This window comes from Podarcis tiliguerta, assembly GCF_965153285.1.
Source record: "Podarcis tiliguerta genome assembly, chromosome: 8".
Lineage (NCBI taxonomy): Eukaryota > Metazoa > Chordata > Lepidosauria > Squamata > Lacertidae > Podarcis > Podarcis tiliguerta.
In genome coordinates this window covers 64,286,019-64,427,770 of record NC_139541.1, presented here as the reverse complement: position 1 = coordinate 64,427,770, position 141,752 = coordinate 64,286,019, and the positions used below count along the sequence as shown (strand labels likewise).

At 44.8% G+C, this 141,752-nt stretch overlaps 5 protein-coding genes across 17 annotated transcripts; 3 read left to right on the top strand and 2 right to left on the bottom strand.

Moving 5' to 3' along the window:
- The first annotated feature begins 4,957 nt into the window (after nucleotides 1-4,957).
- Nucleotides 4,958-8,996, top strand: LOC310684691 (ras-related protein Rab-39B-like). Its single transcript, XM_083456166.1, has 2 exons — nucleotides 4,958-5,468; nucleotides 7,543-8,996. Exons 1-2 carry the CDS (start codon nucleotides 5,248-5,250, stop codon nucleotides 7,964-7,966), a joined length of 645 nt encoding a protein of 214 aa, XP_083312292.1. The 5' UTR covers nucleotides 4,958-5,247; the 3' UTR covers nucleotides 7,967-8,996.
- A 1,002-nt stretch (nucleotides 8,997-9,998) lies between these two features.
- Nucleotides 9,999-21,885, bottom strand: TAF12 (TATA-box binding protein associated factor 12). 3 transcript variants are annotated; one of them, XM_083456170.1, is made up of 7 exons: nucleotides 21,652-21,885; nucleotides 19,374-19,458; nucleotides 14,970-15,221; nucleotides 14,273-14,350; nucleotides 13,891-14,005; nucleotides 13,359-13,447; nucleotides 9,999-12,667 (listed from the first exon to the last, which is right to left on the bottom strand). In XM_083456170.1, exons 2-7 carry the CDS (start codon nucleotides 19,440-19,442, stop codon nucleotides 12,632-12,634), a joined length of 639 nt encoding a protein of 212 aa, XP_083312296.1. In that variant the 5' UTR covers nucleotides 19,443-19,458; nucleotides 21,652-21,885; the 3' UTR covers nucleotides 9,999-12,631. The 3 variants fall into 3 exon arrangements, with proteins under 3 accessions (XP_083312296.1, XP_083312297.1, XP_083312298.1); XM_083456171.1 differs by lacking the exon at nucleotides 19,374-19,458 and having other exon boundaries at nucleotides 21,652-21,875; XM_083456172.1 differs by lacking the exon at nucleotides 21,652-21,885 and having other exon boundaries at nucleotides 19,370-19,388.
- A 4,090-nt stretch (nucleotides 21,886-25,975) lies between these two features.
- On the bottom strand, nucleotides 25,976-66,369 carry LOC310684291 (discoidin, CUB and LCCL domain-containing protein 1-like). 2 transcript variants are annotated; one of them, XM_083455182.1, is made up of 15 exons: nucleotides 66,034-66,369; nucleotides 57,682-57,903; nucleotides 41,130-41,267; nucleotides 38,460-38,511; nucleotides 37,690-37,762; nucleotides 36,178-36,311; nucleotides 35,979-36,016; nucleotides 35,498-35,692; nucleotides 34,183-34,304; nucleotides 33,898-34,078; nucleotides 32,565-32,657; nucleotides 31,651-31,741; nucleotides 30,269-30,309; nucleotides 29,064-29,186; nucleotides 25,976-27,180 (listed from the first exon to the last, which is right to left on the bottom strand). In XM_083455182.1, the coding sequence occupies exons 1-15, from the start codon at nucleotides 66,104-66,106 to the stop codon at nucleotides 26,639-26,641; spliced, it is 2,118 nt and encodes a 705-aa protein (XP_083311308.1). In that variant the 5' UTR covers nucleotides 66,107-66,369; the 3' UTR covers nucleotides 25,976-26,638. The 2 variants fall into 2 exon arrangements, with proteins under 2 accessions (XP_083311308.1, XP_083311309.1); XM_083455183.1 differs by having other exon boundaries at nucleotides 30,269-30,306; nucleotides 66,034-66,219.
- A 5,924-nt stretch (nucleotides 66,370-72,293) lies between these two features.
- GMEB1 (glucocorticoid modulatory element binding protein 1) lies at nucleotides 72,294-98,850 on the top strand. 7 transcript variants are annotated; one of them, XM_083455376.1, is made up of 11 exons: nucleotides 72,359-72,400; nucleotides 73,104-73,177; nucleotides 77,116-77,282; nucleotides 77,783-77,868; nucleotides 78,545-78,669; nucleotides 81,097-81,200; nucleotides 82,629-82,783; nucleotides 85,469-85,597; nucleotides 87,454-87,591; nucleotides 89,947-90,105; nucleotides 96,790-98,850. In XM_083455376.1, exons 3-11 carry the CDS (start codon nucleotides 77,155-77,157, stop codon nucleotides 97,494-97,496), a joined length of 1,731 nt encoding a protein of 576 aa, XP_083311502.1. In that variant the 5' UTR covers nucleotides 72,359-72,400; nucleotides 73,104-73,177; nucleotides 77,116-77,154; the 3' UTR covers nucleotides 97,497-98,850. The 7 variants fall into 7 exon arrangements, with proteins under 7 accessions (XP_083311507.1, XP_083311504.1, XP_083311505.1 ...); XM_083455381.1 differs by lacking the exon at nucleotides 73,104-73,177 and having other exon boundaries at nucleotides 72,294-72,400; nucleotides 77,786-77,868; nucleotides 89,983-90,105; XM_083455378.1 differs by lacking the exon at nucleotides 73,104-73,177 and having other exon boundaries at nucleotides 72,294-72,400; nucleotides 77,786-77,868.
- A 4,608-nt stretch (nucleotides 98,851-103,458) lies between these two features.
- YTHDF2 (YTH N6-methyladenosine RNA binding protein F2) lies at nucleotides 103,459-125,087 on the top strand. 4 transcript variants are annotated; one of them, XM_083455327.1, is made up of 7 exons: nucleotides 103,664-103,925; nucleotides 104,308-104,332; nucleotides 105,914-105,993; nucleotides 107,273-107,401; nucleotides 112,362-113,948; nucleotides 121,336-121,368; nucleotides 124,204-125,087. In XM_083455327.1, the coding sequence occupies exons 1-7, from the start codon at nucleotides 103,899-103,901 to the stop codon at nucleotides 124,225-124,227; spliced, it is 1,905 nt and encodes a 634-aa protein (XP_083311453.1). In that variant the 5' UTR covers nucleotides 103,664-103,898; the 3' UTR covers nucleotides 124,228-125,087. The 4 variants fall into 4 exon arrangements, with proteins under 4 accessions (XP_083311451.1, XP_083311452.1, XP_083311450.1 ...); XM_083455325.1 differs by lacking the exon at nucleotides 107,273-107,401 and having other exon boundaries at nucleotides 103,459-103,925; XM_083455324.1 differs by lacking the exon at nucleotides 121,336-121,368 and having other exon boundaries at nucleotides 103,609-103,925.
- Nucleotides 125,088-141,752: the final 16,665 nt, after the last annotated feature.

Below are 141,752 nucleotides of genomic sequence, written 5' to 3'. Positions count from 1 at the left end.
CCTGTAGTCATTGTCACTTCTCCTGTCGGTTGAAAGGAAATCTGGGCTTGCAATTTTGATAGCAGGTCTCGGCCCAATAATGGGATGGGACACTCTGGTATATATAAAAACTTGTGTTGGACTACTTGGCCACCCAGGCGACAGACAACAGATTGCAGGAATGGGGCTCTTTGTGATTTGCCTGTAGCTCCTATTATGTTAATTGTTTGCTTGGTGGGCTTGGACACTGGTACTGGCAAAACAGAGTGGGCGGCTCCTGTGTCAACCATAAAGGGGATAGTTTGGTTCCCTGTTTGTATTTTGACCATGGGCTCACGGGAACCTAAAGCAGCTGGGCCCGGTCTGTCCTAGTATTCTTCCTCCTCTCTCAGGCTCATCATGCCGGGCTGCCTTTGGGCTGAGGGGTACCAGGGAGGTCCCTGTCCACGTCCTCTACCCCTGCTGGCATTTGTCGATGACCAAGGTCTCAGTTCCTGTCCAGGTCCCCTGGGGGTTGGGCCTGGGGCTCGTTCTCCTCGTCCTCTCCCTCCTAAGTGGGCCTGTGGGCATTCTCCTTTCCAGTGCCCTTCCTGCCGGCAGATGGCGCACTGATTCCTCCCCAGGCGGCCTTGCCCTCCTCCCCGGGCACTTCCTCTTTTCTGAGGGATGGGTGCGGTGGCCTGTAATGCCATCAACTTCTTTGCTTGATACTTCTCCTTTTTCTTTTGTTCCTCTTCTTCCCTCTGATTGTAAGTGGTTTGAGCCAGTTCTAACATCCACTCAAGGGTGTGGCCCATGAACCCCTCGTGTTTTTGAATTTTTCGGCGGACATCGGGCGCTGCCTGAGCTACAAAAGCAGCCTTTACAATAAGGGCGTTGGCAGCCTCATCTGGGTCTACAGGAGTATACTGACGGTAGGCTTCCTTCAGGCGTTCCAGGTAAGCCCCTGGGGCCTCTTCATTCCCCTGCACTACCTCTCTGACCTTCACAAAGTTGGTGGGTTTCCTGGCTGCCCTTCTCATACCATTTAATACGTTCTGGCGGTAGGTAGTGAGGGTTTTCTGGCCATCAGCAGTCTGATAATTCCAATTCGGGGTACTATCAGGGTATCCTGTTATAATGTCTGGATCCGGTGTTCCCTGTGCTCTCATGTGTACTCGAGCTTCAACATGGATTCGCCTAGTTTCTTCTGTGGTTAGCAGCGCATCCATCAAATACTGCACATCATCAAAAGTGGGATTATAGGTTTTAAAAATCCCTTCAAACAATTTTATAATTTTAGCTGGATTCTCCTCAAAGGAAGGATTTTGATTTCTCCAATTACAAACATCTGCACTTGAAAAGGGTATATGCTGGACCGTGTAGGTCCGTGGTGCCTCCGCCCCACCAGGCCCTGGAGGTCCCGGTGGGTCATAAACCCTTCGGAGGGGCATTACTCCGACCCCACCCTTTTTCTGTGCCTCATGGGACTTATGGAAGGCTGCCCTGGTTGCTGCTTCTATCCATTCCTTCTGCCATTTCTTCCCTTGTGTTGAGGAGCATCCTGCTGCAGCCAACACGTGGGGGCTAACATCCACTTTTTCCGCATAGGGTTGTACATACTGTTGCAATCTCAAAGACTGATACTGAGTCCACTCTCTTCCCTTCTTTGCTAACTCAACCAATCCCTTTACAAATTCCTCATCATCCTCTTCTTCCTCTTCTGATTCATCAGCCTTGGGGGGTTCAGGCTGGGGGCTAGCTCCTCCCGGTGCTTGGGGACCTGGGCCTGGGGGAATTGCTAGAGGGGCAGTTGGTGGAGCATAGGGTGGTGGCGGTTTGATGATTCCCCCCTCCTCATCTTCTGGGTCTGGTATCACCGGGGGCTTTTCTGCCTTCCCTGCCGGTCGAACTGTACAAATTGTATTTCGTGGGGCGTCGCCTTGGCAGGCTTTCAACCACGGTGGATTCTTTTCTACATTGGTTTTCCAAGTAGAAATGTAAGGGATTTGGTCGGGGTGGACATTCAATATGTTCTGGTATAATGGGCTGATTAGTTGCAAATCAAAGCTTCCTCCTGACGGCCAATTAGTTTGTGCGGGCCAGTCAACTTCACATAATGTCCTCATTCTCTGTTTTCGCAATCTGATTCCCCAATCATCATGCTTTGTGGCCGCTTTCCAGTTCTTTAAAAAACATTCCAGAGGACTACATTGGCTTGCCCCAGACCCCATTTTTATTTTTTTTTTTTTTTTTTTTTTTTTTTTTTCAGATACTCCGCACCTGACTGGGCTGTAAATTCTTTCACAGTTCACACGATACAGATTGTGGTCTGCACGAGGTCGCCCTGGCAGAAAACGCACAACCCTGCAATCGCTCGGCCAAGGGGAACGCTAGGCCCCGACCCACACTTGACAACAATTCAGTCACTGGAGTATCTGACATGCAACATATAACATACAAATCACACCATTATAATTTCAACATGCAACACACAAAACACACCAATACAACTTCCCCTCTGTTTCCCTTTTACCCAACCTTACTGGCGGCAAACTACTGCAATCGGCCAGTTCTCCCCTCTGTTTCCCTTGTACCCAACCTTACTGGCGGCCCTCTGCACAACCAGGTGAGGCTTGATCAGACCTCGCCCCCCTTTTCCTTGGGGCCCACGCCCTGTCCCTTGGGCTTACCGTTTTCCGCTGCGGATTCCCTCCTGGCCAGTCCTCTTTCCTCCCTCGACCGAGGTCCCTACTCAGGAGCGGTGTGGCCGGTTTCCCCCACGAATCAGTAGGGTGCGCGCTGAAGCCTGCAAACTCCGGTCCGAGCTGTTCACCTGGTCGAGCCTGGCTCTTCCCGGCCCCCTTGGGGTGGGGCAATTCCCGGCCAACGCACCAAGCTGTAGGCTTATGCCCTTTACTTTGCCAGAGAATTGCTTACCCGCGTCCCCAGGACCGAGAAGAGAATAAAAAAATTCCAGGAAAGTTTCTTCTTTGGAGAAAAGAGTTTTATTGCAAATCTGTGCACAGAGACAGTCAGCAGAATATAGTTTCTGAAATCTGACTGTCCCGCAATACGCATCTGCAAGCCTTCTTATACTTTAGAGTATTTACCCACCTCCCAGACCTCCCCCCAAAACTTCCCCAATCAGCTGGCAAGTTTCCAACTTATTCCTTATATGGCACATCTATATTTGCTGGCTAAGGTTGCTAGCTAAGCACTTCTTCTGCTGGTTAAGCATTTTCTCTGCTCAGTAAGCACCCCCTCCCACCTCCTTGTACACGTGTATTCTTTTGCTAGCTAAGCATTCCCTTCGTATCTCTTCTTATCTTGCATTACTTAAAGCAGAAGCAAAGCAGGAAACATCTTGCTAGTGGTTTTTAGTTGACAGCAGTTTTTGGCTAGGCAGGAAACGACCTTCTGACCTGTAACTAACATCAGCAGTTTCAGATAGCTGGTTAGACAGGAAACGGCCTCCTGACCTGTCTGATTTAGACTTTGCAAATAACTGCATTTTTGGGTTTGAGCTTGTGTAACCATCCTAGCAGAGTGCCGGAATTTACTATGTGTAGATAATATTAATGATTAACCGTTCCCCTCTCCCTTCAATACGTCTGCGGATTTGTGATTGAAGGCAGCTTTAAATATTCGTATTGATTTTTAGCTGCATCTTTACTGCTTCTATTTTTTTTTCTTATACAGTGGTACCTCAGGTTAAGTACTTAATTCGTTCCGGAGGTCTGTACTTAACCTGAAACTGTTCTTAACCTGAAGCACCACTTTAGCTAATGGGGCCTCCTGCTGCCGCCACACCGCCAGAGCCCAATTTCTGTTCTTATCCTGAAGCAAAGTTCTTAACCTGAAGCACTATTTCTGGGTTAGTGGAATGTGTAACCTGAAGCGTATGTAACCTGAAGCATATGTAACCCGAGATACCACTGTATTGCTTTTTTTTCCTGCACAGTAATACAATTTGAATTCTAGGGAAAGGAGCTGGAAACAAAGCTGCCAATGTCTTAACACCATTATACAGTGGCATAGCGTGGTGGGGAGGGGGCCCCAGGGGCGTAAAATGGTTAGGGGAGCAAAATTTCAACATCTGGTGCTGCCTCAGTACAGCTGCACTCTTCTGTCTCTGGGCTCTAATGAAAATGGCTTCCCCACGTGAACCAGGAAGTGACCTTTCCAGAAAATGGAACAGCTCATCTTTCCTTATGTGTACTCCATCCATTTCCCTCCCACCCACTCACCCTTCCATGTGGCCCCGGGCACTGGCAACCCACGCTACACCACTACCGTTATACAGATCTATGCCACAACTGCACTTTGGAGCACTGTGTATAGTTCTAGCTGCTTCTCCTCAAAAAGGATATTGTGGTTGGAAAAGGGTCAGAAAAGGGCAGCCAACATGATCCAGCGATCGTGTGAGGAAAGGTTGCAACATTTGGGGCTTTAAAAAAGTAGATAAAAGGTAGGTTGAGATAGGATAGAGGTGTATAAAATTACACATGGCATGGAGAAAGGGACTAGAGAAAAGTTTTTCTCCCTCTCTCTTAACACTTGTGGACAATCAATGAAACTGATTGTTGGAAGATTAAGCACAGACAAAAGAAAGCAATAGTGACTGAAGGGCAGTGAGGCTGCAATCCCATGCAAGGGTACTTACTTCCAAGTAAATATGCACCCATGTAGACTCCCATTTTGTTTTTGTTTTCTAAATTCTAAGGTTTGGCACTTTTCCTAGAGAAAGGGCGTGTACACTCACACTCACACATACATAGATAACATCTGATACGTTCTAATGAGAGTGATAAGTTTTCTCATTAGAGCTCTGAAAGGGTTTAATGTATTCTCCCGATGCTCTGACTGCTGGCCCAGGAATATTATCTTTTTGGTACCAGAAAGAAGAAAGGGTGCTGTTGCCCGTAGAATATATGTGAAATGTGCTTCCTCTCTGCCTGGCTTCCCCTCCCATAAACGTTGCACATTCTCAGGGTGGGGCAGAAAAAGGGCGAGTTATGAACATCCAGGCTGGCTTAGCAGCTGCCTGCCTGAACATGAAATGAAACAGCCGTCAGCCCCAGGCTGCAGATGCGACCAATCTGCTTTCACCTACAACAAGCCTCAACCAGTTTCCCACTTCTGTCGGAGCTCAAGAACAGCGTTTTCCACTTGGCCGTGTGGCTGGATAAATCTTGACACGGGGAGTGGAGTGCCTAGTTTGTGCCACTGTACGAGCGTTCCCACTTGCCGCTCCAGCTTCCTTCTCCCCTCACCCCCAGCCTCCGGATGGCAGTGGATTCGCTCTGGCACTACCAGTTCCGGATTATCATGTTGGGGGACTCCACTGTGGGAAAATCCTGTCTCCTGAAGCGCTACGCCGAAGGGGTCTTCCTTGAGTCCATGAATCAAACTGTGGGTGTGGATTTTTATGTTCACTTCCTGGAGATTGAGCCTGACCTGCGCATCAAACTACAGTTTTGGGATACAGCTGGGCAAGAGCGGTTCAGGTGAGTTTAGAATGGAAGTTTTATCTGTAGTAAGGAGAGAGAAATGAAGAGGTTGTTGAAGGGCTTTCACATGAGAGGATGGGGAACTTGTCCAGCAGTGGGGAAAAGAACTTGGTGGTAAGGAAAAGAATAGGTATATAAAAAAGAGAATCCCTGGATGCGAAGATCAAAGTTTGGGACAAGTCCTCTTTGGTGAGAGATACCAAATCACAAAATATGCAGCAAAGTAAAGTGTGGAAATACAGGCTTTTAAAATATGCCATTGCAAATTTATTCCAAAGTTCCCCTCTTCCCCAGCATAGAAAAATACCACTCATTTGGTGAATTAAAAATGGTTTACCTACAAACTCCAAAGGTCAGATTCTTGTGCTTTTCCATACAGCATTCAGAAAAGTTGCACAGGCAGTGGAACTTGGCTTAGTCACAGTGGTGAAAGTTCCTAGATTATTGGTCTATGAACTCAAGAAAGGCTTGTCAGAGCCATGGGCTCTGAGCAACCAGCTCAGACCTCTTTACATGCTGAGCTTCTCAGGTAGACTGTGGTACAACACTAGGCTTGACTACCTCCCAAGGTGAGGGGGAGTGACCCCAGCTAAGCCTGGCAGAACCCCTTCATGCATTAATTAAACTTAAGCATGTTGGTTATATGAGGCTGGTTTTCACACACTTGGGGTCCTCCACATGTTGCTGAACTACAATTCCCATCACTTGGAGTCCAATAACATCTGGTGGGTTACAGGTTCCCCATTATCTTGTTACTTTCCTTATGGCAAAAAGTCTGATTTGGGGGATTAAGCAGGTTTTGTTGTGCAATACCTCCCAACCAGCTATAATTGTGAGATCTGAATTTGTTTGTTTGCGACTGAATCACCTCCCCCCCCCAAAAAAAAAGTCTGGAAGCATCCAAGGTGTGCTGCAGACATACGCCAGCTGTTTATATGAGTAACTCCTCATTCTGTAGACTCAAAACTGATTAAATAGGAAGGGTTCCTCCCTTTCCTGAAAGGCGTCTCTATTTGTATTTCCTTCTTCTGTCTCATAAAACGGCTGTTTGTGAAAGATTTTGTTGGACTCATGAAGACTCATTTCCATCTGGCATATATTTTAATGCTGCTTTCAATAACGTTTTAATGCAATCTTGTTAACTAACTTTGTCACTAAGATAATAATTAACTAATGCTGCAATTGTTTACGTAATTTACACATCAGACATAAAATGACTCAGGATGGTATCCAATGCATTTATTCCATTAGCACAAGCCTAAATTGTTGTGCTATAGAATTGCAGAGTTGGTAGGGACCCTGAGGGAAATCTAGTCAAAGCCCATCAAATGCAGCAGCAAGTTGCTTCTGATTCAAGCCTTGGACATCAGTACCCAAACTATGTAGCTCCATCAATAACTTATGCGGTAATATTGTTTGCTATATATTTCAATATTCAGCAAATGAATTCCAACTTAATTTCTGGAATTGGCCAATCTGCCTTGCCCTTCTTAGGTGAGTTTAACAATACACAATGTGTTCCAAACCTTATTCAATCCATCATCTTGTGTTCTCTTCCATTCATAGCCCTCTTCTGTCCAAAGCAACATACTATGCCAATAAAGATTAAAAACACTAAGCCTGTATAAGGTAAAAAGGTAAAGGACCCCTGGACGGTTAGGTCCAGTCAAAGGCGACTATGGGGGTGCAGCACTCATCTCACTTTCAGGCCAAGAGAGCCAGCTTTTGTCCACAGACAGCTTTCCAGGTCATGTGGCCAGCATGACTAAACCACTTCTGGTGCAATGGGACACCGTGATAGAAACCAGAGCACACAGAAATGCCATTTACCTTCCTGCCACAGCAGTAGCTATTTATCTACTTGCACTGGCATGCTTTCAAACTGCTAGGTTGGCAGGAGCTGTGACAGAGCAACGGGAGCTCATCCCATCACAGGGATTCCAACCACCAACCTTCTGATCAGCAAGAGGCTCAGTGGTTTAGACCACAGCGCCACCCGCATCCCCAGTATATAATGCTCGAAGGTGACCCAAGTGAGAATGAGTTTCCTTCTTTGTGTTTCCTGACTTAGGTCCGTGACGCGTTCCTATTACCGCAACTCCGCTGGAGGTGTGCTGGTGTTTGACCTGGCCAACAGAGCATCCTTCGAAAGCATCCGGAAGTGGCACCAGGAAGTGATGGACACGGTGAAGCCTCACCACATTGTCTTTGTGCTGGTTGGGCACAAGAGCGATTTGGAAGCCGAGAGGAAGGTTGGACGAAAGGAGGCGGAGAAACTGGCCACTTTGCTGGAGGCCAAGTACATTGAGACGTCTGCGAAGAGCAACAGGAACGTGGGGGAGGCTTTCCAGATCTTGACGCTGGGAATATACGAGGCTCTGAAAAGCGGGAAAATGAGACCCAGTGAACAGTGGGACGGGGTGAAAAGCAAACTGCCACCCTTGGCACAGCCTGAGGCCCAGGCACAGGAAGGGGGCAAGAAATGTTCCTGCTAGCAAATGGCAACTGCCTCTGGGAAAGTGTATGAGCCCTTGTGTACAATAACCCCTGCATGATGCCCATGAGCCATTCATCTAGAAAGCAGTGAAGACTATAAAAAGCTTTTATAGGCTGGTGTATAAGCAAAGGTGTATTCCCTTTTGTTATTGCTAACCTAACATATGGGAAAGAAAAATCCTTGCAGAATGAAGGCAGAGAACATTGATCTGAGGCTCCCTTTGGCATACTAACAATTACTGCAACATATACCTTTCATTTCTGCACGTACCACACATCTCTGGAAACATTTTTTGCACCTGGTCTACCTGGTTTCAACCTTGCTCCACCCATCTATTGCTCCCCCCCCCCACATACCCCCAACTCTTGCCATCTCCTGTTTCTACCTCTGCTGCGGAAGAGGCTGGCTTGAAATGTGTGGAGGTATTATGGACCTGCTCTCCCTGAAAAGCTTGCCTAAACCGTAATCATCATGTAGGCTCACCACCTGATTTGTGAACACCTTCATTAACCTATCCTCTTTGGCTGATCAGTTTGAGAACTCTTGATACACTTTCATCTCCTGTTTTTAGGAGGAAATAACACTGGTGCCTAATATTCTACAGAAGACCTGTGGATACAAGTAAACACTATTTCAAATTCACTTTCTCTACTCCTGTTGTCTCAAGGAGATGCCTGAAGGGGAGAGGGAAAATGACGGGGCTTTTATAGTCACACAGACAATACGACTTGGGTAATGATCAAACTTCCAGATTAATCAGAACTCTTCTTTACAAAAAATGAAGATGGTACAACCTGCCACATACAAGAGTTTTGGATGGAATGGGAAGAGGTGCTTTGGCGAATTAGGTTCAATCATGCTTAGTGCAAAGAGACAGTTTGCAAGAAGGCATGTTGTGGAAGAGGCCAGTGAATGCTACCCCTTTGATAATACAAAAGCGACCAGTTATTCATATCTGTCCCAAGCACTAATTGAAACACATGGGTTCCTTGGAAGGTAGAGAACAGAAATAAAGGAAAATACAGCCATCTTTATACTTGCAGAACTAGATTATCAGTTTTAGGTGGCAGGGTGTGTAAAGTGTTGTTAGAAGTGAAGTTTGGAAGTGTTAGCAGGTTGTTGGAGGGTATTGTCTCCCATAGGTAAAATCCCACCCCTGTGGGTAAAAGGTAATCTCCTACAGATCCCCTGCTGCGCAGCAAAATTCAGTCATCCCTCCCAAGCAGACAATAATGGCAAGCAAGCATCTGAATAAAAGCCATTCCCAAACAGACTTTGTAATTCTTTGATAGCACCTGCCTTCTTGTCAGTGCAAATGTTCCCTTGCCTGTTTTGTGGATTTCCAGGCTCTAGGACATCTTCCATTATCAAGGAAAATATGTTGCATTTATAGATGACTTAACAGGGAGCAACAAAAAGCACCACTGAGGAACCATGGTAGCAATGTCAGATCAACAGTGCATAGAAAAGGTGGTGGTGGAGACAACATGTTGGAGAACACTCAGTGGTAAAGAGCCGATTGTTCCAAAACTAAGGTTGATGCACACTTGGGAGCAGGCAGCATTGGACCTACATCTGAGCAATTGTTTAGATTCAGTCTTTATTACATGTTTACAATGTTAAACTGCCAGGATACTAAATTCTGCACTTTATGTTGCCGCTATAGAATATGCAGAGGCCCTGCTAAGATGCCACCTCTTACGAAAACTGTACACTCAGTAATCCAATTTAACGGCTGGTGGTTCAAATTCTTAGGCTTTTATCCAATGTTAGTCTATAGCTAATGCAAGATGGAGCTAAAGGAATCTATTCTACACATGTGGCTACTCAAACGTAAACCCACTGAAATTAAAGGACAAGAGAAACTTAGGTCCATTACTTTCAGTGGGTCTACTCTGAATTGAACCTAGTTGTTTACAACCCCCCGATTCAAAGGTTTCCACTGTTTTCAATGGTTTTCCAAGAGATAAACCATATACTGTACATTTCAATTATAATAGCAAAGGTTAAGAATAGGCTCTGAAACATCATTTTCATTTTGCCAATGCCATTTATTGTATTCGGTACACACCATCTCATCCAGAGAGCTGCATTTATCATCCCACCATCTTTACTTGAAAGAGCACCAGCAGAAGCCACAGTGAGGACTTGAGTTGAGTTTGTAGGTGCATTTATTTCATGTGTGGGGGAGGGAGGGGAAATATGCCTTTCTGCATATCTGATGCTGGGAAACCCACCTATTCACTGATGGCATGTCCAAACTGCATTCTTCTGGGTGGTTTGCAGTAACACACTTGGCGGACATATGCTTGAAGCAGGAGGCCTCCTTTACTGTTGGGTTGTGAAAAAGCATGTTACAGGACCACACACTTGAATTTACATGTAGCCTACTACTGACATACTACCCAATTTAAGGTATTACGTGAAGCAGGGCCTCAAATTTATTTTTGGGGACAGGGTGATACAGTTGGCTTGATTTCTGTTGACCTTCTATAAGTGGATTTGGGCTAGTTCACAATACTTTGCCAATGCAAGCTTACAGCAACATGTTAATTTCTCTATACACCATTGCACATGGCAGTTATAAGGGGTTGCATTCAGTTAACTTCTACTTGAGTACACCCACTGAAATTAAAGGGCATGACGAGGTCCATTAATTTCAACTGGGCTACTTTGAAAACAACCCAATGTGTAATATCTATAGCACGCATATGCAATGGGAAAAAATGATTCTGCAGTTTATGGTGAAAAGCCCATGTATTAGCTTCATCAAAAACCATGCAGAAAAATAGCAGCATGTGAAGAACTTGGGATAAGAAAAACAGCAGCAGCTATGGGGCAAGTCCTTAGAAATTTGGGTGGCTAATGGGGAGGGGCGGGATGTATTGATTTCTTGAAGGGGAAAGGTTTACTGAGGTAATACAGCAATGTCTTTCGACTTCCAAGTCCCGTCATCCCTGATCATGGATGGGGATGACAATAAATAAACATGCCCTTGTCATTGGTTGTTTAATGGCGAAGATGCTTTCAAGTGATGCAATACATAAAATAACTGCAGCAAAGGTTCTTCCCCCTCCCCACCCCCCTCTGCCTCCATGGTGCAATTTCAGAATTCATTTTGGATTATTTAGATGTATGCCTCAGTTGGATTCCATTTGGCTGCTAATCCCATGGCGAAACAAAAGGATGGATTGTTTTCACAAATGGAGAATTACTCTTTTAGAACAAGAGTTTAAAAGAACAAATGACACGCTGGAATATTCCTAATGGCTCATGCTACAAAGGCAAGCATTGTGGTTTTATGAACTGGTGCCATTTTTTTCTTCTTTTAATGGAAAGCACTAAATTGTATGCTACCTGGGGCAAAGTGCATGAATTGTCTTGAAAAACAGGGAACATTAACGTACTTGTTTATTACCGTAGTCTAAGTGAGTGGAGAACTTGCATAAAAAGGATAAGCTTCTATAGCCACTGCTGGATGGCTTAATGAAAACCTGTTACGCACACAGAGAGAGAACACAAAAAGTGTAGATTGTGTGGTCAGTGGTGGCTTCTTCATTCAGAGCACACGCAGTGCAACACTTCTGTTGCTACAGCTCAACCTATCAAAGAGGAAGTGAGGGAGGAAGGCAGTCTTCCAGCAAGCGAGGAGCTTCAGAAGTAGCAAAAAAACCCACCATTCATAATCCATGAACGTCTGAGGCAACAGTTTTGTACCAATTTTGATTTTCAGCCTGAGTTGTGCTTTTGGTATTGGAACACTCACTGAAAGCAAAGTATTCTGGCAAGTATTCTCAATTATATTTTTCTCCCGGTAACAGAAGAGATAGGAGGCAAGCCAATTGTTGAATGAGCACAGACTGATATCTGGGCTGTGGATACTGAGGACTGTTCTCTTCACAAGACAGATGCTGCCAGTTTAAAAATAATAATAATAATAACAATAATAATAATCTCTCTGTGTTGGGAACTGCACCAACGCTTTCCAACAGAACCACCATCCGCACAGAACTTCACAGATATTTTGCTATGCAGTGGAAGTCCATTGCATCCTTAAGAGTTAAAGAGACTTGCAATATGGACCATATTGGAATTTAAAAGAGGAAAAAGAGATGTTTGCTTCGAACAACCTATAATGAACAGCCTTTTCTCTGGCTCTTGCCCTAATGCCCTTTGCTTTTTCGCAGCCCGTGCCAATACTGCGACCTAGTTTTAGAGTCATAATGTCTTTGCTCATAAAACAAATCCAAATATCTATAAACAGCAACATTACAAAGAGTAAGAGGGAAATGAAAAAACAAAAACAAAACATCTATAGCTGTTTCTAATACTGTTCCCAAAAATACCAAAATATTCTGTCCGTTGGACAACCACTTACACCATAAATCACTCTGAAGGCAGAAAATAAAGTCTGTGTGTTTCAAGATAAATTGTGTTCTCTTGGGGAAATATGTTGTAGAGTAGGGGTGGGGGGAAGAGGCAGGGCCTATTTACTTTTGGCAGGTGTCCCCTCAAAGTCAGATATTGCTGCACAGTTAAAAGGTACGCTTCTCTGCAAAGCCTTAAAAAAGAATCCCACGGATGACGTCATGGGTACTCCACAAGCTTGAGGCGGATTTCCCGCCCAGAAGAGCCATTTTAATCTCCCTGCCATTCCCAAGCATTATTTCTTTGTTGTTTTGCGGATCAACGCCATCCTCTGAAAAGAGAGAGGGAGAAAAAGAACAGTGAAAAATCAGGGAAATGGACCACCAGCAAGTTTCAGTGGAAGGTAGATTCTTTTGGGCCCAGAAAACTATTTCCACTCACCTGGCCACCATAGTATCCAAATACCTCAATCACATAACTAGTCCACTTAAGAGTCAAAATGAGGTATGGCTGCATTTCCGTATCAGTTTCTTTAGATTAAAAAAACAGCAGCTGTTGGAGGGTCATCAATCTGAATAGTGACCACAGTGCAGGGAGGTTTGATTCATCACCCCTTTTCCTAATAAACATTGCTCTGCATACTCTAGCTTTTATTACTCCTACAGGATGAAAAATATAGGGGTGCACGTATTTTGTTTCCTTTGAGGACAAACAGCAGCTTTAGTAGGGAGGGGATCCATCTCAGTCAGGAACTGTGCAGGGAAAAGGTGAACCTGTGCCTGACATGCTGCAGTCCTGACTCAGATCAGGCCCCCTGCTAGTTTGTGTGCTTTGTTTTTAAGTTAAGAGATGGAAATGCATTTGACCCAAAGGCATGGCACGGGAGTGATGTACTTAAGTATACTGCGCACTCTCTCTCTCTCTCATACACACACACACGTGCAGAAAGGGAATGTGGACATTAGAAAGTACAGTATAAACACCTGGTGTTTTCTCTCCCCTGGCTGCAACACCCTCCTTACCTGTTTGTGAGCTTCTGTAGTGCAGGCTTTTTTATATGGCCTGATTTCTTCAGAACCAAAACCTGGGATCCACATATTCCACTGCCGCTCTACATCAAAGAACAGGGCATGGGTGGAGGGGATGAGAAAAAGAGGTAGAGGAAACAAGAGTTAAGGAGAAATATTTATCAATTCAATCATGTACCGTAAGCAGAAATCATTGTCTGGTTTCTAAGAACTAGAACAAAGTGAGAAATGAAAAAATAATCCTGTTTTGGCAGGAGTTCTGTTTCTCTTTATTTTAGGGGTTTCTTTGCGTTAGGACAAATTTCAAGGGGACGCTTCTGAATTGCATGTGACAGCAATTCCCTTGTGTGCAGGGGTTCACTACAGGCTATTTTCTGCACACCCTAATACATGGAGGAAGACTGCAGTGGCCTGACTGGCCTGGTGAACTGTTATACATGAAAGGCTCACTACACGGGGAGAGTAGGCACATAGAGCCACCTATAGTAGCCTTCATGAAACAAACAACTCATGCACTGGCACTTACCAAGATGCAACTGGACATCTTTCACTTCCAAAGTGTTGGACTTGCGATGTCGTGCAAGCTGGCAGGCAGCTGTCACAACGCTTTCAATGAAGTCGTCCGCGATCTGCAGCAACATCTGTCAAAAACAGTGAAGCACCAAGCATGTTAGTGATGGGTTTCGGCATGAGATATAACAATGCGTGAAACGATATTTAATTTCAGAAGCTTCACATTCTTCCAACAAGTAATCACCACCCCCAGTAACTTTACATCAAGGAAAACCACTTTGTTTCCTAATTGTTCAGATTGAACCAGTGGCACTGTTCAACTAAAGCTGAGCTCAGGGGTCTGAAATTATTCAGGACTAGGGATTCATGCAGCTCATTTCCCCCCCAAAGCCTACCTCCTCCACATCTTCATCCAGTTGTTCATTTGGATCCACCTCTCTGACAAGATCCTGTAGTTTCTTCTTAGTTAAGATCTGGGGCAGGGGAAAGAGATCACCAGCATTAGTACAGTTCAACCAGGTCAATGGGCACCAAAAAGACAAAGGAGATGATGCCCATCTAATATCTAATATTCACGGGGAGGGAATTCCAAAAGGCAGGTGCTACAACACGTAAGGCCCAATTCCTACATTGTGTGCAATGGACCTTCTGGTAAGATGGTATCAGCAGGAGGGCCTCACCTGCAGAGCACAGACATGGACTGGGCATATAAGGTTATCTTCAGGTATCCTGGCCCCAAGCTGAATAGGCCTGTATACACCGGAACCAGCACCTTGAACCTAGCCTGGCAGCTAAGTGGCAGCCAGGGCAATTATTTCAACAGGAGGGTAACATATTGGCGATGTCCTGCTTTAGTGAGCAGTCGAGTTGCCACATTTTACACTAGCTGCAGCTTCTGGACCAACCTCAAGTTTAGCCCCACATAGAGCACATGGTTCTGAACCTAAGACTCAAGCTTTTATTCATTTCAAGTCGCAAGACGAAACAGGGAGATTCTGGCAACTCTTGGGCACGCTCAGAAGCAGACAACCAATGTTGTTTTTCAACCTCACCTTAGCCCACTCACTTTCCCAGTATCGCAAGTGCCATTACCTGGTTGCTTTCAGGACTGAGGCGCCCACCACTGCTAGGAGTCGCTGGCATCTTCACCACAGTGGTATTGTTTGCCATGGAGCTATGTGGAGGGGTGCTGGCTGGTTCTGGCTTGATTGAGGAGAAGTTGGACAAATTGATCAAGGTAGATGGGCCAAACTGGTTCATAATCTGCTGAGCTTTAGCCTTCAGATCATACAGCTTGTCCAGATCTTGCTTCTTCTTGGGATTGTGTGGGCCCAAACCAATCAGCTGAAGAAAACACAAATCCCAGAGTTAAAATGAGGAGGAAGAGAAGACGGAGGCGATTTAACAAATTACCTATTTTAGAACAATTCCCAGCAAATTGGATATCAGATATTCAAAGCCTTTGGAGGAACAGGTTTTCTGCAGCGGCTGGAAAAGCACCTTAACTATGTCACCATCGGTGCTTTTTTCTGGGAGTGCGCATACCCCTAAACTTTTTGTGAATCTAAGTTTGGCCTCATTGAGGGGAAATACCAGTATGAGTAGGAAAATGAGAGTTCGTTTTTTAAAGAAAGCACTGGTCACCATTATGCCACCTCATGGGAAGCTTTCAATGCCTGTGTTCTGTGAGAGCTTTAATGCAAACCACGTATCAGATCACAATGTGGAAATCTGAGCACAAACTGTGTTTGTGGGTGTCAGAAGCACACTTCCCCAGACACTTGGATCTGACAGCCATGGTAATAAGAACTTCCCTCCCTCCTCCTAGATTGCCCAGAAAGCAACTGTGAGGCACCTGCTGACCACTGGTGTCCGGAGATATACATCTGTAGCTCTTGGACAACTGATGATTATGCATAGGAATCTTCCACACCTGTCGTTTTGATAGTTCTAAGACAAAAGTGCTAAAGGGAAAATTGCTCCTCTTATAGCCAGCTATAGATGAAAGCCTGTAATCTAACTAAAGGATGCTTGTTTGGAGGTTGTAGCAGGGGAGCACAGCTATCGTACACTCTTGACTGAAGAACGGTACACTCCTTCTGTCTGGGATGGTCGTCCTCTTCCACCGAGCATGCAGCTTCGAGAGGGACGCACATGGAGCGGTGAGGGAGGAAGGGGACACCCACCTAGCCAGCCAAATCAACTCTGGCAATCAATGGGGTGACAGATGTCGCAGACAGATCGCCCTCACAAACCTGATCTTTAGCTTCCTAGAGCTTGACATTTCCCTCAAATAATACAGATTGGGATGTGTTAATGTGTTATGTTTATACTTCTGTTACGGACTACATTATGGAAATGGACCATGTTTATCAATCCACGGTTCCACCTATTAACCTCCAATATCCATTTTCTTAAACCCACCAGCGGCAAAGATACCTTAGGGCTACAGTTCAGTGGCAGCATTTCTCTGGGAATGTTTCTTCTCTTTGGTTCTCTCCAAAAAAAAAGACAAACGGCTTCGTCCAGGATAAGTTAGAAGTACTGTACTTCTTTAAGCCATGACTACTTTATCCCATTGATTCCACTTGGAACTAACTTTAGCTAACCTAGCCTGAATTCCAACCAAAATGTATTTTCTGATCGTTCCAAAACATTCAAGATGCAACATCGAATTTCAAGGAGTCTCTTTTCAGAATCTCTCAACATCCAGTCTATAATGCTATTGGCTTGTGTGTTCAGTTCAGACCACTCAGCAGCAGCTTGTTACCAATCAGCACAGCTGCAGAAAATATTTTAAAGAGGTAAACATTACCAACTTCTCAAGAATCAGAAATGGCATTTTCTTGAACCTTAATATACAGGTGATTAGCATGCAGTTTTACCACATGCACTTATTTTAATTCTTACGCATTTTGCTTAAAATTGTAATCCAACAATGACGCCAACGTCACATCAAAACACAAACCATGCTGAACACGGACTACCCAAGATGCAAGGAAGTCAATATGAAGGAAGCAGAAACCACACTTCATTATTATTTTAAAGAGCAAGTTCTCTGTTAGTATTAATCCACACAAGAATTATTAAGAAGGCTGCAATTGAAATGCTTCATTCTACCTTATAACCATGTATTCAAAACAATAAAGGTTGAAAGGCAATGTAAACATAAGTTGTTGGGGGTTTTTTTTTAGCTTTACCCAGAACAAATCCTTAACCTTGTGCTACAAATGGTTTGCCGATAAAAATAGCCTGCCCAGAGGGAGGAAAAGGATATATGCCTGGGAAAGGCAAGGCTCAGTGCCAGATGAACTTCAGGAGCTCATAGGCTGTAAAGTTAACCACTAGCAGATTCACACCTTTATAGATTAGTAACTGCAACAGCCAGGGCTTTGTTTGCATGTTGGCAGGCCCATGAAGCCATGACCGCTCATTCCACCTTTGTTTACGCTAGATATTGTTACTCTGTCATAGAAAATGGCACTGTTGTCGAAGTTCCTGAACTACAACACCCATCAGCCCCAGCAAGCACGACTCCACACATTTCTGCACACATGGTAGATATACTTAGCAGTTGTTTCCTCTTCAAGCAGCTGGCAGATGCATATAAAGGCCCTTCAAAGTATGGGAGAATTCAACTTTTAAACTGAAAGCAGTTCTCCTATCATCTAAGCAATGGATGCAACCTTTGCTTTCTATCCTTACTTTCAAGACTCCCAGCTCTTGCTCTCTCCCATTTTAGCCAGTCTTTCTACATTCCTTCCTGTTCTTTTCATTCTGCTGCCTCTTCTCGACAAATCCACTGTGCTCTTTTCTGATACCTGGCACTGCATTGCTTTACTTCTTGAATCTCCTTCTGCAGCGGTGGGGAACCTTTTTCAGCCCAAGATCCATTCCAGCCTGGTTTTGGCACTGAAATGGATTTGGTCGGACTGATTGATTACCTCTATCAGGAGAGAGACAGGGGAAACGTGACCCTGTTGGTTCTCCTTGACCTCTCAGCAGTTTCTGGCACTGATGAGAATGGTGTTCATTTGGAATGATTTGGGGCGGGGGGTAGGAGTTGGAGGTATTATGTCACACTAGTTTAGTTCCTACCTACAGGGGAGCTACCAAAAAAACAGTAGTAGGATATCGTTGTTTGGCACCTTTTGAACTATGGGGTCCCACAAGGGACTAGTCTATCTCCTATGCTCTTTAACATCTACAGTGGTGCCCCGCAAGACGAATGCCTTGCAAGACGGAAAACCCGCAAGACAAAAGGGTTTTCCGTTTTCAGAGGCGCTTCGCAAGACAAATTTCCCTATGGGCTTGCTTCGCAAGACGAAAATGACGAAAATTTTTGAGGGTTTTTTTCACTCCAAAACCCCTTTTTCTGAAGCGCTAAGCTGCTACAAGCCTTTTAGCAGCAAAACCGCTAATCCCTTAAGCCTTAAAAAGCCGTTTTTAGCCCTTAAACTGCCAATAGCGCTAATAGCGCTAATGGGCTTGCTTCGCAAGACGAAAAAACCGCAAGACGAAAAGACTCGCGGAACGGATTCTTTTCGTCTTGCGAGGCACCACTGTATTTGAAACCACTGGGAGCTGTCATCTAGGGATTTGGAGTATGGTGCCATCAGCTGATGGCATGCAGCTCTATCTCTGCACTCCATTGGAATCAGGATAGACTGTGAAGATGTTGGGCAGCTGTCTGGAAGTAGTGGTAGAATGGATTGAGGTCAATAAATATCAATGCTGAATCCTGGTAAGAAAGAAGGGCTGTGGTTGGGTGGTTCCTGTGTCTGGGAATTAGCTATCTAACCTGTTCTGGAAGAAGGTGCATTCCCATTGAAGGATCAGGTTTAGTAGTCTGGGAGTCCTCCTGGATTCCAACTTGTCATTGGACTCTTAAGTGGCTTTTGTGGCCAAGAGTGCTTACGCCCAGCTCAGGCTGATTTGCCAGCTGCAGCTATTCCTGGACCAGGATAGCCTGGCCTTTGTTGTCCAAGCTCTAGGGACCTCCTACTTGTATTGTAATGTGCTCTATGTGAGGCTTTTCTTGAAGACAGTCTGTAGGTTCCAACTAGTGATCATCACAAAACCAACTAAGAGATGCATAACATTCCTTTGGGAAGGGGCCTCCTGTAAAATGTTCCACATTCCTATGCATCTCTGTAGAGAGCAGTAACGCTGGCAGGAATAAAGTGCAAGTCAACAGGGAGATTGATTACTTCTTTATCAGGGAGTGATACAGCAGTGATGCTGGAGAGAGATTCCAGCACTCAGCAGTTCTACTAATTTTTGTCATCTTCTGGGAGACCATATTCACTAACCAAGCACACAAGACAGGATCATTTCCTACATAACATTTTCAAATCTTAATGGAAAAGGACAATACACTCTTGCACATTTCAGTTCTGGCACACAAGCAAAACTGAAAAGCCACAAGCCCACCTGCAGCTTCTCACCATGATGCCAGCATGCCATGTCCTGGTGAGTTCAAGCCAACTTACTTACAGCTATCTGAGTGTCTAGATCTTTAATTACATCAGAAACTGCTGTGGGACCATTGAATGGAGAGGCCATGTCCCCCAAAAAGCTCCTGCAAGTAAACAGTAAGGGTTAACCTATACAATCATTCTTCCCCTGTTGCAAATGCTTATACAATTCTCCCAGAGCATGTTACAAGCTATCACATCTCCCTCTCTCTCTGCTGGTTTAAATGGATATGTGTAGGCAATCCAACACATATATAAATAGGAGGTTGTCATTGCATAGACTTTCCTCAAGAGAACATCCTCTCCACCCAGGCCTTACATGGTACAGGTGCATTAATCTGTAATGGCTGGATGTATCACAGCACTGGTGCAAAAGCTCAGTGACCAATATACTTGTTTATAATTAAGCATAGTAGTTACGATTGTTGGCTATGAAATGGAAAAATCACATCAGTTACAGACTTTTTAGTGGTAATCCACTATTCTCTCAGCTTTACCTTCCCCAATTTCAAATCTGATATGCTGGCCTTCTTTACAAAACCTCAGAAAAAAATAGTGAAATCTTGTAGATGAAGTGCTTGGACGATGGCATTTGCTTTCTTTAAGTGATTACAAAATGTAAGGAAACACAGGCTTATAAGATGCTGGGGAAAGATTAACTTTATGTCCCAAAGTGAGGATTAGGATACTGAGAGAGGGAAAGCACGGATGCAGTGCTTAAGAAATTAAATTTGCATTGTAAAATGTTTGAGAACCTCATAGCAAAGAAAAAAAGGGGGGAGAGAAGAAAGTTATGCTGTTAAATGAAACAAACAAATGAAATTATTCAAAATGCTATAAGCATTATTACTGCTATTACAATACAGTAAAGGAAGAATAACGGAACAGAGCTGGGCAACCTGTGGCCATCTAGATGTTATTAGACTACCATCAGAAAGGCCAGCAGCATTTCAAGGGCAATAGGTTCCCCAGTCCTGATAAAGAATAAGAGCAGGCGTGTTCTCCAGAAAACTGCAAGACAAGAGCATAGCCATGGTAGGGGGGAGGAGGAAAAATAAAAAAATATGTTGCTTTTTTAAGGACACTGCAGATTCTATGGCAGTTGTGGGCAGAAAATACTGTAGATCACAATCTACTGGTACATCTCAAGAGTCATTTGAAGTAGATCAGCAAGGATTTCTCTGACACACAGTTGCTTAACAATGACAACAAAAACAATTCTTCCTGTAAATCATACTTCTGAAATGAATAATAGAGGGGGAGAGGATCCAGAGAAGATTTTTGTGTGGAGTGACCATGAACTCATGTCTGTTTTGGTACTAAAAAAAATTATAAGGCTATATCTTTTGCACTTTGCTCTGGTTGCTGGATCTTAGGATACGAGTGTAAAACAAATTAGATTCCACAAGCCTAAAGTCTGCCCACTCCTTTCTACAGTATTGTTTTCCAATCTTGTGTTTGTGCTTTAAAATTCAATTGTAATCAGCAACCTGGGAGCACACACTCCAACAGTCTCCATGTTGTGGAACTTGCATAATTTAAGCTTTTGGCAGAATAAATCCCTACTGATTTATTTTAGTCTATGTTGTTAGGAGTTTTCATTATTCATGGTTAAACCCTCTTACCCTGAAGCAGCATCTTGTTTCCAATGCTACATGAATGTATATAGGGACAGAAAGTAACTAGGCTGCACCACATTGACATCCCCAAAGCCTCTTCCCCGCCTCCAATCCATCGGTTTCCTAAACTGCAGCCCTGCCTCACTTTAAGCAGGGCTCCCGCCGCTGCCAATTGCCTGGCTCAACTTCACATCACTCGGGAAGACATTTCTGTTTCTCCGGAGGCTTATTAAAAAGAAAGAAATAAGCATGAAATCTGGTGCCACTTGTTCTTTCTCTTCTCGGCTAGAGTCATTTGGTACCAGCCACCATTGCTTTGAAGACATCGATTTGTTGCTGCATCTTATTATATTACCGTGTATAATTTCGCCCTCAGCGCATATATATATGAATGTGACGAGCGCTCACGTTTTGCCGGCCACCTTAAAATGTCCTGAGTGAAAACAGACGGACGAAATAAGCGCGTGTATATATATATACTGCACACATACACGACGAGGAAAGTGCTTTAAAACGCACGATGAATTAGAGTAGACCCTGTCAAGCGTCGGGAGGCCTGTCGTCAGGGGAAAGGGAAAGGGAGGAATCGGGACACGGGTAACGTATTTTGGCCGCTTCGCGCGCCCCGGAGGCAGCCCCTCCCCCGGAGGCCCCTCGGAGTCCAGAGCTCTGCCTTACTTTCAGCGGGGAGCCGCCGCGGCTCGAACCGGGGCTCCCGCTCCGCTCACCGGCGCCTCGGCCGCCTACCCGGCCATCTCCCCCCTGCGAGCCGCTCGACGCTTCCGACCGATTGCCGCCTTTCCTCCCTCACTGGGACGCCGCGACACAGCACTTCCGGGGTCACGACCCCACGAGCCGCTCCAGGAAAGACGCTTGGCCCGCACAGCGGCAGCCAATCGGCAAGCGCCTCCGTCGTCCCTTTTTAAGGTTGGGCCGCTTGGTCTCGTCTGCACATGCGCCGAAGCTCCTTAGACACTCTCGTCCCCGCTCTTTCTTGTTTGTGGTGAATTAAGGTTCTGTGCGCGCCCGCTGTCAAATCGTCTCTCTGGTTCAGCCCCGCAGTGCGCAGGCGTACTTCGGCTGGGACCTTATGTAGGGAAGGGAGGGAAAAAGAAACGCGTTTATATGTAGGCGTTTTAATAGGCGGCCGCGGCACCTTCTCGGTTCCCGATCCGAGAGCGCGTGGCGGTGCTGCGCTTTCTTTCTTGTGACTGGAAGGAAGCAGAAGCGCGCGGGCTTTTGCACCAGGGTCAGGTTGGCCGTGGGTAAGGTGAAGTGCGAGCGTCATCGTGCAAAAGGATCGTCTTCAGCAAGTGTGATGGGGAAACGCGAGTTCGAATCCCAATTCTGCCTAGCCTACTTCACAGGGTTGTAGTGGATTTTTTTTTTTTAAGCACAGAAGAAATAACTGTATAAGCAACCTTGAGTGCTTTGAAAAGAAGATGGTAAAGGTGTAATAATAATACTACTACTACTACTACTACTAATAATAATTTATTGTTTATACCCCGCCCATCTGGCTGGCCTTCCCCAAGCCACTCTGGGCAGCTTCCAACAAAATATTAAAATACAGTATTGCATCAAACATTAAAAGCTTCCCTAAGCAGGGCTGCCTTCAGGTGTCTTCTAAAAGTCTGGTAGTTGTTGTTCTCTTTGACATCTGGTGGGAGGGTGTTCCACAGGGCGGGTGCCACTACCAAGAAGGCCCTGTGCCTGGTTCCCTGTAACTTGGCTTCTTGCAGGGAGGGAACTGCCAGAAGGCCCTCGGTGCTGGACCTCAGTGTCCGGGCAGAACAATGGGGGTGCAGACGCTTCTTCAGATATACTGGACGGAGGCCGTTTAGGGCTTTAAAGGTCAGCACCAACACTTTGAATTGTGCTTGGAAACGTACTGGGAGCCAATGTAGGTAATAGAGTACAATGAGGCTGGAAAGTAATTGCAATGGAGCTCAGGGGTTTGCTATGGTTCTTGCGAGGGTCCGGATTTTAGCCTGCCTTAGCAGCGGCAACCATGGTAATAGCAGCCTCTCGCCCAGCCGACCGAGAACCGTCTGTGCACCCGTTGTATGCATCCCAGCTCAGGCAAACCTCGGCTGGGTTGTAGATCTCTCTCTTTGCAAGAATTAACGTCGCGATCCTAGCAGACGCACTTACGTACTTGGGAGTAAGCCCCATTGCCACATAGTTTGCAACTACTCCCCCGAGCAAACATGCGAGCACCCGCATTGCAAAAGTGCTGCGATTTCCCTTTGCACCGGTAGGGGTAAGATTTTTCCCTCCCTCTCAATGGCTCTTAAGGGTGAATCTTGTTTGCGGCCGCTGAAATGCAGGGTTCGTAAAGGTACCCAGAATGCACTGCCATTATTTGCATATGTGTAGAAAAGCGGGTATCGATTACTTTCTACAGAAATACCGCTGGATATCGAGCGGAAGAGGCGGGTGGGGATCAAAGCGAACCTGAAGCCGCTGTGGCATTATGCTCTCCCCAAACATTATTGCGGTGCAATTTTGCTCGCTGTTACTTATAGAGGCGTCTCTTACAGCTGGGCAAGGTGTGAGCCTAAACTCTTGTTAAAAAGGGCTTCTGCTGTGAGTGGCACATGGGGAGGGGCGGCTGTGGCTTTGCCTCTTTCTGTGCGGAATCGCTATCAAGAGATTTCGGAAGCATAATTTTTGTTCTCGGGGCAGCTGGTAATCGCTTGTTCTGGCTCCCCAAATTAACATGGTTAAAATGAGAGGAGTGAAAATGGAGGCTGAGGTGAGCCTTAGGTTCCTTAGAGAAGCAGAGCTTAAAAGTTTAGGGTTCATCCAACAGATATACAGTGTGCTGTTTGCTGATGTCTACTTGTTTTAGGCAGAGAAGCAGCCAGTAAATTTTGGCAGCTCTATTAAACACACAGGGGCCTGGTTAAGTGGAGCGAGGGTCCAGTTTCTAACAGTCCCCCCCCATAATAAATTATGTCACTTAATATGTCGCTTTCAGGCCAAGAGAGCTGGTGTTTGTCCGCAGGCAGCTTTCTGGGTCAGCTGGCCAGCATGACTAAACGGCTTCTGGCACAACGGAACACCATGACAGAAGCCAAAGCGCATGGAAATGCCATTTACCTTCCCACTGCAGCAGTACCTATTTATCTACTTGCACTGTTATGCTTTTGAACTGCTAGGTTGGCAGGAGCTGGGACAGAGCAACGGGAGATCACCCCATTGCAGGGATTCGAACCTCCAACCTTTCCATCAGCAAGCCCAAGAAGCTCAGTAGTTTAGACCACAGCGCCACCCGCGTCCTTTGTCAAACACTTGCTATTCCACCACACTGGCTCATGTCTTGGCCCTGGACCAACAGTGATAATGGAGGGCACAGCTTCCCAGTCCCTGAAAGGCATGCTCTCCAGCCTGCATCTCAAACTAAGCGGTTTGTCTGCTGTTGCCTTGTGTGGTGAGTCACGAGAGTTATAGGCCCAGTAGTGAGAGTATCTTTTTTGTGGCTGCTCTCTATACCGTGGACTTGTTTTGTGGCCCCCTTGCCAAAAGCCTAGGCCCTTTGGTTGTTAACAAAGAGAATCCTTGTTTTGTCATCGTTTTTTGTTGGCGTTATATGCCTGTTTTGGCCCATGGGTACCATGATATCGCAGCTCATGTCAATGAGTATTTTGATATATGAAATCAGAAGAGCTGGCTGGATCAGGCCAGTGGTCAAGTTTCCTGTGCTGACAGTGGCTGGCCAATTGCTTTTGGGAACTCTGGAAGCAGGACCCAAGCACAAGAACATTCTCCCCCACCAGAGTTTCCAGCAACTACTATCCTGAATGTCCTGCTGTCTTGAATCCTGGCATACCTGGATGTAAGTCTTGCTGGTGTACACAGTCACAAGGGCCATGTTAGTGAGTAAAGGTAAAGGGACCCCTGACCATTAGGTCCAGTCGTGACCAACTCTGGGGTTGCGGCGCTCATCTCGCTTTATTGGTACAGCTTCCGGGTCATGTGGCCAGCATGACTAAGCCGCTTCTGGCGAACCAGAGCAGCACACGGAAACGCCATTTACCTTCCCACCGGAGCAGTACCTATTTATCTACTTGCACTTTGATGTGCTTTCGAACTGCTAGGTTGGCAGGAGCAGGGACCAAGCAACAGGAGCTCACCCCGTCACGAGGATTCGAACCACCGATCTTCTGATCAGCAAGTCCTAGTCAGTCCTAAAGGTAAAAAAACCCAAACAGTCCAGTACCACAAGCAAACAGTAAAGCCAGGTGCTTCACCTCTGCAGCAGACCCAGGGTCAGAAAAAGTCCCTAAGTCACAGTCCAGTGGCATTTGTGAAGCAGCCATGCCGTGGTCCATCCACGTTGAAAGCTGAGCAGAGTCTCTGCCTTGCTTCCCTTTTCTCCTTACCATCTTGATGGACACATCTGGGTTTGCTCCACTTGATGAGGCAGGTGAGATCCTCACCTGCTCTGAGCCTAATCCAACCCAGTGACCACAAACCTCCCAGAACTAACAAATCCCGTGATCTTCACCTGGATCAACTAGTAAATTTGGCTTGTTCTGTTGCCTGTCTCAGTCTCCTGGAGTGCACCTCCCATTGTTCCCAAAGCCTCAGAGCCTGCTGTGTCTGTGGAGATGGGAGGGGACACCTCTGATTTCTGGCGACGTGTCCCCCTCCCCTGACTCCCGTGACCTGTCAGCTGCCCCCTCTGAAGTCCCGCGAGAACCTCCTAAGTCCCCAACCACCCCTTCAGCTTGCCCCGGGGTGTCCCAGTTGTGGCTACATCCGTTCGCCCAAATTCCCCTCCCCTTCCTCGCTGTCCTACGAGTTCATGACAACTGCCTCCCAGTTCATGGAATTAGTTGCCACTGATAGCCAGCAAACATTTTCTTGTTTTTGACCCTCCATGAAGTGGGGAAGGATATATCAATGAGCAGCAAATGAATAGTTAAAGCAAGTAAAACGAAACATCTGGCGGATTTGTGGTGACTGCTGTTGGGAAGAGGAAGAGAGCAAAGGATTTTGATTTGGTTTACGAAATGCCTTCAAGTTTTTAATAAGGGAATGTGATGGAGGATCAGGGAGCTACGGTGGCTCTGTTCTTCCTCCTAGGAACCTCATGTCACAACATGTATATATATTATATATCTGTTATTCACAAAAAGTAATTGCAACTGCAGAGCAGTGAGAATAAATGTTACCATATGAATGCAATTTTTCAACCCTCTGTCCAAATACATGACTGGTTCCTTCAAGTCCTAATGAAGATAAGCCAGAGGCATTTGCTAAAAGTAAGAGAGAACCCCAGTCAAGCCCCCTGGAACTGAAAGCTTGCCCAGGCTCCATAGGAGTTGAGCATGGAAAAAACGAATTAATTTTCCTTTGCTGGTGGGAGGAAGAGTGCTATGTTTTTCCTGCAAGAAGGACCACAGTTCAGGGGAGAAGCAAGCCCTTTGCACGTAGAAGATCCCAGAACGTCAGTCAATTTTTTAAAAAAGGATCAGGTGGCAAGCATTAGGAAAGATCTCTGCTTCAGAGCTGCTGCCCGTCAGTGTAGACCATATTGGGCTAGATGGACAGAGAGCCTGATTAAGGCTTTCCTACGCCCTTGACCTGAAGATGCTCTGCAAAAATCCACCTCTTTCCTAGCAGCCTGGGCACCAGAAGATCCTTTCTGCGCTGCTCACAAGGGCTCGTGATAGACATGTGTGAGCGGGGAGTCTGTGAGCTGGAAGCTCTGCGGAGAGGTAGCTGGCTGCGGTGGAAGGCGTTCGTCTCTCGGGCTCGGAGTCCGGTCGCCGTGAGGCTCCGTGTAGATGGTGCCGGTTTGGGCAGGTCCCTCCCGCAAGCCAGCCTCGCCCGCTTTGCCCTCTGGCTTCTCTGCCGGCCGTTGAGCAGGCGAGTCGTATTGCGCCAGGGCCTCTGGGCAGACTGGCGAGACCAGGGGTCCTGCCTGGCCTTGGGGAGAGGAGATGACTTTGATGACACAGACGTTCTTCCTGAATGCGCCTCCTTCCGGCTCCGCAGGAGGAGACTGATCTAAGAAGGGGGTGGCATACTCTGGCTCGGGAGGCAAGGGCTCTGCATACTCGTGGTGTTTTCCTGGCACATCGTAGTGATTCACCACCAGGGGGAGCGTGTAGCCTTCGTCCAGAGCCGGCTTGAATGTGGACGGGATGGACTGGGTACTGGGGCTGACTTGGACCACATCTGGCTCGGCGTATTCTGTAAAGGGGGAAAACAAAAATCCTGGTGAAACTATGGATTCAGCCCTCTGAGACACATCACCTAAAATCAGCCTATGTATGTACGTATGTACATACAACTGATAGCTTGGTTCTCAAACAGCTTGGCTCCCGAGCAAATCGGTTCCCAAACGACGCAAACCCAGAAGGAAGTGTTCCGGTTTGCGAATGTTTCTCGGAAGCCGAACGTCCGACGTGGCTTCCGCTTGAGTTCAGGAAGCTCCTGCAGCCAATCGGAAGCCACGCCTTGGTTTCTGAATGGTTTTGGGAGTTGAATGGACTCCCAGAACAGGTTAAGTTCAAGAACCAAGGTACCACTGTATTCATTCATTCATTTACAAATAATTGTATGCCACTAATTTATTTTACATATCAGAGTGGATCACCACAATTGCACATAAAAGCCATGCAATCAAAGCCATATTAAAGAAGTTGATTTTTTTATTTTAAAAAAATCATGTCACTGTTGTGGAAAGATGTATTATGAACTGCCTGTATCACCCTAATGCAATAAAAGAGTTTTTCAACAGGCATATTTAAAAGTTGAATCGGAAAATGCCTGCCGAACCTCCATTGGCAGAGTATTCCACAATACTTCCACATTGTTTGACGTAATACCATCTCAGGATGTCTCTTGTTTGCATTCTTGTATTGGTGAACAAAGCCCTATGCGGCTCGGAACCTAAAGGATTGTCTCACCCCTTATAGTCCCAGTCAATCACTGTGCTCTGCAGCTGAGGGCCTCGTGAAGCTACTTTCTTATCAGGATGTCCATTGCACCCAATGTAGGAATTGGGCCTTTAGTGTTGCGGCACCAGCCCATTGGAATGCTCTCCCCTCCCTTTGAATATTAGACAGGTCCCACCTCTGTTGTCTTTTCCCACCTGCTGAAGACCTTCCTGTGTCGACAAGCTGCCTAAATGGAGATCTTTACCCTAGTTTGCATCCGTATCATCCCCCCCACTCCCAAACATGGATTCTGCCAGGACATATTTCATTGGTCCTACTCCTACAAGCACTGCTGACATCCTGCACTCGCCCCTGAGAAATGTGCGGCAACAGGCCTTGTTCCAAGTGGCTTTGTATAGAAGGTACAAAGGGTTGGGCCATGGCAGGGCGCAAAGTGGAGATTCCCCCGAATTCCTCCCGCCTCCCTGCTTCCTTCCTTCCTGTGGGCCTGACCCCTTTGCACGAATGGCACTGCCACCAGCTGCTCCAGAATGCAGATGTTTGCTGATGGCCTCATGCCCAGTTCTCCCCCCCCCCCTTATGCGTGCTAAGCATCATGGATGGAAATCAGGAGTCAATGGGCTGAGTGTTTGGTCCCATCTGTGTGGGGTGAATGGAGCGAATATGCTGAGCACGAGCTGGTAATAAGAGCTGTCTAAATTTGCCGGAGTTGTTTCTGCACAATGAGCTGCATTGGCTCGAAACTAATTTATGGGCACCCGAACCCGGTTCCTTAGAATTAACCCTGTGTTTTCTCCACCACAAAAGAACAAGACGGCCATTCAGAAAAGGCATTCTTTCTCCTCCCCACATCCCCAGTGTTTTGGGGGGGAATGGAGGGCAGGGAAAGAAGAACAGGTGTCTGTAAGTTGTATTCGGGATGGTTTGCTCGTAAATATTGTTATGCTCTCCCTACTTCTCCTACCAGGAAGTGATTCCTGGGTACTTACCTGGGTCTGTGGAAGCTTACGGCATTTCATATGGATTTACAGATTTACAGGTTGAGTAGTGCTGGCACGTCGCCCCTGGAAGGCTATGCAGAAGGCAATGTGGCCCTTGGGCATAAAAAGGTTCCCCAGCCCTTGCTATGGGCAACAGTGGAGCTTTCTCAAACCCAGAACAGACGCCACCTACCTGGAGACTGAGCCCTGCTGAGATCTACTGGTGTTCCAGACCTAGGGAATGAGGCGATTTCCGAGGTGGACAACTGCAGGCTCCCTCTGGGACACACCTGGCTGGCTTCTGATGTTGGGAAACCTAAAAGGGAATCCTGAGGTCAGCAGCAGTAACAAACGAGCAGCTTGAAGCCACTTTGCATGCTGCAATCAAACAGTCCATTTTTCATTTTGGAGAAGGAACTAAATGGGCAGACAGCTCACCACCACCAGAAACACACAGATCCTGCATTGGGGCTTGGACTAGAGAAGGCATGGCCAAACTTGGCCCTCTAGCATTTTGGGACTACAACTCCCATCATCCCTAGCTAACAGGACCAGTGGTCAGGGGTGATGGGAATGGTAGTCTCCAAGCATCCATTCTGGACTAGAAGATCTCTAAGGTCCCTCCCAGCTCTGTGATAAGAAATAAAAGAACGTTCCTTTCCAGATACAATTGAAGCAATTTTTAATAATAATGAGCAGGCTGCAAAAGGAAATGACATTCAGTTTTGGAAGTTAGCGAACAGAAGCTGATGGGAGGCTGTTATTTGTCTGAATGGGGGTAGGCAACATGCATGCCCTGTAGATGTCGCTGGACTCCAACTCCCACTGGCGCCGACCCATATGTCCTATGGTCAGGGATGATGGGAGTTGTAGTCCAGCAACATCTGCAGGGCACCATTTCGGCTAACTCTGGTTGAGGAAATGCACGTGCAAGTCAGCCTTTAGCATTTCACTCCTTGAGTGAAAATACACAGTCAAAAAGTAAAACCTCTCATTCTCCCCCGAAACCCAACAACAGAACAATTTAAAAGATGGAAAACGTCCTCATCCACCCAGCAGACCAGGCGGGAGCATAATAGCTATGAAAACCAGCAATTCAAAGAGCTGGAATGCCTTGTATTCACCTGGAGCAAAAATACAAATTAGTGAGTGTTGGGCAGGTTTCTCTGGGGAGGGCATTCGAGACGCAAGGTGCCGTGACTAAGATATTAGAATGATTTGTGGGTCACCTCTAAAAAATGGGGGGGGGGAGAGCTATTTCAAAACAGGTGTGCAGAAACACACAATAATCTGTCTCCCTGCACCATACACACTTGCACTGGAAAAGCAGGGCGATCTGCTCACCAGTTCCCAAATGTGACTACTTGTGCTAGTTCTGTGTATTGTTAGGCGCTTTACCTTTTATGAGGTTGCAGTCCTGATCTGCTGGTGTCTTTCTGCTGGGTAGAGAGAGGGAGAAAACTTATCAAGCAGGTTCAGCCAGATTTTCCACCCCGACCCCAAGGTTCTGGATTTCTAGGAACACTCCCAGTTCATGTACCTGCTCCTTCGGAGGTAGTGCTACTACCCAATTCAGGGCAGGCAACTGGAGCCAAGAACCACACATTCACAAAGCCTCTGTCTTCTCAGGATTCAGACTGAGCCTAATGGCCCTCTCAAGGCTGCTACAGACCTCTCAAACCTAGAGATCTCTCCCGTCAGCATGGCCAGTGCTTAGGGATGATGGGAATTGTAGTGCAGCAGGAGGTTTCTGGAGGGAGTCAATTTGTGTGAAGTGAGAGGGAAACAGCCGCCTATCTCTACTGCAACATAATCTCAGAAGGCACAATCTATTTGCAGACTGGATGGGAAGACTTCTTGTACGCATGTGCTCAACTTGTGTTTGTGGCTGTATGCGTATCGTACCGTTGAAGCAAACAGCTTTTCCCCAAGGAATCCTGAGAACCGTAGTTTATCTCTCACAGAGCCACAATCCACAGCACCCTTAATTAACGATGATGTTGATGATAATAATAATAATAATATTAATATTGTTTTTATTTATACCCCAGCCACTCTGGGCGGCTTCCAAAAAAATATTAAAATACAGTGGTCTGTTAAACATTAAAAGCTTCCCTAAACAGGGTTGCCTTCAAATGTCTTCTAAAAGTCTGGTAGTTGTTTTTCTCTTTGACATCTGGTGGGAGGGTGTTCCACAGGGCCGGTGCCACTACTGAGAAGGCCCTCTGCCTGGTTCCCTGTAACTTGGCTTCTAGCAGTGAGGGAACCGCCAGAAGGCCCTTGGTGCTGGACCTCAGTTTCCGGGCAGAATGATGGGGGTGGAGATGCTCCTTCAGGTATACTGGACGGAGGCCATTTAGGGCTTTAAAGGTCAGCACCAACACTTTGAATTGTGCTCGGAAACGTACTGGAAGCCAATGTAGATCTTTCAAGTCCTGTGTTATGTGGTCTCGGCGGCCGCTCCCAGTCACCAGTCTAGCTGCCGCATTCTGGATTAGTTGTAGTTTCTGGGTCACCTTCAAAGGTAGCCCCACATAGAGTGCATTGCAGTAATCTAAGCAGTTACAGTTCCCAGGCTTCCTTGTGTATGTTTATTAAAGCCACGTGCCTTGAAAGTATGGTGTGTATGCAGCCCATTGTCAAGGGGAGATTGCAGGAAAGCTATAGCTCATGGACCTTGTGACTGTGACATCTCCTGCCCTTCCAGGATAGGATTGAAAGGAGTCCCCACAAATTACAGGGCTGATTGGTGAGAAGTGGGAGGGGAGGCCGCTACTCACCTCTTCTTACGACAGAGGAAAACCAGCAGCAAGAGGGCCGAGGAGATGAGCACAAAGCCTCCAATCAGCAGCATCACCAGCAATGGGGGCCCTGGAGAGAAAGGAAGAGAAATACAGTCATACTCAGGTTAAAGTTGCTTCAGGTTGAGCGTTTTCGGGTTGCACTCCGTGGCGACCCGGAAGTAACGGAACGCATTACTTCCGGGTTTCGCCGCTCATGCATGCGCAGATGCTCAAAATGACATCACGCGCATGGACAGAAGCGGCGAATCGCGACCCGCACAGATGTGCGTTGCATTCTCTTCAGGATGCGAACGGGGCTCTGGAATGGGTCCCGTTTGCATCCAGAGGTACCACTGTAGTTCAGTGCAGAAAAAAGGGGAGAAATTGGCAACGTGAAGGAAGTGTACAAAATCAGGCAAGGTGTGAAGAAAGTGGAGACACAGAGAAGGCTTTCTCCCTCTATCATAATACCAGAATGTGGGGTCACCCTAATATGCTGAACGTTGAGAGATTCAGCACAGGGGAAAAAAGCCCTTAGAAGCATGGAATCGGAAGGGACCCGAGGGTCATCTAGTCCAACCCCCTGCAGTGCAGGAATCTCAGCTAAAGCATCTCTGACAGATGGCCATCCAAATTCTGCTTTAAAATCTCAAATGAAAGCGTCCACCACCTTCTGAGGGAGACCGTTCCAGTGTTGAACAGCTCTTACCTTCAGAATAATTCTTTCGAATGTTTAGTCGGAATCTCCTTTCCTGCAATTTGAATTCACTGGTTTGGGTCCTAACCTCCGGAGCAGCAGAAAACAAGCTTGCTACACCATCCATGGAACAGCCCTTCAGCTATAACCCATCATTTCTGCCTCTGCGCCGACAGCTAGGCCAAGCCACTCCTTGCTGCCAGTGAGCACTTACCTGTTTTTTCCGAATTGATCACTATTCCTGGGATTCGGGTGAAAACGGCTGGGCTGCTGGTCAAGAGAGGGGACTCCTTGGGGCCACTGCGAACTGCAAAGGGGTAGAGCTTCAGGGGACGTACTTGACGCACCACACTTCAGGTGCTGTCTCCAAATTCTTACTCCAAAAGGGTCCAAACACAGCCCACTGTCAACCTCCGGCTGCAACATGGGTTATAGGGGGCAGGCTGCTTTTCTCACGTCAAGGCATTTCTCCATCTGGCCTAGTATTGTCAAGCTCTCCAAGGTCTTAGGCAGAGAAGAGTTTTCCCCAGCAGCTGCTCAATGGATGCTCGACAATATGGGCAAACCTCAGCCTGCCCCTGCTGTCTACCTTTTAGAATAGGGCTACCAGATGTCCCCGTTTCCCGGGGACAGCCCCCAGATTTGCAAATCTGTCCCTGGACAAATTCTGTCCCCAGATTTCCTAGGACCCTCATACCTACAGGACCGCCCCTCCCAGCAGGCCCACGGAGGACCTTAAGGTCCATAAATAGCAACACCCTAGTGGTCCCGGACCCTAAGGAAGTTAGATTAGCTTCAACCAGAGCCAGGGCCTTCTCAACACTGACTCCGTCCTGGTGGAACGCTCTGCCTCATGAGACCAGGGCCCTGCAGGATCTGATTTCTTTTCGCAGAGCCTGTAAGGCAGAGTTGTTTTGCTTGGCCTTTGGCTTGGAGCCAATTTGATTCCCTCCCCCTCTTTCTTTTTCCTTTCTCCTCCTGTGATGAGGCTGCATTTTAATGTTTCAATATTTTAATGTTGTATTTTAATCTTGTTTTTAAGTTGTATTCATTCAACTTGTTTTTATTATTGCTTGTTAGCCGCCCTGAGCCTGGCCTTGGCTGGGGAGGGCGGGGTATTAATAATAATAATAATAATAATAATAATAATAATAATAATATGTCCCCAGGAAACGTGGCAGTGGCAGTCTCAGCAGCCTGGAGCCAGGCTTCATTGAAATAAATCTGGTAACCAAACCCCGAACAAGTTCAGATGGTAGCACAGACTTGTCACATTCCACCTTCTTACTCTCTGCATTGCCTTTCTAGGGCCAAACCTTGAACTAGCAGGCTCTGGCTGTCATTGGCTCTGCCTCTTCTTGCCAGTAGCTCTGGCCTCACCTCCAGGCCTTGGTGGTGCCGCTGCCACCACCAGGGGCTGCCTGGTTGGCCTTGACTTGTGACGGCCTTATACAATGTATAAAATATTACAAACCCCATTAAAAGCCACAAATAAATAAATCGTCTTTCCAAGAACCAAACATACAGCCGGCCCCAGCCCTCCTTACTTCCGCCGTCGCTATAGGGGTGCTGGGACTTCAGGCGAGCCACTTGGCACCCCAGAAGCGCCACTTTCAGAGCCACCCTCTGGTTCCAGCTGTGGGGCACGATGCGCAGGTAGCGGGCCAGGATCGGGGGGATGAAGGCGTTGGAGACTTCTTCGTGGCTGTTTTTATTTCCTTCGAAGACCTGGGATGGGTTAGATGGGTTAGAAATGGAGGGTCAACTGTGACCTTTTGCTACCCGTTTTCCATCCTGGCCTAAACCATTCACCGATGCTAATCCCTCCGCACCTTCTCCTCATGACCACCATTGGATTTGTAGGCCTTCCAGTTCTTTCCATCCCTGCTGGAGAGGACTTGGTAGGATTTGACGTAGTAGTCGTGCTTGTGAGACGATCCCTTAGTTATGATTCCTGGAACAGAGATGGGTTAAACTGGTACCTCACATACGGCAACGGTGCTAATGTGTGAAATAGGCTCCTGTCATGCCACCGTTGTGTCAGCTGCGGAACTGCAATTCCCAGAGTTCCCTGGGAAGAGTGAGCGGTTGTTAAAAACATTGATAACTGCAGCTCTGCGAGGGGAAAAGAAACCTCTAACATCTCCCAGCTCCCTTTAAAAAAACTACACTTCTTGTGAATCGCCCTGGGATCTTAGGATGAAATAAAATAAACACACTTCCCAGGATTCTACAGGGGAAGCCATACCTGTTTAAAGTGGTATGATCCTGCTTTAAAAGTGTGGTACAGACGGGGCCTATATTTGCTCCATAGTTTAAACTATGCCTTTCCTGAATCCTCTCACATTCAGCTTTATCGGATGGCCCCAAGTTCCGATATTGTGAGAGACTTGCAATATAGAACAACAACAGCCACTGAGTTCCTCCTCTGTGGACCACTGGGACCTGATTCTTGAAGCTTTTTGAGACCAATCAGCTTGTATGTTTAACCCTGTCCCCTTGCTCTGCCAAACACCAGCCGGAGAGGCAATCAGATAAGCCCCCTTTCCATTCATGCGTTCCCTTCCTGCATTCCACTCAGCCCCCAGCCACTCAGCGTCACAATGCCTCTCTTCTTCCTCACGCCAATTAACAGGCTAACGTTCTGGGTTTGCCACAGCAGAAAGGGCCCAGCTTGTCCTCAGGCCTTGCCAAACAATAAAGAATGACTCTGAAAGGACATAATATGAAATTTGTTCTGTGCAATGGTGGCCTGGGCCATATCCCTGAGGTAACGAGGGGCAGTGGAGGAAAGAATGAAGCAGAAGAAGGCAAGAGGAAGGCCTCATCTGCACTGTGCATTTAAAGCAAGATTGTACCACTTTAAACAGTCATGGCTCCCCACTGCTGACAGCCAGGGCCACCCCCTTGGACTGGATGCAATAAGTAAGAAGGCAGACTGAAGTTGGGAGGGCAACACCCCTTCCCCCCTAATGGACCAGTTCCCCTAATGGACCAGTTCCCATCCCACCAGTGATGGGAAGGATATCTGCTTAGGACTCTGGAAAGCTTCTGCCAGTCAGAGCATATTGGACAAGAGTCATTATGTCTCTCCCTCCACTCCGCCTGTGAAAACAAACAAACAAAAAGATGCAGATACTTACTGACCTGTGATGTTCCTCTTTCCGCCCAAGTCTATTTCCAACCACTCATCTGCAGAGCTCTGAAGTGCTGCCCAGGAAGTGCCGTCGGCACCGAAAGAGGCGTGCTCCGCTATCCAGGCCTTGTTCTCCCCCATGATGTTCTGTTCGTGCCAGTAGGATGAAGCGTTGAAGCCAGATACTTCCAGGAAACTGGAGCAGGCTGCGGAAGGAAGGAAAGGGTGGCTGTTGGCTGAACGCTAGGAAGAAACATGTTTCCAGTAACAGAAGTTCAGGAATGGGACCAATTAACTACAGAGGCAGAGCTGGACGTATCTCTCAGTTTCATTTCTCTTAAGTGTCTTGGTTTTGCAATCTTACATTGGATTCTCCACATTTTTGCAGCAATTTGTGGCTGTTGTTTTTAAGGTTGAAGATTCATCAGCATCATAGCGGGAACAGAAATCCCTCTAAACAAAAACACCAACCAATTAGTACGAGCGACATACCTTTGTGAAAGATGAGGCGTTTTTCAGATAAAGATCCCCTATTCAAAAGGAAACAGAAAGATGGATAAGATTAAGGATCTAGAGACTCAGGTTGCTTCCAGACAACCTCTTTATTGAGCATTCACCCTTATTTGTTTGCAGGGAGATTAGACAATGTTGGATATTTAATGAACATCCGCTCTGATTTGTCCGCCCTCACCTTTTTGAGTAAAGTCCATTGGCAAAGGTTGACTCGTAAAGAGTGATACCCTTCTCTCGAGACACAGTGACATGTCCCCCTTGCTCATCTAAGATTACGCCGGCATGGACAGCAGCTTTGCAAAGAACAGATGTCTGCAGGGAATATATATTATGAGACAGTGAAAGGAAGAAGATGGTGGTGACAAATCTTCAGGCAGCAGAAATCCAGCGTGAAGACACCACGGGAATGGAGAACATTATTTTATGCATTTTAAAAAAACAACACACACACACCTCTAAGTGGTTTACAAAGTAGAATTGAAAATATTCCTTAAAAATACAAAAAACAAACAGTTTTTAAAAATGTAAATAAGCAATCTTAAAACCACCCTACATAATACTAAGATTACATTCTGAGCTTAACTGCTGATCTTCCCATACACCAGATGTGTTGCAGGGATAACATTACAGAAACAATGGTTGTATCAGCATTGAAGTTATATTTATTGTTCACTGCCTTGGTATCTTTGAAGAAAAGCAGTTTATAAATATCTTAATAAAGAGAAATAAATAGAGGCAAAAAAAAAGGAAATTGGGAAGTAGATGTGTGTTTTGTCCATGTGAAGAACCATCTGTAAAGAATGTCACATTTCTTTTTAAAGAACTATTTAAACCCTTCACTGATATCACAATTTGGAACATTTTAATCAATGCGACTCCTGTCTTTATCACACAATATCCTGTTTGAGGCTGGGGACTAGCGGGGTTTATTGGTTAGGGTATGGGTAGGCAAACTAAGGCCCAGGGGCCAGATCCGGCCCAATCACCTTCTAAATCCGGCCTGCGGATGGTTCAGGAATCAGCGTGTTTTTACATGATTAGAATATGTGCTTTTATTCAAAATGCATCTCTGGGTTATTTGTGGGGCATAGGAATTTGTTCTCCCCCCCAATATAGTCCAGCCCCCCACAAGGTCTGAGGGACAGTGGATCGGCCCCCTGCTGAAAAAGTTTGCTGACCCCTGAGTTAGTGGGCTCAGCAAGAATTGAGGCTTGGCTGCAGAAGGTCAGGACCACAGTCAGCTCACTGTGGGGCTGGTCAGCAGAGACCTTGGGGGTATTGTTCTGGCCACCATCAATGGCCAACTGTGAGCCTAAAGGTGGACATTTCAAGCCTCACTCTTTCTGAGGGGTACTTGAACCTTTCAAAAACAGTGCAGTGTTGTCTGCAGCCCCGCAGGAAAACATATTCAGCCAGGGACTTTCCACTGTAACAATTTCAAAGCAGGATAGCTATGTTTGCCTGTTGCAGCCGAAAATAACCTCTGAAGAGTCTTCTGGCTAATTAAAAAACAACAACAACAAATTTGTTACGGCATAAGCTTTAGTGGATTATTTCATGCCCCTTCAGATGATGTGGACTACAGCTCCCATCAGCCTCAGTTATCCTGGCCAAGGGTCAGGGATGATGGGTGTTGTAGTCCAAAACACCTATGCCTTTCTGAAAGCACGACTGATGCTGCAGGACTCACATCCCGGTAGCCTTGGTTCGTGTTGCCCCAGATGTCTCCCGATACTCCTTTGCAGCCTGCAGGGCAGTAAACTCTGCAAGAAAATAAAAGACAACATGGTGTTGGGTCCTTCTCTTTATGTGGGAGCACCTCTGGAAAGCTAGCCAGTTTTCATATATCCTCAGGTGGCATATGCAAGCTTTAGGGTTCCATTTCTACCATGCTATAACTACTCTGTGTTCTTGGGGCTCAAGGACACTAAGAAAGACTCAGTCCTAGTTGAACACAGATTCAAATCCCTACATTAGGGTAGCAGCACAGAGGGCAGCAGCCCCACAAACCTGCTTAGAGAACAGGTTTCTGCTGGCCTTGAGTTGTTGTCATTTTTTACCCTACGGTCCCAAGTCGGGTTATAACCGACATTAATATTAAAACACAATGTTACACTGTATAAAAAACCTAAAATCACAAGAATTGGTGGGTCCTAAATCTCAAGTGTCAGAGGTCAGGGTAAAGAGCTGTACCTTCAGCATTTTCTGAAAGGTGTATAATGAAGGTGCCAGAAGGACCTCTGTGGGAAAGGACCTCCACAACTTGGGAGCTGCTAGAGAGAAGGCTCTCTCCTGAGCCACCAGCCCTGGAGCTTCTGAGGGTAGAGGAACACCCCTGGGTGATCTTAGCACCCAAGAGAGTCTGTGGGGAAGGAGGTGGTCTTTCAGGTATTGGGGGCCCTTTAGGGCTGTAAGAAGAATCCCATCTATGCTTGGAGTCTCACATAAGGGAACACTCACCTGATTTGTTCCTTCTCATAATGGATTCCCTTCTGCAAACAGGAGATCAAATCTAAAAGAGAAGGGGAGAGCTCCATTGGGTAAGAGTTCAGAACTTAGGGCCTGGTTGATTACGAGTCACAGTGACTCTGACACTCTGACCCCTTGATCTGGATACAGTGGGTTGTCTTCAAATAAGTCCTACTCAGAGTAGACCCATTGAAATTAATGAACCCAAGTCAGCCATGTTCATTAACTCCAATGGGCCTATTCTGAGTAGGGATACAATCCAACGGCACCATCAGAGCAGGACATTTGGGCAGAAGTCTAGGACCAGCAAAATAGGCAGCAGGGTAGGCTTACCACGTTTTAAAATAAGTGATGAAATTCATACTTTCAGCTAAAGTGTGTGTGGTCTGGAATGGGGTGGGGTGGGAGAGTAAGACCATTAAGTCTAAAGGGTCTAAAACAGGTTTCCTCAACCTGGTGCCCACCAAATGTTTTTTTGTATTCCGGTTCCCATCACCTTTACTCAGCATGGCCCATGGTCAGGGATGATGAGAACTGTAGTCCATCAACATCTGGATTGCACCAGGCTGGGGAAGACTAACCTATAATTACCTAACTGCACCACTGTCTGGATCCAAATGTAGTCTGGGCTTATAGAAATCAATTCAGCTCTGCAGAACTCACTTTTTCCTCTGTATGTGAGGAAAACAGAGGCAAATCTGTCGTGCAGCACAAAATTTCAGGCAATAGAGACAGAATCAGTTCTACTAGTTCAAAACTAACAAAATGAATTCCAGTAGGGACAAATGTAAGGTTCTGCACTTAGAATCATAGAATCATAGAATCATAGAGTTGGAAGAGACCACAAGGGCCATCGAGTCCAACCCCCTGCCAAGCAGGAAACACCATCAGAGCACTCCTGACATATGGTTGTCAAGCCTCTGCTTAAAGACCTCCAAAGGCAGGAAGAACCAGATGAACAAATATAAGATGGGGGCACCTGGCTTGCAAGTAGTACACACAAGTAGTAGCTCTAGGGGGTCTTAGTGGACCACTAGCTTAACATGAATTGGATATGTTTAGCCTGGAGAAGAGTAGACTGAGAGGACATACAATAACCATCTTCAAATATCTAAAGGGCTGTCACATAGAAGATGGAACATGCTTCCCCCTCCCCTACTCTAGAGGGTAGGACTCGAACCAATGGCTTCGTGTTACAAGAAAGGAGATTCCAACTAAACACCAGGAAGAACTTTCGGACAGTAAGAGCTGTTCAATAGTGGGACGGTCTCCCTTGGGAGGTTGTGGACTCTTCTTCCTTGGAGGTTTTTAAGCATAGGCTGGACGGCCATCTGTCATGGATGCTTTAGTTGAGATTCCTGCATTGCAGGGGGTTGACCTAGATGACCCTTGGGGTCCCTTCCAACTCGACAGTTCTATGACTCTATGAGTCTATCTTCTGGAGAGTGTCATGGATTAGCTACCCCTGCATTAGGAGATTCAGCAGCACAAGCTCTATGGAAGTAGATGGGGAGCTCCACACCTATGAACCATGTTCTAGGAATCTGTTCCTGAGAGAAGAGAACTGCTTGGGCAATAGTATCTGATTGACAGTGCTATGTTCATAGCAGGTCAGAAACAAATGCCAAGAATGTAGTCTGTTCCAAGATGGACACAATGGGTGTTATTTTCCCCAATTCTCGTAAGAGAAAGAATACCAAGCAGTCCAATGTCCAAAGTTTCTCATCAACCCTGAGAAACTCATATCCTCTTACGATCCCTCTCAAAAAATCTCAAAGGGCTGATGGGGTGGCGGTGGATGGTGACTCACAAATGTTTGTGGTGTGGAAGACCCAATGACTGGCTGCTTGTGTGGGGCCTTCAAAGGCAAAGGCCAGCTGCAGATGTTTCCCATTGGCATTCTGCCTGCCAGTGTCAAAACACAAGGCATGATTCTCATGCATGTAATGGCTCATTTACACTGCTTTGGGGAAGGGCTGTGCCTTTGTAGGTTCAACCCCTGCCTGGCATCTTCAGATAGGACTGGGAATGCCCAAGCTTGGAGCTCTGGAGAGCTATTGCCAGTCAGTGTGTAGACAATACTGAGCTACATGGACCAATGGTGTGACTTGCTCTCAGACGACATCCTGTGTTTCTCATCCTTTGGGAAAGGGCCGCAGCTCAGTGGTAGAGCATCCGCTTTACATGCAGAAGACCCCAGGTTGAATCCCAGGTATCTCCAGGAAGGACTACAGGGTTTCCCTTGCTTGAAACCCCAGAGAGCCATTGCTAGTTAGTGTAGACAGTACTGACTGAGCAAGATGCACCCATGTTCTGACCTGCTGTAAGGCAACTTCCTAGGTTCCTACATCCCATCAGCAGGTCCTTCAACTGGCAAACGAGGAGAAATGGGTAACTAAAGTGATCAGGGGTCTGGAGCACTTTCCCTACAAGGAACAGTTTCACTGTATGGACAGCCACAAATACTTACAAAAAATAAAAATATCATAATTATTTTTAATTTGAAAGGCATTCCTCAAAGGGCAAGAGCGACATATGGGTGAGCTCACTGAGATGCAGTGGTGGAAGTGGAGAGTGTCCACTGGCAGAAGGCTGAAGAGGCAAAACTTTTCCCAGTTACCTCAAACTTTGCACCAAATGCAAGGTGTGTATCTCTCTTACCTGACTGGTTGCCACTGGCATAAGAAAGGAGGAAGCCACGTCCCGAGCGATGTGCTGTTGTGTTGAACAAGATGGTCACTGGGGTGGAGTCCATCACCAGGACTGTGCGTGGAGGATTTGAATTGCTACAATATGGGCCTGGAGAGAGAGAAAGAACGAGAACAAGTTACACTCATGAATCATTACATCAAGAAACACACTGGTTATCCAGCCCAGCCTTAAGCAATCATCTTCAGCAATGGATCAACAGAGAGCTCAGATTGCTCCTTGATGTCTAATTTTTCTACCTTCAGTTTCTGAATCCAGAGAATCAATCAAAAAGATGATTCCCATACTTTTTATAAAAATATTTAATTTTCCGTATTTATGATAAATACTATGAAACAACATTAAAAAAAACAAGAACCTACAGTGTCATTGTCTTATTCCTGAAGTTAGCTTAGCAGGTCTCTCCACAGATTTCCATGAGTCAAAGGCAGGTTCTGAACACTGTCCTCATGTTGTATGAAGTCAAGGAATGATTACCAAGTATTGAAGATATTAAAGGGGTTTGAATTCTCATTGGCTGTTCGTATCTGGCATGCCAGTTTTTCAGCCAATGCTATTGACCAGATCCTCATGTACCACAATTCAGTGTTCAGACCATCATCTGTGTACTTGTTCCAGGCTATCTCCATGCACACTGCAACTAAATGAATGGTCAAAAGTTACTTGTGGTGGACCTGCAAAGCCTAGACGCTTCCCTTAACTAGATGTTGTTGACCAGCAATTCCTATCAGCCTCAGCTCTGTTGAAATCCTGAAACTTTTTCTACATTACTGCCAATGTTCCAGTTTCTTCTTCCCTCCTTTGTTATGCAAAGTGCAAAAGTGCTGCTCCAGATGGCAATAATCCAAGCTTCACTTGGGTAAGCCATGCAGATCGACTAATAAAGTGGAATGATGGATGGTCCAGTATAAATCCACCACTAAATGCACTATAACGGAATTGTCATGTTACAAAATATGCAAAAGCAAAACCAACCCTCCACCAATCTGGACAGGACCCAGGCTGACGGCGGTTGGAGTCCAGCAACAGCTGGAGGGCCACAGTTTCCGCATCCACAGAGGACAAATCCTCTCTTTTGGTCTCCTGCGGCTGGGGACAGGTAAATCTGGCAATTTCAGTTCTTCTCTGTTTCTCAGTTTTCCACATTGCCCCATCAGTTTGCAATTTTATTATTATTTTTAGGTTGTCATGAAAATTCACCAGCCAATTTCTCCAGATATTTTCGTAGGCCATTTTGCCTAATATGTGCATTTTGTAAGCACGTTCCTCTAATACAACACACCTTTGCATGTTATTTTCCCTGACGTATGCATTTTAATGCACACTTTACTCCAGTGTATGCCTTACTGTGCACCTTACTTGGCCTTGCAACATCCTTCAAATTTAAAAGGATGCCTTTGTTTCAGTTCATGTGCTGCTTCAGGAAGTGTGAATCTGGGAGGCTCACCTTTAAATGCAAACAAATCCCCATCCCCCCCCCCCAGCCATACATGCGACCCAAATGTCTGATGCCCAACAAATGAAGAGAGATTTAGCTACCAGCTATGGCCGCCAAATTCCCCCCTTTTCTCTTTCGGCTCCAAACAACTTAGAAAACAAATCCCCTCGTGCTCTCAGCCATGTAATCCAAATTAATTTGCAATCTCCCTCTCCCCATTAAGACCCCGGATTAACAAACTATCAGCCTTTGCCCAGCACTTTGTAGGAAGGGTCTGATCAATAAGTCCCTGTTTTATAACAGGCAGATTTGCACGGCACGGCTGCCCCCTTCCGCAAGCCCCAGCTGTCATTTCAGCAGGCAGGCCAGGAACACCAAGACCTGTTGCAATGCATTCTGCTCTTATTCATTTTATGGCTCCCACTTCACTTTAACAAAGAAGGCCCCAGGCCCACGTTCACGCAGTCTAATCCCCCATGGAACTGAATGGGCAACCTAGACGACAAGCCAGCTCTGCAACTTAAATGAGGGGGGGGGAGGAGAGGGTTACTCAAACTGCCAGTGCGGAGGGCCTGATCCAGATTAGGACTGTAGCTTTGTGTGTGTGTGTGTGTGTGTGTTTTGGGGAAAACGTTAACTCTTTGCGCCTCAATTCAGATTCTTCCATGCTGGTTATTTGAATGGGGTGGGGGGGCACAGCGGATTCCATTCACTGCAATGTGAACTTATTCCCCTTAGGTCAATCGACTGGCTGGGTAGGGGCAGAGATCTATATTGGGATCATAGCTGGGGGCAAAGAGTTAAAGCTCTACTTCTTCCTATACTGGGAATTTGAGTTGTTTGTGTTTGTATATATGTGTGTGTGTGATATAGATTGCTGCTGGATTCAGGGCATCTGAAAATATATACAGTGGTACCTCGGGTTACAGACGCTTCAGGTTACAGATGCTTCAGGTTACAGACTCTGCTAACCCAGAAATAGTACCGCGGGTTAAGAACTTTGCTTCAGGATGAGAACAGAAATCACGTGGCGGCAGCACGGCAGCAGTGGGAGGCCCCATTAGCTAAAGTGGTACCTCAGATTAAGAACAGTTTCAGGTTAAGAATGGACCTCCAGAATGAATTAAGTTCTTAACCCGAGGTACCAATGTACTGGAAACACCCCATTTGCGAGCTGTACACGTGCGCACGATTGCACCAATGTTGTTGTTGTTTAGTCGTTTAGTCGTGTCCGACTCTTCGTGACCCTATGGACCAGAGCACGCCAGGCACTTCTGTCTTCCACTGTCTCCCGCAGTTTGGTCAGACTCATGTTTGTAGCTTCCAGAACACTGTCCAACCATCTCGTCCTCTGTCGTCCCCTTCTCCTTGTGCCCTCAATCTTTCCCAACATCAGGGTCTTTTCCAGGGAGTCTTCTCTTCTCATGAGGTGGCCAGAGTATTGGAGCCTCAGCTTCACGATCTGTCCTTCCAGTGAGCATTCAGGCCTGATTTCCTTAAGAATGGATGCGTTTGATCTTCTTGCAGTCCATGGGACTCTCAAGAGTCTCCTCCAGCACCATAATTCAAAAGCATCAATTCTTCGGCGATCAGCCTTCTTGATGGTCCAGCTCTCACTTCCATACATCACTACTGGGAAAACCATGGCTTTAACTATACGGACCTTTGTTGGCAAGGAGATGTCTCTGCTTTTTAAGATGCTGTCTAGGTTTGCCATCGCCTTTCTCCCAAGGAGCGTCTTTTAATTTTGTGACTGCTGTCACCATCTGCAGTGATCATGGAGCCCAAGAAAGTAAAATCTCTCACTGCCTCCATTTCTTCCCCTTCTATTTGCCAGGAGGTGATGGGCCCAGTGGCCATGATCTTCGTTTTTTTGATGTTGAGCTTCAGACCATATGCACCAATGTAGTCCATGCCTAAAATGGGAGTTACCTGTATATCTTTTCATATGCCCTCAATAGCAGCAATGCAGACACAAGAACTGGAGGCTGCAGAGGCACCAGTTAAGGAACTGGACCATGTTTAGGGCTCTGAGTTGACTGTTGGAGATCAGGACACCACTGGGATGTATGAGAGGACACTCCAGAAGAAGCTCCTGGACCACCAGGGCCTACGGGACCAGATCCAGGACCCTAACAGGATGCCTTCCCCTGAATCTGAGGAAATGACCTTCCAAAGCCCAGTCCATCCCTGAGAATCTAGAATGAAAGAGAGCAGATGAGGCAAAGAGGAGCCTTCCAGGGAAAGCCTTCGCCTTCACATGCTGGAATGGCCTTGCCTGTCCTCTGTGAATCATCTTAGATGGACCATTAATGTCTGCATGGATGAGCTTCCTTCCAGTACAGACTTGAATATGGAAAGGAGGTGTAGATGAATAGAACGGGGGGATGGGGGGTGGGATGCATTTGGAAACATTTCTTGCTGCGTCTCTCTCCTACTCTTTGTTCAGTCCTGCTTTATAGCTGGCTTGCGAGCTTATGACACATTTTGCTGGCCCACCAGATGTTACACAAGCATTACTGACAGCTCTGGTATGTGCCATTGCAGGCCAGCGAGTGGGAGGGCGGATGGGAATCTGCGGTCTCAAAGCGCTATGCCAGGAACTCAGTAAAGGTGACCAGATAAGAAAAAGCACCCACTCCAAATCACACGACACTGTCACGTCCTAAAATCACTGGGAAGTGTGGGATATAAATTGCTTGATGCAAAGTCATCTAACTTTTCAGCAAACAATTCAGAATGAATGCTCAATGGGGATGGAAGAGAAAATTCATGTTGTTTCCATTTTAATGAGAAAATATCTAACTCATGTTCAGTGAACCAATCCCTGCACCAAAGCACAGCTATATTTTGAAATCTGCACGTCTCTGAATTTTGCAATGCAGTTCTCCAATCAAACAATATGTATAAAAATGTGTCTGTTTGAGGGAGACAGTGGAAATAGCATTAAAAAACAGCACTTCATTATAAGAGATTGCTTGCAAAAAAAGGTCAGTTATATCTAAATCTAAAAATTGTTTATTAGGAGACATTGCATGAAAATGCTGATGGATTTTGTGAGGATTTTTTCTTTCTTTAAAAAATTTCAAAGTGCTGCAGAAATACAGAGAAATAAATTTCAGATTGGGGAAACGAGAAACCTAGAGCACCAAAAGAGACAGATCTGTCCATTCTTAATGCTCAGTGATTCGCTTATACTGTCTAATCTGCCTGCACATTTTCTGCAAACAAAGCAAGGAGATTTATAATAAACAGATCAGCTGAAAACCAACCTAATTCTTGCTAGTAAGGGCATGCAGGGCAGGCGGGGAGGGGAGCTCCTTGAGGCAAGACCCTGAACCTCTGTGCGGCAAAGTCTCCTGTAGATGCTTCGCTCTGATTAAGCAGCCACAAAACTATGGCTGAGTCAGAGTGAGTGATTCCCACATCCTCATCTTACCCAAACACCATTCTGCAAAGAGCTCTGACTGGGACAATAGGGCAATCATGAATTATAGAGCCATCACTGGAGTCACTGTGTGCCAGAAGAAGAAAAAAAGCGTTTTGCATCCTGCCTGCAGCTAGACACCCACACACCCTTTAAAAACAAATAGTCATGTGTGTCTCCATCCTCATCAGCCATTAAACATGCCTCGCCCCAGCTCCTAACTCCAAACTGATCCATCTAGGAAGACGAAGTGGTGGGGAAAGGTAACAGATTCAGAGCCAAAACAGATGTGATGTGTGGGACAACCACAACAGGCCATTTACCGACACTCTTCCTTTCCCCCCTTAGTCTGGCTCTCCTTCCCTTTGTTTGCTTCACTGCTGCTCTTTCAAATTGCGGATTCCTAGGGAGTGGAGAAATATGTGTACATCACCCCTGCCCTGTGGGAATCCCTTGCAGACGACAACAGTGACCAGAGGAGGAATGACCACTGGGAGGAGCCCAGGAAGAAGAAACGCAGGGATACACCTGCAGCAGCAGAACCGGACGCCTTCATTTTCCCCAGATGCAACAAAACATGTCTCCAACATATCTCTGCAGTCACGCCAGGCGCTGTAACTCTCCAGCAGTTTGACTTTACGCCAAGGCACAGTCTTCCATTGTCTCCCAAGACAGAGGGATGCCAACAACTCACAAGCACTGTGGGACACAGATGGTGCAATAAAAACTGGGGGTGGACAATTTGCAGCCTCCATTAGGCCTTGGCCTCAGTTGAACTGGGTTGGAAGGAAGAAAACTACCAAGTACGGAAGGGGTAATTGGAAGAGGGAAGGGTTCTCAACCCTCTGTTTAGTCCACCCATCACTGGGCTATACCTTACCTGCCGACAATGGAGGTTAGTCCATTAGTGCACTGACTCACCTGCCTACCTTCCAAAATAATAATAATAATAATAATAATAATAATAATAATATATTATTTATACCCCGCCCATCTGGCTGGGCTTCCCCCGTCACTCTGGGCGGCTTCCAAAAAAATATTAAAATAAAGTAATACATCAAACATTTAAAGCTTCCCTAAACAGGGCTGCCTTCAGATGTCTTCTACAAGTCTGGTAGTTGTTGTTCTCTTTGACATCTGGTGGGAGGGCATTCCACCGGGAGGGCACCACTACCGAGAAGGCCCTCTGCCTGATTCCCTGTAACTTGGCTTCTCGCAGTGAGGGAAACGCCAGAAGGCCCTTGGTGCTGGACCTCACTGTCTGGGTAGAACGATGGGGGTGGAGACGCTCCTTCAGGTATTCTGGGCTGAGGCCGTTTAGGGCTTTAAAGGTCAGCACCAACACTTTGAATTGTGCTCGGAAACATACTGGGAGCCAATGTAGGTCTTTCAAGACCGGTGTTATGTGGTCTTGGTGGCCGCTCCCAGTCACCAGTCTGCCACGTTCTGGATTAGTTGTAGTTTCCGGGTCACCTTCAAAGGTAGCACCACATAGAGCGTATTGCAGTAGTCCAAGCGGGAGATAACCAGAGCATGCACCACTCTGGCGAGACAGTCTGCAGGCAGGTAGGGTCTCAGCCTGTGTATCAGATGGAGCTGGTAAACAGCTGCCCTGACACAGAACTGACCTGTGCCTCCATGGACAGCTGTGAGTCCAAAATGACTCCCAGGCTGCGCAGCTAGTCCTTCAGGGGCACAGTTGCCCCATTCAGGACCAGGGAGTCCTCCACACCTGCCCACCTCCTGTCCCCCAAAAACAATACTTCTGTCTTGTCAGGATTCAACCACAATCTGTTAGCCGCCATCCATCCTCCAACCACCTCCAGACACATAACCATTTCAGAGGGAGTGATTGCCGGCTTCGTTTCATTCAGCGTTCCCCTTCTAGAATTCAGCAGGGAGGAGGATGGGAGCAAACCTATCATTGGCTGGTTCTGCCTATCTCTGGCTCCAGCTACTGCCCCAACTGCCACCAGTCACCACTGTCCACCTGGCAGAGGATCACTCTGGCCTCTGCAGAAAAAGTATCATCAGGTAACTTCAGCTATGCTTCCTTGTTGTGTATAAAATAATAATGGTGCTATTTTTTATTTTAAGAAAGGATGATTCTGGCAAAAAACTCAAAACACTAGTGGCTGGCCAGCTTTGAAAGCATTCAGATGAGAAGCGTGGGCTGCAAATATGGCCAAGGGAATCTGCTTCCAGGCCTTTGTAGTACTCTTTGCCACAGGGCTGCGGCATGAAATCCTTCATTCCACCCCACTTGCCTCAACCTCCGAGGAGCCTGCCAGTTGCATCATTTCCCACAGCACACTGGAACAAAGTGACGACCAAGAGACACAGCCAGAGACCCCTCTCCCTTCCTCGCTGCACGCACATCGCATTGTTCCAAGGTCATGCTGCCCCAGAACTTCCGTTCCAGAGAACTTCCCGAAAGTCAGCCAGGAGCCAGTTCTGCTGAAGGCTGAATTGGACCAGAGAAGCCTCTGCTTTGAAGTGAGGATCTGCTCTGGGTGATGCTGCCAGGAGCAGAAACTGGCTGACTGAGGGGGGGGGGGGAGAATCCCAGCAAAGGCACCATGCTCCAGTTAACTCAAAAAAGGCGCTTTCACTATAAACCCAAACTCACGTGTGTGTGTGTGTGTGTGTGTGTGTGTGTGTATTCTTGATTGAAAGATAAAAAGTACACAATTACAAGTGCACAGAGCAAGATAAGACACCAAAAAACTATTGTAGTTAACCAGACCTTAACCTAATACAATATTTATAAAAACAAATCATTGAATTTGTCTGCAGCAAGTCTACGTTTGTACCCAACTTGTTCATGTGTAGCGAGTTTGTCAATATCTTCTATCCAATAATTGACAGGAGCTGCATTTTTATTTTTCTGGTTGCATAGAATCCATTCCTATTGTCCCTTTGTTAGATTCCATGTATTGGGTATATCATTCAAAAGGATCTTTTCCTCTGCAAATTTGAGATTATTCCGTACAGTTGTGTTGATCGTCTCTATTACCTTCACCCCAACACACGTTACAGGGAAGCAAAACCACGTAGGGAGCTTTTTTCTAACAATCCAGGCCACCAGTCTGTATCAGGGATGTAGAGCTACATTTTTGCATCCTCCTTGTTTTCCAGTTGCAATTTTGCACAACTCTGCTCATGAATGGCTTGAATGCTGAGGCCTCTTATCTCCTACCACTTCCTGCATGCCTGGTGGTTCCTCCCCTTCAGTTGACATACTTCACACTATCAGACAGAAGCTGGCATTTCAGCAGTTTTCTGTGCATCTGTTCATTGGGGTCTTTCAGTCAACAGGACTCCTTCAGTCCTTCAGTCAGGCAGAAAGCACCTTCTTTTGGAACATGAAATTCTGTTCAGAGAAGAGGAAACTCAACCATTGTTGTGTTTGGAAGCAGGCAAAGAGGAATCCCAACCCTTTTTCATTCCAGGAAATGTAGGACCAAGATCAGGTCAAAATTATTTTGTTTTTTTCCCTGCTAGAAAATGAGAACACTATAGCTGACGAGTGAATAATCATTGCAAGGTTGGTAGGGATGGAGGAGAAAGTCAATTCCTTTTGTATTTAAAGAAAAGCCAACCCAATTCCCATTTCCCAAAATGAAGTGTGAATCATAACACAGCCATCCTTTGAAATTTGCACAGTTCTTTGAATCTTGCATTGCAATTCTCCAGCCAATACATGTGTGTAAAAATTCATCTGTTCATGGAAATAACATGCAAAAAAATTTGCATTTTAGGCAAAATTGCAAAGAAACATGAACATGTAAGGAGAAATATGCACGAAGACACTGGTGAATTTTCATGAGAACCTTTTAAAGAAAAAAAATCATAAATTGAAGTTTTGAAAACCTAATTTAGGATTGAAGAAATGAGAAATAGAGAAAAACTGAAATGGAAAGATTCACCCATCCCTAGAGGTGGAGCTGTTCAAGAATATGGAATGTGGACAGGATCTGTAAGAAATTCCTTGCGGAAATTAAATGATCAAGAAATATTAGGAAAGGGGGCAAAAAAAATCAAAGGATTATTTTGAAATTAATTTAAACCAAATGACAGATTTAAAGGTGGTTTGGGATGTGGGTAAAGTGGTAATGTGGGGCTTTTGTAAATAGCAAAGTGTGTACCAAAGAAAGATAAGAGAGCAGAAAAACAAGGATTTTTTCAAGGAATAAAAAAGAAAGAAAAAGAATGAATAAATTCCCCACGAAAAGAGATAGTGAAACAGGACATTAAGATATTGCAAACGCAATATGCAATGATAATAAATCAGGAAATAGAATGGAAAATTAAATATTTAAAACAGAAACAATTTGAACAGGCTAACAAGTCAGGGAAACTACTAGCTTGGCAAATAAAGAAAAAACCTGTATTAATAAAATACGTATAGAAAGAAGAGTAGGGGAAAAACCTAAAGAAATAAGAAACCAGTTTGTGAGTTTTTATAAAGAGCTATATCGAGCCAAATAGGGTAACTCAGAAAAAATGAGTAAATATGTAGAAGATAGTGGAATAGGATATCAAAAGATAAAATGACATCTTTGAATGGACCAGTGACAATGATGAAATTGCAGCAAGTACTTTTACAGGCAAAATTAGGAAAGGCATATTATAACAAGTTACAAGATTGTCTAATAAAACGTTTAAAGGACATTATGAATATGACCTCAAATACAGGGAAGCTGCCAGAATCCTGAAAGAGTGCTTATATAACTTTGATCCCTAAGCAAGATAGAGATCCAGAGCTGGTTAAAAACTATTGACCTATATCTTTGTTGAATAATGATTATAAACTTTTTGCAGATATATTAGCCAATAGGTTGAAAGCTGTATTAAAAGAGGTAATACATCAAGATCAGGCCAGATTCTTGCCAGGAAGACAAATGAAAGATAATATCAGAAATATAATTGATGTAATAGAATATTTTGAAGTGAGAAATGAAAAACAAGCAGCCTTGATGTTTTTAGATGCAGAGAAAGCATTTGATAATGTCTCCTGGGAGTTTATGTTTAAAATTTCTGAATATATGAACTGTGGAGAAACTTTTATAAAAGAACTTAAGGCAATATATGCAAAACCATCAGCAAAATTAATAGTAAATAACGTATTGACTGAGAATTGTAAGTAAACTAAACTAGACAAGGTTGTCCGCTGTCACTTTTATTGTTCACATGAGTTTTAGAAGTTTTGGTGCAAAGATTAAGATGTAATCAAGAAATTAAAGGAATAAGAGTGGGACAGAGACAATACAAATTAAAAGCTTTTGCAGATGACATGGTGATATCTGTAGAAGAACCACTAGAGTCAATTCTGAAAGCATTAGAAGAGATAAATTTTCTTTGAGAAATACCAGGTCTTAAAATTATTAAAGATAAAACCAAGCTCTTGGTAAAAATCATGAATGATGAGAGTAAAAATGAATTACAAAACATATCAGGTCTAAAGATTGAAAAGAAGGTGTATGATTAACAGCAAAGAATATAAATCTATATAAAGATAACTATCTGAGAACCCGGAAGGACATTAAAAGAAATTTGCAAATATGGGGTAGAATTAAACCTTCGTTGCCGGGCAGAGTGTCGACCATAAAGACAAATGTATTACCAAGAATGTTATTTTTCTTTCAATCAATACCGGTGATCAGCAAGACAGATTGCTTCAACAAATGGCAAAAATATATTTCTAAATATATCTGGCAAGGGGAAAAACCGAGAATGAAATATAAAACACTGAAACACACAAAAGAGAGAAGAGGTTTCTCCCTGCTGGATATGAGATTATATTATGAAGCATCTTGTCTGTGCTGGTTAAAGGAATGGTTGCTATTGAAGAATCAGCATATTTTAGATTTGGAAGGTCATGATAATATTTTTAGTTGGCACGCTTATTGTGTTATGAAAAGGTGAAAGTACATAAAGGTTTTGCAAACCATATAATTAGGAAAAATTTATATAGAATATGGGACAAATATAAACATTTATTGGAAATTAAAACACCACTTTGGCTTTTACCTTTGGAAGCCATAGCAGTGAAAAAGAAAAATAAGATGGAAAGCTAGGCAACTTATAGAAATTTGCTAAGAGAGGAGGGTGGAGACTTTAAACTAAAAGAGTTTAAGGATTTACCTGGAATGTTAACATCATGGTTATATTATTATCATTTGAATGAAATGTTTTAAAAGGATATGACGTGAGGGTTTGGGGGAACAACTATCACAATTAGAAAGAGACCTGTTAAATTGTAATGTTAAAGTGATGTCTAAAATGTATAAGGTGTTATTGGAATGGGAGACAAACCTTGTAAAAAGGTTAAAGTTTACTGGGAAATGATATAAAATGAATTGAAAAAGATGTTTAAGATAACATCCGTTAAAAAAACCAGCTTTTCTCCTGGGAATTATAAGATTAGACCTATCCAAACAGCATAGAAATTTATTTATATATGCAATTAGCTTTATTGATTAAATAATGAAAAACCTTCTAAACACCTTACAACAATCTAAAATAAGACATTGACATTCTTGATTAAAAACAGGTTTGTTAGAAGCAGGCTTTTTAAATATTTAAAAAGATAACAGAAATCAGCGCTAACTAACAAGGAATGAAACACATGGAACTTCAACTTGTCTGGATAGGCTTGCCTAAACAAAAATGTTTTCTGCAGGCATCAAAAGGAATACAGTGAACATTTATTTGTTAACCCAAGCAAGCTTTGCACATCATCCACACAACATCAACCTCATCAAAACGACGCCCCATATTATTTTCCGTTTAATCTGGATTTAATGTTCCTGTGGAAAATCCAATAAGTAAAGAAACAGCACAGAAACAGTAAATCCGGATTAAATGGGGTAGGGTGGGGAAGTATGAGATGGTATCTTCATGCAGACACCATTGTATTCTTCCTTGGTCAGGCTCCCCTTGGAGTCGTGTGCCCAGTTCTGGGCATCACATTTTAGGAAGGATGTTGACAAGCTGGAAGGTGTGCAGAGGAGGGCTGCTGAGATGATAAAAGGTTTGAAGATCAAGCCTTATAAAGAACAGTTCAGGGGGTTGGGTATGTTTAGCCTGGAGAAGAGAATACTTGAGAGGTGATAGGGTAAGGTAAAGGTAAAGGGACTCCTGACCATTAGGTCCAGACGTGGCCGACTCTGGGGTCGCGGCGCTCATCTCACTTTATTGGCCGAGGGAGCCGGCGTACAGCCGGTCATGTGGCCAGCAGGACTAAGCTGCTTCTGGCGAACCAGAGCAGCGCACGGAAACGGCGTTTACCTTCCCGCCGGAGTGGTACCTATTTATCTACTTGCACTTTGATGTGCTTTCGAACTGCTAGGTTGGCAGGACCTGGGACCGAGCAACAGGAGCTCATCCCCTCGGGGGGATTCGAACCGCCGACCTTCTGATCGGCAAGTCCTAGGCTCTGTGGTTTAACCCACAGCGCCACCCGCGTCCCCGAGGTGATAGGGTAGCTATCTTCAAATATTGAACGGGCAGATACATGGAAGATACAGCAAGCTTGGTTTCTCCTGCTCTGGAGGATATGACCCAAACCAATGGATTCAAGCTACAAGAAAGAAGAGTCTGACGAAATATTAGGAATAACTTTCTGACATTAAGAGTTGTTTGACAGTGGAAGGTGATGGTCTCTCCTCCATTGCGGTTTTTTGTGGGAATGTTCAGGGAGGCAGGAGAGGACATATTGTTTATTAATATGCTTCCTAACTTGCGCTAGCAAGTTCTATAATTTAGCAGAGTTTTACATTCCCCTTTTAAACGCACAGCAGATAGCTGGTTGCAGGCTTGTTTAAGCCTCTCAATATTAGATTCCTGGTAAGTTCCCTTAAAAGAATAAACACGCTACAATCTTGTGTAAAGTATATAAAATAAGTTTACTCACATCATCATTTCACAGTTGGATCCCTGAAGGCAGACTTAGTTACAAAGTATATGCATGTGGATCTGTCCCATATGGAGATAGTCCCAGTGTCCTCTGCTGGCTGAGTGCCAACAGAACAATTCTAGCTAAAAGCTGCTGCTCCAATGACGGAGGAAGTCAAAGAGAGAGGGTGTTCTGCATGCCTTGTCCTTTTGTTACCTGGGCAGGTAAGGTCATGCCCACCTCTAGTCACATGCAAAAGAACTATGTCCCAGCCAGGAGGAAACAGGAAGTTTTCGACTGGCTGGACCAAACATTCCCCTGCATGTCCACTCTAGGAGAACAAGGAATGTTGTACTTGACTGCTACTTATGTATCACATCCCACAGTTTTTAAACTATAAAAAAGTGCAGGAATGAGCAGCACTGAGTTCACATTAAACATCTGTATGGAGGCACCTCCATGCCCACTTTAAAGCTTCTTCACACATGTGCACAGCTATAGCCTGAAAAGGAGTGTCTGTGTGTTCATTCAGTGTAATGTCCTAGATCAGAACAGGATCAAGTGATAGGATGGGGGGGGGGCCCTAAAGGCCTTTGGGATGTCCCTGCCAACAATGCTTTTTAGGGAGGTATTCTTATATGTAACGGCCGCAGCTCGGACTTTGGATGGCAAAGGGGTGGAAGGAACAAGAAGCCCCGACAATAACGGACTGGCATTACAAGCTACAAGAATTTGTTTAAATGGCGCAGTTAACAGTAAAGGTTCGCTATCTATGCTAGCATTTGATTGACCTTGGAGTGAGACTGAGCTGAGAAATAAGACACATATTGATATAGGAATGTATTAGATAATATGTAAAGAAATATACAATAATAATAGTACATTCATTTGTAAAAAAAGGAATATACAATGGGAAAGACAGGAAGTCTAGTGTGTTGGTATGTACAGTGGTGCCTCGCAAGACGAAATTAATTTGTTCTGCGAGTTTTTTCGTTATGCGAGTTTTTTCGTCTTGCAAAGCACCACTGTGTATTGACGGTTTCCCATAGGAATGCATTGGCGGTTTTTTAAAAAAAGGCGCAAGACGTTTCGTCTTGCGAAGCAAGCCCATAAGGAAATCCGTCTTGCGAAGCAACTCAGAAAACGAAAAACTCTTTCGTCTTGCGAGTTTTTCATCTTCCGAGGCATTCGTCTTGCGAGGTACCACTGTATATGATTTGGGGGGGAGATTTGTTTTTGTTTTTTCTCTTTGTTCTTTCTTTTTTTTGTTTCATTTTCTTTCTAGGTATATAAAATATGTATATAATTTTTGTATACATGTTGGGAATTATATTATAGTAAGTCCTGTAAAGTAATATGACAATGTTTACTGATGTAATATAAGAATGTTAACAAATAAATAAAATGCAAGTTTTTTAAAAAAAAGGATTGGGGGGGTGGTGGCAAATGTAAATCTGCCTTTTTATATATCTGCATGGGAAATGGGCCACATGGAGGGAACTTATGCAAGGAGCAGGTGTGTGTGTGTGTGCGCGCGCGCGAACCAGTTTGTTAAGTTTGCCCCCCCCCCCCAGCAGTGCTTGAAATGTTTTCCTAGGAGAGATTTTATGGATTTAAAGGGAGATTGGATGGGCCTTGAAGCTGCCCTTAGAGAGGGAAACTGAAAGAAGTAAGGAGGCAAGCAAAGCTAGCCAGGAAGGATGACCTTTGGAAATGTCTTCCAGGAACCGTCTCTCCCAAAGAACCAAGTGAAAGCAGCCTCTGCCAGGAATCGGAGGTGATGGAGTCGGAGAGGCAAGGGGTGAAGGAAAGGGTGGGCGAGTCCCCATGCCAAGAGGAAGCAAAGTTAATTATAGGATGCAGCAGGAAAAGAAGGGACAAGAGCCGAGGAGCTCCAAGTGTATATTGCAAAGAGAAGGCCCCTTTGTGCTCTGCCAGAGCGACACATGAGAGGGTCAGCCAGGAGATCATTCAACGTTTCCCCTTTTTCTATGGTCTGAATGGCCATAGAAATCAGAGATGGAAAAGACCAGTTCGTTTCACTGAGCACCTCTCGCTTTTCCAAGCAGATAAGGGAGTGGGGGAGGGCCACTCTATTCCTGGGACAATAAGGCGCTTGAACTGTATTTAAGATTGAATTTTAAATTGTCGTAACAAAATGGCAGGAGAAAGGCAAGAGCCTTTTTCAAAAAGAAGCTTATTTCTGGCCAGCCGTATTCCTCCCTATAGCCATGCCAGTCTATATGTGTCTATGGAGCAGGAACACTCTCTGCTCACGTTTTAGTCCATTTCTGTGGCTTTTTAGACTTCTCCCAGAATAGAGGCATACTGGGGACGAGACTGAATAAGGGTCCACTCTGGTGTGTAGCTCGGATGCCCAGCAGTTGCCATCATAGCAATAGCCGGGGGCCCAGGAAGTGATGGCAGGAGCCTGGCTGTAGCAGGTGAGACTTAGATGGACTAGGCATGCCACATCACACTCATCCCTCTCCCTGCAACCAGACACAGGCAGGGCCAGATTTAGGTTTGATGAGGCCCTAAATTACTGAAGGACTGAAGGTAATCGGGCCCTTTATATGTCCAGCTGTCCTTTGTCGACAACAAATTGTCGCTGTTTTTTGTGTTGAGTATATGCTATATGGTAATTTATGGACCTAGTAGGTATCTAAAGCCATTTGCACATGCAGAAGGTAGGCACCCTATATATAGAAATGAGCAAACCAGTGATATTTTAGGGAACAGGCTAGCAGACGGGGCCCATTACTTACATTATAGGAGCCTACACAACACAAAACATTGTTGCTGTATGTAGGTTTTATTTTATTTGTTTTTTATCTTCTATTTTGGAAATGTACATCCAGTTTTTTTCCTTTAATTTTTTGGGGAGCCCCCAAGAGAGTGGGGCCCTAAGCTATAGCTTGTTTAGATTATATGTAAATCCGGCACTGGACACAGGGTTAGGTCAGAGGGGAAGTTCCTTGCGGCTTTTCATTTAGTGGCAATGCTAAGGCAGCCCCCTGTACATAGCCCTGTGAATTGCTATTTTGAGATTAACAATGTGCCTTGCTAGTGCTATTAAGCATAAATCGAAAGTGGATACGTGAATGTGGGAGTCTCAGGTCTGGACTGGTTGATGACCATTGGTCTGCACTGATTGGTAGGGCATAGGTAGGCAAACTAAGGCCCAGGGGCCGGATACAGCCCAATCACCTTCTAAATCTGGCCAGCAGACGGTCTTGGAATCAGCGTGTTTTTACATGAGTAGAATGTGCCCTTTTATTTAAAATGCATCTCTGGATTATTTGTGGGGCCTGCCTGGTGTTTTTACATGAGTAGATGTGTGCTTTTATTTGAAATGCATCTCTGGGTTATTTGTGGGGCATAGGAATTCGTTATTTGCCCCACCCCTTCAAAATATAGTCCAGCCCCACACAAGGTCTGAGGGACAGTGGACTGGCCCCCTGCTGAAAAAGTTTGCTGACCCCTGTTCTAGGGTTTCAGGGAAGGGACATTCCTGGTCCTACCTGGAGTTGCCAGGAACCGAACCTGGAGCTCCTCTGCAGGCAGAGCGGATGCTCTCCCATGGAGCCACCGTCTTTCCCTCTTACCTCCATGTGAAAAGGACATGTGCAGTTTCCCCTTCCTGACCCCACTGCAGAATGTGCTCCACTCCCGTGACCCCAGGCTGTCCGTGACTCCTGAGATCCTTACGATCGAGAAGTCAAACGGTTGTCCTTACCAAAGTGAGTTCCATCCGATGGGGAAGAAAGCAATAGGAAGCCGGATTTGCATTGCTCTGAGGCTTCAATGTCCATGTCTCCAAAGATCAGGCTGAGGGAGCTCCCCGCAGCTCCGCGGATGCTCCACTCGCAAGACGTGAAGTTGGGATAAGTGCCAGGGTAGTTCTTGGAAGTCAGAGTCCCGCTGTAAGGCGTCAGCGTCGAGTGACCACAACCATCCCCTGGAAGGCGAGGAGATAAGACTGATGTACACCAGCACTAACTACTGAGTGCCAAGCATGTCTGGAAGTTGCTTTGCATCAGGTCAAACCATCTGTCCAGCTACTCAGGAATTGCCCACTCTAACCGGCAGCTTCTCCATCACTTGTTACCTGATCCTTTGCAGGCTGCATGGCTAGTAGACTACTAGACATGATGGGGGAAATTAAGAGAAAGGGCCATAGCTTGGTGGCGGATAGCATCTGTTCTGCATGCAGAAAATCCCAGGTTTGAACCCCACAATCTCTCATTAGGCCAGGGAGAGAATGCTACCTAAAATTTTGGAGAGCTGCTGCCAGTCAGTGTAGACTGTACTGAGCTAAATGGACCAATAGCGCATGATGTTCCTACCACCTCCAATCTCATTTTCCCAGTCTTGAACCTGGGACCTTCTGCGTGCAAAGCGGATGTTCTACCACTCAGTAAAGCCCCCTCTATTGGCTTAGCTGGGATCAACTACTTTCATCTTTCTACTGCAGTAGAACTATCTACTGCCGTGACCACTCAGCACTAAACTGCAAATTTTCCCAGGGAAAAGCAGCAACACAAACTAGATAAGCCCTCAGTTTGCTTAATTTTCTCCTCCAATTCCTTTTAGCCTCTTAGAACAAAAACCCCATCGTTTTATTTAAAAATGCAACTGGCTAGGAATATATCAAAGCCCACTCTACACCCCCACCATCGCATGGTTGGTACAGGCCTCGGTCAACTTGATCAGAGATCTAGATAAGATCCTGTTTATTCGTACATTGGGGCTTATTCCCAAATGAAGTGTGTACTTGGTTGCAGCTTTGAAAGCCACATAATCCTTCTCCCAAACAGGATGGTTAAGGGAAAATGGCATATTGTGTTTCCTTCCTACCTTTTCGACAGGGGTTCTCTAATTTGGGGGGGTGGGGAAGCTAAGGCCCTCCAGATGTTCTGCTACTGACCTGTGGCCATTCAGAATGGGAAGGGTGGGAACTCAGTGACAGAACATCTGTTCTGCATGTTCAACCCTCCAGCATCTCCTGATAGAGGTGGAAAATTCCCTACGGCCTGAAAACCTGGAGAGCAACTGTCAGTTAATATAGACAAAGCTAAGCTAGATACATTAGTGGTCTGACTCAGTAGAAGGTAGCCTTCCTATGTTCATGGACTACAACTCCCATCATCCCTGACCATTGGCCACCCTGGCTGGTGCTGATGGAAGGTGGAGTTGAATAATATATGGAGTGCATCAGGCTGGGGAAGGCTGCATCAGATGATTCAATGATTAAAACACAGGGCATGACCTGTTAAAGTACACCTTTGTCATTCCACCAGTTGCAACTTTCTTACAGAGGACAATCTTTTAGTATGCAATACTTACACTGTTTTAATGCAGAGCTGTGGTGCTTTATCAAGTTTAGAGATATAAAATCTTGGATTGCACATGATCCCTTTGACAGGTAAGAACATTCAGTGTGCTTTCAGTTCTGTCTACTATCTGATTGTCGGTTCATCTACTTACTTTTTTTTACGCAAGAGGCAGTGTGTGTGTGTGTGTGTGTGTGTGTGTGTATCAACATAATTGTCTTTGGTCGGGGAGTAAGGTATTTATGGGAATTGGTTTTAGACTATGGCCCACTATCCTGATTGAAGATGCAGATGAATGAGATTATGAGTCGGGTTAGAGTTTAATCAAGGGCCTGGGAGAGGGAGAGGGTAATCTGCTTGGCCAAAGATTTCCTACAATTCCACAAGTTTCTGGCTTTGCTGGTTATCGGCTTCCTTCTTAGCTGTACAACATTGCGGGTGGACGCGCGCTCTCTGGCAAATGCATGAAGATGAAAGGTCCAATAAAGTATTTACTCTGCCTCCGTTCAGCAGGGATGGGGGAGAAAAACAGTGGAAGAACACCAGCAGGAAAACTAGACCGGATAACGAGTGCTTGATAATGAGCGCAACACAATCAATTGTTTTTTAAAAATACAAAGCAATATAGAAACAAGAGGTGGCTGATTTGGTTTTGCTCTGAGAATTGTTTGGGGGGGCATGGAGAGATGAGGGGTCTGAGCTTGGGGAGGGAGCCAGCAGGTTGTCACCCAGTTGGTCCATGCCAGCCCAACCCACAGTCCTGCTACCATCTCCCAATGTTCTTCAGCTGTCCCCAGATGTTGGACTATAATCATCCCTGACCACTGGTTATGCTGTCTGAGGCTGCTGAGAGTAGCTTCCAGACGACCTGAGAGGTTGCGGACTATGTTTCCTTGGAGGCTTTTAAGCAGAGGTGGGATGGCCATCTGCCATGGATGCTTGAAGCTCTGGCTGCGCATACAGTTTCCGCCTTACCAGTCCCAATGGGCATCAGCCAGGTGTGAACAGTGGATTCCTTCCACCTTTCTCTTTTGTTCAAAATCCAGTTCTGGGCACCACAGTTCAAGAAGGACACTGACAAACTGGAACGTGTCCAGAGGAGGGCAACCAAAATGGTCATAGGCCTGGAAACGATGCCTTATGAGGAACGGCTAAGGGAGCTGGGCATGTTTAGCCTGGAGAAGAGGAGGTTAAGGGGTGATATGATAGCCATGTTCAAATATATAAAAGGATGTCACATAGAGGAGGGAGAAAGGTTGTTTTCTGCTGCTCCAGAGAAGCGGACACGGAGCAATGGATCCAAACTACAAGAAAGAAGATTCCACCTAAACATTAGGAAGAACCTCCTGACAGTAAGAGCTGTTCGACAGTGGAATTTGCTGCCAAGGAGTGTGGTGGAGTCTCCTTCTTTGGAGGTCTTTAAGCAGAGGCTTGACAACCATATGTCAGGAGTGCTCTGATGGTGTTTCCTGCTTGGCAGGGGGTTGGACTCGATGGCCCTTGTGGTCTCTTCCAACTCTATGATTCTATGATTTATAGAAAGCTGTAAGCAATTCTGCAGAAAGGAAGCCCTGCAGTGGGATGAAGAGTTTCTCCCATGCTTGAACAATCATCAGGTTGTGGGGGCAGATTTGTGGTGGCAGCGGAGTAGGCATGTCTAAAAACATAGGTGCCTGCTTGTGGCTCTGAGCCACCCCTTTCCTGCCTTGGCACCTTCTACTCAGCCTTTGCCCCGGTTTTTTTTGTTTTTTTTTTTGCAGTGGCCCAAAGTCAGATAAAGTTGGTATCTGTGTGGATCTGAATTTATTTTATATATATGTTGTTGTGGTTAAACTGTTTACAATTGGTTTTAATTGGTTTTTTTATATATGCAAATGTTTAAACTGTTTTCACACATGCAGGTTTTTCTATATACGTTTTTATTGTAGTGCAAATTGCTTTGGGGTGCCTCGTGGGAAGCCATTCATAAATGAAATATACCGCAGTACATATTTTGGAAAGTTGTTATTAAAACCAGACATTCTGTCAGATAAGAGTTTGCTCCCATGAAGAATTTAACTTCTCATCCCCCAAACTTTACTCCTTAAAATCGTTGCTCCAAAGGCAAAACAAGCCAATTTTTCAGAGACTGCACATTTGGACACTTTTTAAGACAAATGATGCTTTCTGATATCAAGGAGCAGGTTTCTCTCTATGTTTGGATACATTTGCACACCGCTGTGAATCAAGATGAAGGACTGAACCTTTCAAAACTGCTCTGATTTTAACCACTGATTTCAAAACTGGAGTGGTTTTTTTTAGTGTCGTAGAATTTCCGAGCAATGCTGGGTACAAGCTTGCTAGATGATAACAGCAGTAGTGATACAGCCCATCCTCTCATTTTCTGGATCTGCTCTTATGGATGGATGCCTGCTACATCCCTGACCTGGCATTAACAACATCTCCCCCCCCCCCTCCAAAAAAACCCCCAAACACTTTTCATAACTATGTTGGAGGGAAGCAGCGGGAAATTCCAAGTTAGAAGAGGGAGTCACAATTCCCAGGAAATTTCACTGGCAAAAAACGTAAGCAAAAAACCACTTATAAAGAAATTAGACACAACTCAGATACTGAAGGTTCCCAGTGCAAAAGTCATTGCATTTTTCTGGAGCTCATTCAGCAGGAAGACATTACCATGTTGTTCAGCAAATTCCAGGCGGTATATTTTTCAACAGGATGTGGAGAAGACAAAATACAACAGATGCTACCGGGGGGATGGGGTGGGGAGTCCTTACTTTTGGATTAAGACCTAAAACCTCAGAACTAATATTTTACACACAGAGAGAGACACAGAGGAATAAGATTTCATCATGGCCGCTGTGCTTGTTTCGTTTTTTTGAGATGAGTATATAGAAGGGTTATTTTGCAATTTATTTTGCTGTGGTTCCCAGAAGTGATGTGAAGATCATCTCTATACTGGCTTAATGGTGTGTGTGGTGTGTACTAGACATCTATACCTATCAGGAGTATCTATTGTCTTCTTATGGTTGCTGGTGATGCTGAAATCCTCCTCCTCATCTATTAAAGTTGTAAGTTCTTTGTAAAGCCATTGGATGACCACAAGCATCGATTTAAAGCAGTCCTATTTGCATGGGCATCAACTCTAGAATACTGAGGGACCGACTTCTTTGTGGAAGGGTACAAAAATGCAAGGGGAGAGAGAGAGAGTGAGTGAGAGAGAGAGAGAGAGAGAGAGAGAGAGAGGTGCAGCAGCAGCACATAGCACAATACCTAATTTATTAGGATCAGCATTCCTGGCTGTAGTCCTATGCCGTTTCCTCTGCTTCCCTTAAACTCAGTGATGCTTACTTCTGACTGTAGACTGCATAGCTTCAACTTGTGAAGCACAAACATGTCAGACTTTATTGAACAGAAGATTTCCAGACAGCTGAAATTCAGCCTGAAAACTTTCAACAGGAACTGCAAACCATCTTGCGGAGATTGCTTCGTTCAAAGTTTATTGCTACTTTAAAGTCTTTCAGAATTATTCAACTCATTGTTTTGAACTGTTTTTTTCTTCCACCTATGATTTTATCCGCCCACCAGACCCACCTCTTTGTAAACCACTTTGAGGTTTCTTTTACAGTCAAATAATGGTGTATAAAAGGGTAAAGGGACCCCTGACCATTAGGTCCAGTCGTGGCCGACTCTGGGGTTGCGGCGCTCATCTCACTCTATAGGCCAAGGGAGCCGGCATTTGTCTGCAGACAGCTTCCGGGTCATGTGGCCAGCATGACTAAGCCGCTTCTGGCAAACCAGAGCAGCGCATGGAAACGCCGTTTACCTTCCCGCTGGAGCGGTACCTATTTATCTACTTGCACTTTGATGTGCTTTCAAACTGCTAGGTTGGCAGGAGCAGGGACCGAGCAATGGGAGCTCACCCCGTCAAGGGGATTTGAACCACCGACCTTCTGATCAGCAAGTCCTAGGCTCTGTGGTTTAACCCACAGCGCCACCCACGTCCCGAATGAATGAATGAATATTGTTCCTCTGCATCCAACCAATCTATGACAGCAATGGATGTGAATTTTATCTTTGTATGGTAAGCTGGTTTCTACGACACATGCTCACCCCCTTCTCTCTCTCTCTCTCCTCCATCTAGGCAACCAAGAGACATTATCAGAGTTCTAAGACATGCTCCTGCTGGATAAAAACACTTACGACAAGTGTGAATAGGGTGGGTGGCCTGGAATGGGTCCAAAAGACCAGCTAGAGAAGGGGCCGGGCTTCCCCATCTATCCCATTCTGCTGCCCAAGATTCAGGAGTCAACACTTTTCAGGTATAGGTATCTGCACTGCTTGCCAGGTAAGTGTGCATAGCAGGGGCAGGAGAATCCATGGCTCCGTGTAACTTGTTGCAATTTCCATAAGCTACAAACAGTTATCAGGGATGATGGGAGACATAGGTTGTCTATACAACATGATACACATGAAGCACACTTCACCCCACCCCCCCCCAAAAAAAAGGATCATGGGAAATGTAGTTTTCTTAAGGCTGTTGGGCATTGTAGCTCTCTGAAGGCTAAACTACAGCTCCCAGGTTTCTTGGGAGAGGGAATGTGCTGTAAATGAATGGTGTGCATGCAGCCATAGTCCAGCAGGATTTGAGGGCCATAGGTTCCTCACCCCTAGTTCGTTGTGTGGGATTGCAGCTGAGTATCATTCACTGAGCTGTACAGCTCTGCAAATGAGTTTACAAGCTCTGAAGGGAACAGGAATAAGAAAACAGAGACTGCAGGCAGAAGCCTCTAAGATTTGCCCAGCTGTTTAACCCTAAGCTCCACAGATCCTCTTAGTGCTGCCATCTGGAATCAGAGCCTAGGCCAGCAAGTTCGCCAAGCCTAGTCCCCGCAGATGTTTTGGACTACAACCGCCATCAGCTGATGGGAGTGAGTGCTGGCTAGGGCTGATGGGAGTTGTAGTCCAAAGCATCTGGAGGGCCCCAGGTTGGCAAAGGCCGGACTGGGAAATTATCGCCCAATAGTCATGGCTCCAGACCTGCGTTGCATATTTCCCCAGTAGGATGGGCAGGCTCCAGCAGTGCCGAGTTGCACCCAGCATTGGGGGGGGGCAGTGCTGCGTGTGCACGACGTCACATATGCGATGCCCCCCCCAACCCAACTCTGTCCGCCATCCCACACCCACCCATCGCCAGCCAACCTATCTTTGTGAAAGGGACATGCGGGGTGAAGATGCTTAGCTCCGTGTTTCCCTGACAAAGCTTGCCAACGCAACTTCGGGAAGGCGCTCTGGCAATCATTAAAAAGGGACACGAGGGGCGAAGATGCCACGCTAAATCCTATCCCATTCTTATTCCTTTATCTAGGGAAGAATAGAAAAGAGTCTTTTTAAATGCACACTTTGACCAATGGAACCTAGAGAGCGGCTTACACACTTGTGACATTGTCATTAGGACTCCCACCTGCCAAAATGATTGGTCTTTCATTTCTGGCTCACCCCACCCCACCCACGGGTGAAACCTACTGCCACCGAACCAGGTCTGCCAAAGAAACATAGGGCAGTACACTCAGAGGGGATCTGTTGAAACGAATGGACCTAACTTAGTCCTGTTCATTCATTTCAATGGGTCTGCTCTGGGTGAAACTCAGCTGACAAGTACCGCTAGAGTTGGAAGAGGTTTCTGAGTTCGTCTGGTTCAGTTCCTTGCTCTGGGCAAGAACTGCAACGCAGGATACAACAAGGGCACCCCTGACAAACGGCCATCCAGATTCTGCTTAAAAAGCCCCTCCAGTGAAGGAGTGTCCACCACTTTGCAGAGCACTAAGCCCTACCATGAGGAAGTTTATTCTAAAAATTAGCCCATGGAGACTCATTTGGACAAAGGGGGGCAGTGCTCCACCAGCCTCAGTCTGCTCCTACCTCTTCCCTTGCACCCAGTCCTGGTGGGGCGGAGGCACTGGCTCTCAACTTCTCCCACCTTAGTTTCAGCGTTGCCCTTGGAGAACTCGGGCAGTGGGGAGGAGGAGGATAGGGACAAACTGTGGCCCTTGATGTTCAGCCCCAGACAGAGTAGCCAATGGTCAGGGATGATGAGAGCTGTCATCCTGGCCACGGGATCTCCATCTCAGGTTGCTTCCAGACAGCCTGTTTAGTGAGCATTCGCCCTGATGCCATTTAGAGGACGTTGGTTGTGTATTGAAATCCCTCCTTCCCTGGAGGTTTTCATGGATGCTTTAGTCGGCATTTCTGCATTGCAGGGGGTTGGACTAGATGACCCTCAAGATCCCTTCCAACTCTACACAGTTCTATGATTCTATGAAATGAGCATCCATCTACAGGGAGGTTAGACGACGTTGCATCACTGCAAGTGCGTCCCAGGCTTCCCAGCAGCCAATTTCCTTATCTCCACTCAGGCATAAAAATAAAACAAAATCGGATGTTTTCGAGAAACGGGTTTGTTGCGCAAGGTCTCCCCATCAGGATGCAATTGTGCAACCGGAATTTGCCATGTAAGATTGCAGCCCGCCCGAAAGCAGCTGCCCCCCGCTTTCAAGACTGTGCGCTTATCCGTCTTATGGATCGCCCTTTCTTGTGTCGGCAACAGGCGTCGCTTCACTTAGCATTTACAAAGTTGGTTTCCCACCGCCGCCTCTCCCAACTCCTTGCCCCTTCTGCCAAGTCCTACTCGGACGGCGTCCCACCCGCAGGAGTTTCCCAGCCCGGCTCCCAGTCCCTCTGCCGCCTCGGCCACTTACCCGTCTGGCCGCTGGCGAGATCCAGGTGCTGGAGCAGCTGGAGGAGCCCGAGCGCGCGCAGCGCCGGGCGCATCGTCGAAAAGGAGCAGCGCCCAGGATGCGCGCGAGCTCAGCCCGCCGCTCGTTCCACACCCGGCGCCTCCACCAGCGCCGCGGCATTCCCGAGCCCCACAGTCCCCGCCTCCCGATTGGCTGCGGGCGCCGAGCCCGGCCAGGGCTACTGGCCCCGCGGAAGAGCCAATCACCGGGCAGGGACGCCCCCAGCCCAGCCCCCCCCCCCGGCAAGATCTATCTGGCGGGCTGTGCCCACCAGCAGGCAGGGAAATCGCGTGTGGGAGGCTGGGGAGGGGGATTACCGCCCCTCCTCTCACTGACATATATAGCACGGGGGGGGGGGGAGTGCAAAGAGAGGGAGGCTGGGCGGTTTGCACATCTGTTGTGTCTGCGTCCAAAAGTCTCAGCACCTCCCCTTATATAGGTATTCAGAAACTATCTGCTCACCATGAACTCAGTGGCAACAGGATTCAAATTTGCTTCCACACTACGAGTGGTAGCATCAATATTACTGTCGGTGTTACCAGTACTGCCAGGTACTGGTGCTATTTTTTACCTATACAGTGGTACCTCAGGTTAACTACTTAATTCGTTCCGGAGGTCCGAACTTAACCTGAAACTGTTCTTAACCTGAAACACCACTTTAGCTAATGGGGCCTCCTGCTGCCGCTGCACTGCCGGAGCCCGATTTCTGTTCTCATCCTGAAGCAAAGTTCTTAACCTGAAACACTATTTCAGGGTTAGCGGAGTCTGTAACCTGAAGGGTATGTAACCCGAAGCGTATGTAACCCGAGGTACCACTGTACTTTGTTTACCTGCCAGGTACCAGTACTATAGGGACGTGGGTGGCGCTGTGGGTTAAACCACAGAGCCTAGGACTTGTCTATCAGTTCGGCGGTTCGAATCCCCACGACGGGGTGAGCTCCATTGCTCGTTCCCTGCTCCTGCGAACCTAGCAGTTCGAAAGCATGTCAAAGTACCGCTAAATAGGTACCGCTCCGGCGGGAAGGTAAACGGCGTTTCCATGCGCTGCTCTGGTTCGCCAGAAGCAGCTTTGTTATGCTGGCCACATGACCCGGAAGCTGTACGCCGGCTCCCTTTGCCAATAAAGCGAGATGAGCGCCGCAACCCGAGTCGGCCACAACTGGACCTAATGGTCAGGGGTCCCTTTACCTACCAGTACTATTGCCTGTGGTGCTACCACTGGTGCTGCTAGCATACTTAGGTAACTTTTGAGTCTCGCTTTTGAGTATATGGAGATGGCCGGTTCTTTAAAACAGGGGTAGCCAGTGCAGAAACCTCCAGATGTCGTGCTGGGATAGAGAAAAATAATGAAGGGGGGGCAGGACAGGTGCACATCAGCTGGTGAATATATTTCCGCCCCTGAATAGGGCTTCTTGAGAAACTGGTTTCACTCTGAAAATAAAAGCTCGTTGCAGATTGATCCAGTCCAACCCTTGCAATCCAGGAATCTTTTTGCCTAACGTGGGGCTTGAACTCATGACCCTGAGGCTAAGAATCACGTGCTCCACCAATTGAGCTATCTTGGAGTGAGCATGTTGAGGACAAGCGCAAACTATTTTGGATTAAGAAAAACTGCATTTCAATGCTATAACTGGGTTAGCGTATGTACAGCCATTGTCTGATTTTAGCATCCTTCTGCCTCTCATGGAACCAAAGCAACAGAAAGGGTTGCAAAAAGAATGGAAAATAAAATATCTGGACTTCTCCATCTCTCACTGTAAAACTGGGAGCCGTTTCCTGAAATTGCTTTCATGTCTAATACTCGGCAGTGCCTACTTTCAAAACTTGTCATTCATTCTTTTTCAGTAAACAGATGTCCGTCCCGACACCCAGCACGCCAGGTGGCATTTGGCGCCATCAAGTGGTCATGACATTTGTCCTGCTAAAAGTCCCTTAGAACGAAATAACTTGCTTTGCCTGTGCTGAGTAGCAACGATTTGTGGGCCACCTTGCAAAGAAATAATGGGTTGCAGGGCAAAGGCTAGCTTGCATATTGAACATTTACTTGAGCAGCATTTAATTGCATATTGAGGAGTAGATGTGCAGAGCTCCTTTATGTGAGGTGGGATCGTGAGTGGCCCAGGATCCCGCCCCCCCATGTAGATTCCCCTTCATACGATCCCCAAACATACAACCAGGGGAGACATAGCTGATGTGTTGGGGCTACACAGTGTGATCCCTCACATGCACTTTCAGTGTCTCAGAGGGAGGGCCTAATTGACCTCTCACCATTAGCCAGTAGTGGCTAGTACTCATGGGAATGGTAGGGTGGAAGGTGTGGAGACCAACAATAGGCGGTGCCACCACTAACCAGACCCAGACCCAATGGCAGGCAGAGCCAACTAATTCTGGTTCTGTTCTCCTCCCTCCTTGCTGAAATCTACAAGGGCAACACTGAGACTGAGAGGGTGGAAACCAACAGCTAATACAACCCCCTGGACTTGCTGCAAGTAGGAAGGGAGACAGGTGTGAGCTGGCTACGGGCAGACTGAGGTTGGTGGGTCAGGGCGCATTCACAGTAATGGACCAGCCTCCCCTGATGTTAATTCCCAAACTGTTGTCCGTGGACAAGCTTCATTAAGCTAGTTTACGGTGCGTCTGCAAAAATGAAATTAAAAATCATGCAGCAACTATCACAGTGCGCTGCAATTGCCGCAACAGGCAGAAAAAATCATTATGTGGTCTGCCAAGACCCTCAGCAACTTTTGAGTGGTCAGTGGGGAGAGGAGTTTCACAACCACCAGTTTAGCCTTGCGAATGGGTGTTTTTTAAAATACGATTTCTTACCTGCCCTTTACCATCAACACCCAGGGCAGGTTACCATGTAATATGCAGTTATGAAAACAAATGCACAGTTGCAACTCTACAAAACAAGTTAAGCTCTTCCAGCTAGAACAGAACAGTATAGATTCAGCAAAAGAGGTGGGTCCCACAAAGCAAAACAAAAGCTGTCAAATTGCATGTTGATTAATCCATTAATCTCTCCATTTGCTTATGGGTAAAAAGATTGATACAGGATCGTTCTGATGTCTTTGCCATCCTGAGCAACATCTTAAAGGCGCCATTCCCTTTGATTCGAAAGAAAAGAGGCTATGTGATTTATTATTCTTGCCCCACTTTTTAAAAACATGAATAATAGCAGTAATCATAAAACAAATTATCCAAGGCAGGATAAAACAAAACAACAACAAAAAAACCCTGCTTAAACCGCCCAGCATAGCAAATAGTAGAAGCTGAAAGAAACCTAAGGCTTGGTGAAACAGAAGTTTTGAGTTCATGTCTAAGGCAGACATGAGAAACCTGTGGTCTCTCCAGATGTTGTTGGACTATGAGTCCCACCATCGCTTCCCATTAGCCATACTGGCTGGGGCTGATGGGAACGAGGAGTCCAACATCAGGAGGGCCACAGTTTCCCCACCCCTGGTCTAAATATCAGAAGTGGCCCTAAAGATCTCAAAGCGGAAGAAGTTGCTTTGGAACACCGCATTGGCTGAAACTATAGTATTTAACTGAATGGTGCTTCGAGATATACTGGGTTGTATGTAATTAAATCTGGACCATAAAGAAGGCTAATCGCCAAAGAATTGATGCTTTCGAATTATGATGCTGGAGGAGACTCTTGAGAGTCCCATGGACTGCAAGAAGATCAAACATATCCATTCTTAAGGAAATCAGCCCTGAGTGCTCACTGGAAGGACAGATCGTGAAGCTGAGACTCCAATACTTTGGCCACCTCATGAAAAGAGAAGACTCCCAGGAAAAGACCCTGATGTTGGGAAAGACTGAGGGCACAAGAAGAAGGGGACGACAGAGGACGAGATGGTTGGACAGTGTTCTCGAAGCTACAAACATGAGTCTGACCAAACTGCGGGAGGCAGTGGAAGACAGGAGTGCCTGGCATGCTCTGGTCCATGGGGTCACGAAGAGTCGGACATGACTACACGACTAAACAATAACATGTAATTAAATGAAAAGATTTACAGACTTTATAAAGAATAAATCTATGGCCTATGGAAGATACGATAATTCTGTGCCTTCACAACACCGAAATGCAGACGCTGTATATAATATCACATCCATATCTGCACCTCAGTCATGAAGTCTCATACAATTGTTCTGTTATTATTACATTGTTGTGCACAATCCCAGTCTCTAAGCCAGAGACTCCAGTTGTTCATGTACTTATTTGTTTATTTACTATATTTGTATACAGCCTGAAGATCATAGGTCAGCTCACAACAGAAAAATGCAAAAGAACATAAAATACATAAAACAAAAACAACCCCCCCAAAACACATTTAAAAGGCCACAGAATGTTAATTAGCCAAAGACCTGATTATAGAGAAACGTTTTCGCCTGGGACCTAAAGTTATGTAATGAAGGAGCTGTGGAGAGCACTCCACAAATGGGGAGCCGCTGAAGAAAAGGTCCATTCTCATGTTGCCACCTTCTGGATGTCTCATGGAGGAAGAACATGAAGGGCCTCAGATGATTATCACAGGGTTTGTTTGGGAAAAGGTGGCCCTTGAGGTATTGCTGTCCTGAGCAAAGGAACTGGTTTGGCTGGTTTCCTCTTATAAATCCTACCCAACATATACAGGATCACAGGTTTCAAAGGGACCCATGAGTATCATCTAGACCCCCCCCAAAAAGCCCCTCGAATATTCCTAGACTTATCCTTTGTAAAGGTTTTATAATTTTCTCAAACCTACGTTACAGAAATACGAGTATTTATTTAGTTACCTTGACTTCACTCGCTCTTTTGCATCTTTTGATTTGCCTGGAGTTCTATTATCCAGTTGCTTTTTTGCAACTCACTGCTACTCAAGAGTAGACCCCACTGAAATTAATGAACCCAAATTAGTCATGCCCATCCATTTCAATGGGCCAACACTTGACTAATTTTGGGTAGCATTCTATGCCTTTTTAAATGTCTTCCTGGAAGAGGGGTATATTGGTTTGTTCTTGTTCTTATTTATGTATTTTGTGTTCTCGTTTTGCATTTTTATGCTGTGAATCACCCTGTGATCTTCAGATGAAGGGCAGTATACAAGTATAATAAAAAAAAGAAAATGAAAATAATCATCCTTCCCATTGCTGAAAAGCGGCTGCAGCCCTAAACCCTCTGCAAGGTCTACTTCCTAAAGTTCTAGTTACAGGTAGGTAGCTGTGTTGGTCTGCCGTAGTAAAAAAAAAATAATTAAAAAAATCCTTCCAGTAGCACCTTAGAGACCAACTAAGTTTGTTATTTCCTGCCAACCTAGCAGTTCGAAAGCACGTCAAAGTGCAAGTAGATAAATAGGTACCGCTCCGGCGGGAAGGTAAATGGCGTTTCCGTGCGCTGCTCTGGTTCACCAGAAGCGGCTTAGTCATGACCTGGAAGCTGTACACCGGCTCCCTCAGCCAATAAAGTGAGATGAGCGCCGCAACCCCAGGAGGTCACAACTGGACCTAATGGTCAGGGGTGCTTTTACCTTTACCTTAAGTTTGTTATGAGTATGAGCTTTTGTGTGCATGCACACTTCTTCAGATTCCTGAAGTTGTGCTTTTTTGGGGAGATCATGGCCCATTTAAAATGATGGGCATGACTAATTTGGGTTCATGAATTTCAGTTCATTAATTTCTACTCTTGAGTAGAAGTGAGTTGCAAAAAAAGGGAACATCACAGGGGGGCAGGCTTCTGCTGGGGAGGGGCAGAACCTCAGTTAATTTAGTACTGTACTTTCAATGCTTTTCAATAATTTTTGTGGATGGGAGGTGGGGCAGCTACGCCCTATGCATGTTTATCTGGGAGTAAGAGCCCGTTGGGTTCAAGGGGCTCTTACTCCCAAGATACTCCCTGCATCTGACTGCGGCCTTAACGAGGTAAGAAATACATGCATGCAGTGAGGTGTCAGGAGTTTTGCGTGTTACTTTTACCCGCTGCTTTGGACGAAGAATAATGAATAATTGCAAAAGCAACGATACTATTCTGGCGGCCCCGTTGCAGCTGAGAAGCGACTACCGGCTCCCGACCACCCGCCGCCTTGCACCGACCAATTTCCCCAAGGGTTGCAAGCCGATCCCCACCCGCCTCCGCTCACCTCCCCAACAAAGTTAAATCCGAGCTCCCCCACATTATGGCATTGGGGAGCAAAAGCACTAATTGCTCGCGTCCCCTTTAAGGCAGGAGGCAGCCGGAAGTGCTGGCGGCCGAGTCGTGGAGACTCCTGCGCATGCTCGCTCCTTCCTTCTACTCACCCTCCCCCCCCCACTGCTTAACAGCCCCGGACTCGGCCGCTCGGAGACGGTAAGGGGGGGAGGGAGCAGAGGGCGACGTTGCTGCCGCCACCGCCGCGCTACGGGAGCCGGGAGGGACCAGGACGGGACGCAGAGTGCGTAGGGACGAGGGAGGGGGGCTGCGCCTAGAGTTGCGCACGGCCACCGCCGCCGTACGTGCCGCCGCCGGGAGAGCGGACGTCGCCGCGCCACTGCGGGAGGAGGGGAGGGGGGAAGGAGGGAGAGAGGGAGGGAGGGGGAAGGAGGAGGAGGCTGCTGGCGCGTCGTCCGCTGGCCTGGAGCGAGAGGGAGGTGGTGGTAGTGGGCGTGGCCGCGGAGAGGCCACACCTCTCCTCCGGGGATCCCCGCCCACTTTCTTTCCCCATCTTGAGGGCCTGTGAGGGGGCTTCGAGGGCAGGGAAAATGGGCGCGGAGCGGAAGCCGCGCTCTAGGGTTTCCCTCAGGCACTTTTGGGGCAGGGGTTTTTAAAATAGTAATAATAATAATGACGACTACGACGATAATACTGAGCTGAGATGCTCTGGTCAGAGGCGAAGTGACCAATGGTGGGAAAAGGATTACTTCAGCTGCTGAAATTGCCACCTATTTCTTACAAAAATAAAATTTAAAAAATTGCTTTCCTGAATTGGACAGCAGTGCCTTTTAGCAAAGTCAAGATATTATTAATATAGCTGCACGTTTGTTTGTTTGTTTGTTTATTTATTTATTTTGAGGGAGAAGCTTCATGTCCTGAGGCTCTTAATAAAGAACTAATGTGTCCCTCAAGAAACTGAAACCCCCTAAAAAGGTGAGGAACGCCAGACATGGATAGAATTAAGTGTTTAAGAAAAAACATTATAAAGCCCCTCAAAGTTAATAGAATAAAGTTCTGGAAAAGCTTTCTAGCACTGGGTTTATTATTGATTTATTTATTCCAGTTATAGCAAGGAGCAGCATTAAACAACTGTCCTTACAAGTACATAATGGAAATACCTCTGCAAATGCATAAAACAGTACAGTGGTACCTCGGGTTACATACGCTTCAGGTTACATACGCTTCAGGTTACAGACTCCGCTAACCCAGAAATAGTGCTTCAGATTAAGAACTTTGCTTCAGGATGAGAACAGAAATCGTGCCCCGGTGGCGCAGCGGCAGCAGGAGGCCCCATTAGCTAAAGTGGTGCTTCAGGTTAAGAACAGTTTCAGGTTAAGAACAGACCTCCATAACAAATTAAGTACTTAACCCGAGGTACCACTGTATATGAAACTCTCCCACAGAATGTTGTGGCGGCCCCTAACGTAACTTCAAAACATAGTGCTTGGGTAGTTTGTGTTCAAGAGGAAATCTATGAGTTCAAACAGCATCCTTGGACGAGTCTCCCCTTGCTTTAGGTCCTATTCCTTAAATAGTTCTGATGTAATAAGATCTGCAGGATGGGTGTGTAGGCAAGAAATGGCTTTCATTTGTAAAAGATAAATAATGATTAAAGGGTAGCTGTGATTCCTGGATTAGATATCAATAAAAACCATGAAATGCTCAGTTTTATTTTTTTTAATGCCAGTGACGTAGCAATGCCAATGGGTGCGAAATTATGCCTCTGATGACCCCAATGTAGACTGCAGTTCTGGTGAATGTGCAATTTATCTTGAAGATATATGCCAGCTGGAATCCCAATCCTTTAAAAGCCTGTTTCCTGGTACCCAGAGTGTTTGTCTCATCATTTCATTATGGCTTCAATTTATGGGCTATATGATTATGGAAAATTGGTGGTGGAAGAAAGCAGGGTTTTTTTCACCTGAAGAAGAGAGGATTGTGAAAGAGCAAACATTAACTGTTAACTGCTTGAAGGAGATGGGAAGGATAAAGGCAGAAATATGATTTCATGGACTATCTCAACATTGAAAGCACACCCTTTACCCATAATAATAAGCAGCTAGGCATTCTGAATTGTCAAACATAATATAGTCAATGCCTATGACTCTACTTATCATTATTAATTCAAATCAACCTGAAACTGCAGCTGTGGTCTGCTGTATACTTACCTGGATGTAAACACTATTCAGTAGGACTTCTGAGTCTAGGAAGGCTGCAAGTATTGTGATCACTTCAAATCAGTGGACTTTTCTTTTCAGTAAATATGCATAGTACCTTTAATAATTTGTTTACTGAACTTGGTTGTCAACAATTAACTTCCAGATCTACTTCTTAATCCCTGTATCTAAGAGACAAAAGTGCCTAATTTGTGGACTTCATTTCTACAAGATGGGGTGACCACTACTAGCTCAGATCATTTTAAAATTCATTGAGGATGGGTTTATCAACAGCTATGAGGCATGATGGCTATATGCAACTTTCGGCTCAATGGTAGTATGTCTCCAAGTTAAAAAGTATGTTGATAGGGAAGCCCAACAGTAGATGCCTTCTGGCTCATATCCCATTTGTGGACTTCTCAGAGGTATCTGACATGGAAATAAGATAACCGACCAAATGGACAGTTTGTCAGACCCCTGAGGGCTATTCCTATGATCATAACACAAAAAAAGAAATTTTGCTTTCTGTGTCTTACCAAGCCAAATGAATAATGGAACAGATACTCTTCTTTCAATAAGAGCCACATAGTAAAATTTCTTAATAGGGAGGAACCATAGCTCAGTGTTAGAACTTTGAAAGTAGAAGGTCCCAGGTTTGGGGCCCTGTCACTTGGTTGAAAATAGCTGGTAGTTGGTGAGGTGGGATGGGTAAGGGCCCTCTAGCTGGGACCCTGAATAACCACTGCCAGTCAGAGTAAACACTGTTGAGTTAGATGGACAGCTTTTTAAGAATATATATACACTGTACTTTTAAAGCACATTCAAAACCCATTTTCTGCCTTAAAGAATTTTGGGCACTGTAGTTTGTTAAGGGTTGCAGGGAATTTGTTCCTTTGAGGATTAAACTACAGTGGCCATAATTATTTGATGGGGGAAATGTGCTTTGAATGTGATATCAGTGTATATGGTATGTACTCTGCCTGTGATAATAAACCAAGCTACACAACTCTTTATAGTTATCAGGGACGGTCCCTATTTTTTGTTACCAGTCTCTGTAAAAAATACTGTGTTTGCGTTTTGTTGATGCCTTCTTAAAATAATGCTCCTAGTGTTGTCTTCTTCAGGGTCTTTAGAACTGTGTGGGGCAATCCTGTAAGTGTCTACTCAGAAATAAGTCCCACCCATTTCTGTGAAACTTCCTCTAAAGTGCATGAAAACTAAGGCAACATGTTGAACAAAGCCTGCCATTTCACACATGACAGGCGCTGAAGTACATTTTGCATTGTAATGTTAACATTGTCAGACAACTGCAGTTTTGTAATATGAACCATGGGGGGGGGGGCATGTTGGTTTTTAAATGGATGGAGGGTATTGATTGAAAATGAAGTTAATGGGCGTATAGTTTTTAGCAACATGGAATGGTGGTGGTGGGCTCCTCCTGCCCAGACAGCCTGCATCTCCTGTCTTCCCTAGCCTGACTCGTGATCACTATAGCAGTAGCCTTCTAACATTTCAAACCTGGTACCTACCTACCTACCTTTCAGCCAAACATGCATTTTAGGGAGCAAGCATTTTTTTATTTTGACTATTTAGCTGTACTGTAGCAGAGTAGCTGTGTAGCCTGTGACCTGGTAGTGGTCCTGACCTACTAGTTGAAGACCAATGCAGCAGTATTATTAACATTATTGTTTTAATATTTATTGCTCATTTTTCAGTTTAAGGTTCCAGGGCAGGTTACAGCACAACACAAGTAATGCAACTTAAAACCAAATAAAAATCACAGATGTACACAAAAATCAAACATTTTGGGGCTTCAGTTTTGGACACTGATGTTCGCTTCGGCTGAACCCTTTCATGTGATTCAGAGAGGGGACAGAGAGAAAGCACAGGCATATATAATCTCTTGAATCTTGAACTGCTCAATGGAGTGTCTGTGTGTTCCCTATGCTCTAGTTGCCCCATAATATAATTTTGAAGACCTCTGTGAGAGGAATCGTAGGAGTGTTACTTTCTGTCTTTACGGCACGTGGTATGGCTCACAGCTTGCTAGGACTGTTGCTTAATTAAATAAATCTGATAGAGAAATCCTATGCATGTGTAGTGAGTCTTAGACTCACTTAGAAGTGAGTCATGTTGAGTTTAAAGGACTTTATTCCAAAAAATTGTATGTAGGATTGCAGCCCTTAATCAATGAACTGTTTGAATAAATTTGCTAGTTCTGTGGCAAGATAAAAATTCGGTCCTTCCAGAAGAGGATAGGCCTCCTGCATCTTTTATAGTTGTCTTGCAAGATATACCTGCTGAAATTCATTCTACACAGCTGGCAAAAGTGCAGGCGCCCTGTCTGACCATATTGCACCAGTTTGAGAGAAAGGGGCATGTCTCTTAATAAGGTGATGAATGTTCTCTGCAGTTTTTAGATGTTCTAGTATTAGAAAATATAAAGAAAAGAAAAAGAAAACAACTTTGGGCAAGCCAGTGCAGCCAGTAAAGCCTTGGCACTTTTCCCTTCCCAGGACTTCAGTGACCTAAAGACTGAGCAACTCAAATGTGATTTTTATGAGCTGTTGCTACAAGTGGTAGTGCATGTGGTCACTTATGACATGTTAAGGTTGTGCTAGAAAAAAATCTCTTTCATTATTTGGCCAGAGATGATAACTTGTTTGTCCTTGCAAAAAAACAAAACCAAAGCCACCTTCTTATTTCTTGCTACAGCACACTTGTCTTCCATTCTCTTGGACTTCATGTGGGCAAATGGCAAATGCTGAAGTAAGCATCCCTGTAGGGGATGTTGTCGTTGTGCCAACTGAAGGAAATGAAGGGGGAAACCCAGAAGATACCAAAACTCAGGTGATATTACAACTGCAGCCAGTGCCACAAGGGTAAGTTGGCAAGTCATCAGCTAGGTGTGTTTCTGTGATTCTGTGTAAAATTCAGTCTTGGGTGCAGCATTTAGAATTGTTGAGATGTAAGTCCACAGGGTAGACCTAAAGGAAGGCAGTTGTGTGCAAGAGAGAATTTCAACTAAAGTTTTTAGATCTCATGCCTCCAAAATAGTTCTGAAAATGCGAGGGCAATGCCAGTATGTTGTAGGGATGCAATTTTGAGCTTTCATTTCACAGCTGGATAGGGGACATGTATTTGCAGCCCCCCCCCCCCAGTCTATGATTTAGGGTCTGAGGTTGGGAAGAGGAAGTTAGTTTATAAACTAATTCCATTTTACTTGACTCGCCGAGAAAGGCCTCGGGTGGTGATCTCAGCATTTGAGCAGGCTGATTATGGAGGCAAGTTTTCCTTCAGATTCTCTGGTTTCAAGCTATGCAAAGCTCTAAAGTCATTTCTGTGCTTTACATAATGCGCTTACCAGTGGGTACTTTCACAGCAGGGTTTATCAAGAGAGCTCTGAGACCAGTACGGCTGTAGTGGCCGTGGAAACGCACACCATACACAAGCTTGAAGAAGGCATTGGTAAGTTTCCTCTGTGGCGATATGATGCATTGACACCATTTCAACAGAGTTGTCATGGAGCATAATTTGCTGCTTTTGTGTACCAAGGTTCTCCTACTCCCATGGTTGGGTAGAGAAGGTAGGACCCCAAGAGTAGTAATAAGAGTGCTATGTTGTCCAAAACCTGTTCAAGCAAGGTCTTATAGAAGCCATGATGGTTAATGTAGGCAGAGACTCCATTCAGATGTAATGATAAGTCATGGTTATCCATGATCATGCCATCCCTTTCCCCTTTGCATGTAAGGTGAGGAGGGTAGCCTTTACTTCTAGTTAGCATCAAACCATAGTTCGATGTTTTCTTTGAGTGCAGCACACTCCTGTTTGTGTGACCATAGCTTGGTGCGTTTGGTTAAGTGAGCCCAAACACTTGCCTCTCCCTTTAAGGAAGGGCTGTAGCTCAGTGGTAGAGCACGTACTTTGTGTGCAGAAGATCTCGGGTTCAATCTGTACATCTCCAGGTAAAAGGATATCTGGTAAGCAAGCCGGGGAAAATGTGTGCTTGAGATCTTGGAGTGTCGTTGCTGCTCACTGATGAAGCAGTAGTCTGACTTGATCCAAGGCAGCAGCATATATTTATATAAATGGCATGTGCTTTCCAGAGGAATGGTCTCTTATTTTCCCTTGCTTCTACCAACAGACCCCAGCACCATCGAAACAAATGAAGAAATTGAGATTGCCTACCCCATCACCTGTGGAGAGAGCAAAGCCATTCTGCTCTGGAAGAAATTTGTTTGCCCAGGAATCAATGTCAAATGTGTCAAGGTAACAGCACAGTAATGCTGTCCTTGCCAGCTCCCCACCCCCGCCCCCGGTTCTCTATTGCTTGTTTTTTGACATAACTGTTCTCATTTATTTATTATTTTCTAGTTTCACTGGAATTTCCATAGGAGGATTATTTGAAGTACATGCAGGCCCCACTTTCCAAATGCTCATTATACAGAATTATCTGAATATCAGGAATTAGTACCCAAACTGCACTATACACACTGCAGATTCAGATATCTAAATAGCTGGACCTATGTGTAGTACTGTAAGCAAATAAGCAGCCTTAAGCAAGTTTTAATTTTTTGTGTGTTTTGCTGGTCTGCGACAGCTGTTTCAACAGAAACCATGAGGGAGGGGAGGGGGAGAGATTGGATAAATAAGAAAGCATTTTGTTTCCTTCCTTGTTTGCCTTTTGTAACGTTTTGGAGGGTTTTTACAGTTTTCCCCCCATAGTTTGGGGGTCAAAATTCTGTGGTCGGGAACACGTTAGAAATTTCCCCATTGGAATAAATGAAAACCGCCAACTTGTTATGTGGACACCCACCTAACGTACTGTGTTTACATAGTGGGACTGTGTGTGTGCATATTTCCTAGTGTTAGCACTATCAGTTCAGGAGGCAGAATCTTGCTTGGAGGCTTTCTGGAGGCCACTGTAGGAAAAGGATGCTAGACTAGGTGGACTTCTAATCTGACTCAGCAGGATTCTTATTATGGAAATCCCACCTGGAGCACATGTAAGGGGTTTGGGAAGTTTGAACCATCTTATTAATTAGCCTCTCTTTTGCCTCCAACTCGTTTACTCTGAGCAGTTGGCTTCAGCCAGTAATTGTATGTCCCAGCTTAAAGGGAACTGGCAGGGGCCATCTTGTAGCAGTGTTGGGAAATATGGAATCCTGAAGGTGCTCCATTGGTCACCACTATCCATATATTTTGTGATAAAGCCTTGAAAGACAAATGTGAAAAGTCTGGCATGTAAGTCTTAATGGAGGTAATGGTAAAAGGGGCCCAGTTTCTAACCCAGCATTAGAGAAAGCACATCACACCAACTAGCCAATGGTGGGAAGTAAATTAAGGTGTGTGAATAGCTGAGCTGGCCCACTTAGCATGCCTGCCACGTCTGCTGATTCTCTGGTACGCCACAGAGCTGACCAATGGGAACCAGAACACTCAGTCCAATTAATCCAGTGATGGACCCAGTTGTGATTCCAGTGAGACTTGAAATTGCTTCAATTTGCTGATTCTTTTTTTCCGTTTCCCATAAACCAGCACTGCAGCTTATCAGGGTAGTAGCATAATTGGATCCTGAAGCAAAATTGGGTCCTGAAGCAATGGCAGGAGGTGCCTATGGAAATGACTTGGCAGGGGAGGTCTCACAACTTCTCTATAACTACACAATTGAGGCAGAATAGCAATGCAGGGTATCTTGACCTCAGTCTTGAAGTAGGAGATACCGTATTTTGACACGAGTGTTGGGGCTCACAAGTGAGTTGTGCCCTGGTCTGAGGCAATTCAGAGTAGTGTCATTGCCACTGTCTTTGTATCTTGTTGCCTGGGATGTTTTGCTTTGTTTCTGAAGGCAAATAAAAACAGGTGATCAGGTGCAAAGAATGACAGCACAAGAGCCCCACGGGACCAGACCTAAGCCCTGTCTTGCTCAGCACCCTGTTTCTGCAATGGGCAGCCAGATGCTTCTGGGAAGGCCACAAGCGAAATGCGAGGGCATGATCCCTCCCCACTCTCCTACTCTTGTTTCCCAGCAATTGGCATGGTGAAACCTGTAATAGCAGTGTTGGAGATGCTGTTTATCATGTAGGATGAAGAAAGCAGTATTAAATATACAGTATCCCTCCTGTTCTCCCTTGTATCTGATCATTGCAGAGAGAAGAGCAGAAAGATGGCCTTGCATCATTTAATATTACATTAGTGTAAGAGAGGGTACCGAGAGAGAAGAATAAAGTCCTTTTTTTCATGCAATACAAGCTAAACTGGAACTTGCAGGAGGCAGTGATGGCCACAAGCTTGGATGGCTTTGAAAGATGATTGTACAAATTCATGGAGAGCCAGGCTATGAATGGCTACTTGCCATGATGGCTATGCTCTGCCTCCACAATCAGAAGCAGTATGCTTCCAAATACCAGTTGTTGGGGAGAGCGCTAGTGTGCTCAGGTCCTGCTAGTGGGTTTCCCACAGGCATCAGGTTGGCCACCATGAGAGTAGGATGCTGGACTAGATGGGCCACTGGCCTGAGATAGGATACTGGGATAAAGGAAGCCCTGTTGGCCCTTTCTCTCTCTAGAAGTGAAACCTAAGTTCACTAGTTCCTGGTGTGATTGATAAATGTCCACCTGGCGGCTGATGTGCTGTCTTGGAGGTCGCTTATGAGACAGAGTGTTTCCCATTTACCCTCTTCTTTCTCTTCGTTAGTTCAACGATCAGCTTATCAGCCCAAAGCATTTTGTTCATCTGGCTGGCAAATCTACCCTGAAGGACTGGAAGAGAGCCATTCGCCTGGGAGGAATCATGCTGAGGTAATGGCCTTCTGCCACTGTAGCAGCCTTCCACCAAAAGCATAATTTTCTGTGCAGTATTCCTCCCGCCCCCATTTAAGTTCCCATCTTTCATTTGTTGGTTAAAAGTGGTGCTGTGGGTTCGGCATGGTGCACTTTGAGATAACAAAGGTTTAAGATAGGATTGCATCCTTTTGGCAATTGCATGTTCCCTCAAAGAACGTCGGAAGTGTGTTCTAGGGCAGAAAGATGAACAATAAATACTGAGGGAGTGGCCAATAATTAGCACTTCTTTTCACAGCATGGGCTGTGCTTGGGCATGCAGTCAATGTCAATGTCAAATGAGCATTTCCTCTGACCATGATACCCTGGACTTGATGTCTACTGAGATTCCAAATACCTTGGCCTCAGTAATGGAGCAAAGAGCAATCGCTCCATGGCAGCTCCCACACACTAGACTAAATCTGGGGTTGATAACAATGTCTGGGTCAGGATATCAAGGGTACTGTTGCTGCCAAGTCCTTCCTACCGACAGCTGACCTGACGGCAGTGTCCCCTGCCACAAAAGGGGGGTGTTCATGGAGTTGCCATTCTTTCTCACCAATGCCAGTGGTAATTCTGGGTTGGCTTGCTTTGGTGATGAGTCAGAGAGCAGCTGAGTCCCAGAAACAGTCCTTCCTGGACTAAATGTGCGTGTGGAGCAGAGAACCATATTAGAGCTTTACCTTTACCTTTTTATTAGAGCTTTTGCTATGGGGTTGTCCCCACAAAATCTGAATTCTTCAGCTTTTATAAATCACAGTTATATACCTGAAAGGTGGGGTAAATATCTGAGAAATAAATACACAAATCTTGCAAATTTGTGATTTGTTTAGTCTGTTTCTTGCAGTTATAAAAGAGGGCAAAGAGCTATGGCACAGAAAGGCCTGCCCAGCTTCCTGATTGGCTTCTGAGATTTTGCCCGATGTTGCCCATAAACTTTTCTAACCTTTCTTTGCTAATTAATTAATTGCATGTATATACCACCTTTCCTTCAAGGACCGCAAGGTACTGTACTTGCTTCTCTGCCTCATTTTATCTGTACAACAACCCCTTGAAGTAGGTTAAGCTGAGACAGTGACTAGCCCAAGGTCACCCATAACTGAGTGGGGATTTGAACCCTGGTCTCTCATGTCCTAGTCTGACACTCTAACCAATACACCACATTGGTGAAAATTACACCGGGTAAAATTTACAAGAAAGAAGCCTGCTGAGCAACGCATCCAATACCAAGTTCTGGCATTGTTCTGTGTGGTTGCAAAAGTGCCCAGTACCACATGGCCCTGAGTGCCTCTAAAAATGCCTCATGCCAAAAATGCTTCATCTTTTTGCCTTGAGGGCTTCAGGCAAGAATCCAAACAGAAGGTTCATTTCCCACGATCTCTTCTTTTTTTTCCATTCTCTTTGCAGAAAGATGATGGATTCTGGGCAAATTGACTTCTACCAGCATGACAAGGTTTGCACAAACACCTGTCGCAGCACCAAGTTTGACCTCCTGATCAGCAGTGCCAGGGCACCGGTGCCAGGGCAGCAAAGCCTGGTACAGACTCCCACCTCCGCTGACGGTAGGGAACAGGTGAACAGGAGTAGAATTCATTCCTGCCATGTGGCACTGCTGTCTACCATTTCCGTCATCCTGCCTTCTCTTAATGAGCTAACGCTAAAACAGTTTTCTTCCTACTCCCTTTCCCCATGAGATTTACTTTCCCTGGAAGGGAACCCAGTGACAGAACAGTAAAGTGGGAATGGGGCAAAATAGTAGACCTTCTGAATTTCCTATCCTTGGGGAAATCATAATGATTTATCTGTTGAGGACCTACCCCCCAACTCCTCTACCCACTGCTGGATCTCTCTGTTTTTAATGAATTCTGAACTGTTTTTCTCTTATCTTTGAGAAACACTTGGCAAATGAATGGGGATTTCCATGGTTCCAGGAAACAGTTTTTAAGTATAGACAACTGAGAACCTTCTTCTCAGTGTGCTGAATCCTCCCCCTTATTTTTGGTTCTTAAAAATGTGCAGAATGGTGTATTTTACAGCTAAACCATTCAGGCTTTCTTCTGGCAAATTAATACTCCCTGGAGTCTTACCACTGTTCATGCTACAGGTGGCAACAATTGTAGCTTCAAAAAGAAAGGAAGGAAAAAGGGTTGTTGTTTTTTAGAGTGCCACATACAGTACATGGCATGAGTTCCTTTGTAATAGAGATTCTAAGAAAGGGGTTTTTTCATTTAACTTGCATTCCTTATTTCATACGAACAAGATTATGATATTTCGCCAACCTTTTAGTCAACTGTTAGTCATGTTACTGAGAGAAACTTTTCCATTTCCTCTTTTTTTCCTTTTTTTTTTTTGCTGCAGTTAGAAGATTAGTTTCAAAGTCTTTATCTGTGGGTGGAACTGAAGCTTTTAAAAAATGCATTAAATCAATCTGATCCTGATTCAGTCCGCAGCTGGTACATTTTATGCACAGTAGCTGGGTTTATTCATTTTGCATCAAATTTTTTTAAAAAGAAATGTTTTCACCAACATAGCCCAAATGCTGTGCCAGTACAAGCTAATTTTTAAAAATAAATCATGCAAATTTGCTTGTAATTCCATATATTTGCTTAATTTACTTTGCTTCTCCTAGTTGTAAAAAGGAGCAAAATGCCAAGCAGAGCAGTGAAGCCCTACCCCTGACCACTGGACATCCTGTTTGGATTACCTGCTGGCTTCTGAAATGTCACCGAATGTTGCCCACACACTTACAAGTGCATCGATGTGGACTAGAATCTTGCAAGAAAGAAAGAAAGAAAGATTAGATTCTCAGCATGCAGAACAATTTTCCCGATACTAAATCATGCCATTGTGTTGTGCAGTTGCAAAATGGCACATTACTCATGCCCCTGAGTGTATACCAAAAATGTGAATTGTCTTTCACTTCCACCAAATGTGTAAAATAAAATAAGAATAAGATTAATCAGCTGTCCTGTGATTACATTTCAAACATTTAGCTTGTTTTGCCTATGTGGAGTCAAATACCTTGGTTCCTTTTGAAATGTATTTATTTCATTTTGACTTGTAGCTCATCTCATCTCAAAGGCTTGGGATGGGTAAGAAACAGTATGTTAATCATAAAGCCCCAATTGCCAACCTTTAAACCCATGTCTCTCAAATTCAAACATTACCATAAAACTGTGCCCAAGCCACTTAATATAAGTCTGTAGATTACACACACATACACACAGATATTTGATTACTTTTCTTATCGTAATCCTCCATTGCTTGATGAGCACATAAAAGTTATTTATGTATTTACTGAATTTGTGTACCATCCTTCATCTGTGGGCAATTCACAATGTAAAAATACAAGATAAAAACAAAATACGTAATAAAAACAAGAACAAAACCAAAACAAACCCATAACATCCCACTCCAGCTGTACCTTAGAATCTACTATTTGTTGAAATTCCTTCTGTTCCCATAGATTTACTTTTCCATTACACTTTTTGTTAATTCAGTGCCTTGCTCATTGATGGTGGTGCAACTGAGATCTTGATCCTATTGTATTTTGGGATGTTAGAGCACATCACGGTCCCTTTCTACCATGAATCTGGTTGACCATGGCCTGGGCCAATAAGTGAGCCTTGCCTTCTGTCATCTTTGTCTCATCTCAAGGCCAGAGAAAGATGGTGTCTTCTTCCAGCTGGATAGGGAAAACACATGTAAAATCACACATGCATAGGACTGTATGTGAAATATTGGCTTGTGCAGCTCAGGCCTGTACATGACGGATTCTACGCATGTAGGTCACGTGAAAAAATTATGCCCATGCGTAAGAACATCCGAAGAGCCTGCAGGAGGGGAGGTGTGCTCACTGAGCATGGGAATATGATCTGGCTTCCCTCATTACACTGTTGCTTCTGGATAAGTTTGTTCCCCCACCCTTAACCAGCCCATTATGGCTTCCACATAGAGACTCCCCCCAATTGTTTACCCAGAGTGGATATAGTTTAAAAGACAATTACACCCGCTCAGTATCTGCATGGCTGATGCTTGGAATATACAACATGAGTATTGTGGTTTTGTCAGCTGCTGTCGTTATTGATCTTTAAACTGGCCCTTGGTTTTTTTTACTTTGCTTAGTTCAATCCATGTATTACAAATCAGGGTTGCTGTGTGTGTGTGTGTGTGTGTGTGTTGTAGGGGGAAGCTACAGTGACAGCTTGGGCAGTGAAGCATCTTCAATTGTATCCTCCCTTCTGCAGGAAGCATCACTCAAATTACAGTGTCTGAGGAGAGTGTGGAGGAAGGGATTGAATGGAACCGTGCTCTGACAGCAGCAGTCACCATGGCAACTGAGGAGGGAATCAAGAAGGACCCAGAGGAGATTTCAGGTATGTCTCTGCTGTTTGCCTGAATGGCTTAGCAGCCCACCTGCCGGGCTCCCCCTCCCCACCTTCAGGCAGCAAAATGCTGCAAAGAGCTATGTTTGTAATTTTATTTATTTAAAACATATCTCACCTTTTCTCCAGAGAAATCAAGGTGACTAAGAACAAATTCTATAAAACCGTAAATTAACAAATTCTAAACCTCTTTTTTACAACTGAACACTAAAACACAAAGTTGATATTAGAGGTTTTTTTGTGGTTTTGTTTTTTTTGCAAGGGGGCAGGACATTTCACCCATGTTTTAAAAATCCAATTTGCGTGTAAAACTCCACACTTCAAAACCCATGGGGCTTTCCCCCCCCCATATTCAACATTTGAATTTCCAAAATTCTGATTTGAATATTGAGTTGTTAAGTGAGTTTTTCCACAGGTGGGGCCTGATGGATAGGATGGTGAGCCGTGTGAGATCGTTTTATGGTAAACATGGAGAGGGGTTTTTTTTTGGAAGGGAGAAAGTGGGGTTAGCAGAGAGCTGACCTGAAGATCATTCTCATGGCCGTAGATCAGGGATGGAGAACCCACGGCCCTCCAGATGGTCCTGGATTCCAGCCCCAGCCAATATGGCCAGTGGCCAAGCATGATGGGAATTGTAGTCCAGGAGCATCTGGAAGGCCAAAGATTCCCCAGCCCTGTTGTAGATGGCGACGCATCAGCTGTCAGCTAGAGGCGGCCATTTGGACACTATTTCAGTTATTGGCTGGCTCATACAGGCACGCACATTGCCCAGCAGTGCCTCCTTGCTTGATGGCTTGTACCTAAATGTGTGAACTGCCTGAAGTGCTGAGTTTGAAAAATCTGCCCCCCTCCCCTTTTGGAAACTGAGGCACCATATGCTAATTGGTGCTAAAATTTGGAAAGCTCTGCTTTCGATCTTGGTGACTGTTTAATTGTGCAAATCATCAAAAAAATTTAGTCCTCGCTGGCTGCTCCTCCTAACAGCTAGTATTCAGTGGCATACTGGCTCTGCAACTAGAGGCGCCATTGACAGTCTTATCCTTCATGAATTTCTTTAATCCAGGCTGGAGGTCCAAAACAACAGGCTGGTGAAGGCTGGTCTAATCCTTCCAAGTCCAGCACAGTCCATGTGTAATGCCCTGTGATTTGGTATTTTTAAAAATTTCCAACGTCTCCGCCACAAGGATGGCTTCATTTGTCTTATTTAGAACATACTGTTCAAGCAACAAAAAGAACCCAGATTTGCATATATTGCTTTACTTGAAATATATGCTGCTTTTCAACCTGACAGTGTGTCCAAGATGGGTGAGAATTAAAGAAAACGGACACACAGCAAGATGAACAGATTTTGGGAGGCTGGTGAAGACACGTGGGAGGAATGCAGATGTAAAATGCCCACTTCCAAGTGCTCAGATAGTAATGCTGCTGCTTTAGCTGCTACAATTGCTGTTCTTTAAAGGCTCTGCAATGATTTGGGGGCAGGGTGTGATGGGATGTAAAACAAACTTCTAGAAGTCATGAAATGTAGCTTTTATAGCAATATGGAATTCCCTAGTACTCTCTATATTCAGAGTTGAATTTGATTATTATTTTTTGCAAGATGAGTGCCCTGATGGCTAGTTTTACAGCACAGTTCTATGCAAGCCTATTCATGACTAAGCCCCATTAAATTTAGCAGCACGTGCTTCCATGGAAATGTGTGCAGCTTTGCAGCCTTAGAAGCCAGTTTCCAGCGATGCCTCCTGCTATACAGTGTTTTGCTGGTCTTGGCATGATTGCCAGTATAGCTTTGCAGTGCAATTGCCAACTGATCCTTCCTTCCAAATCTTTCTCTTCCCTTGTGCCAGAGGACACACTGATGTTCTGGAAAGGAATCGCTGATGTGGGGTTGATGGAAGAAGTTGTCTGCAACATTCAGAAGGAGATAGAAGAGGTGCTGAGAGGTGTTCAGCAGAGGCTTGGCCAGTCACCCTTCCAGGTTACCGGTGGGTAGGAGGTCAGCAGTCTCCATGTCAATATGAAATGACTACCAGTGGGATAGACTTTCATGCTCTTTTTATCTTTGTGACGTGTAGCTGTGCACTGTATTTAATAAGTCCATTTATAATCCTTCCTTCAGTAATAGGACTCCCAGGGCAGTGTATAGTTTGAAACTTAATAAATTTTTTTTAATAAATAAAAGTATTCCCCCCCCCAAATGAGTTTTATTCAGCTGAGTTCCACTCACAGTACATTCATTTGAGTTAGTCATACCCATTCATTTCAGTGGGTCTGTTCTGAGTATGATTAACATTCCATACAACCCTTGAAAATTGCAGAAGCCACAGCAAAACTCACTAAAATCCAGAATGCCTGTAAAACAATACTAATGTTGCGATCCCATAAACCCCCCTAGTGGGGAACTGAATGGGGCTTAGTTCTCGGCAGACATGCATAGTACTGTGTTGTTACCAGCCATAAAACATGTTGGAATGGCCAAGCAAATAAAAGTAAATATAGTCTTCACCTTATGCCAAAAACACATCAACATCAATGCCAAGCGGGCTTATCTGGGAAGTGCCATGACCAGGTATTGACTACTTGGGGTGGGGAAAATAATTACTTTAGAATATTTATATTCATCTTTTCAACAAAAAAAGTTCTCTTAAGTGGTTTCCATAGTAAAACAGGGCAACAAGCGAAACATTCTGTTTCCTAAACCATTTCCCCCCCCTAAAGCTCCTAGAATACTCTGTGCAGTTCATAAGAGTCTTGTAGTCTGAATTGGGAAGGTGGGCATAAGCAGCTCTTGGCTTTCAGACCTCTAGGTGAAGGCCATTGGAGGTTTGGGGGTCAGTGATGTAAGAGTCCTCTCTCTGTCCTTCCAGTTGCTGTGGTTGCCTTTTCAGGGCTACATTAGCCATAAGGGAAAAGTCTCCAGTACAATACAGTAATCAGTTGGATTGATGGATTATTGTGTTTTATCCTACTCCTCCATAAGGGACCTCAGGGTGGCATACATGTTTCTCCTGCTTCTGTTTTATCCTTGCTAGAGCTAGGTTAGACACACACAGAAAGAGAAAGCGTATGCTAAATGTAACTGATTTCTTTGTCGCTAACACACAGTATGCGAACCAGCATGCATAAAAATGTAACATGGGGATTTGCTTTGAGATGCCTGGGTTTTGTTTTGTTTATTATTATTTTAATTAAAATGATTTCTTTCCCCAGTGAAGCTTCCACAGCAGTTTACATAATAGCAATAAAGTCAATTCAACCAGTCCCTGCCCACGGGTATACATAACACAAAAGGAAAAAGAGATGAGGAGGGAAGAGAAAAGAAGCTATAATTCAATAATAGTTCTTACATTGACCAAATGAAACAGAACAGGAGCTTTTCTGTGCCAACTGATCATTATAAGGGTACTGTGCAGGATTTTCTTTTATAGGTTGCAGTTCTAAACTAGGGAACACAGTGGGAGTTACTTCTGAGTAAACCTATACAGTGATACCTTGGTTCTCAAACTCAATCCGCTCTGCAAGTCTGTTCCACTTCGAAAACGTTTGGCTGGTTGATTGGCTGATTGGCCCCGGAAACAATGCCAACAGCCAAAACAGATGTTTGGCTTCTGAAAAACATTTGCAAACCAGAACACTTACTTCCGGGTTTGCGGCGTTGGGGAGCCGATTTGTTTGTCAGCTAAGCTATTCAGGAACCAAGGTTCCACTGTATCAGATTGTGCTATAAATGGGCCAGATGTGGATGGGATGCATTGATGGTTGAAATAGCTCTCGCTTGCATTTGCATAAGCATTCCACTGACTTGCAGTCAAACAACAGTGGAATATACTATTGCCCTCATATCCCTTTTCTGGGCTTCCCATAGTCATCTGGTTGGCTACTGTGGAAAACAAATTGCTAGAGTAGATAGGCCTTTAGCTGATTCAGCAGGACTCTTCTGACGCTCTTAAGGAGACTTCTGGCCTAATTCTCAAAGGCCTATTTTCTGCTTTTAATCAAACATCCAAGGATCTCACTGCCAATGTTAAATGCCAGCAGAGATGCTTTGACATCCCATAACAGCAGTTATCCATGTGCAGTTCTCGAGAGAGGAACTGTCAAGAGGAACTTTTCATGGCTTTTGGTTTTGATTTCCTTCTGATGTAAATCTTGACCCATTGCACTGTATTAATTTATTAATATTAAAAATGAAGATGATGTAAACTACCTCTGTACTTCATTCAAGATCACTCGTGTTAGCTGCAGCAGCATTAGGTAATGCAGTACTGGCGAAGAGGTTCAAGCTCTTTGTGATGAGGTGCTCTCTCTCTCTTTCTGTCTGGATGTTGGATTCCGTTTAGAAAACCAGACAATAACCCATGGAAGTTTTTCTGTAGATGCTGCTGTCCTAAATAATGTTGCTCACACTTTTGGCCTGATGGACACTGTCAAGAGAGTGCTGGACAACAGGAAGAGTCAAACAGATCAGGGAGAAGAACAGATTCTTTATACTCTGGCAGGTATGTTAATGACTGGGAGCACATTTCTTGGGATGTTCTAAATCTATCATCTCACTGTGCAATAAATGTGTTTTTGTTGTTCATTTCGCCTCACAGCCTAGTCAACGTTTCTCAAGACTGCCCTTCTTCTGCTAAAGAGATACTGCAATTTCTTAGTATTCGGATTCCCATATTCCGTTGCTGCCGCCAATGTTCAACAATGCCTGTATCATTTTGTAAACTTGGTTTTTTTTTTCCTTTTCAAATATTCTGTGAGGACAGTGTGCTTCCCTGCTATACAATTTTGGCCCAGGAGTGTTATTTTTAGCCTTGTCAAACAGCAATTTGCATTTGCAAGACAGCGCTTTCCTTTCTTCTTGAAGCAATGCCCCAGTAGTCGTTGTAGTGGTGGAAGTAGCCCCCGCTACAGTAAGTTATGGAGCAAGGCTGTAGCCTTTTTCAGGAAGATCCATATCTTAGTGGTAGAACACATGCTCTGCATGCAAAAAAAAAAAACAATTCCCCAGTTCAAGCTTTGGCAACTTCGGTAAATGCTCAGGTAGCAGGTGTTGGGAAAGTCACAATGGACAATACTGAGTCAGATGAACCAATGATCTGACTTTGTATAGGGCGCTTCCATAGGTCCAGAAGGACCCAGGATTTAGGCTTCCTACAGTAGGAGGTCCTGGCAGTGAATTGGCTCAAAATAGTCAACATCTATTGCCATTCTGAGTCACTGCCTTTCTTACTTTATTTCCCATAATAATTTTTTTAAAACTGCAAATAGCAGTCATTCGAGATGCTGAGCAGGGTCTGGACTGTGGAGAGTTTTTAACCATTTCCCCTTTTATGGTTTATTTATCTACCGTATTTTTCGCTCCATAGGACGCACTTTTTCCCCTCCAAAAATGAAGGGGAAATGTGTGTGCGTCCTATGGGGCGAATGCAGGCTTTCGCTGAAGCCTGGAGAGTGAGAGGGGTTGGTGCGCACCGACCCCTCTCGCTCTCCAGACTTCAGGAGAACCCCAGCGCCAGCCCCACAAGGTCAGGGGACAGCGGGGAGGCGGAACGCTGCCATCCCGCTGTCTCCCGATGTGGTTTGGAGGCTGACGGTGGGGAGACGCGTGCTTCTCCCCGCTGCCAGTCCTGTAAGCTCCGGGGACAGAGGGGAGGCGCAGCGCGTCTTCCCGCTGTCCCCGGACCTGGTCTGCATGCGGGCGGCGGGGAGAAGAGCGCTTCTCCCCGCTGCCTGCCCCGCAAGCTCCAGGGACAGCTGGGAGGCGCAGCGCGTCTTCCCGCTGTCCCCGGACCTGGTCTGAAGGCAGGCGGTGGGAAGAAGAGCGCTTCTCCCCGCTGCCTGCCGCGCAAGCTCCGGGGACAGCTGGGAGGCGCAGCGCGTCTTCCCGCTGTCCCCGGACCTGGTCTGCATGCGGGCGGTGGGGAGAAGAGCGCTTCTCCCCGCTGCTGGCCCCACAAGCCCCTGGGGGGGGGGGAAATAATTTTTTTTCTTTATTTCCCCCCCAAAAAACTTGGTGCGTCCTATGGGCCGGTGCGTCCTATGGAGCGAAAAATACGGTGTGTATATATATATATATATATATATATTTGCTTTCGTAGATTTTCACGGGTACAGGAATGCAGGTTTTGGTGTCCTCGGGTGTCTTCCCGTGTAAAAGTTGGGGTGTCTAGGCGACGTTTCGACGAGGTCTCACTCGTCATCTTCAGGCTGGTGCTTTCGGCTTCTTGTTACTGGAACAGAGCAGGATCTCAGTGTTTGAGTTCCTATAAATACTGTTGAGGAGGTGTGGTGTGTAGCCTCCAATGTTCTGGGCAGAGAGGAGGTTCCCAGGCTAGTGTGCCTTTTCTTCTTTTGTTCCTTAATTACTTGAGGGATATCTTGAGTGATTTCTTGAGTGATTTCCTGAATCCCACTTAGGTGGGTCATTAGGTGTGGATTAGTTGCTAAAGCCTTCGTGTCTTGAACTCTTGAACTTTGTGAAGAGTTTTTCTGAGAAGATGGCTGTACTGCACTTGGTTGTGCTCTGGCTTGGCTTCGTGTATAGGGGCGAGCTGTGGTTTTGTGGCCTGTGCCAGCCAGATCTGTGTAGGGATTGCAGGGGAGTGCAGCATCCGGAGGTGCCACCCTGGTTTGGCTACTGGATGGTGTCTGTAGTTTATCTGTGGAGAGGGTCTGGGTTTGGGTCTGGTGTGGTTGATTGGTGATGGCGTTCTGTGTGCCTCTGGATCTGGTGTCAGATTTTGTGGGGAGGGCTAATTTCCAGATGTCTGGCAAGCGGGATGTGTCGTCACGCTTGTTCATGTTGTGAGGGTGTTTCTCTATCTCGATGGCTTCCATGATTATTCTCTTGTGGTGATGTTCCATGTTAAAGAGCAATTTGGAATCTGCAAAATTAATTTCGTGTCCTGTTTCTTTCATGTGTTGGAAAAGAGAGGAAGTTTTTTCTTCTTTTTTGACGGCATTCTTGTGTTCTGCGATACGTGCATTTATTCGTCTGTTTGTTTGTCCAATGTACGTGGCTGGGCAGACTTTGCAGGGTATTTCATAGACCCCTTGGTTTTCCAACTGAATTTTATCCTTGGGGTTTCTGAGGATATTGGCTATTTTTTGGTTGGTGCAAAAGGCTGTTTTGATATTGTGTTTATGGAGGATTTTGCTAATTTTATCTGTAGTGCCCTTGATATAAGGAAGGAGGGCTATGCCATTGTTTTCTTCTGTGTCTTGGTTTTTGGGGGGTGTTTCTTTTTGGATTAGCTTCGTAACCCTGTTTTGCTGGTATCCATTGGCAATTAACACATTTGAGAGATTCTGTAACTCAGTTGTCAAGTGGTCTTCGTCAGCCAGGCGTTTGGTTCTGGAGATGAGAGTCTTGGCTACGGAGTTTATTTGTGCAGGGTGGTGGTGTGATTGTGCATGTAAGTAGCGGTTGGTGTGTGTTTTTTTCCGGTAGATAGTGTGTCCTAGGGAGCCATCAGGTTTTTTGTAGATTAGGACGTCAAGGAAGGGAAGTTGGTTGTTGGCTTCTATTTCCATAGTGAATTGTATTTTGGGGTGTAGGCTGTTGAGATGTGTGAGGAAGCTATCCAGTTTTTCCTTACCGTGTGGCCAAATTACAAAGGTGTCGTCAACATATCTGAGCCAAAGTTTGGGTTTGTGTTTTGACTTGTCTAAAGCATTGGTTTCAAAGTGTTCCATGTACAGGTTAGCGATGACCGGTGAGAGGGGTGATCCCATAGGTGCTCCTTCTATCTGTTTGTATCTTTGTCCATTGTGGATGAAGTACGTGTTGGTTAGGCAGTGGTTGGTCAGGTCCAAGATGTATTCGGGGGGATTGTATTTGTTTTGAATGGCTGTCAAGGCTTCATTAATGGGCACTTGTGTGAAGAGAGATACAACATCGAAGCTCACAAGTAGGTCATTGGGTTGTAGGTTTTGCTTCTTTATTGTTTCTATGAACTGGAAGGAGTTTGGAACGTGTGAAGAGATGGATTCTGCATAGGGCTGAAGTTGCTTGGCGAGAAATTTAGCGAGATTTTGTAGAGGTGAGCCTATGGAGCTGACTATTGGTCTGAGTGGTGTTCCTTCTTTGTGTATCTTGGGGAGGCCGTAGAGTTTGGGGCATCTGGATGATTTTTCTCTGGGGATGATTCTTAGCTGGATTTCTTCACTGATAGGAGAGGCTTTTATTTTGGATTTGGTGGTTTTTTCCAGATAGGTGGTGGGATCTGTTTTTATAGGTTGGTAGGTAGGGTCTTGGAGTAGATTTGATAGTTTTGCTTGGTAGTCCGATGTGTTCATCACAACAGTGGCATTACCTTTGTCTGCTGGGAGAATGATTATGTTGTTGTCTTTCCTCAGGTTGGTGAGTGCTTTCTGTTCTTCTTTGTGTAAATTGCTTCTGGGTGGTTTGCTGGAGCAGAGGATGTTGGTGACTTCAAGTCTGATTTTATTGGCTTCATCTGGATTGATTTTGCTTTGGAGAGTACTTTGGTTTCAGTTGAGGTGAGGATCCTGTCTGATATGTTATGTACTGTTTGTTTCATGGGTTGTTGTGGAGGGTGGCTGGGCTTCTGGCGTTTCTCTAGTTTGTGGAGTTTGTTGGTGTGTGTGTCTGTCTTGTGTGAGGTCTCCGTTTCAGCTCTCCAGACGGCTAGTTGTTTGCATTTGTCCCAGAGTGCAGGGTGGATTTTGTTACAGAGTTTGAGGTGAAGAGTGAGTAGATCTTTGTTGGTTTGGTTTAGTAGGTATCTTTTCTTGTGTAGTTCGTTTCTGATTAGAGATAGTTCAGTTCGTTTCAGGATCCTTTCGGTAGCTGGGGTTTTAGAGTGGAATTTAAGTTGGAAGCATGTGGGAATTAAGTTGTTGTCTCGGCAGTTGCGTAGGAACAAGAGATCACATAAGATGGTGGCTCTTCGGATTTCTAGTTTCTCGTAGGTTCTTGTCAGCTGGAAGGTTTCCTCCCCGTAGAGGTGAGATATTTGCTTTCGTAGATTTCGTACATTGGACAAACAAACAGACGAATAAATGCACGTATCGCAGAACACAAGAATGCCGTCAAAAAAGAAGAAAAAACTTCCTCTCTTTTCCAACACATGAAAGAAACAGGACACGAAATTAATTTTGCAGATTCCAAATTGCTCTTTAACATGGAACATCACCACAAGAGAATAATCATGGAAGCCATCGAGATAGAGAAACACCCTCACAACATGAACAAGCGTGACGACACATCCCGCTTGCCAGACATCTGGAAATTAGCCCTCCCCACAAAATCTGACACCAGATCCAGAGGCACACAGAACACCATCACCAATCAACCACACCAGACCCAAACCCAGACCCTCTCCACAGATAAACTACAGACACCATCCAGTAGCCAAACCAGGGTGGCACCTCCGGATGCTGCACTCCCCTGCAATCCCTACACAGATCTGGCTGGCACAGGCCACAAAACCACAGCTCGCCCCTATACACGAAGCCAAGCCAGAGCACAACCAAGTGCAGTACAGCCATCTTCTCAGAAAAACTCTTCACAAAGTTCAAGAGTTCAAGACACGAAGGCTTTAGCAACTAATCCACACCTAATGACCCACCTAAGTGGGATTCAGGAAATCACTCAAGAAATCACTCAAGATATCCCTCAAGTAATTAAGGAACAAAAGAAGAAAAGGCACACTAGCCTGGGAACCTCCTCTCTGCCCAGAACATTGGAGGCTACACACCACACCTCCTCAACAGTATTTATAGGAACTCAAACACTGAGATCCTGCTCTGTTCCAGTAACAAGAAGCCGAAAGCACCAGCCTGAAGATGACGAGTGAGACCTCGTCGAAACGTCGCCTAGACACCCCAACTTTTACACGGGAAGACACCCGAGGACACCAAAACCTGCATATATATATATATATATATATATAAAATCTTACCTCCCCCAGGTTCCTGCTCTTTGCCTTTGGAAGAAAGCTCCCTTTGATGTCAATGGTGGCTTCCCTTGCTATTTAAATAGAAGTTAGAGGACTTCTGTTGTTACTGTGACTCCCTTTCCTTGGTTCCTACAGTCCTGACACAGTAACACACAGAGGCTAATATGAGTGCGGTGTTTCCTGCTATCCTACCCCTTGCCTTCAGAGGTTTACAAGCTGCTCTAGGAGAGTGATTGTGAGCAACATCATGGGAAGGGCTTTTCTCAGACCAAGATCACTTATTATTTTGGCTTTTGTTGTTAATATACTTTTGCTATATTTACAATGCTAAAATGTTGGGGGGGGGAATTGTATGTTGTTATATTTGATTGTTTTGTTGTTGTATCATGTTATTAAAAAATTGTTCCTGTATGGTTTGATTTTGAAATGCATTTCTGTTTTTTTTGTCATGAGCTAATTTGGGTATGGTTTCTTTCCTCCTTCTTCTTTTTTTTTTTGTAGAAAAGCAACATACAAAATTACAAACAAAAGAGTACTGCCATTCTTAAAATGTGCATTTTAATTGCATTCATACCTAGATTTTCCATAAGTTAAAGCACCGTTTCTCTACCTAATACCAATGATTATGTTTTGGCATGTGTGCATATGTGTGTTCCACTTCCTTTGATAACTACTGTGTACAGTGACTTTTTAAATTTAAGATTATTGGTAGGGTTAGTATTAGCTGTGTATGGATTTCTATTTCTTGCCAGAAGGTATGAATTGCATACCAATGCTCTGGATTTCTGTACACAAGTATGATAGCCTCTTCCCACAGTTTTCTAATGTTTGAGGACACTTTTGATGGTTTAAATACATGTTGTAGGCTTGAATATTTAACACATGATGCATCTTTCATTCGAATAGCTTGTTGCCTGCCTTCCATAGTGTTGCTCTTGGGAGGTTAGTATTTAGGGAGGGAGATTCTTGGCTGTCATTTCCCCCCTTCCACCCCCTTCCCATTTTTGTTCCCTGAAAGAATTGGATTTGTCTGCAGAGACAATCTGTTCCACCCACCTTTCCATCCTTTTGATGGGGAGCAGCAGAAGTGGCTGAAAACGCTTTCCCTGCCAAGAAGCTGCTTTGCTACTCTTGCGAAAATAATCTGTTTTTCTCACTCCCCCCCCCCCCGCTCCCTTTTGGCGCTTTGAGGAGCCCCTGTATTCTTGGCAGCTTCTCAAAGGTTTCTCCCGCTTGACTGTGTAACTTAATTTTCCCTTGCAGACCTGGACCGCCAGCTGGAGGAGCAGAAGAAGTTTGCCAGGGATCAGAAGCTCAAGTCCCAGACTGTTCAGAACGTGGTCCTCATGCCTGTCAGCACTCCCAAGCCGCCTAAGAGGCCCCGGCTGCAGCGTCCAGCCTCGGCCACAGTCCTGAGCCCTTCCGCCCCCATCCAGCAGCCTCAGTTCACAGTGATTTCGCCCATCACCATTGCGCCCATGGGGCAACAGTTCTCTGTGAGCAACATTCCAATGGCAACCATCAGCCAGGGCTCCAGCCCAGTGACTGTCCATACTTTGCCGCCAGGCTCACAGTTGTTCCGCTACGCCACCATGGTCTCTTCCTCCAAGACCAGCTCCTCCGACACGGTGACCCTTCACCCGTCTTCCAGCTTGGCCCTGCTGAGTTCAGCTGCCATGCAGGACAGCAGCACCCTTGCCAATGTGGCTACCGTGGTGAATCCTGTGGAACTGGTGGCCATGGAGTCTGGCCTGACCTCTACCCTCCAGGCTGTCGAAGGCACTTCAGACGAGGGACAGACCATCATAGAAATAGACCCGGCACCTGATCCGGAAGCTGAGTCAGAGGAATCAGGGGCTAAAGCTGTGATTCTGGGAACAGAACTGAGGACTGAGGAGAAGGTGGTGGCTGAGGTCGATGAGCATCAGCATCAGGTCCACAACGTAGAGATTGTGGTCTTGGAGGACTAGCCAAGAAGCCAAATTGTAATGTTGCTTTGGGGTTCATCGATTGTTTATTTGTTTTGCCTCCCTTTTTTCTTTTTTACAGCCTTTCAGGTAAGTTCCCATAGGATATTAAAGGAAAACAGAGATTTTCACATGGGAGAGAGCAGCGTCCATTTTTACTGAAGGGGGAAGGGAAAGGAAACTTATTATCCTGCCTAATCCTAAGCACTCCCACAGAAGGGAAACAAGCCCCTGCTGTTACCGAGATCGCACAGCGTGTGATTACAGCCCATAGACCCAGTTTTGAAAAAGACACTTTATCTACACCTTGTTTACACTTCAATTGTTTTGTCTTAGAAATTAATGAAGCCGGGTACCCGAAATGCATCTGACTAGTGGATGAGAGTGATTGTGGGGAAATGGGATCCTTACTTATTCCTCAGCTCTCGACCACCGTAAGAAATTACATTCTGTGTTACCTTATCAACTGTGCTAGACTTTTGATTTTTGCAGAGAGGGGGAGAAAAAGAAATTGCAAACCCCCCCACCTCATCCCGATTTGAGAGACCACAGTCCCCTTCACTCAGATGCTGATGTTTTTTGTTTTTTGTTTAATTGTCTTCATCTTTCTGCAGCAGCTCACACCCTCGAACTGTTTTTGCCCTTTTGTGGCTTCTAGACCCGGATTCTCAGCTCTCCCTTTTCAAACCTTCCCCGGTGGTTTTTATTTTCAATAGGTGCAGTTACGAGACTTTCAAGAATTGCTTAAACCTTGCACGCACACGCACACATACACACAAATCAGACATAGCACCCAAGCACCACCTGCCCTTTTGAGTATTGGATTGTCGTCCTGGATGTATCAAATGTGGGTTGTGCTGCTGCTGTGGGCTCAGCAGGCCAAGCGTACCTGCTGCTTACTCTGCATGCTGGGAACCATACCAAGCTTACTAGATAAATATATATATCTATATACGTACGTGTGTGTGTGTGTGTGTGTGTGTGTGTGTGTGTATGCATGTTTGGTGTTCCTAACACTTTGGGAAATAGGTCAACAGAATTCTAGCTTGGCACATCACTTCAGCAATGTGACTGCCTGGTCTCTCTCTCTCTCTCTCTCTCTCTCTCCCTCCCTCCCTCCCTCTCTCTCGTTTCCTTAAGAAAAGGGGAAGGAGTAAAAAGGGAATTTTTTTTCTCCTTCCCACTTGGTTCACTTCTTAAAAATTGGAAAATGAGAAGACTTTGGGGGAATCTGTTTGACAGAAATTTCTAAAGCCGGCAGTAAGAATACAATACTTTGGGGCATGGGTGGAGTGCCATTTGTTTTTTTGTTTGTTCATTTTTTGCATTAAAAATTAAAACAGAAACCAAAGGCTAACTGGATTATTATGGTTATATCAGGTTCTTCCTCTCTCACCCATTTATCATAGAGCAACCCCATGGAGTAGATTAGGCTGCGGGTGTAACTCGCCCAAGATCACTCAGTCCCTTCCATGGAGTGTGGGGCTATCCTATTCTAACCATGACACCATACTGATACTCAGTTAATGGATATGTAGACTGGGTTGTATCCAGTGCTGTTTTTCTAGAAAAAGAGGTGCCAGAACGCACAATGAACACCTCCCTCTCATTCTCCTGGAATGGCAGTGGCTCCTACCTGAGAGGTGCCGGAACTGAGTTCTGGATGGGAAAAAAAGCCTTGGTTGTATCCAACTAAGCTCGGATCAGAGTAGACCCATTGCGCCTGTTGATTTCTGTAGCTCTATTCTGATTGGGGCTTAACATTGGAGACACCACACTGTTTATGAAACACTTCCAATTGGACTGGCAATGCCATGTCCTTCCCTTCACCTCTGCAGTCAGAGGGCAACTGTTACCTCTCCATGTTAAAGATTGGCTTGCCTAAGGCCACCGCATAAGCTCACGGCAGGCAGGGATGATATTCATGCTAATTTGCAGCTCCACCTCTTAGACATTGCACCATGGCAACTTTCTGTGGTTCCTGCTGCACAAGCACAACTTGGGTCAGCTATCCACTGCTAATCTCAGTAATCTATGGATATTTGCTTTTGCACTCAAGTGTGAATGGCTATCCAGTGTTAAATAGACACATACGACTTATAACCCCTTTTCTGGAGGTGCCTGACTTGTTTTCCATTGGTGCATGGAATTGCTGATCCACAGTTCCACAGGGCATGTGGGCATCTCCAAGGGTGTATGAGGACACAGTTGGATCTACTGGATTTCTGAACCCCAATTAACAATGACAACAAGAGCATTACCTCCCCTAAAGTGTACTGCTGAAATGAATTGGGAGTGGATTTTGTGTGTGTCAAGAGTACTGTGATCTCACTTCAGTTCGGGGATTCAGAAGAGAGTTCTGGGTTCTGAATTCTTTAATTCATTGTGTGTGTCTTTGTGTGTGTGTGTGTGTCCTGGCTCCAGTTGTTAATTTTAGAGATCTGATAACAAAGTAGATTCTGCATGTCATAAGGGTCACTTCAAACAAGAGGTTTAAAGTATGCACCTTAAAAAACGTTGAAATGCAAACGTATTATCGTATGGGTGTGCTTGCCAGGGCACTTGCATCATGTGTGAAGTTACCTTAGAAATAGACCTATGGGTTTCATGCCTGCCAAATGAAGAGTGATAGGGTCTTGATCAACTGTTATATCTGTTTCCTTGCAATTTCTCAGAACTCTTCTGAGAAAGAGAAAACACAGTTTTTATCTCATTCATCCTCACAACGATCTGGTGTGGGAGGCTGTGTTGAGTGAGGGCATTTTGTACAAGGCAAGCTTGTGTTTATTGCTGAGCAAGGATTGGGAGGTTGGGTAGAGACTGCTGTGAAAGGCAATGCTGGGGCCCCCAAAGTTGCCACCATTAGATTGTAGACAACCCCAGTCAGATTATTATCTCTAGCGATTCTGGTTTAAGAACCTTCAAATCTTTAAATGCATTTATTATCATTGTTTTATTTATGCATTTCCTTCCTGGGGTAATGTACACTAACAGTCAATATGGGACACGGGTGGCACTGTGGTCTAAACCACTGAGCCTCTTGGACTTGCCGATCAGAATGTCAGCGGTTCAAATCTCCGCAATGGGGTGAGCTCCCGTTGCTCGGTCCCTGCTCCTGTCAACCTAGCAGTTCGAAAGCACGTGAAAGTGCAAGTAGATAAATAGGTACCGCTCCGGCGGGAAGGTAAACAGCGTTTCTGTGTGCTGCTCTGGTTCACCAGAAGCGGCTTAGTCATGCTGGTCACATGACCCGGAAGCTGTCGGCCAATAAAGCGAGATGAGCACCGCAACCCCAGAGTCGGTCACGACTGGACCTAATGGTCAGGGGTCCCTTTACCTTTACAGGAATAGGGTGGGCCATGAAGACAATATCTTGGGTATGAAGGCCAGGGTAAAAAGAGGTGTGTCTTCAGCATACGATGGGGAACTATATAATGAAGGTACCAGGCACACCTCTGTGTGGAGGGAATTTCACAACCTTGGAGTTGCTACAGAAAATGTCCACTTCCCAGCATCTTCCTGAACCTCTGAGGATGGTGGAACTTGTGCCAGTTTTAACACCTGAGGAGGTCTGCAGGGATGGGGACGGTTTTTCAGATATTTGGGGCCTAAGTCCTTGAGTACAGGGGCTCCCAGTCTGTGGTCCACGGAGCAGTAGTGGTCCTCAGGGCTCATTCAGGTGGTCTGTGGCATGTCCCCATTAAATATTCATATTGATTTTTAATTGCATTTTTATTGCTTCTTTTATTTCTCATACTGTATTGTATTTTATGGTGGCTGCAATATGAATTCTGTGGAATTCAAACTGTAAACTCAGTGAGATACATACAATATAAGAAATAAAAAAGCAATAAAAGTACAATTAAAAACTATACATCATCTAGCCCAGCTCATTACAACTGCTACAACATGCAGAAAAATCATTAAGTGGTCTGCCAAGGCCCTTAGCAATTTCCAAGTGATCCATGGTGGGGGTTGTTTGGGAGCCACTGGTTTTGGGCTTCAGACACCAATGGGAGCACCTTGAACTGGGCCGGAAATGAATTGGCTACCAATGCAGCTGTTTTAAAACAGGGCCTATAAAACATGAATTATTCCTCACTGGACTTCTTTTGTTTGTTTGTATGGAGTTTGTCTGTGTTATGAGGAAAAAACTGCTCCTTTTCCCTTATGGGGTACCCAAGAGCCCATATAGAGACCTTTTGTAGGTTCTCTTATCGGTAGAAAACATACCAACCAGAGAATATTGAGAAGCAAAGCAGCTAGTAAGCCCGATCTTTATTAAAGCTGTTGCAACAGGGTGCTCCCCCCCCCCACAGGAGGGGGAGAGGGACCCCAAGCCATGCGTGCAAGCCTTTATATAGACATTTTAAATTGCCCACCCTGGAGTCCAAGACCACTCCCAGAAACATCATACATACATCACAGAAGAGGTGTAGCCCAAGACCACCCCCTTAATACATAAGAGAAGGGGTGGAAATCTGGGTGTGCTGTTTCTTCCTGTCTGCCAGGCTACCTGATTGGATTACCTGGGCATCATGGCCACTTTTGTTATGATAACTACTCAGTTTCTAAATCCAGGTCACAGGCTCACACCCTATTCATATCTTAAATGTGCCCTTAAGACAGGATTTGTGAAAGAGACAGTGGGGAGATTTCCCATTTCCTTCGACTTTGCAGATAAATATTTGAGGTCATTTTGGGAGAGAGAAAATGGTTTCAGGACTTTTCTGTGGGTTTCAGACATGTGGTTTACATATTTGTATGTGTTTGCCTTTTCACATGGAGGTAAGAGGGAAAGAGAGGGACGCGGGTGGCGCTGTGGGTTAAACCACAGAGCCTAGGACTTGCTGATCGGAAGGTCAGCGGTTCGAATCCCCACGACGGGGTGAGCTCCCGTTGTTCGGTCCCAGCTCCTGCCCACCTAGCAGTTCTAAAGCACCTCAAAGTGCAAGTAGATAAATAGGGACCGCTCTCCGGCGGGAAGGTAAACGGCGTTTCCGTGTGCTGCTCTGGTCCGCCAGAAGCGGCTTCGTCATGCTGGCCACATGACCTGGAAGCTGTCTTCGGACAAGTGCCAGCTCCCGGCCTCTTGAGCAAGATGAGCGCGCAACCCCAGAGTCGGTCACGACTGGACCTTACGGTCAGGGGTACCTTTAGCTTTACCTTTATGTGTTTGCTTGGTACATTTATATATAAGACCTTAAAATTCTTATAACATCCGTGTAGGGCTGCTTTCAGACAGCACTTTAATCTGTTTCCCCAAAGTTTCCTTACCTGATAATTTCCAAGGTTTATGTGGTATTTCACAAGATGTAAGTCACTTCAGGAAAACTAACAGAAGCTTAGTGTTCATATCCATGTTAATTTGCTTCAGGAAAAGAAAAATCTGTTTGCAACACCCATTGGCCTGCAAAATCACAGGAGTTTGCATTGTAATTTCCTGTGAGGGAATTTGGGGCAGCATCCCAATTTTTTCATTTATTATTTCTGCTGCAGTCTTCACTATTCTCTTGAGTAGGGAATGGACTAGATGAGCTTTGGGGCATCCTTTCCACTTCCATGACTCCGGAGAAAAGCCTAGGCTCCAGTTGCAAACTGCTGTGCACGATGCCACCTGCATCTGCTAGGGCCTTAAGCTATACATGGGCAAAGCCAGGATTTTTGGTTGGGGGGGGCAGAACAGACCTGATTGGTCAGTTAGTTAAGTATTTCTATTTTTTTTTTACTGCCCCCCCCGGCTACGCCCATGGCTGTGCGTGTGTGTGTGCGTTTCATTAAAAATATAATAAAAAGCAGCCAAGGTTGTTAAAGGCATAGGCCCCCTTTCAATAAATTAACAGCCTCCCCCGTCTTCCTCGGCTGCGTTTTTATACATATTATAAAACTTACAGCACCTTTCCGGAAGGGGGCGCTAGTGACAACTCTCCCTCCTCCTCCTCCTCCATCGCCCCACCCCTTTCCCAGAGCGGTTCAACACATTTACCCATCATGCTTTTCTCTGCCCCCGCATCTTCCCCTCTCCCACCCTCCTGCGCGGTCTCTCACCGCGCGCTCCCTTTACCGCGTGACACCTAACCCTCGCCGAGTGCGCGCATGCGTGCGCGCGCGGGGGCGGACCATAGAGAGTGGGGGTTGTTGTGGTGGAGAGACGGGGGCTAGAGCGTCGAGGCGAGAAGCGGGCGGAGCCGCGGGCGGGGCGAGCCAGTCAGAGTCCGCCAGGAAGCCGAGAGCGAGCCGCGCGGTGTGTCTCCTCCTCCTCCTCCTCGCTCCCCGGACAAAGCCGCCGCGGTCTCCGCCACCACTACCGCCCCCGCCCCTTCGCTTCCCCCCGGGCCCCCCCTCGCCTCACCGGCGCAGCTCACCTCGGAACGAGGCCGCCGCCAGACGCCGCCGCACGGAGCCATGTCGGCCAGCAGCCTCTTGGAGCAGGTAACCGGGGTGGGGGGTGAAACTGGCTGGCGGCGGCGGCGGGGAGCTGGAGGTGCCGCGCTGGGAAAGGCCCCGGCTTCGGGCCTACCGGGCGGCTGTGGTGGGGGGAGCATAAACGGGCAGCGAGGAGGCCCCGCGCGCCCTCCCTCCTCTCCTCGCGTCGCTCCCGTTTCAAACGAACCCCCGCCGTCAAGCAGGGCCCGGCCTTCCTCCCGCCGAAGCCTCCCCGAGGCAGGCGGAGAGGCCTAGGTTTTGCTCTCCGGCTCTCCCCTTCCTTCGCGTCTCCGTCGGACTCGGGGTTCGGGTTCCTCCTCTTTTTGCCTCGTCGCCTTATGTTTCCCTTTCTCTTTTTCTCCTCGCCGCTGCGCCGCCGCCGCTGCAGAGACCTAAGGGCCAAGGCACCAAAGGTGAGTTGCGGGACCAGCCGCCGTGGCGGGACCGGGAGAGATCCATGAGGGGTGGCCGGGGAGGTGGTGTTTTCCTTTTTTTGGGTGGGGGGAGTGTGGGTGGTGGAAAGGTAGCGCGTTTTCCGTTCATGGAGGATAAGGGAGGGACGCCTCCCGTCCCATTTTTCGATCGGACCTCTTGTTTCCTGAAAGGCATGCAGGTGAGGCGAGTTCCTGCCGTGCCGCCGTCTTTCCAGGAAACCGTAGCGTGGGTTGCCGCATGGGCAGCACACATATGTATCCGTGTGACTTTTGAGAAATAAAATGAAACAGAACGTGGCAGGGAGGAATGCAGCGTGTTTTCCCGTAAGCAATGATGCCCCCTTGGGGGGAAAAAACTGGAGGAAGTCATCATTGCCTTACGGTTTAAAACTTCGTTCTAGTTATATATGTGTGTGTGTGCGCGGTGTAAGGGAATCCCAAATTAGTTGATTGAGATGAGAGTGACGAGTTATCCCTGGTTAAGAGGGAAAGTGTGACGTATTTAATGGGCTCTTTAATTTGGCAGAGCAAGGAGCTGGGTGCTTGGATATTAACGTTTTGAGCTAATTGCAGAAGTGAGTCATAGTTAAGAGGGTGCAGTGCACATTAAAAGGTGGCAGTAACCAGTTTATGTTAGTGGACTGAGGGGGTACTGCATGTTCCCATTTTCTCTAGGCTTCACCCACCCTCAAAGCAAAACCAAAAAACAACAACACACAAACACAGCAAGTTTTAATAAAAAGATAATGTATGGCTTACTGCTGGGGTAGTAATTGTGGTGCCATCCGGATGTTGTTAGACCCTAATTCTCCAGCATGCGTGGGCAGTGGTCAGGTATGATGGGAGTTGTAGTCTAGCAACATCTGGAAACTTCCCCATTGGTTATCCTTGGATTGCAATATGAAGATAACAGCTCAGAAAAGGGCCCTTTGTAAGCAAAACTGGTGGCAGTGAATAACTGGAGATTGGTGGTTTGCCTGAATATTCAGGCTACAGGAGAAGGAATGGACTCATTAAGTTTCTTAAGCTCTTTTAAGGTGAACATAAAGGAGAGAAGCTTTAAAAGGCCATATAAATGAGAATAGTCTTTAATGTTAAAAAAGTTAAGGGGATCATTTCATGGGTTCGAGTTGCAGAACAAAATTCTGCCAAAGCCTGTACCTGTGTTTCTCCCTGCCTCACTTTGAAATGCTTGTCCATATGAGATGGGCTGCTCGAAGGGGAAAGTTCCTATTGATGAAGTTGCTCCTTCACTAAGTTTAAATGTAAAGCTAAAAGATGCTTTTTGTGGCTCATGTAGCTGTAAACAGTGTAAAGAGAGTTCAGTTGTGTGTTTGATAATGGCAGCATATTCAGGGGGTAATTTGCCCTTTAGTTCCCTAACCTTTACAGTGGAAGGCGGCAGAATTGAAACAGAAGGAAAATTGACATATTTCATTTTCTATGTGCAGGAATAGGGATCAGGTGGCAAGACTTTCTAGGTCACAGGGTGTGGTTTTTAGACAATATAGAATAAACTATATTGTTATTGAATAATGCTTGTTATACATTTGTTTTTAGTGCAAAATGGATCGGTGCATCAGAAAGATGGATTAAATGATGATGATATTGAACCTTATTTGAGTCCTCAGGCCAGACCGGTGAGTGATAGAAAACGTACCTATTTGTTTAATGGGCGGGGTGCATTATTAGTAATTGTTTCCTTTTCTGCTATCTAGCTTTCAGGATGCCTTTTGGGCTTGACATTGTACAGTTAACTAACGGCTGACTGAACTGGCAATGCTATATAGATACTCATATGTAACTTATATGGAAATATGCAGTGCACTGTGCTGGAATCATGTGGTAACAACTGAGTGTTAGCTGAACAATGCTTATAAATGTTGCAAACCTAGCATTAAATAAATAACCCCCCAACCCCTCACCCAGTTCTCCTTAACATGGGTCCTGGTGCAAACTTCTTTCAGCTTCCTAAAGGAAGTGCAGACTACATATAAACTTCTATCTCTGTTTTTATCTGTATAAATCATTTAAGCCTCTTTAGTGGACCAAGGCCACAATCCTCAGCACACTTACATCCTAAATTCTATGCTTAAAATTCTGCAATTAGCTAAACTATAAAAGTGCCATTGATTTCACTGGGGCTTGCTTTGAAGTAAATGTGCTTAGAATTGTAGAATAAATCAGAGTACAGGATGACTTAGTTCTAGGAGATTTCGTTTAGAACACTTACCTTTTTGATCCTCACCAGCAGTTTATTTGTGTGTGAAAGGAGGGGTGCTTGTACTTTAGTTAGATTCAGTCTTCTGATTTAGATGAGAGCTAAATCTTAAGATCAGTTTCATTTTGACTACTTAAAGACAGCCGTTATTCTCCCTACTTCTGGAAGGTGTTTAGGTTCACACTGTGGCTGGGATCTGCTGGGAGAGAATTCCATAGTTGTCCAATAATACATTGCCGCATGCCATAGTGTATTCTAGTCCACATTTAGCATGATCATGTAGGCACATCTAGTCAGTCTTTGAGTTTGTGACAGGATTAAAGTAGCCTGGATACATGAGTATCTTGAATTGTTCCCAGAAGACCACTGCCTCTTGAATCATGTTGTAATGTGCTCCCAATCACTGATGTGTCAAGACTAGCTGTAGGCAGGTAAAAACATTGCAGTAGCAAGCTTCAAAGTTGCAAAGGCACAACAGGTGGCTTTCAATTCTGAATTGATAAGAAGGGGCAGTTGCCTTTTCTGCTGATAACTTTGTGAAAAGTGTTCATGCCACTGAAGCTACAGCTGTATGAACATTCCATGCATGTAAACCTGAGGAACCCAGGGCAGACCATCCCCCATACATGCTGGATGTTCCTATTTTCCTGCAATCAAAGGTCTGCTACTCATCATTACTTCACTTTTATTGGCTTCAGCTCCAGTTGGCTTGTCTGCATCCCGTTCCCCACTTACCCTGGATATCAAGTAAACTGACTACAGGACCTTGGTCGGATGAAAAGAAAAGAGCTGGGTGTTACCAGCGTACTTATGACACCTCATGCCAGGTCTTCACTTGATCTTGCTTAGTGGCCTTATGTTATATATACATGTTAAATATTAGAGGGTGGAATCCTGTGATGCCTGGAAGTTTACAGGGAGCTGGGTGGTTCATAGTGCTTCAGGAGTTCCCTGCCAGGAATGAATGGAAATTTTTGAGTAATTGTGTAAATATCTTACAGGCCTTGTAGTAGTGATAGCAAAACCATGTGATCTGTTCTTCCAGAGCACAGTATGTTGCAATTACTTATTTGTGCCATGGTGAAAAATAATTAGATTTGGGGGCTCAAAAACAGTTTTCCTACTGGACATGATTGAACATTAGAGTGGCAGTCCCAGAAAACAGTCATCTGGATGCATCTAAAGTGATAGGAAAATGGATCTGTTTGGCAGCCTGTGACAACTGGCTGGAGTTATCCAGGGTCCTCTCAAGCAGAGCAGAGTCCTGGACAGTTTTAAATCTCATTTGATTTTGCTTAACGCTGATCCGCTCTACCCTGATCATTGCCCGGTGTTTTGTTAATAATAAAAAGTGCACATGGGTGCTACTTGCGCCTGGGTTCCTATCATCATACCCCTCACCACTGGTAGACAATGCCAACAAAAAGTCAGTCAAGATGAAAGGAAGCCCCTAGATGCCGACTTTTAAACTCCGAATTAAAGCATTGCTTTATTTGTGAAGTAGATGTCAACCTAATATTGGTAGGCTTGAGATAATTATGCCTTTGGTTGTAGGGAACCTTGGTTTAACCACTTCATTAACTGGGCCTTGAAACTGGGTTGTTACATTATAGTCCTTCGTCTTCGCCTTGGAAAGTTTGCATTGCTAGATATGGAATGTCATCTTTGTACTCTTCAGCTCTTCAATTTCTTAAGTAGTAGGTCTTCTGTAAACAAGAGAGACTTTGTTAAGTAGTGGGTGATTATTGTGGTCAGTTTTGCATTTGGGGCAGTTCAGTGACAGTACACTATCAAGATCAGAGTTAGGCAACCTAAGGTCCGTGGGCCGGATGCGGCCCAGTCGCCTTCTCAATCCGGCCCATGGACGGTGCGGGAGTCAGTGTGTTTTTACATGAGTAGAATGTGTGCTTTTATTTAAAATGCATCTCTGGGGCATAGGAATTCGGCTGAAAAAGGTTGCTGACCCCTGATCAAGATCTATGAGGGGTTCTGCAATAAATTTGGGTGTGGGTGAACTGGACCATTGTCAGTGTTTTGTGAAGTGGAGCACATCCAGCATACAGTGACCCCAGTGCTATCACTTTGCATCCTTAATCTTTAGGTGGTGGTGGAACATATTCTTGATTAACTTCAATTAAGATTTAAAAATTCATGGTCTTTGTGTGCAGCAGTATGCTCAGTTATGCCATTAATGCCTGTTTATTTGCTGGCATTAAAAGGAAGAGTTCTGGCAGGCTTGAGCGATATGTTTACACTGTTAAAGCAGTTGGTCCTTGGGGGAGCTGTTTGGTTCCTGGAGTACATCTCAAATGCATAGCCTCAAAAGAGCTTACAAAAGTAACATTTTGCAATGATTATTTAATGTGATGCCATGCTGGCAACTGATATTTCAATTTAATGACTGAGACTTGCAGGTCACAAGTTCATCCTTTGAAGGCTTAGGGCTGCACCCAAAGTTAGTTCTAATCAAAATAGACCCATTGAAGTTAATGTGCATAACTAACTTATGTCCACAAATTTCAATGGGTCTTCTCTGAGTTGAACTTAGTTGGATACAACCCTTTGTTTCAAATTTTCACTCTCTTAGCATGTCAAATTCTTCATTTTCTCACTCTTTGATCAGTTCAGTTATCTGAAAGAAACCACAGTTGATTTTCCTGCTTCTGCGGTGACTGTGTTATGTCCTATTTGAAACTGGCGGGTAGGGAAGCCCAAACTGGACATGGGAATCACCATGAGTGCTCTCAAAAGAAGCAGACATGCTTGTTGTCTGCCGCCCCTCCCCGCCTCACTTCTTGATGATATTTTAAAAAAACTTTAACAATGTGGAGTGATATGACATAATCAGTTGCTACTCCTGCCACACATCACACCTGTGATACAAAGTTTCTGAACATTATCATGCCATATGTATTGAGTTGTGTCCAGCTGAACTTTACTAAGAGCAGGCCCACCAAATTTAACAAACTGAACTTCATCATGGTTATTATTTTCAATGGGTCCAGTCTGAGTAGTACTAGATTGGATACAAGCCATTATCCTTAAGCATTAGGGAGTTGTGGGTTTGTGACAGCCATAATTTGCCTTTAATGTTATGTTTGGGTCTAAGTCAACACTTAAATGCAATGTAGGTTCCTGAAGCAGAGAGAGGTTGAATTTGCCAACTTTTCATTATTTTAGTAGCAGCAGTTATGGTACAGATATTATGGCATTGGCCATTGATGAGCATACATCACAGAATTATTGAGAATGAATGAGAACTTTCTTGCTTACAGTACAGGTGTGGGCAACCTGTGGCTCTCCAGATTCTATTGGACTCCTGTCAGCCCCAGCCAGCATGATTGGGAAGCTGTTGTAGCTGAACAAAATCTGGAGGGCCATAGGTTTCCTACCAGTGCTATAGTACCTTTGCAACCTAATCCTATGCCAGTCTAAAGGTTAGTGCTGTGAGCGCAAGATTGCACTTCAGGGATATACAATGCAGCTGCACAAGGCGGAGATGCCACTTACTTTTTGAACTGCTCATAACTTAATACTATTTCTAGAAACCATAAGGTTGAATGTGCAAAGATGTATGTGCAGAACTGCATATGTTCTTCCGCTGTGCACATGGTGCTAAAGAGGCAGTCGGGTATTAATAATTTTAGCAGGTGTGGTCTCTTTGCTTGGCATAAATCAAGCAGTTCTTTCCACCACCTGCAAAGTTTCTGCTCACACATTCAGAAGTGTATGATCCCCTCGCCCTCCATCACAGCTTGTATTCTATTTGAAGCCAATAAATATAAGTTGCAGCATTCATGGCACATCCTCTGTAAGGTGTCTGTGTCTTTCATGGATAGGGGGATGAATTACAGGTACTACCTTACTGTTGACAAGGGAGGCATCCTTGCTGCAGCCTCTGGAAACTGTTCGTTGGCTGATGAAGCATAGCCATAGCCCTTTTCCCAATGTATCTGAATGTTTTTACTTACATTAGTTGAATCTATCCTATGCTTCCTGCAGGGAGCTTCTCTCTGGTCTCCAAAAGCCCTTTGGGCAGCTCACCAGTTGCTGCAGAGTGTTGGGTTGGCTCCCAGGTGTAGAGTGACACTGTAAGGTGTTCCCTTGAGCTGGGTGTCCTGTGCCCAGTCTTATAATCTACTCAGACTACACAGCAAAATACATGAAGAGGGTCTTGGTTTAAATGGCTTTGAAATCTGAGACTTGTCAAATACAAAACTACTCATTCTTATAGGTCCAGAGACAAAGATTTTATCCTTTCAAAGCTTGTTGCTGTTCTCACCTTATGTGGCTCTGCTGAACAAGTAAAATGGGCTGAGAGATGTTTAAATGAGAACACTTTATCAAGAAGGAATGTTTCTGCTGCTGTGGTGTCAGCAACTTATATTGTAGCTGAGTGATCAAATAACTTTCACCTAAGATCTTGCATTCTAGAACAAGATGAAGCTTTAGGCAAATTACTTAGTATCTCAACCTAGTCTGCCTCACTACTTTGGGCTTATTGATGGAAGATCAAGAGACATACAAAAATTCATGGGTGCTGTCCAACAGCTGTGCACATCTTATTGTGGCTTGTACAGGGGGAACTTGAAATGTGCCCACTAACTGGAGCGTGGGTTTTGTCTACATTTCTTTAAATCTTATACTTACTGGTAGATCATAGAAAATGCATTATCCTTTCTTATTGGTAGAGTGGGGTGCAATGTAAGGTTAATTATTAGTTATTGGCAGAGACTCTGGGTACAAACCCCAGAAACAACTTAACAACTTCAAATAATAAACACATAATTAAAAACTATTCTGAACTTTATTTGGATTTTTAAATTTGAAATTGTAGTGAATTTTCAACCCACACTCAAATGGAAAGAACACAGTTAAAATACAACCTGGTCAGAACTCTTTATCAGTGGTAAAATACACTGATCTTGATAATGTCTTGGGCTAAAGTCATTAATGTGCTAGTGCTTTGTGAAGCACCAACCAGATACTTTCAAATGTTTGAGCCACTGTGGATCTTAATGTTTTCTGAGCCCAAATGCATGTAAGTTTAAACTGCACCAAATTATTTAGAAAGAAAAAAAGAGTTGCAAGAACTGAGCCCTCCCTTCACTTTTTCATTTTTGTTTGAAGTATTTACGTGTATAAATTTTGTTAAATATATAAATTTTGATTGTAATAAGACCTCCAAGTGCCTTTGTAAGGAAGTATTAAGTCTTATCAGCCTGGTAACCACGTAATAGTCATCATTTGAAACCTGTTAATTGCTTTCTGTTCTTCACTGGTATCAATATGCCAACAAACTTTGATTGTATCAATGGTGTCTACTGCACTTATCAATTTACTTAGCCTTAATTGTGATTACTTTTAGTACAGTGGTCTAAGAAGAGTAGCAATTGAATGCTTTAAATGGGTAGTATGACCAGCTAATCTTAGTTTATATCCTGCTAACCCACAATATAGGTAAGAAGTGCAAACACCACATGTGCTAGACAAGTGGGCACATTTTGGAATATCTTTGTGGTTTAGGGTAAAATGCAGAATGATCCAATTTTCACTGATACTTTAAAACAAATACGTAGCTTATTTTTAATTTTATTATTTCATTTGTCAGTTGCTTTGTACAATAAAAAGTCTCAAAGCAACTTGACAAAAGTGTTCAGTGTTAGTTCAGTAAATAGGCTTGCCTTGAAAGTACAATGTGGGGGAAAGGTCTGTGGAAAGCATATACTGTTTCATGCTGCAATGTGCTATTCATTTAACTGTTCAGTTCTTGCTTTTCTCTTCCAGAACAACGCGTACACCGCAATGTCTGATTCCTATATGCCGAATTACTACAGTCCATCCATTGGATTCTCCTACTCTTTGGGTGAAGCTGCTTGGTCTACAGGGGGTGATCCACCAATGCCCTACTTAACATCTTATGGACAGATAAGCAATGGAGAACCTCACTTTCTCCCAGATGCCATGTTTGGACAGCCAGGGGCCCTTGGCAGCACACCATTTCTTGGACAGCATGGCTTTAACTTTTTTCCAAGTGGAATTGACTTCTCAGCTTGGGGCAATAACAGTTCTCAGGGGCAATCAACTCAAAGTTCTGGATATAGTAGCAACTATGCTTATGCACCAAGCTCATTGGGTGGAGCCATGATTGATGGACAGTCTGCTTTTGCTAGTGAGACCCTGAATAAGGCACCTGGCATGAATACCATTGACCAAGGGATGGCAGCTTTGAAGCTAGGCAGCACTGATGTAGCAAGCAACGTCCCAAAAGTTGTTGGCTCTGCTGTTGGCAGTGGGTCTATTGCCAGCAATATTGTAGCTTCTAATAGCTTGCCTCCAGCTACTATTGCTCCTCCAAAGCCAGCATCCTGGGCTGATATTGCCAGCAAACCTGCAAAACAGCAACCCAAGTTGAAGACCAAGAATGGCATTGCAGGGACAAGTCTTCCACCACCTCCCATAAAACATAACATGGATATTGGAACTTGGGATAACAAAGGGCCAGTGACAAAAAATGCTTCCCAGGCTTTAGTTCAGAATATTGGTCAACCACCAACCCAAATATCTCCCCAACCGATGGGTCAGCAAATGAGTAACAGCCCTCCAGCTGTGCAGCCTTCTGCTGGACAACAGCCACAACCCCTGCCACCTCCACCACCCCAACCAACTCAGCTGCCAGTGCAGCAACAGGCAGCTCAGCCTGCCCGCTGGGTTGCACCTCGTAACCGTGGCAATGGGTTTGGCCAGAATGGAGTGGATGGTAGTGCAGTTGGACAGTCTCAGACCACTTCTGGTTCTGCCCCTTCAGAGCCACACCCAGTCTTGGAGAAGTTGAGGTCCATCAACAACTATAACCCTAAGGATTTTGACTGGAACCCGAAACATGGTCGGGTTTTCATTATCAAGAGTTACTCTGAGGATGATATCCACCGTTCCATTAAATATAATATCTGGTGCAGTACAGAGCATGGTAATAAGAGACTGGATGCTGCTTACCGCTCCATGAATGGAAAAGGTCCTGTTTACTTACTTTTCAGTGTCAATGGCAGTGGTCATTTCTGCGGAGTTGCAGAAATGAAATCTGCTGTGGACTACAACACATGCGCAGGCGTGTGGTCCCAGGACAAATGGAAGGGACGCTTTGATGTCCGGTGGATTTTTGTGAAGGACGTTCCCAACAGCCAACTGCGGCACATTCGCCTAGAGAACAATGAGAATAAACCAGTGACCAACTCCAGGGACACTCAGGAGGTTCCTCTGGAAAAGGCTAAGCAGGTGCTGAAAATCATTGCTACTTACAAGCACACCACTTCCATCTTTGATGACTTCTCACACTATGAGAAACGCCAGGAGGAGGAGGAAAATGTGAAAAAGGTAACTTGCCAAACTGCCAGGATTTGGTAGGGAGTAGAAACAAAGGGGAGGAATTAGGTGTGATTATATGAGATGAAGTTGACCATGGCCTCCTCCTTATAAGTGAGTTTGAAGGGGGTGTCATTGCTGTGCAAACATTTATTGAGAAGCTTGTGTAGCACACAAATACATCATATTGGAATACTGTTAGCAAACTTCAAATAGGCCTCTTTCCACGGACACACAGTGAAAGGGCTAGATGAGGGTTCTTGCAGTCTTATTCATGTGTGACTTTAACGAAGATCAGATTGTTGATCTTCAGTGAAAAGTGTGACTGCATTTTTGGTTTTGGCCAAAACGTTTAATATGATTTCCCCATTTTGTACTTGCAATTTGTATTTCTATAGCTATGGTCTTTTGACTCGAGCAATAAAATTAACTTGACATCTCTAAAAGATATGCTGAGGAAAGTTTTGCTTCTTGGGTGGTTGGTGAGAATATGCTAATAAATGGGAAGTAGAAACATAGGGCAGGTTCCAAACACCTACTTTGGGCATGTCCAAGGCATTGAGATGACATTGACATTTGGTGGAATACTTGACTTCTGAATAGGAGGCCCTTATTTCATATCAAGCTGCTTATGAAACTTCACTGTTTCAAAAGAGGCATGTCATATGACATGAGGATTGCCTTTTTAGGAACACAAGTCCATACCTCTGTTGGGCATCGGAAGCCAGTTGCATTCATTTTCTTATGTAGGTCTTTGAAAGATACTTTATATACATCAGGAATGGGGAATCTCTGGCCCTCCAGATATTGTTGGACTCAAGCTCTCGTAATCTTTGTCTATTGGCTGATGGGTAGTCCCAACAACATTTGGAGGGTTGCAGGTGCCCAATTCCTGGTACAGAGTAAGAATGAAATCCAGTGCTGCTGTTCTGCTTGCAACCCTGGGTTGGAGGACTGAAGGGGAAATAAAAGATTTTCCTCCCTATCTCCTTTGCTGGATCAGAAACACGTGGAATGACACCATTAACACTAAAATAAATCCTGTGGCATCTCAAAGGCTAACACATTTATTATGGCCTAAACTCTTCACAAGATAGACTCCCTTCACCAGACGCATGTATGGACTAGCATAATTGCATAATAACAAATGTATGCCACTGTAAACCAGCATAAGTGTTTGCTTCCCCTTTTGGTATACATAAGTGCAGGTTTTCTGGCACTGATGATGAAGAAATGGTTGTAACCTACCCTAGGACCTCATGGTGAAGGGCAGGTAATAAATTGAATGAGTAATAATAGGGCACACTCTCTTTAAAAAATGTTGCATGGGAAAGGTTAATGTGCACAACCACCTATGGGTCTCGGGTTACTTCGTGAACCTTGAAGGGTGTTGTTTTTTTAAAGACTGAAATACGACCTCCATCATTTTTACAACAGTGGCTTATGAGGCACCTATGTTGTAAAAATGCAATGAGCAAAGAAGAAAAACTAAGTGGGCAAAATAGACCTTGGAGGTGCTTATGTTTATGGTTTGTAGAACTTCAAAGAAGGTGCAGGAAGGAAGAATGGCAGAGTAGTACAAGTGTATTAATTCTTTCAAGTCCAGTGGGTACTTGATGGTTTCAGGCACTCCTTTTAAAAATGGCAGTACTTTTGTTAAAATTCAGCTTATGTATTAACAGCAATGCAGACAATGTTAAAAGCTGATACGCTGCTGGAAAAGCATGCTTTTAAGTTAAAAGCTCCAAGAGTTGCCTTTTGTTCCTCCTTGGAGTTAGATCAGTGGGCCCTCAAATGGACAAGTAAAAACAGTATTATTGTGTCCCTAGTATTGTCTAAGCAAAGGGATTTTTTTTAAAAAGCCTGTACATTTGTTTTATATAAGACTGCCACAGTCTGAGGAGTACATTAAAAGTGGTTTGGTTTGTAATAGTTCAGTGTTTAGCATATCAGTTTTGGATGTGTCCTCCATGTTATGAGAATCTGACCCTAGCCATGAATAGGCAAGACAGTACAGTTGGCAGAAACTCTTTAAGTGGGAGCTGACTTTTACTTTTAATGGAATGTAGTAATGGTTTTAAGCAGAAGTGGTGCATGTCATCCTCTTTAGCCTGTTCTGTTGACTTCTGGAGAAGAACTTCCACATCTAAGTTGCCAAGGTACCTGTAAACTGGCATGAGGCTTATTGTTCCACTGCCATTTGTAACAGAGGTTGTTTTTCAAAGAGCTTGTTGTCTTGATAGTGGCAGGAAGATGGTAAGAGATTCTCCATCCCTGCTCTTTGAAAGATCAACACTTCAATTTGCCTGATGTGTAACTTTTTAAAGCTACAGTTAATTTCATTGGTTGGGGATCCACCTCATACTGTAACTCCTCCAGTGCTACTTTGACATGGTAGTATTGGGAAAACTTTTATTTTCAAGGGGCTTTAGATTTATAACAATATTCTGTGAAACTGTAGCACCCTAACAGCAGTCAGAATGTAGGGATACAGTAAACCTCTGTTTCCAAACTCCTCCATTGTTGAACGTTTTGGCTCCCAAACGCTGAAAACCCATAAGTAAGTGTTCTGGTTTTTGAAGTTTTTCGGAAGCCGAACGTCCAACACTGCTTCCGCTTGAGTGCAAGAAACTTTTGCAGCCAATCAGAAGCTGTGCCTCAGTTGTCAAACGTTTCAGAACCTGAACGGGCTTACGGAACGGATTATGTTCAACAACCGAGTTTTGACTGTACAGTCTTAAACCCAGGCAAGAGCAGCTGTTTTTTGTATTCTCATGAACCACTTGTTGTTCCAAGCAGTGTTTGGGGGGCAGAGGTATATTTTGCTACTTCTTTATGAGTGATCAGGTTCTATAATAAAGCACCACCTGGCAGCAAGTGCGAAACATTTTTATGAGTTCCTTGCAGTCTTGCATATCTGAGACATCATATGTAAAACCAATAGAAAGCTGTAATGAGTGGAACATCTCTTAAAAAATAGTTTCAGAAGTCATGGTGAGAGAAGCTCTTAATGTTTTACCACATCCTTATGAAAATGTTCTCAGGATGGATAAAATTGGATCATAGGAACCTGGGAAGCTGCAAGTTAGGACATTTGTCTACTCTGCCTGCAGCTCTCCAGGGTCTCAGGCAGATGGTCTTCCCCATAACCTGCAACATGATCCTTTAACTGGAGGTGTCAGACATTGAGCCTAGTACCTGCTGCATGCAAAGCATGTTCTTCACTACTGAACTGTGGTCACATGCAATATCAGGATCATCGGCTGCCAGTTAGCCATCTCTGCCTAACATGACCTACTTGGAAGTAAATCTCAGTGAAATTGGTAAGCTTTTAATGTGCCACAGTACTCCATTGTTGATAGAAAATATTTCATCTTTTTTAGAGCTCTGGACTATGTAAGCAAAGTACATACTGTACATACTGTTTAGAGCTTTAAGAATTTGCCTAAAGATTTGCATTCTGCAATGGCATTTTTTGTTTTTGGCTGTCCAGAGTTCTCTCTGCATATCTCAGAGCAATGTTTCTCAAACTTAGGTCTTCAGCTGTTTTTGGACTACAACTCCCATCAGGAAGTTGTGGCCAGGGATGATGGGAGTTGTAGTCCAGCAACACCTGGAGGCCCAAGTTAGAGAAACACTGTGAGGGTGAGAAGCCAGAGGAGTGGGCATAATCACTTGGAGACTCGCACACCTCTGATAGCCTCAGCAGCTATTTAGGCGAGCATTTTTTCCTTAGAGAGTTATTTGGAGAATACTCCTTTCAAGAGGCCTGTCTCCCACTTAAGGAAGAAAGCCTTCTCTGTTCTATGGTTATTGATAGTTATAATCAATAAAATAGCAGGATAAGTAAAAGTAAAAAACCAACAACCCTAACCCCACAAAAATGAGTGCTCAGAACTTGATTCAAGCAAGTATAGAAAAACTGTAAATTCCCTGGTCTGATGATCACTAAGTGAGGAACTATGGACTGTGGAGACCACCTTTCACATAAGGGAGCTCCATTCCTCCAAAAATATCAGAAATGTAAATCACTGAGTAGTCACATTCTATGAATACTATACCTGAGCACTTGGAACTTGGTTGTTGAGCGTTCAGTGACTTAAACATTTGCTTTGCTCTGATTCAGAGTGTTCAGATTTGCTCCCTTTTTCTTTTGTGCTGCTCCCAAAGCTAGTGTGTTTAGAAGAGATGACTGATTGTAACAAAAGTGGAGTCAGAGGGGAGCTTGTGGCTTAAAGACACTCCTATACCTCTGTCATTCGAACACTGTTCTTAGACCTCAAGCCAGTTGCTCTAGCCTCTATTTGGGACTAGATTTAAGGGGCTTGAACTTTGCCCTTGAGTCAGAGCCATAGCCAAGCTAGACTTGCTGTTCCTTCTTGCAGGAGGATGGTTTGAACAGTAAGCAGGCAAACTATATCTCAGAATCCTGTGATGAAGCCTGGTTTGCAGCATTAGGGTTCAGAAAGCTCTTCACTACTTTTCCTGATTTTGCCACTACTTAAATTTCAGTTGGGGTAATAACACTAGCAAGTGCCTCAATCTCCTTACCAGATCCCCTTAGAATATTCCCTGTTTTTTGTGTGTACCTAATTCTACAGGCTTGGACTTGAAAGTAAATTTTGGCAAGTTGCTAACAGAGGGCTAGTTGCCTTCATATGGGGGAAAGGCCATAGCTCAGTGACAGAGCATCAACAGGTCCAGCATTTTCAGTTAGGTCTGGAAATGTCTTGTGTCTGAAACCCTGGAGAGCTACTGCATGTCAGGGTAGACAATACTGAAATAGATGAACCAGTGGTTTGACTCAATATCAGGCAATTTCCTATGTTCCTGTGATTGTTTTAAAAACATTTCTTTAAAAACGAGTGAAGATACCGTATTTTTCAGTTTATAAGACGCCCCCATGTATAAGACCCCCCTATTTTTAGCGATTCAATTTAAAGAAAATGAGGGGAGATGGCCCAGAGTTGTTGCTTCTCCCACCTGTGAGCTGCTCCCCCCCCCCACATTTCCCACGCACAGTGGCATCAGGGGAAGTTGCGTTCCTGCCAGCTGGCGGGCAGACACACCGCTTCTCCCCCTCCCCCCCACGCAGCTGCGGGCAGGAAATACTCCCTAGATTGTTTCCTGCTCACTGTGGCATTGGGGGAAGTTGTGCTCCCGCTTCTGCCCCCCATGCTACTATCTGTGTATTGGATGACCCCAGTTTTTTAACATGATTTTTGAGTCAAAAAACCTTGTCTAATACACGGAAAAACATGGTAAGAGAAATATGAGCATGATGGCCACAGTGCAGAATTTCACAGATGAAAATAACTTAAGAGAGCCAGCATGAGGCAGTGGTTAGAGTAGGCTGCAGGGGAGACCCGCCTTGAAACTCACTGGATGGCCTTGGGGCAGTTGCTTTCTCTTAGCCCAGCTTTTCCTTCCACTGTCTGGTGTGCTCCAGATGTTGCACTCCATTTCCCAGTGCCTCTGAACATTTGCCCATGCTGGCTGGGGCTGATAGGAGCTGGGTAATTTTGGCTTACCCTAATCCAACACAGAAGGTTATTTGTGAGGATAAAATAAAGTAACCTATATCCATGTTCATTGAGTAGGATACAAATGCAGAAAATGTCATTTACCTATTTTGTAAGACTCCTGCAGCTCTGTTGGCACAATGCAACCTCTTCTTCCTCTCCTGTTCCTTCCAGTCCCCTGTTCACCCTCAAAATCAGTGCTGGAGATTTGGGGGACCTTCCAGAGCAGTTTTTTGGGGGCGCATGTGTGAAGGAGAGAAAAGGAAAATGCTATTGCACTAGTGGAACTCAATTGGCGCAGCATTGACGCAACCTTCAGTTCCTTATAGGTCTTTCTCCTTACCTCCCCACCCCCTGCCATTAACTCAGTGCCCAAAGCATAGTCAGTATTTGTACAATACGTAATTAAAATAGTTTGTGAGACACTGTTCATTCTAACTTCTGATAGGACTTCAAAGTGTATTAATGCTACCAATTCTTAAAAGCATCTCTAAATAGCACCTCATGTCTGTCACGTTTTTGCTTCCAGAAATAAAGTTGCAAAAAGTTTCCTTACACTGTTGTTTCTGAAAGGTTGTTTTGAAGGTATCTTACTAGGATTTGTTAAGAAGAATCACTGCCATTTTAGTTAGGAGTTTGGTGTAATGTACTCAGTCAGGGTTGGAAGCCTCATGCCCGGGGACTGAATGTGGCCCTCCAGGCTTCTCTGGTTGGCCCTTGATGCTTTCTCTTTGGCTACTCCCCTCTTCAACCTGCCCCCCCCCTAACGTGTGCTGCTTCATGCCTTCCTTGGGTGTCTGTGGCTGGCATGTGTTGTTGAACTTTGATAATGTCTCTCTCTTGCCTGGACAGTGGGTGTAGAGATGAGCATGTGGGATAAACACGTGGCCATATAAAAACCTCTGGCTTTTCCCTGGCAAGAATGTAGCCTACTACACAAGCAGAAAAGTCACATCCACTGTGCTGCCTCCTTTTGCCTCTAGTTCCTTCCTTGTGCCATGCATGCAGCCCTTGAAAAGATCTATGAAAGAATGTGGCTATCAGATTTTTCCCATCCCTGTTCTACATTATGATAACTGCCATGCCATTGGCTCACAATGCATTCCCTTGTGTACAAAGTTGTATTTGCAAAAGTGGAAAGCACTTCTTTTGAAGGCAAATCAAAGCTGCTTGTGAGGGTTTGTCCCATCAAACACTTTAGCATATGTCATGGGTTGGTGAAGTTGACGAAATCTTGAGGGCTGTCTTGAAAAGCACTTCTGCTTAGATACTTGAGCAAATGTGTTTTGGACACAAGCCACTGGCTATTAAGCAATGTGCAAATGATGGTTTGGCTGATGGGGCTGTGTCCCAAGTTCCCGTGTTCTCTATTCCTCTTGCACACTCAGATTTCCTGATTCAGAGTGAAGGAGGGCACGTCTGCTTTGTGCAACCATAGTATAGTTCTAGTTCTTGTTTGGAGGCAAAACAGAGGTTGCACAAATCAGTTTGTTCAGTTTTGGATATTCTGACACACCGTGGTTTGCCAGAAGTGGGGAGTGAATTGGAACATAGGAGAGAAGAAACATGCAACGTGAAAGCATGATTCCAGTGACCTAAGCATAGTTGAATTTTTACATAGAACAAACTGAAGAGTGTAGCTATTGGGACAAGATGGCTGACGAGAATTTTACATACATTTACATACAACATCTTAGTTGGGCCCCTAGTCCATTGCCTTGTTTGCATTAATAGTGTACATATGTTCTTCCAGAAGAGAGAACTTTCATATGCATAAGGCATCAGGTTTGGGAATATGACAGATGATTTGCCCCTAGCATTTGTTTTCAAGGCTATTATCAGTGCAATGAAAGCTAATAGCATTAATTGCTTTCTAGGTGCTGTACAACGATGACTTCATTCAAATTATGGTAAATCTATATAATTTGTACGGTGATAAATCTATCAGAAGCTAAATTCTTATATAGTATTTGAAATGCTGTGTTAGATAGCTAATGCATTATAGAAGTTTCAGATTGGCTTTGGTGTTTATAGTAACTACAGTCAATTTGTACAAACACATGTTTGCAGGAATCAAGCGGTAGAGGGCATCACTTCCAGGACTTAAACTAGATAGGCAGAGCTTGGCCACAGATCTTGAATTCTGGATTACAGCTAGGTTGCAATAATCCAATGGTTTGTGTTCAGTGCTTGTCCTACTCGAAGTATACCCACTGAAGTTAATGGATATTACTTGCTTAGTTTCATTAATTTAAATGGGTCTCCTCTGAGTGGGACTTACTTGGATACAACCTAGAGTGTTGTTTGTGAGTTTTCTCTTGAAGACTCTGGATACCTTTTTATATAAGACCGATTTTCTGTACCATGTTTTAACACAGTCCCAAACTAGGTTACCATGAATTTAACAATTTAAAAATGTAATGCATAAAATTGCAGAACAATTTTAATAAAGCGGTTTAAACAAAAACACACTTGTCAGTAAAATCCCTAACACCTGGTAGAATAAAACATTTTCACTTTTCTCTGAAACAAGATTAAGGAAGAATGTTGTTGGGCTCTCAGGCAAGATTGATTAATTAAAATTAGCAAGAAGAAAAACCAGTTTATGGTTATTATTGTTATTATTGTTTTTAACCTCCTTCCACAAATTTTCCAGTATATTAAATGTGAAAAAAGCTAACATCATTTAAATCAAGCTTCCTGTTGATTCTCCTTCATACATTTCCTAAACTACGGCACAAATCTCTCAAACTAAATTATGTTAACTTGCAACTAGCTAGAGTATTACACTGTTTTAGTCTTAAAACCAGGCGTTGCATCTTCGCCACACTGTATACCCTCTAAACCAGTCTTTTTATGGTGTCCTGGTGTTCTTCAGATGTTTTGGACCACAACTCCCATAATCCCTGACCTGCTGGCTGGAGCTGATAAAAGTTGGAGTTCAAAACTTCTGGGAGGCACCAGGTTGGGGAAGGCTGCAGCAGGGTGTTGTGGGATGGAATTAGATCAGGAATGTCTACATGCAGCATGTTCTAAAGGAAACATTCTGGAATAGTCTACCTGATATGATTGCCAAAACAAAAGACAACGCTGGATAAATTATCTTACTCAGTTGCAGCTGTGATCCATTGAGGTCAGAAAGGATGTACTTTACTTTATATTAGCTTTTTGCTCTGGAGAAGTAATTTTCTTGCCAATAAGTAAAATTCCAAATTTTATCCCAAGTCAGGTGGTCTTTCCATGTAACCTGTGTCTGCTCTTCTACTTACTCTGTGATCCTCTTCTGACAGTGTTGAGGGCTGAGTCCTAGATTGTTTTTTCCTGCATTGGGTTGTTCCTGTGTTTCATCAATAGCCTTAAGGGAAAGTGGAATTAATAGCCTTTCCCCATAGATTATAGTCCTGTCTTTCACATTCCTGTTTGACAGAGGGGTAAAAGAGACAATTGGGGTTTCCCTATGGTAATCTGGTTGGCCACAAAGGGAATGACATGGCGGATAAGATAGGCTTATAGTTTGACCCAGCAGAGCTTTTCTTTTCTTACAACTTTGCCAAGACCATCTAGAAAGTTAATGAAAAAATGGGGATTTGAACTGTTGATAGGTAATGGCCTATTGAATAGGCTGGCCTATCAAAAGTCTAGCTTAGTTCAGCAAAGTGCCCAGGCAAACTTCTGTGATGGAGTACAAACTTAAAGCATCAGTACAATTTCCATTAAGGAGCTTTGCATTAGTATGTAACTTAAAGCTTGTCTCTGCATTCCTTTAGATTTATGTGGGAGCAGAGTCTGCTCTTTTGGCATCCCTGCCTTGGTATCAAACATGTGATAACCAGCTGACATGATGTTCTCAGTAGCCTGAAGGGATCAGTTATGCCTGAATAGTAAAGGGATTTCTTTGCACTCTTCTTGAAGTGCTGCTAGTTAGTAGCCTAGCCTTCATCTTTTAGATGGGATGCATGCTGAGTGTCCTGCAATATATAGGTTCAGACCACATTAACTTTCTGCTTTTAGCAGTTAAATTATAAAATGATCAGGTAAATGGAAGGTGCAGCATGATCACATATAGTTTGTTCACATAAATGGAATGGAATGCAGCTAAATTCTATCCTGACACCTTTTGAGTGGGAGTGTTGTGTTTTCAGTTGCCCTCACCTCTGGAGAGCTTTATGCCTTCATAGCTTAGTTTTCAGTGGTGTGTTGATAGCACACTTTATACCAACTATTGCATTGCCACTTGTTTACTAATTTTTTCACAACGTAAAAGAGGAAGAAGAAACAGAAATTACCACTATCTGCTTCTGGGGTAGCCAACATTGTGCTCTCCAGGTGTTGTGAATGACAACTCCCATCAGTACTAGCCAGCATGATCAATGGTCAGGGATGACTGTAGTTGTGGTCCACAACATCTAGAGGGAGCCACGTGCCTACCCTGATCTAGTTAAGGTCCAAAAATTTGCTGATTGTTAGAAATATTGGGGTCTCTAGGAGGACGCAGACCCAAGTGAATGTTTTTCATGATAGAGACTGGCTTGCTTCAAAAGATGTTTTAGTGATTAAAATGTGCACAAAGCAGGTGCTGTCTGGTATATTTGGAATATGAGGAGGTAGCTCAGCTCAGCTGAATATCCACAGAATGATTCTCATCCTAAGTCATTAACCTATTTAGCAGTGAAAATAATACTATTAAAAGTTTTACAAAACTGCCGTGCCACTAACCGCCGCCTTTCTGTCTCTCTCTCCTGTAGGAACGTCAAGGCCGTGTCAAGTAAAATGCTGAGCCCTTCCACAGAGACTGCAGCAGACATGCTGCAACATGGATATCTTTCAGAAAGGACGAAAAACTACACCAGAGAAAATTAGAACTTGTTTCATTGACTTCATACAAACTCTTATAAACTTACAGTTTTAAAAAAAAGTATTGGAATTTCACAAGAGACATAGGACTTAAAAACAAAAACAAAAAAAACCCTTCTAGGTAGAGTAGAGGTGAAAACTGTCCCCTTTCTTTTGGCTTTGGTTGTGATTTCAGAGCATACGCTTTGTTTTTTTGTCTTTTTACTATGTTGATCGGATTTTAAAGTCCGCAAGTGGCATATGCCTTTTTCTCTAATTTTTAAACCTGCCGCTTCCCTGGTTTCCTGGCCATCTAAACCTCTCTTCCCTCTGGTTTTTTTGACATTTGCACTTGGAACACCGAGTTGTGACTTTCTTTTGGACATCTACCATGGAAAGTGGAATAAATAACATTTTTTCCATGGACTGGAAGAGGAATTTTATGAAGAATTTGATTTTTTATGCCTAGAAGATTTGAATGGAATCTGTCGGCAAGGTCGTGTCTGAGGGGTGGTTCATTTTCTCTCAAAGTCAAATACGAAGAGTCCTAAGAAATGTTCTGTTCTTGTGCATTATATGGATTACAGATTAAGTCTGGCTTGATTTGATTTGAAGGCTGAGAACAGTGGTAAAAACTTGTTTGTTTACAGGAACATTAATTTTGGAAGAAAAATATTGTAAACTGTGTAGTGAATGTTTCTTCAGTTTTCTTGTTAAGCCAATGAGGAATGGGCGCTGCCTTTCTTTCACCATTAATCACTTCTCAATAATAAACGTGAGATCCTGTTGAGCATCACTTTTTGGCCCCTTAGTTTTTAGTCCGTAGGCCACTGCTTTAGCGCTTGTGCACAGCAATGAGAAGCTTCAATATGAGGAATAAAAGCGGGTGTGATGAACTTCAGTGAGGCTTTCCAGCCTCTAGTTCATTGGCTAGTTCTGGTCTTTCTCTTTTAAGAATTCACTTCTCAGGGAGTTGCTGCCTGACTATTATCTTAACACCAAAGGTGACCCCTACTCTAAAGCAAGTAGCATTTATGAGGTCTCCTTTTACAGGCCAGGTGTTTGTAATTGCAGACCTGCTTTACATCACAGTGGTGGTCTCTTTGATATTGGGGGATGATTTGTTTGGTGGTATGGGGCATTTCTGCCTACGTAAGTGAACTCTTGTTTTCCGGGCGGGGAAAGCTATCCCAAGTTTGAAGCGTTACCTGAATTGCTGAGGTTCATTGTTAGCATATTGCAGCTGGACCAAATTGACAAGTAGAACAATGCTAGGATTAAGTAATACCTGTTTAAGTAAGTTGCAGTAGGGGATGAAGGACAAAGGGACTTGATTAGGATTGAGATGATACAACAGAAATAATGACAAAAGTTCAGGCCAAATACGACCGAGGCTGTAAAATTATGTTGAGAGCTTGTGATTAGTACTAATGTGACCTCTGTAAGCTTTTTGTCTAGAAAAACAACATTTCCTCTTTTCCCATTAGCCCAAACTTCTGTTCCATGCAGTCGATTGGCCCAGGTGACATGTCTAAAAGACCCTTTCAACAATATATGCATGACTGTTCATGTAAAAATTTGCAGAAATTTGACCAAGTCAATAGCAATTGAACAGAAATGAACCCACAGGTTATAGACTATTCTGCTCAAAGTGCTATATAAACAGGTCTTAATTGAGCTAGAATAAAAGGGGACACTTAGCACACGAGACCTTGCAATTGAAGGGCTGCGAGTGGTGGGAGAGAATGTGGCCACCTAGATGTTCAGTTTTCAAAATTAAAGGTACCAAAAAATGCCCTGTCCATTTTCCTTTGATCTTGCACTGCATGTTTTTGGGTGTGCTTCACAAGAATACAGAGGCAAACAAAGGTCTATACTTCTGACTTACCTCATTCATTTTTAACACGCTGCCCCTTGCTTTGCCTCTGTGTACTTGTCAGTCTCAAAATTAAGCTCATGGTTTCTTTGGAGTGAAACATACCATGTGCCTCAGTTTGGACAAACCAAATCTTGGCTTGTTTCCCGGCAGTGTTGCAGGAGTAGAGGAAGAACAAAGTTATTTCACCACCAAGCGCTAACTCAGACCTACTTGCCACCCTGGGCTCCTTTGCGAGGAAGGGCAGGATATAAATTTAATAAATTAATAAATGCAGCAACTTTGCTGCAGGTAGATATCATGGCCTTGCCAGACCATAGAGCTATATAACACTTCTTATTGTTTGTGCTTTCTAGGCCGAATAAAAGATGCAAAGAGGAGATTCATATTAGATTTGAATCTCTAACTCGTAATAATTAAAGCAATTCACAACACTCAAAATGTCTCTGCCACTTGTGGCTAAAATACATTGAATTTCTTGTTGCGTTAGTGGTTTTGCAAAGGGCATTCCCTTTAGGCAAGCCTTTGCCAGCTGATGCTTTCCAGATATTTTGGACGACAACTCCCATCAGCCCCAGCCAACATGGCCATGATAGCTGGGGCTAATGGCAGTTGCCCTCCAGATGCTTTGCAGTATCCCAGGTTGGTGATGCTTAATGTTCTAGAAAGGATACCTTTCTGGTATGTGTTCCATTTAATTGCATATACTTTGTTGTCCTCCCAACATCTGCAAAATCCTGACCATGACATCACTTAGTTGTGTATGGCACTAAATACCCACGACTTTGCAAACATGGACCTTGATTTGAATGTGTGTGGAGTGCCTCTCTTTAGGCAGGCACGGTATATACAAACAAAAAGTTGTGCATGGCAATACTGCAGCTTTTGAATATTGTTTTGTCCATTATGATGGAGAACTGGACTCTGATTTTTATTTTTAAAAAGGCTTCCAAAACTCAGGATAGATCCCTGCATATGAACAGGGTGGTATGCATATTCTGCTGTTGCAGTACACAAGTGCAGAAATTAACATTGGGCAATTTGAGTTTCCTGGACTGCAAAGGTATAATGGGCGTGTGCGTAAATGGAGAGATGGGGTGGAAGGCAGAGAACAATTTCTAGTTGTTTGGTGTTGCTGCAACCGCAAAATATACTTAGAGCTGTTGCATGATTTAAAAAAAAGCTTACCGGAGTTCTAGTAGATTCAGTTTGCATATAAAGGAAGAAAAAAGCTATAGAAAAAAATCACACTTTGTTTTTAGAGAGTGCATTGAAGAACCATTCATTACCTTCTGTGCTGGAGCGGCAGGAGGATCCTTTTTTCTTAAGACGATGCTTGCTATTTGCAGTTTTTAGAAATGCTGCTCTTTTTTAAAAAAAATACCCGTTTATCAAATACACTTTTTGGTCACTCAGAAGGTTTTTAAATCTATGAAACATAACTGAGCAAAGAGTGCAACCTTATAAATTACAGAATAAGCCCCCACAAATAAAATTTGTACGTGTTAACACAGAGATAGCCCTGCATATGCCGCATGCTGGCTCTTTTGCAATGAAATTGCTGCAGAGATCTTTTTAAATTATTCGTAGCCAGACTTGCAGGTGAAACCTCCACTGCAGGGTACGGTATTTGCCGAGGTTGCTGGAACGGAAGTGGCAGGTAGGACATGTGAAATAGGTCTCGTGAAGTGAGACTGGGGGATATATCGGTGGCCATGGCTCACAAGTACACGGAGGTTTTTTTTTATCTAAAGCAAAAGAGACTTTAATCTTCTGCTCCTTGTAGCCTCTTCTAGACTTGCTTTGTATTGCTGCTGGTAGCAGATGTTCTAGCTTATTTGTGGTTTTTCAGAATTCAATTTGAACATCAAATGGAGCACTTAGCCGTAGAGTGGGTTGTGTGTCTAAAGCAAAACAGTCTGACTTTCCCTCCTCCCCATCCACCTATGCTGGCCTCAACCAGTGGTGGGGATCAGGGTGACCTCATAGGATAAAGTTGGTTTTTCTTAAGTAGTGTGTTCCCTTTAACAGAGAAATGCATTTTCCGTTAGGCCATTTGTTCAAAAGCATTATCTGAGTGTACATTATAAAAACAAGTATTTCCATTTAGCTCAGTCATCCTTTGGAATCGTAGCTTGCTCATACTTGTTCATACTTTTAGTGTGTGAGAGCAAAGAGCTGTAACTTGGTGGTGGAGCAAATGTTTCGCATGCAAAAGGGTGCCAGGCTCAACATTTGGCATCTCCAAATAGGGCTTCTCTCTGAAACGATGAAGAACCACTTTCTGGGGAGACCTCAGATTTGCTGTGCATCTGCTTTATTTTTTACTAGAGCCCCAACATCCACCAGCTAGGGTACCAACCAGTGCACATAGAACTAAATAATTCTGAGGCTTCCACAGATAGCACCATTCATGAGGATCCCCACCCCAGCTTTTTATGTAAGTTGTGTATGTGTGCTTATGTTTGTGGAGTGGAGTCATTTTGTTACCTTTTTAAAGCAGTTGTCCTTAGGATCAGTGTCTGTGCCTGGGGACTGGTTAGACCAGAGTAACACCAATTTTAAAATAGGTATTAGAGGGAAATACGGGAAATTTCAAGCCAGTTAGCTTGATGTTTTTCTGGGGGAAGTGGTGGAAAGCATGGCTAAAGATGGAATTGCCAAGCATACAAAAGAACAAGTCTTGCTGAAGCACGGCTTCCGCAGCGCTGCCTCACTAACCTTTTTGTTCTTTGAGAGTGTCCAAAAGCATATAAATAGAAGAGATCCAGTCAATATGGCATACTTAGAGTTTCAAAAGGCATTTGAGAAAGTACCTCAAAGACTACTAAGTAAGTTTAGCAGCCAAGGTGTAAGAGGAAGAAGTCCTCTTATGATCAATAACTGTTTAAGAAACAGGAAGCAGAGGGTAGGAATAAATGGACAGTTCTCCCAGTGGAGGTATGTAGAAAATGGAGAGCCCTATCCAAGGATTTATATTGGGACACTTGCTCTTAAATTATCTCGAATTAGGGGTGGGCAGCGAGGTAAGACAGGTTTGCTGCCAGTACCAATTGTTCAAGGTGGGTAAAACAAAAAGGGAATTGTGAAAAGTTCCAAAAGGATATATTTGAAGCTGGGTGAACGGGCAGTAAAATGGCAACTGCAATTTATTGTAAAGAAGCAGAAAGTGATACACATCGAGGTTAAAAAAACACCTTAGTTTTACTTGAACCACATAGGCTCTGGTGGTGATTGACCAGGGACAAGACCTTGGGGTTATAGTAGATGATTCAAAAACGATGTTTACAGAGTAGCTGTGGAAACGTTAAATTCCATGTTAAGTTTAATTAGGAAAGGAATTGAAAATAACACTGCCAATAACCTAATGCTGTTGTAAAAAAAACTATGTTGTGACCACACTTTGAATACTGCATACCGTTCTTGTTGCCTCACCTGAAAAAGGTATTGTGGAGCTGGAAAAGATTCAGAAAAGGGCAACCCAAATGATCATATTTACATATTTACTGCATTTATATTTCCAAGGTGACGTACATCTTTCCATTGTACTCTCACAACAACCCTGTGAGGCAGGTTAGGCTGAGAGTGAATGACTGGCCCAAGGTGGCCCAGTGAGCCACATGGCTGAGGATTCGAACCCTGGTCTCCCAGGTCCTAGTCCAACACCCTAACCACTATGCTACACTGGCTCTCAAAGCTAGTGCCCAACATTCTACCGTGTTCTGTGACTTGCCTTATGCCACGTAGCCCAATGTGGTTCACACTGACTGCACACTGCAGGATTAGGATTCCAGTAGCACTTTAGGGTTTCCAACAGGATGCATTCCCAGTCCCACCTGGAGAAACTGGGGGTTGAACCTTGGACTGTTTGCATGCAGAGCATGTGCTCTGCCAACTGAGCTACATCAGTGAAGATTCATATAAAAACCTTTTGAATGGCCATTTTTTTATATTGCAAACACGGCAAAGCAAAATGACTTGGTAGTTCTTGCAACTTCAGTGTATTCATCATGAACTTCTTTAAAGAGCCAGATTCATTTTTCAGCTTTTGCCTGTCATCAGATCTAGATCCTTGCTTAGCAAAGCCATGGTTTGGACTTGCATATATTGATTGAAACATGTTTTATGCTCTCTCTTTTTGGTTGAGTCCCACAACTGTGTTCTGTATCTCTGCAGACCTTTCTGTGGTTGAGATGGAGAGCCTGTGACTTTCTAGGTAGACTACAGCTCCCCTCATTCCTGCCACAAGCCATACTGGTTGGGAGGTGGGCTCCAACAGCATGGAAGCGCAAGCTCTTACTCCCTCTTCTAGAGCTTTTAGTCAGGGAGAAGACAATCTTGCTCTTCTTCTCAGGTAAAGAAAGCAGGATTCTCTTGAGTGTGTTCTGACAATCTCGGTAAACTCCATTTTGCTGGGGATTCCTCTGACCACCCCCACAGATTAACTGAGAATGTCATCTTGAGTCGCTGCTTGGTTATGAAAATCATGGCTGGGAATGGTGCAGATGCTGATAAAATCTTCCCCTGTGCAGAGCTAACTGGATGCTTCTACAGCTTTAAATCAGGGTGAGATTGACGCTCACCTCTTGTCTCTCTAGAGTGGAAAGTAACTACCGTATTTTTTGCTCTATAACTCACTTTTTCCCTCCTAAAAAGTAAGGGGAAATGTGTGTGCGTCTTATGGAGTGAATGCAGGCTGCGCAGCTATCCCAGAAGCCAGAACAGCAAGAAGGATTGCTGCTTTCACTGCGCAGCGATTCCTCTTGCTGTTCTGGCTTCTGAGATTCAGAATATTTTTTTCCTTGTTTTCCTCCTCCAAAAACTAAGTGCGTCTTGTGGTCTGGTGCGTCCTATAGAGCGAAAAATACGATAAGTTCACATGTTCTAGGATGGGAAACCTTTGGTTTTTCAGGACTCTCTAACTCCAATCAGCCCCAGCCAGCTTGGTCAAAGGTCAAGGATGATAGCTGTAGCCTAACAACAGCCACACAGCTGCAGTTTCCCCATCCTTGCCCAAAGAGGCGAAGTGAGTGGTCGCTTTTTCAGTTCTCTTCCACTAGTTGTGCTTGCAGCAGCTACAATGAACTCAACTGCAGCAACTTGCTTTAGTCTGTCTTGGGGCCCCTCCAGACTGGTCCTTGCTTTTTTGAAGGTGTATTCTGCAACAACTCACTGATACAAGAATAGTGTGTTAGCTGATTTGGATGGGACGCAGGTGGCGCTGTGGTCTAAACCACTCAGCCTCTTGGGCTTGCTGATCAGAAGGTCGGCAGTTTGAATCCCTGCGGCAGGGTGAGCTCCCTTTGCTCAGTCCCAGCTCCTGCCAACCTAGCAGTTCAAAAGCACATCAAAGTGCAAGTAGATGAATAGGTACCGCTCTGGTGGGAAGGTAAACAGCGTTTCCATGCACTGCTCTGGTTTTGCCAGAAGCGGCTTAGTCATGCTGGCCATTTAGTCATGCTGGCCACATGACCCGGAAAAACTGTGTGTGGACAAACGCTGGCTCCCTTGGCCAGGAAAGCGAGATGAGCACCACAACCCCAGAGTCATCTGTGACTGGACTTAACAGCAGGGGTCCTTTATCTTTTTAGCGGATTTGGACTGGACAGTCCATCCATACTTTCTTAGTTCTTCTGTGATGCTTCCATGGGCAGCTCCCCCTCCCAAATAAATAAATAAATAAATAAAAATACTTAGCTAACTGACCAATTGTATCACAGATCTCGGTTCTGCCCCCGCCCCCAACATAAAGCCTTCCCCGTTAAAATTAACCCTGGCTATGCCTATGGATGCTTCCCCGATATTATTCCATTGATATCTGCAGGGGGTGCTCTTGTGTAACAAAAACAACGAAGTTAGGGCAATAGACTCTCCAGTGGAACATTTGTGGTATGAAAAGTTACGGGATTTCAATAGAAAGCTGTGGACCTGCACTGATTGGGAAGAAAACGTTATGGCTGTCCTAAAATTCTGCAGGTGCAACAGTATTGCTGCTTCGCGCCACTGCTCTCGTTTGCCCCAGCTTGTATGCGCTATTGGAGCAGAAGCACTTTGCAGGCATTTGCTAGAAGTGCCGTGTGGCTTGGCAAGGCCACCGTGTTGTCAGGTGGTTCTGCCGCCTCCCAGCTCAGCCACCTGCTCTGCAACCTGCCCATCACACTGAATTTCCTGACAAACAGGCTAACCTTCAAGCTTCTCCCACCTGCCATCCTTTTGCAAAGTTCTTGGCTGGTTCCCTTTGGTTTAAAGCCCTGATGAACCTAAATAATAATGCATGGTTTGATGGACTTCTATCAGGAATGGGAAACATTTTTCAGCCCAAGAGCTGCAAACCATCTGGTAGCTGCATTACAGTGGAGGGCAGAATCAGAAGCAAACGTGGGCAGAGCAATGGATCTGACCCTTGGGCAATGGGCCTTTGTCCAGTTTTCCAGCCACGGGATAAAACAATTATTGTGGTGGTTGTGGGCAACTGCCTGTCTTGAGAGGCAATGGAGTGTGCCTCCAGGGGGTGAAGTCAAAGCGCTGCATTAGCAGCACCAAAGTGACCTTCCTGGAGTGGAAGCCTGAGCAGTGTGTGTGTGGAGGTCCTGGGCTGCCCAGAGGACAATACTACCTCCTTGGCCTTGCTGATGTGGCCCAAAGGAAAGCAGAGCAATATGTTTGGCACCAGCTTGGCTTTAGGAGTTGCTGGAAGGAACTCTTAAGGTGCCATCCAGCTGTTTTAGGGTGTTCACTCTGGATTTGTGTAGGGTAAACTCCCTAGCCTTTTCTCTCTCTCTCACCTCCCAATATATTCTGCAAGGCAGCAGAGGTTTAGGATCAGAGTTTTCGTAGGTGGGCTACTTTCCCAGGTTGATGAGCCCCATCTGCCCCTCACTTGAAGGAGCGTCTTCACCCCCACTGTTCTGCCTGGACACTGAGGTCCAGTGCCGAGGGCCTTCTGGTGGTTCCCTCACTGCGAGAAGCCAAGTTACAGGGAACCAGGCAGAGGGCCTTCTCAGTAGTGGCACCCTCCCTGTGAAATGCCCTCCCACCAGATGTCGAAGAGAAGAACAACTACCAGACTTTTAGAAGACATCTGAAGGCAGCCCTGTTTAGGGAAGCTTTTAATGTTTAACAGATCACTGTATTTTAATACTTTGTTGGAAGCCGCCCAGGGTGGGTGGGGAGACCCAGCCAGATGGGCGGGGTATAAGTCATCATCATCATCATCATCATCATCATCATCACTTCCCTCTACAGCTTGTGCAATAACCACTTCCTTGACTGTTGGACTCACTGTTGGTCTTGTCTGCTCAATCCGCCAGTGCCTGTCTCTGCTTGCAGGGGAAGTCCCAAACTCACCGAGGATTTGAGACCCACCAGCTCCCCTCACCTGGTTTAGCCAGCCAGTCGAAGCTGTTTCTTGGGATGTGGCCATTGTCACATGCTGACAGCTTCTCGGAGCCACAGGTGAGAGCTGAGTGCAGCGTGGGGAGCAAAGGCAGACAAACTACCCCAGAGGTAGTACCTCTCCCCTAACACCCCATACACAACAAGAGGTTTGGAACTTTCCAAAGTGTGTGTCGCACGAATGCTCCACACGTTGGAAAGGGTTTAGTTTAACCTCTGGTTTGCTAGGAAAACTGAATTACTGCATCGTGAAATGATGCGTGTCTAAAAAGTGTGTCACCAACAAGAAAAATATGGAAAGCTCTGGTTTATATGCGCATGTCTTTCCTCCAAAGAAACAAGAGGCATTATTGCAGTTGCAAGGACACATTCCAACCAGGAATGGGGACTGAGGTGGAGGTGTTGCCTAGAGCAAGTCCCAAGGGCCATATAGAGAAGCCTGGAGGGCCACATTTGGCCCCGGGCCCTGAGGTTCCCTGGTCTGTTTCCTGCAACATTCCCAAACATTTGCAGGCTAGATGACAGCTGCAAGAGTTCTGATGCTGGCGGTTCTGTTGGGACCAGGCCACAGTTATTTCTTGTCCACAGTACAGTGGTACCTCAGGTTAAAGACGCTTCAGGTTACAGACTCTGCTAACCCAGAAATAGTACCTCAGGTTAAGAACTTTGCTTCAGGATGAGAACAGGATGAGCGGTGGCGGCACAGCGGCAGCGGGAGGCCCCATTAGCTAAAGTACCTCAGGTTAAGAACAGTTTCAGGTTAAGAACGGACCTCCAGAACGAATTCAGTTCTTAACCCGAGGTACCACTAGCTGCTACAAGGCAGAAGAAAGCTGTACAGCTTTGGAAGGCTTGTGGCCTCCGCTTATGATAAGTGTGGGTTCAGTATTTTGAGGCAAGAGGTTACAAGGGTTTATTAAGCAGAAGTTAAAACAAGTGGAGCCCTCTCAGCCAGTCAGGCTCTACAGCCTGCTTGCACCACTCTGCAGGGATCATCTCTAAACTCCCATTTCAATGTTTCCTGCAAGGAAATGTCTCTAAATCACTACAGTGCTGACACACATTTACAACTCACTTCTTCAAGATAGTATCCATGATGTTCACTTCAGGCCTCCTATCCAGGCATAGACAGATCTCAGGCTCTGCACATGCTCCCAATGATCTCCAGCTGCTGGCTTGTGAAACCATGTATATATGATGTATTTATATTCCACATAAATACTGCATTTTGATGGATCTGCTCTCCCCAAGCCAGCATCAATCCAATTTGAAAATGTAAGCCCCCTCTCTCTGTGCATTCCACATTCTCTGTGCACTCAGAATTTTCAAGAAAAAGAAGGAAATACAGCCATTTTGTAAGTTTAGGGAGTGCTTCAAAAGAGTAAGGCCAACTTAGGATAGATATTTTTACAGAATGCTTGAAGTTTTCTCTTTATTTTACCCTTAAACTCTTACTTCTTGCTGCAAGCAAGCAAACATGCTTCTTTATTCTGAAACTGAAAAGCAAAGGAAAATCGAGAGGCTAGAATCTTACTCTAGTCCACAAAGCAAAGTTCTAATATTTAATTCGTCAAGTGTTATGTTGCTACACAGATTGACTTTTCCCACGGTCACCGAAGTAATTATACAGGCTGCTTGCGATAATTCAAAATCCATCTTCTGCCAGCGAAAGTCTTCAGTGAGCAAACACTTGGGGTTTCTTCTAGATGAGACTTTTGCTGTCCACTCACCCTGCCTTATTTGCTGAATTTTTCAGAGGATCCTGCTCTTAATTTGCTCCTGATTTTAAAGCAAATGGCCGTTCCTTAAATGGAGGCTGTCTTAAAGGTAAAGGTAAAGGGACCCCTGACCATTAGGTCCAGTCATGGCCGACTCTGGGGTTGCGGCGCTCATCTCGCTTTATTGGCCAAGGGAGCTGGCATACAGCTTCCGGGTCATGTGGCCAGCATGACTAAGCCGCTTCTGGCGAACCAGAGCAGCACACGGAAACGCCGTTTACCTTCCCACCGGAGCGGTACCTATTTATCTACTTGCACTTTGACGTGCTTTCAAACTGCTAGGTTGGCAGGAGCAGGGACCGAGCAATGGGAGCTCACCCCGTTGCGGGGATTCGAACCGCCGACCTTCTGATCAGCAAGTCCTAGGCTCTGTGGTTTAACCCACAGCGCCACCCACGTCCCTGGAGGCTGTCTTATCATGTCACAAATGAAAAAGACAATTTCCCCAGAAAAATCCTGTGTGGGAGGAGGAAGCACCCATCCCCCACTTCACTACAGATCTGCTTATCAACAGATAAGGTCTGTTGATAAGCTACCAATCTGCTTATCAGTATATTTACTCTAACTTGGGGTACAGCCCAAAGGAAGTCTCGTTATGCAAATAGTTGCATTGAAAGAACGTGGCTTCATTGGAACTGTACTTTACCCATTACAGAAGTATAATTCCCAGTTCCTTTAACAAACTACAGTCCCCAGAATTCTTTGGGGGGAGCCACACGCTTTAACTCTATGGGGTGTGCATACTCAGCCATGTCTTATGCAGAGCTCTCATCTTGACTGTAACCACAACTTGTGCTTCCAAAGCCAACCAGCAGAGGGATCCCTTACCTTACTACAGTTTTTTTAAATTTTATTTTACAGAGAACCTTTAAAGAAATATAAAAATGTAGCCCTGTTGGCCCAGAAGAAAGCAGTATCTCCCTGCTTTAAACAGTCACGGCTTCCCTCAAAGCTTCCTGGGAACTGTAGTTTGTGAAGAGCGGTGAGAGTTGTCAAGAGACCCCAATTTCCCTTACATAGGGCTGCCATACATCCGGAATTTCCCAGACAAGAGCCTGGAAAAAGGGCATTCGGGAAGAATTTTTCCAAATCGACCAAAAACTTTTGTGTCCGGATTTTCACTTTTGGAAATATGGCAACCCTACCTCACAGAGTTACAATTTCCAGAGTCCCCCTGGGAAGAGGATTGTTGAACCACCCTTGAGAATTGTAGCTCTGTGAGAGAAATAGGCGCTTCCTGACAACTCTCAGCACCCTTAAGAACCTGCAGTTCCCATTATGCTTTTGAGGAAGCCATGATTGTTTAAAGTGGGTCAATACTGCTTTAAAGGTGTAGTAATAATAATGATAATGATAATAGATTAAACTTGTATACCACCCTATACTCACAGGTCTCACGGTGGTTCACAAGATAAAATCACAATATAAAAAGACAGAATGCATAATCAAAATAAAAACAAAACCCCCCAATAACCCCCCCCCCAATATTTTAAAAGGGCATTGGATGTCAATCAGGCAAAGGCCTGGTTAAAGAAGAATGTTTTGCTTTATAGATATATACTTTTTAATTAAATTTTCTGTTTTATAATTTAGAATATTCATTTAAACAACCTCAAAATATCAAAAACTTCCCTTTTTCTCTTTCCACGGTTCACTTTGCATATCATAGATCCCTGCATATTTTATATAAACTAAACCATTCAGTATTCCATTATTATTATCTGAATGCTGCCAATGTTTTCAAGTGTACACAATTTCCCCCCATATATTCGATAAACATTTTCCAGTCTTCTTCAAACGTATGTTCTTCTTGTTCTCTTATTCTGGGTGTTAGGTCCGCAAGCTGCGTGTGTTACTAATGGCAACTTAAAGAGGAACGTTTTTGCCTGGTGCCTAAAGGTGCCTAATGAAGTGCAAATGGGTTTGAAGACTTCCAAAATCTGCACCAGAACAGTACTTTCACATGCCGTCCAAACCTGGATGTCTTGATTTAATTGGGACAGTGGAGGGGTATGCTTTCATCAGGCCAGTCCAAACATCACAAAACGGGGTGTGAACCTCTGAGTTTTTCAGAACTCTTCATCAGGCCTAGATGGCAAAGAAAGGGGGGGAGAAGAGAAGGGAGCAAATAGGCTGATACGGAAGTCATGGAGTCTGTATCTGGTCACCGTGTTAAGATGCAATATGAGAGGAAGTAGCAGGCATTCAAGCGAGGGAAAAGCGACGAAGGTTTGATAAATCAAATGACTGCCTCAAAAGGAATACTTGTAAACAAAAGCAAACCAAAGAGCCTTGTGGCACCTTAAAGTCTAACCAACTGATTTTTGTTTGTGTGGCATAAGATACCTCTGATGAAGTGGGCTTGAGTCTATGAAAGTTTAACATAACATCATGTGGGAATGTTCAGGGAGGCAGGAGGGGATATATTGTTTATTAATATCCTTCCTAACTTGCGCTACCAAGTTCTATACCTTAGCAGAGTTTTACATTCCCCTTTTAAATGCGCAGCGGGTAGCTGGTTGTAGGCTTGTTTGGTTCCTGGAAAGTTCCCTTTTATCCCTTTTAAAAGAATAAACATGCCACAATCTTGTGTAAAGTGTATAAAAGAAGTTTACTCACATCATCAGTTCACAGTTGGATCCCTGAAGGCAGACTTAGTTACAAATACAGTGGTATCTCAGGTTACAGACGCTTCAGGTTACAGACTCCGCTAACCCAGAAATAGTACTTCGGGTTAAGAACTTTGCTTCAGGATGAGAACAGAAATCGTGCTCTGGTGGCGCAGCAGCAGTGGGAGGCCCCATTAGCTAAAGTGGTACCTCAGGTTAAGAACAGTTTCAGGTTAAGAACGGACCTCCAGAACAAATTAAGTTCTTAACCCAAGGTACCACCGTATGTACATGTGGATCTACCCCATATGGGGGTTAATCCCAGTGACTGCAGACTGGCAGTCACTGCAGTTCACACAACGAAAGGAAGATGGAAACAGAGGAAGTCAAAGAGAGGGGGTGTGCTGCATGCCTTGCCCTTTTTAGGGAAGCTTTTAATGTTTAATAGGTTATTGTATTTTAATATTCTGTTGGAAGCCGCCCAGAGTGGCTGGGGAAACCCAGCCAGATGGGCGGGGTATAAATAGAAGAAGAAGAAGAAGAAGAAGAAGAAGAAGAAGAAGAAGAAGAAGAAGAGTTTGGATTTGATATCCCGCCTTTCACTCCCTTTAAGGAGTCTCAAAGCGGCTAACATTCTCCTTTCCCTTCCTCCCCCACAACAAACACTCTGTGAGGTGAGTGGGGCTGAGAGACTTCAAAGAAGTGTGACTGGCCCAAGGTCACCCAGCAGCTGCATGTGGAGGAGCGGAGACGCGAACCCGGTTCCCCAGATTACGAGACTACCGCTCTTAACCACTACACCACACAATAATAATAAATTATTATTATTATTATTATTATTATTATTATTATTATTATTATTATTATTATTAGTATTATTCCTGGGCAGGAAAGGTCAGCCCACCTCTAGTCACATGCAAAGGAAGTATGTCCCAGCCAGGAGGAAACAGGAAGTTTTTGACTGGCTGGACCAAACATTCCCCCACATGTCCACTCTAGGAAAACAAGGAATGTTGTACTTGACTGCTACTTATGTATCACATCCCACACATAGAAGTGCAGCGTTGGAAGGGACCCCAAGGATCATCTAATCCAACCCCCTGCAATTCAGGAATCACAGCAATCCCTGACAGCCATCCAGCCTCAGTTTAAAACTCTCCAATGAATGAAGAGTTCACCACCTCTCGTGGGAGTCTGTTCCACTGTTCAACGCGCTTACCATAAGAAAGTTCTTCCTAATGTTTCATTGGAATCTCCTTTCTTGTAACGTGAATCCATTGTTTTGGGTCCTACCCTCTGGAGCAGCAGAAAACAAGCTCACTCCATCTTCCATGGGACAGCTCTTCAGATATTTGAAGGTGACTATCTGATGCCACAATAAATAAAGGTGTTCATCTTTAAGCTGGAACAATACTTCTTTGTAGGGTTTTTTTTGCTGCAACGTGAAGCTTGTAAGCAAGTCAGCTTGGGAGGCTTGTCTACACAGGTTAAATGGCAGGGAATAGACATGCACACACATTCACCAAGGGTGAGGAATCTGTGGTCTTCCAGGTTCTCTCTGACTCCATCTCCCCTCCAAAAACCTTGTCTATTGGGCATGTTAGCTGGGGCGGATGGGGAGCTGAGCAACAACATCTGGAAGGCCACAGATTTCTGATCCTTGATACGTGTATAAAAACAACAATAGGAAGCCCAGGACTTTTTCCTGATGCGTCCAAGACCCCTTGATTGCCTCTGCTGCTTAAATAGCTCATTCTTCTTGCTTGCCTGTCAGGTAGAGATGGGAGTTCCAGGTGGCAGATACAAAAGAAGTATTCTCTAGAGAGAGATGTGAGCCTTGTAAATCTTTTTTTTTTTTAAAGGGGGGGATGGGGAAAGAACAGAAAGGGTTAATGAAAACAGCTAATGCTATGCATGAACCCGGTTGGGGGCGGGAAGTGGTGCAGTTGGTGCGCTCTTGCAGTCTGTTCCCTTGGGAGGTTGGCCTGTGTGTTCCTCTCTCTGAGCCTGTGGCTGCTCCGAGTGATGCATTTATGTATGAGATGCATTTATTTATGAACTGCTGGCCTCTCTACAGTGGGGAGCAGCCCTTCCCTTCCCTGTTATCATCCACGCTCTGTCAGATTAATATAACCAAGGCCTGGAACTGCACCGAAATATATCAGCAGGTTTGATCCTATTCATTCAGGACTCAACTGAGACCAAAGCTCTCCCTCCCGCAACCAGGGTTAAATCAGCCATGGCACACATCAGCTTGTGCGGCACACATTTGAGCTTTGCATGAAATGTTTCAGACTGAGCGACTCCTGCATTTCATGGCCTTCTTGCCCCACAACGTAGAACTTTTTCTGCACGTGTGTGCGTGTGTGTGCACACACATCCTTGCATATGTTATACACAGACTAAAGACAATGCATCACATTATGTGGCCTCTCGTCGACAAAATGTATAATCGGCTAGTCTTTTAAGATGCCACAAGACTCTTGGTTGTATTTTGAAAACAACCATGCAGTGCCTCACCATCAGTAGTTCCAGGGTGGAACTAAATACGGGTGGGGTGGGACCCTATAAATAAGTCAGAAATTAAATTGTTAAAGCAAGAGGGGGGAAAATCCCTATGGAAAATCACATTTTAAAATTTCCTGCTCTCTGGTGCCATCAGGTGTTGCATGTTTATAGCGCGTTCAAATTGCTGTTTCTTTATTATTGTGCCCTAGTCCCCAGTCTCTCCTCTCCTATATGCTGCAGTGGCTGCACCATAGTTTAGTGGGGACACTGCTCCAGCCATAGTTTAGTGTTGCATACACACCCTCCATTTAAAGCACAAGGGTTTCCTTAAAGAATCCTGGGGACTGTGGTTTACCCCCACAGAACTATAATTCCCAGCACCCTTAATAAACTAAAGCCCCCAGTATTCTTTGGTGGAAGTCATGCTTTAAACATGCTTTAAATGGAGCACTGTCCCCAGTAAACTATGGCTGGGGAAAAATCAAGAACTCAGAAGAAGTCAAACCAATGTCTATTGCTTCCCCTTCATTTGCTGAAGAACATTATGGTAGTTACCAGATTCTTTTCAACAATAAGGGCTCTTTGGCTCCCTGTTTGAAACCCTGGGAAGCCTCTGCCAGTCAGTCAATACTGAGTTAGATGGACCAATGGCTTGTCTCAGTATAATGCATGTTTTCTATCTTTCTCAAAGAGACGCCAAACAGTGATTTATATTTGGAAAAACCTCTCTTGCAGTTGCAGTGATATATCAGCAGGAATCACTGGGGAGGGTAGCTGACATATTTTAAGCTATAGAGAGGCAATAAAGTTATTACAAATGTCAGTAGTTCAGGTAGATAGTCACCTAACCACAAAGGGGATTAGGTAATATTGTGCACCTGTAAGGTGCAACAATTTCCTGCATTTTGTTTTGAGTTTCTAAGCAAAGCCCCATTTCCTAGATCAGGGGTAGGCAACCTAAGGCCCGTGGGCTGGATGCGGCCCAATCAGCGTGTTTTTACATGAGTAGAATGTGTCCTTTTATTTAAAATGCATCTCTGGGTTATTTGTGGGGCATATAAATTTGTTCACCCCCCCCCCAAATATAGTCCGGCCCACCACATTGTCTGAGGGACGGTGGACCGGCCCATGGCTGGAAAAGGTTGCTGACCCCTGTCCTAGATGGAGATGGATTTCCTCCATACACCTCCTGCTCCTTACAGAGCTATTTTGGCACATAAATAATAGTTGGGTTGCTTCTTTATTTGGTTCAGGGATTTCTATCCTGCCCTTCAACAAATCCCCAGGGTGGTAAA

Excerpts from the sequence above, each read along its gene's own strand:
- LOC310684691 (XM_083456166.1), top strand. The coding sequence starts at position 5,248 with ATGGCAGTGGATTCGCTCTGGCACTACCAGTTCCGGATTATCATGTTG. Across the intron at positions 5,469-7,542 it reads GCTGGGCAAGAGCGGTTCAG|GTCCGTGACGCGTTCCTATT; the intron begins GTGAGTTTAGAA and ends TTCCTGACTTAG.
- TAF12 (XM_083456170.1), bottom strand. The coding sequence starts at position 19,442 with ATGGCCTCTCCATTCAATGGTCCCACAGCAGTTTCTGATGTAATTAAA. Across the intron at positions 14,351-14,969 it reads TCAGTCCTGAAAGCAACCAG|ATCTTAACTAAGAAGAAACT; the intron begins GTAATGGCACTT and ends CCCCTGCCCCAG. Across the intron at positions 13,448-13,890 it reads AGATGTCCAGTTGCATCTTG|AGCGGCAGTGGAATATGTGG; the intron begins GTAAGTGCCAGT and ends TCTTTGATGTAG.
- LOC310684291 (XM_083455182.1), bottom strand. The coding sequence starts at position 66,106 with ATGCGCCCGGCGCTGCGCGCGCTCGGGCTCCTCCAGCTGCTCCAGCAC. Across the intron at positions 41,268-57,681 it reads ATCGGATGGAACTCACTTTG|GCCCATATTGTAGCAATTCA; the intron begins GTAAGGACAACC and ends CTCTCTCTCCAG. Across the intron at positions 34,079-34,182 it reads ATGGTGGTCATGAGGAGAAG|GTCTTCGAAGGAAATAAAAA; the intron begins GTGCGGAGGGAT and ends AACCCATCCCAG.
- GMEB1 (XM_083455375.1), top strand. The coding sequence starts at position 77,155 with ATGGCAAATGCTGAAGTAAGCATCCCTGTAGGGGATGTTGTCGTTGTG. Across the intron at positions 78,670-81,096 it reads TCAATGTCAAATGTGTCAAG|TTCAACGATCAGCTTATCAG; the intron begins GTAACAGCACAG and ends TCTCTTCGTTAG. Across the intron at positions 81,201-82,628 it reads CTGGGAGGAATCATGCTGAG|AAAGATGATGGATTCTGGGC; the intron begins GTAATGGCCTTC and ends TTCTCTTTGCAG.
- YTHDF2 (XM_083455327.1), top strand. The coding sequence starts at position 103,899 with ATGTCGGCCAGCAGCCTCTTGGAGCAG. Across the intron at positions 104,333-105,913 it reads TAAGGGCCAAGGCACCAAAG|TGCAAAATGGATCGGTGCAT; the intron begins GTGAGTTGCGGG and ends ATTTGTTTTTAG. Across the intron at positions 107,402-112,361 it reads CTTATGACACCTCATGCCAG|AACAACGCGTACACCGCAAT; the intron begins GTCTTCACTTGA and ends TTTCTCTTCCAG.